The sequence below is a fragment of the Antechinus flavipes genome, chromosome 6 (genome assembly GCF_016432865.1).
Source record: "Antechinus flavipes isolate AdamAnt ecotype Samford, QLD, Australia chromosome 6, AdamAnt_v2, whole genome shotgun sequence".
Lineage (NCBI taxonomy): Eukaryota > Metazoa > Chordata > Mammalia > Dasyuromorphia > Dasyuridae > Antechinus > Antechinus flavipes.
This window is the reverse complement of record NC_067403.1, coordinates 71713983-71847931: the sequence shown is the minus strand read 5'-3', so window position 1 is coordinate 71847931 and position 133949 is coordinate 71713983. Positions and strand designations below refer to the sequence as shown.

General features: G+C 37.0%; 1 protein-coding gene across 1 annotated transcript; it reads right to left on the bottom strand.

The window, feature by feature from the left end:
* Positions 1-12879: 12879 nt before the first annotated feature.
* SMAD1 (SMAD family member 1) lies at positions 12880-106064 on the bottom strand. The gene is made up of 7 exons (XM_051967388.1): positions 105968-106064; positions 63917-64505; positions 38753-39010; positions 34023-34139; positions 28129-28350; positions 23276-23532; positions 12880-14353 (listed from the first exon to the last, which is right to left on the bottom strand). Exons 2-7 carry the CDS (start codon positions 64314-64316, stop codon positions 14210-14212), a joined length of 1398 nt encoding a protein of 465 aa, XP_051823348.1. The 5' UTR covers positions 64317-64505; positions 105968-106064; the 3' UTR covers positions 12880-14209.
* Between the last annotated feature and the right edge of the window lie 27885 nt (positions 106065-133949).

The following is a 133949-nucleotide window of genomic DNA, read 5'->3' as shown; positions in this document are numbered from 1 at the left end:
TAATACATTGTGTACCATAATTTGTTCAGCTATTCACATTTTATGGGTACCACTTTAATTTTCAGTTTTTTGTCATTACTAAAAGAGTGCTCTAATATTTTGACCTATATGATTCCTTTTTCTCCTTCTTTGATCTCTGTAGAGTGTAGAGCCTAGTAGATTTATCACTGGGGAAAAGGGTATGTATATTCTGGTAACTTTGGGGACATAGTTCCAAAATTATTTCCAGAATAGCTGGACCAATGGACTAAAGGTTGTAGTGTTAGAACCAGCACATACATCCTGGACACAGAAAGAAACACTCATCATTCTGCAGGTAATTAAATTCTTACAATATCAGTGTCAGATTATGCTTTGTTTCATTTGTATTCAATATAGGTTACCTATTACAGAGGGCTATTATATTTATTTAAGTGGAAACGTCATTCTATTATTTCCTATATAGAAAGGAAATGTAGTTCAGTGTATTTTAAATTTTCATTTTGGTGATGGTATTTTAAAATCAAAATTGGGGAAAAGAAATCTTTTAAAATATATGTTACATATGAGCTGTTGACCTGAAACATAATTCAATATTTACTAGAGGCTATATGTTTTTATGGCTGAGCTTGAAAAGAGGAAAACTGTAGTATTTGTCTCAGATGACTTGTGTCCAACTGGATATGATAAATATCCATATTTGCCCCTAAACCAAATTCAAATACACTGATTTTGTTGCTTTTCTATTTTAGGAGGGAAGGAGACAGACTGGATTGCTGAATGTTTCTTTTCTTAAAAAGTTAAATATACCCAGTTAAGTTTGTCAGCATTAATGAGAAATGTCTGTTTATTCAATTAAAAAAATAACTCATTGGCTATGTTAGCTCAATTTTCTATTGATACTGCTCATTGGCCATTGCATTCACAAGAAGGCCCAACGGCTTTTACCTTTTTTTAGCTTTATTATGCTGCTTCTATAGTGGGATGGTGGCCAATTCTCAGAGAATTTTATTAGTTTTCCTAAGAGCTACTTTCCAATATTCTCAAGGTGAGTTAGTTAAAGGAGAGACAAAGAGAACAGGGAAAGAGAAGGAAAGAAGGAAAGGAAGAATAAATAAGTGAAAGGGGAGCGAGGAGAAAGAAATTGAAGAAGGAATAATTTACTTACCCTTGTCCCTATGATAGTGAGGCTATTTTTCCTTAAAAGATATTAAAACCACCTTTGCGATTTGGATGGCTCAAGGGACTAAAGATTCAGACTACAGACATCACTACCTGGACAACTATGTGCAAAACAGCCCTGGAGAGCTCCAGGCTTATTCCAAAGCTTGGTAGGCAAAGTAGCTTCATTCAACTGAATCAATATAAGGCGTCTTTATTGCTTTTCCTGGTTCAATATCCTTCTGCAATATCCAAGTAAATCTCTGTTTGTTAACTGTCACATGAGTTAGAGGTGTCTCATTTTGTTCCAGTATTGAACATAACCCTGCACAGAATTGACCCTGTGCATAGTGAAAGAAAAAAGGCAGAAATGGAAGAAAGTATGAAGGAGAATAAATGATAGATAGGAAAACAAGAACAGGCTGTCAGAGAAATCTTGACAAGATGTTTCTAAATGAACCTCAAAGGGTCCAGTGTTGCATTTTTTGATCAGGGAAACTCCATTTACCAGTGCTTATAGTAAACAGAGCACCTTACTGTGGGGAGAGTTACAAGAGAATTCATAGAAATAGTCCTCCTCTTGAAGAAGCTTATAGTCTAAAGAACAACTTTTATGCAAAAAGCTCTTATATGTCACAAATATACCCAGGTACATATCAAGAGATTTTGCACTTTTGTAGCCCCCAACTATAATTCTGGAAACCTACATTGGGATATATCTAATAAGTTTTCAGCAACTCAGCAACAGTCTATGACCCTTTTGGGGAAAAACTTTTGTTTTTAAATTGAAGAGAATAAAATTAACACAACAAATCTCATAAGAAAAAATGACACCTGCCCATGAGCAATCCTTCCTGAGAAATCTCTTGAAGTAGCTATCTTCAAAGGTTGGACTCTAAGTAGCAACCTTGAGGGAAAGTGACCCCCTTCATCTTAGCATCTGTGATAGAAAAAGATAAGAAAGCCAAGCATAGTCTGATATGCACCTTGGAGTTTAAGGAAGTAGATTTCAAAGGGTTCACAAAAAGGATAAATAGCCCTAATGGCCTAAAATTCTGTAGGAGAAATCAGCCCAGAAGGGAAGAAAGTGCTAAAGAATGACATTTTTAAAACACAAAGAGAAATAAGATTCTATGAGGAAGAAAAATTAGAATAATATTGAAACATAATGGATTCATCAATCAACTTGGATTTTTAAATATTACATGCAATATAAATTATATAATATGTACATAGATATTTGAGAAAGAAAAAAAAAACACATTAATTCTGTACTTGATGTTTTAGCACAAGTATCCCAGAAATAATTTTTTCATAATTTGACATTACTTACTTTAAGTGATTGGCCCCAAGATCTACCTGAGGGAACTGTCTTTTTTTATAGGGAAGATTAAATTTGGTTATCACCTTTAATCTGTATCCTTAATTTTTCTTCTACTGACTTTTCCAAAGTTCCCTTAATCTGAAAAATATTTTAGGCTGCAGAAAATAATTACTTCTTGATATTCTCAGTTTTTCTAAAAAGTAAATTTTTAATATGTCCACATATATAAGATGGAATGAAAAGCAAGTAATGAAGGATGAATACAAAAGCATGGATTTTCTCTAAGGGTATTGTCAGGAACACCACAAATCAGAATAGATCTGAGAATGGCATAGAACAAAGCTTAAACTGTGGGCTGCAACCCCATATGGGTCATGTAATTGAACATGAGGGTCGTGGAATTATCTGTTATCATTAAACATTAAATTTGTAAACCTATTTTATATATCCAGGGTCACTAAAAATTTCTTGGGGAAAAAAGTTTAAGAAGCTCTGGAATAGACTTAAAAAAAAAGGGAGGAGTTGTTTTAGTTGTTTTTTGTGTGTGTGTGCCACATTTGAGAAAAAAAAAAGCTCAAAAAAAGAAAGAACCACTGTTAGAACAGTGATGATGGGCATCTGAAAGAAGGAAGAATATACCCGTTTTTTTTGCCTTTGTCTCATCTTTGGATTAGAATGGACAAAACTAAAAAGATCACTATGGAATTGATACAAAAGTTCATAGGATCAGAGATTTAGAGCTCTGTAGACATTTTAACCAAGTCCTTTATTTTACAGATGGGGAAACAAAGACCTAGAAAAGTTAAATAGTTTGTTTAAAGCCACACAGGAAGTGGATCACTTGGATTTGAATTCATATTCTCTTCTTCCAAATTCATCACATGTTAACTTAGATCAAAATTCCCTCCCAAGCAAGAAGATAATAAAAGAGTACCTAGATACCCATGCTAAATTCAAAGCATTAGGGCCAGACAAATTACATCACCAGGTACTAAAATGATAGCAGAAATGATTGCTGAGTCACTCCAATAACCTTTGAAAAAACTATGAAATCCAGGCAGAAGTCTTGTGCAAAGAAAGTTTTCTGATTTTCAAAAGAAAAGAGAAGAGAAATGGGGATTACCTTAGATTTCTGCAGAATTTTTGAATGTTACAATTTTAAAGTTGGCTAGAAATCATCTAGAAAAGAAAGGAGTAATCACAAAGAAACCTCCTGGTTACTAGGCTAATAGATTAAGAGAATGTTATCTTGATGTTAACAAAACTGTAGAAAATTTCTCTCATATTATTTTTTTGTGGAAAAATGGAGAAACACATACTCCATAGAGGTATTGTGATTAATAATATTGGGAACTGGTCCAGTGACTATATGTAAAGAGGGTCCATTAGTGTTTGATATTAGCACAGAGGAAAGTATCTAGGTGTCTCAAGGATTTTGTGCTTAGCCCTCTACCCATAATATTTTAACAGTTACCTGGGGGGAGAGGGAGGGCAGGAATGCAGATGGCTTGATTATCAGATTTGCAAATGACATAAAAGTGGAAAGATAGTTAACACTCTGGTGACAGATTTAGAGTACAAAAAAGATCCTGACAGACAAGAACTCTGTGCCAAACTTAGGAAGGTGAAGTTAGATAGGAATAGAAGTAAAATCTTATAATTGGTTTAAAAAAGTTGATTTTACATGTACAAGATGGTCTGGATCAGGGGTCCTCAAAGTAGTCAAGTCCAGTTTGCAGCAGAATAGTCTTTACATTTTAAAACAAAGTTTTATTGTATTTAAAAGTGAAAAAAAATTAGTGAATCAGTGAAAAACAGGATCCTCCTATTGTAGTTTGCTGACCCTTGGTCTAGCTCACAATTCATCTGAAGTTACAGTGAACTGCCAACTTAATACAGTTCTATTTGTCTACCATAAGAAATATTATATACAGAACTATATCTGGAGCATTGTATATATCTCACGATTTTGTAATGATGCAAATAAAATAGAGAATAATAAGAAAAGTTGAGAATAGTAAAGGGTCACACCACCTGACTGATGAACACTGCTTACCTTCTCCTGCCAGAAGGAGAATGGATTCAGGATGCTGAATGGATCTCAAAATGGTTGTGGTCAATGTGAAAGTTTGTTTTGCTTGATTACATCTGCTTATTAAAGGGTTTTCTTTCTTTCTTTTTTTTTTCTCCTCCCCTGGTAGAGAAGTGAAGAGAAAATAAAAACTTATTAGTGAGAGAAAATGGAATTTTTATATAAAAAAAATTTTATATATAACCTAAGGATCTAGATCTAGAAGATCTAGAGAAGGGAAAAAGTGTTGGAGGAAGAGAGGAAAGGTTGATAACTGTCACTAAGTGTTTGAGAGATTTTCACTTGGAAGCAGGATAGATTTGTTTATGTGACCTAGAAGAACTACATTTATGATAGAACAGTAAATCTAGAATTGGAAAGAACCTCAGAGTCAATTTAGTCAACTCCCTTAATTTATTGGTTGAAGAAACTGAGTTGCTTAAAAGTTACCAAGTGATCTACCCAGGAATACTAGCAAGGTAGCAAGTAGTAGAACTATGATTCAAATCGAAGTCTCTCACCACTCTAAATTTAGTGCTTTAAGTTGAACATACTGTCCAGAGCCTTCCAGTATCTGCCTCTAATAATAAGCATCATCATAATTTGTGCTACTGAACTTCATGGACATCTCTAAGATTAGTTACTAGGTTATAGAAGGTCCATTGATGACAATACACATTTCTGGGATATTTTAAAAATTATATGGATGTTGACTCACTAGTGGGTTATGTTGAGGTGGTCAGAGAGAAATGATATATACCAAGTATGGTCAGCGTCCCTTGAAATCAAAGAGAAGATCCACAGTTTCAAGCGTTTTAGAAGGTCAAGAAAAACTCAGAATTAAAGAATGCTCCTTAGTTTTAAGATTGGGAAGGAGATCAGAGACAATCCTTAGAGGGAAAAGAGACATTCAAAAGGGGTATGCTCCTCTTGGTGACCAGTCAAAAATGATCAATCTTTGCTTACATTGTTTTGCTTCCTGACTGCAATCTTCCGTATGCCATTGGTGGCATTTTTATATAATTTTTATACTTACATTTTTTATATAATTAATGTCAGTGAAGATAAGGAGTGAGGAAAAAGTTTTAACTCTAAAAGAGCCAGGAGACCTCATACTTCTTTTAGCAACAATGTGGAGCAGATCAAAATGGACATCCTATCTTCGTACCTTTGTATATACCTGGAATACAGTCCCTTCTTGCCACCTTCTACTAAGTAAATCAATTTTTGCTAATGGTTAGATGGACTATGAGTGTTTCATTTCACTCCAGTCTTGCATCTCAATTCTAAGACAAGACAGGTCTGGTCTGTTACAAAAGGTGATCCAAAAATAAAATATCAGATTTTCTGAAAAAAATAAAATAAAAGTTATAGTGAGAAACCAGAACAAATGTAGTAAGAGCTAAGGCTTCTCCTTGAAGTTTTCTTGGTCCTTTCCATTGTTAATATCCTTCCTAGCTTGCAAATGTCTGTATAATGATTGCACGTCTCTTTTGCATTTATCTTTTTGTGGACATATTAGTTGCTTCCAATAGCATCAAGCTTCTTATTTTCAGGGATAGTTTGGGGTTTGTTTGTGTACATAACATGTGCTATATACATGTTAATATATCACATATATGTTAACATAGTATATGCCTTTCAAGTAATAAGCATTTAATACATACTTGTTGAATGAACATTAACTATGAGAAAAGAATTATAACTGAATATATGGTATGGTGGAAAGAACACTGGGCTTAGAGGCAGAGGTGCTGCATTAAAATCCTGACTGTTGTTACCTCTATAATCTTAGAGAAATCACTCAACCTTTCTGGACCTATTCCCTAATCAATAAAATGACAACTTCTTAGTTCTTTCCATTTCTAAATCTATAGTCTCTCATCCTATGATTCAAAACATGAGGGCGTTGAAATGTAAATCAAATTGTTCTCTGTGGGAACAGATTTTGAAAATTTTCCTTGCACAGATGGTATTGGAGGAAGGTCATAGTTTCCATTAAGCATTATTATTTGAATGTCTATCTACTATGTGCCTTGCTTAGGGCCAAATGTCATCAGGAATAAATACAAAAAAGATACTCTTTCAAAAATCAGGCTTCTCATCTTCTGTTCTTCTGAAATGACTTTCAAGTTCTGAAAAATCAAAGAGAATTAATACTATTGCTCAATGGAAGATTACATGAGCTTCTCGGATAAGGTTTTGGCTGGGATACTGCCATGGGGAAGTCAGAGTCTACTTTCTAAGGCTTTTGGAAAGTGCCTCCAAAAATTTCAACATCTGAATCATTTAAGACAAATCTGAGAGATCTGGCAAATCTTGAAAGGGTGAAGTTCTGTGGAATCCACAGATAGTTTCTTGAAGTTTGGACTTTCGTGCTTCGTTGTTTATTCCTTTGAGCGGATTCTTCTTGTTCTTAATTGATATTTTTTTTAAATAGTTTTGGATTTTGTCATCCTATTGCTAAGTGATGTAGACATAAATTCTACTCTAGGGTGATTGGAATCAATGAAATGTAGAGGCTGTCATATTTCTTTGGATAGATCTTCAAAATTAATTTGACTTCTTATGTCAAGTCTCGGTTTATCATCTGGGAGTTTTCTATACAAACGATGTAATAGTTTAATTCCTATCCTTCCTAACATGCCATTTAAAAAAAAATGCCTTTACTGCCTCTGGCTCACTAGTAAAAAGTAAACACGTTGATGGGGACTCATGAGTTACAGCTTTAGGATCATGGACCCACAGAGTAACCTGAACGTGGAGTAATAGTTTTTTGAAGACAGTAGAGTACCTTGAGTAGAAGGTGAAAAATCCACTTATTGTGCCTCCAAGAAGACCATTACCCCACTCCACCCCATATTAAGGGTATTTTCTGGGTATTCACAGATCAAAGATTTAGAAATGGAATGACACTTACAGGTCTTCTAGTTCAACACTTCCATTTTATGGCTAAGGAAACTGAGGCCACATAGGGGAGAAGTGACTAGCTCAAAGACATCCAGGATCAGAACTCAAGTTTTCTGACTCCTTTTTTTCTTTTAATGATCCTAGCATTTATTTAATAGTTTTTTTTATTTTTTTTCAAATACATGCAAAGATAGATAGTTTTCACATTCATTTACTTTTGCAAAACCTTGTGTTCCAAATTTTTCTCCCTCCTTTCTCCCTACCCACTCCCAGACAGCAAAATATAAGTTAAACGTGCAATTCTCCTAAATATATTTTCATATTTATCATCTGCCCAAGAAAAATCAGATTAAAAGGAGAAATTAAAAAAAAATCATGTTCTGACTCCTCTTTTTAAAAGTGGGAAACATAAAACATGAAAGCTATAGCTAGTCCCCCAAATCTTTATACCTTCATGCCGGGAGAGGTTAGCTATTTATAGGAAATAATGGGGTGCTCACCTTAACCCTGAGCAATGAATCTATTGGGGACTCAGAACCCTTGCCCAACCTCTCTCCCTACAGATGGATGGGAAGCCTGGGACTAAGGCACAGTGATCTAGAACTGGAGGGGCCCTTGAGAGTAATAGCCACTGTTCCAGAGGCTGACCATTGGTGAGCCTCTGATGTACATTCCCACAGGGGAAAATGTGGATTCTTACCCTACTCACATCAGGATAGCTGAGAGAAGGCAGTAAATCAACACTCATACTCCTCTCTTCTGGCAAAATTTGCCCAACAATTGTAAAAGGTACATTGGTGATTCATGATTCCCTGCTGCATGTTTCTAGGGCCCCAGTCACAACATGCTATCCTTGTCATTCTGATCAGTTAGAGTGAATTTTTTTGGTTTTCCCTTTTGTTGCCTTTGAATTGGACTGTTTTCTTCTGAATAATGGATATATTTTGTGACAGGAACATCCCCTACACACACAGTAATTTTGGCCATTGCTCATGCCTCCCACCCAGAGAACTTTGTGTCCCAATCTGTCCCTCATAAACCCCACCCAGCTATGGACCACAATTGAGAAAACCAGTCTCTCTAACCCTCTCAATTTTATCAATGAAGAATCTATATTGCAATATATCCAGATGATGAGATTATGCACATAAAGTCCTTTGAAGACCTCATGACTCTAGGTATAAAAAGCTAATGTAAGCTCTCTGGGATTTGGAACATGATAATAAAAAACATGATAAAAAAAAATTGACTGAGTTTTATCTCCCTTAGACTCACCTCTTGGGTTTTTCCTGGATGACAATACAGTGAGTCAAGACCAATCCTCACCCCCAACCCTATTTTTTAAAAAAGCAGAGAGAAGAAAACTCAGGCCCAACATATAGGACTTGAGGTGAGTCCTCCACATAGCAGATGTGAATCACGTTTAAAAGAAAAAGATGAAAATCAGAGTCAAAAAAAGAATTTTAAAGCATCATTAATCTGCTCAAATCAGTTTTAAAATCATATTTAATTATTTCCTGCAATCTGTTTTATGTAAAATAATTCTTATTTTTCTAGTTGCCCAATACTAAAAAAAATAGTAATAATAAAAATAAAATTTGATTTTTTTGATGGGTGGGGAGATTTGGAGTTTGAGAAGATTTTAATATTTAAATTTTAAATATTCTGAATACTTTCCACATATAGAAAACACAAAAGATGATTTCACATTAAACTCCAAACTGTCATTTTATCATGCTTGTTTTAAAATAGATTACACATTACTTTCAAACTGTCCTACTAACTCGACTCTACAAGGATTCCAGAAGCTCCTTCCAGGCATCCCCATTATGCCTCAGGAGAATTTCATAAGTCCTCTACAAAGGAGAGAAAAAGATTCTAGTAACCAGGAGTTAGGAATTATCTCCCTTGCTACATGTGATCTAAATTTGAAACTACTTGTATGCATTTATAAGAATACTTGCAGGTGCATTAAAAATTCTGTTGTTTAGATGATTAGTTGTGTCTGATTCTTTGTGATCTTATTTGGGATTTTCTTAGCAAAGATACTACAGTGATTTATATCCATCTTCAACTCATTTTATACATGAGGAAACTGAGGCAAACCGGGTTAAATGACTTGCTCAGAATTATACAGCTGTGTCTGAGGCTGAATTTTAATTCAGGTCTTCCTGCCAGGTCTGGTGCTCTATCTACTATGAAGTGAACTGGATCTATGAGCTTCTCAATGAACTGAGTTTTGAGAGTTAAAGACAAACTTTCAGATATAAATTTTTTGAGGGGAGGGTAAGGCAATTGGGTGACTTGCCCAGGGTCACACAGCTAGTGTTAAATATCACATTCCTCCTGACTCCAATGTGGTGTTCTAGCCACTGTGTCATTTTTTTTGAAACATATTTTTAAGAAAAAAAAAAATCAACCATCTAAATATATATGTTTGAAATCTCCTGAAATATAGATGCCCATAAGTCTGTAGAAGGATCATCATCATCTCCCCTCATTTTTAAGATAGATAAATATCAGAACTCATTGTTAGCATCTCTGAGGGCTTTCTTAAAAATCAAAAAAAAAATTCAGTTCTGACATGGAAGGATATTCAGAGCTAATCTATAAAATGGAGATTATCTTTGGAAAAATTTCTGTAGCCCCAATGAAAACCTTATGCACTGGGTGAATCTTTTAAATGAAATTATATCCCTTATAAATGTTAAATTCACTTATTCTTCTATTCTTTTTTTAAAGAACCTGTATCAATTTTAGTCTCTTGAGTATAAGATGGAGGTGAGGAAGAGTTAGTGGGAACTTTAGCAGATGGCTTTTACTAGAAATTCGAGGGAGATATTAATATAGCAAGCCTGGTAACGGTAGACTCTGCTGTGTACTTAGGCAGAGGCCCAGGGTAAAGTGCTGCCAGTTTACACAGATATGAATCATGAATCTCCAGAAACAACCTAAGAGGCTTCAATGTCCTGAGCAGCAACTAGCGAATCAGACTAGCAAAGTAACCCTTGCTGACCAAAGAAAGAGCAGGGATGTGCTAATATAGGAGAGAAATGAAAGCCAGGAGCAAGTGGTAAGGGATGTGCTGGAAGTGAGTGGAAAACCAATCTTGCCATCTTCCAGCTGTATGAACTGGTATGACAGAACGGGATCCAGGCTGGACCACTTCTGCAGTGAAAACGGGCACAAGAGAAGGAGGCAAAAATAAACGCCTTTCCCAAAACAAAAAAGGTTCAGAGCCACACATTTTAAAATTAAAGTGGGCTCAAGCACAGTTGGAAAATCACATGAAAATTCATACAATTCTGGGACACAAAGCCAGTCACATAATCTCAGGACCATATGATGAATGAAGCTCTTCTCTTTAGTTGTCTTAAGACTAGAAAGACATGAAAGAGAGCTCAGGGCTCATCTATAAAGCGGAGATTATCTTTGGAGCAAAGATAAAATCTCACCCAGTAAAAAGGGGGCCAAAGCAAAGACAAAACATATGGGAACGATAAGGGTGGGCGGATGGAGGAATCACACAATATAGTGATCCAATATATAACTAAAAGTTACATCCAAACATCCTACAAGCAGGAAGAAGCTGCTGTCAGCTGGGTGGGAAGGAAGATAACACAAAACCTTGTTGTAATCCACAGAAGTGGCTCCAGTTGGAAGCCTGCAATTAACAAGAGATTACTATTTTAACATGGAGCTTAACACTATGCACATTTTTGCCTTTCCAGGAAGCCGGTCTTCAAAGAGCCGATTGTAATTTTCTTTCCATTATTGCCCCAAATTCCTTCTCGATCAGAGCATCATAGAATGAGCACCAGAAAGAACCTGAGGTCATCAAGAAATATCTCCTCCAGAGTCCTTACATAACTTGCCCAGGGCTAGGTGATATTCAGACCCACCTTTTCAGCGGGTTACTAGACTTGTAAATCTAAGAAATTCAATAACTAGTTTACTTACATTTTACCCTTTTCCTTGTTTTACTGAAGTCAACTAGTGCAAAACATCTGGCGTCTATGATCCCCTTCCTTTTCCTCTTTACAAAGGTGGTAAAATAGATTTCAATCTTAGCAAAGCACTTGAAAAAGTCTTTCAAGATATTCTTGGGGAAACCAAAAGAAAAAGATGCAGACTAGATAATTGTACAGATAGATGGGTGGATTTGGAACTGGTTGAATAATCAGGCTCAAAGTTAACAGTGATTTATGATCTTGTGTCAACCTGAACATCTCCAGTAGTTCTGCAGGTATCTGTTTGGCTCTGAGTTATTCACTTTATCAATGACTTAAAGGCATGAGTATCATGCTTATCAGATGTGTAGATGAAAGAAAGCCAGAGGCATAACTAATACACAGGATTAGCCAATTAAAAACCAAATAGATTTCAACAGACAAAAATGTCAGGACAAATCAAGACGAAAATTAATAGGAATAAAGAGGTTCCCATCCCCCCAAAAAACCAAACAAACCCAAATTCATTGGTATCAGATAGCGGCTTATTTGAGGTATTTGGTAGGTTTCAAATTCTCTGATTTCAAAAATTATACTCTTAAAAACAGATTCAGATGAATACATACTAAGAAGTCAGCAATTCTTTCCCAGTCAAGAGAGAGAGATCTCCATTGGTTCTTTTCCATACAGCTTTTGCCTCTAGATAGTCCAGTTTTAGGTCTTCCTATTTTAATTACCACTTCAGATCATGCATACTTGCATCAATCTCCACACCTGAGACCAATTGCAAAAATATATTCAGAAATGTCTCCAGGTATGGCTACATTTTTAAAGCGAATTAAGAAACTACTGCTTTTTTTTTTTTTTTTTTTTTTTTTTTTTTTTTTTTTTTTTTTTTAAATTTGGTGGTTCACGCAGGCAGAGACAAACACTTATCTCCTCTGGATTCATCTCACTCATTTCTTATCCCCAATCTTTCTAAATTCATAATGAAGTATATTAAGAACACGTCACTAATCAGCACTGAAATACATATACCTGAAGTTCTCAATTATAATTCTAAACCTGCCAGTAGATTTGTAAATTGTACTGAAAAAAAAAATCCACCCCAAATCCAAGCAAACTACAGAATACCCTACCCCTTTCATGATCTAATGCTTCTTTCTCAGTAGTAGAAATAACTTTGAATTTGGAACTGGAAAATCAAGGCTCAAATCCCAATTCTACAATTTGCCACCTATGACCCATCTTTCTGGAGCTAGATTTCTTCATCTGTAAAATGATAAGGGTTGAGGGAGGGAGAAGATTACCCCGGTTCTTTCATCTATCTCTAGATCTATGAATTTTAAGCATCAATTTTAGTCCACACATGAAGATGTGGACCATTACCTACTTGACTTGAACTAGTGTTCACAAATCTTTCAGAAAAGCAGAAAACCTGAATGATCATGAAAATGGAGTTGGAAAAACTGATGACACAAAAATTTTAATCAAAGTAAGCAATGACAGGTTTATTGAAAATTTCCAGTAGAGAAGACCCACTAGTTTTGGAATAAAAGTACTGAAAGTACTACAGCTTAAGTGAATATAAAAGATTAGCAGAAAAAAAAAATAAAACCAAACATAGTACAAAAAAAACTTGAAAATAAAAATAATTTTAAAGTTTGAAAGGAATTCAAAACAGGGGTGTTCCTTTAAATCCTCCAAACATTTAAACAGTGATTAGGTTTGGCAAAAATAATGCGTTTACAGATTAAAGCCAACTTGTTAATGTAAACTATGTAAAAATGCTCAGTCAATCCAAGTTCAATGTACAATATTTTGAAGGAGAGTCCATTTCCTGACACTGGTAATTGGTTATTTTTTTTCAAAGATAACATGGATTACTCAGTTGCATAACTGCTCGTTTAGGGATAATGCAAAAAAAGGGGGGTTTAAAATAGGATAAAGTTACTATAAAAATTAAATGAAATGCACAGTAAGAGTTCAGACATCAGTTTGTTTCTTTAAACTAAGAAACTGGGTTTACAGTATGGTCTACATTTTCAGTTGTCACATTCCCTTCCCCTCCCCCCACCCCCCATCCCCAATACTCCTAAAATCCTCTAGTCTAATCAATTCTAAACTTCCAAATACACTGTACATACACATTTAGCAGAGAGCAGATGCTAACATTATTGTGACAGCAGTGTGGTCAGCCCACAAATTTTAGAAAGACTATTACACATTATATCATCAAGATTAACCTTTACTTAAAAAACAAACAAAACAAACAAAAAAAAAAGAACCCAGGAATTCTTACTAAACAAATAGTTTTTTAAAAAATTATTTATCATGAAAAGCCCATTAAAAAAAAGGAGACTGTCATCATGGGCTCCCAACCAGATTAAAAAAAAAAAAAAAACACACACTTCAAAGAGACTAACGGCTTAATGCTAAACACCTGCCAAACGATGCCCTTGAAAGTGCCAAATACAAATGGATCTCTTAGGAACACTTGTCCCTCGGACGAATTGTCCCTCATTTGGCCGTTTCTTCTTGAGCGATACACAAAACCCCGCTGAAAGATCTGCATCCAGTCGACTTTACAAGAGAATGTTAAAATGTAAACGAAATGAGTTCTTGATACCGACAGTATGTTACAACGGTTTTAGTTTCTGAATCCAACAGTTGGTCACAGAGATCAAGTATTACCAAGGCTCCTTTTCAGCCTGTTGGCAGTTTGTAAAGGTGTCTGACTCATACATCCTTCAAGTACATGCAAGGCTCAAGAGTTCCAAAAGAGGCAGAATCCTGGGGAGGGGAAGGGGGCATTTATGACACAGATGAAATGGGATTATGAGGTGAGCCCATCTGAGTAAGAACTTTATCCAACCACTGGAGAGGACCATGCAGATGGATCTCGATCCAGCAGGGAGTGCTGGTTACATCCTGCCGGTGGTATTCTGCTCCCCAGCCCTGAAAACAAAACAGAGGATTCATCAATTATCTGCACACTGTCGGATCTGCTAAAGAAAAAGCAGGATATATAAATGGGTGTCTCGAATACTGTGACTATGATTAAAAAGCATCTTATTTTACTATTTGACTTTATTACAAAAAGCAGATAAAGTATGTGCTAGATACTTTTTTGACCAAATCTGACCAATTTTTGACCAATTTTAACCAAAACTGCACACAGATTCAGTTATAAGGACCTTTGAGGTTAAGCTAGTACAACCTACTCATTTTAGAGGAGAAACTGGGGACCAATGATCTTAAGTGATTTGCTCAGGATCATGGTATGTGAACCCAGGTTCTTGGAGTCAATGCATTGCTTTTCCCATTCCAACAAGATGCTTCAAATCTCACTTCCAACATCTGTTAGTTGTGGACTGATGAGCCTTTCTGCTTCCCTGTGCCTCAGTTTTCTCAAGTGTAAAATGAGGATAATAGTTGCAGTGTTTTAATAAAGTAGTGAGAAAAGTGTTACAGAAGAGTTCATCATGCAAAGATTGCTGCTCACTTTCTGAAAAGAGAAACAATGTACTTAAGATTTAAATGAGATATAAGTTTCTGAACACGGATGTGGGAATTTGTTTGGCTTGATTGTGCATATCTGTTATGAAGGTTTTCTTGAGGGTGTGTTTATTGGGGGGGGAGGGGATAAATGCTTATTAACTGGAAAAATAAATTTTAAATTTGCAAAATGTAAAACTTAAGGATAGGAACTTTTTAAAACATTCTTTCTTTGAATCCAGCATGAAACATAAGTTACACTTAATTATGGAACTGATTCGTATAATAAAATCTCATCTTATAAGCTATTTACATTATGTATTATTAACTTCTATACAAAAATTCTGTTTGGTATAAAGGCTAAGAGAGGAAAGGACTCTTTGAATCCCAAAGGTTTATTCCAGTATGTGTCACACTGGAGATGCTCAAAGTACAATCCTAGTAGTGGACCCCAGGCCCATCACTGGAAAAACAATCTATCTGAATGCAAGAGGCTCACTTCCAAAAAGTTAATCCCCCCAGTAATTAATTTCTTTGTGTATAGCAACTTATAAAAAACATCTAGTATGATCTGCAATCTGCATTAGTAGAGACCTTCAAGTGATGATGTCATGGATATTCTAAAATATTAGATTAACTAGGAAAAGAAAAGAACTGAAATGCTGAAATGGGGGGAAAAAACTACAAGTAGATATTTTGGAAAAGATCAAGCCATCATTTCGGAAAGATTTAGAAAGACAAAGCAGATGTAGAAAAGAGTATTTCTAGTGAAGCAAAACCAAAACAAAACAAGCCACCAAGTTCTGGTTTTGTAATAAATATCTTGATTATGCAAGTGATCCAGAAGAATATTTTTATAAAAGCAATATCAGCATTAGGGAGAGTCTTCTCTAATATTCTATCTTGGTTTCTAGAAGGGACTTGGTTCTTGTAGCCAAGTTAACAGTGAAGCACAAACTTGCTTGGGTCCTCCACAATTTGCAAAGTTCTAGCTATGCAAGCAGCTACTCATCATCACGTTGGTCAGTTTGAGGAAATTTTTTTAGCCCATTAATTCTCACCATGGGAAAATGGGTTATATGGGAACATACTTGACGTTGACACCTAAATTATAATTACTTTAATGCCTACATTATTTTTTAATGACAATAATGAATGGAGATACTTTATCTTTCCCAGTACTATCTATGAAGACTCCTAAATAATAGCAACTTTGGAGTTAAAAAGCGCTCCACATTCATACTCACTTGTTCCCTTTAATAACACCATTAGTTAAATAGTACAAGGTTAATCCTCATCTTAGCACAGCCTAGTATCCATGATCTAATTCTCTTGCTACAGGTAAGATGATGGGTCAAGACATTTTAGTCAGTTAATTCCACTTCCACCCTCAGCCTCTAATTGATGGCACCTCACTGGCAAATATTGGGGAAGCAGCTCCAAGTACAGGCAACGGAGGCTGAGGGTGTCAAGGGAAACAAACTCCAAGACTAGCTACTAGGGACTGGGGAAACTGAAAAACCAAGCATCTTCCCTTCCTTTAAGGCTGTGACAGCTCATACACTCTGAGTACTGAGGCTGGGAGAAGGAATAGATGAGGTGCCCTGAAATGTCTGAGCTTCCTATAGGCTGATGCTCAGTACTTGGGTACAAGGAATGAAAGAAAGCAAGAAAGAAAGCAAAAAAGAAAGCCCCAAGAATCCCCTGGAATGCCTGTCAACAAGACCTATTAAGTGCTTACCAAGTACCACAGCATCATGCTAAGCAAAGGAAAAACAAAGAAAGATGAAAAATACCATTCTTACTTTTAAGGAACAAGTCTATATGTAAATAATTATAAACATACAGAATTATATACACAGAATAAATGAAAGATAATCTCAGTGGGAAAGAAAATGGAAGAAAGAAAAGGAAAGTTTTCCTACAAAAAGCAGGATCTGAGCTGACGTGAAAAGAAGGCAGTCAAACTATAAGGTCAAGGGGCAAGGCATTTTGGCCATGGAGAGAGAAAGGAGAGTTGTGTTTGAGTAACTACAAGCAGGCTGCTATGGCTCTAATCTGTGTGAGAGGGAAAGCAGAGATGGAGAGGGGTGTATGGCACAGAGTGTGCCAGTCCCTTGTACCATCTCTGGGGGCCCCTAAATCCATTATTAAAGGCCCAATAAGCACCTATTTAGCAATAATCAGCTAAATGGAGAAGCTATCAGATAGTCTAATGGTCACTCCCTGCTCTGGTCCTGCAGCGGGGCGCACTGCAGCCCCCAAGTCTCCTCTCCCTAGAAATTAAAGGCCCCTTTCCCATCACTTGTCTCAAGTACAGAAATTTCTAGTTATAGCTCTGTCCGGAAGAATGATGTCAAGTCCTTAAGTGCTTTGTGCTATGAACACTGTATGCCATCATTTAGTTTTTAAAAGTAAAAAAGCTCCTCCTCTTTCAGTACTTCTTAAAGTACACAGAAAGAAGATTTTTCAGCTGATAAAACATATGAGAAGTATTTTGCTGAGTTTGAGAAAGAAAAGCAGAAAACCTAAATTAATGGAATATGGGGACCACAAAGCTAAGAAAGTAATCATTTTAAAGTAATGGTATAGAACAATCAATTGCAGCCATTCCATTTCACAGACTAAATCATGTAAAATACTATCAAAATATTTTATATTTTGTCTAACAGACCCATCATTAACACTGCAAATTAATTTTCTAAGTAAACTCTGCGTTTTTGCCATATCATTCTATCCACTAAGCAATTCTCAAAAGTACGTGACTGGCAAAGTCAACACCCATAAGGAAAGTTAAAATAAAGAGATGTTTTCTCAAAACTACAGTAGGTTATAATCCTCCAAGGTTACCAGGGCAACTCAAATCTTACATCTCTACCACAGCTTCTTGGGACCTTGCTGGAGTACAGGGGAAAAAAAGGGAGGGAAATCTGTTCATCTGGAGGGAAATAGAGGAAGGGAGAGTTGGCTATTGGGCCTGAGGAACTTGGCTTCTCACTTGCTTTTGATTAAAAACAACAACAATCACCACCACCAAAAAAACCTTCAATAATTCATCCCTATTGTTCAGTCATTTAGTCATGTTTAACTCGTCCATGTGGGTTTTCCTTGGTAAAGACACTGGAATGGCTTGCCATTTTTTATTCCAGTGAATTAAGGCAAAAAATATTAATAAAAAATTAATGATTTTTTAAAAAAATTAATAAAATCACAGAGCTAAAATCTATGGCAGAATTTGAACTCAAGCACTCTCTATCCACTGAGCCACAGTGCTCTCTCTCTCTCAATTTTTTCCTAGGTACATTCAAAATGAAGCACAGTCATATGCTTTCACAAATAAAAGTCAAGGGTCTGGCAACTACTGACTTAGGAAAGTCCCTGAGAATGAAAGGCTCCAATTTTGCCAAAAGATCTATTTGTGAGTTTCTGACTTTTAACTCCCTTGAATTAAGTAGACTCACTCATTCTTATTCTCTACAAATAGTCTGGTGCTTCCACATACCCCTCCATTGCCCTTTTTTTAAAAATCATAGACAACAAGACTGTCATTGTTCCTATAGGATCCATTTGAGAAGATGGCTTCTTAAATAAATATTCTCAATGTTTTTCCACTTCATCTTGGAGGCAATTCAGCACAGGGGATGGGGAAAAGACTAGAGTCTGAGAATCTGGGTTCAAACCTAATCCCTATCAATAACTACCTGTCTGACTTTAGGCAAATCACTTCTTTCTCTCTCTCTGTGGAACTTAACTAATTCATCTATTAAATGGAGTGGGAGGAAAAGTAGTTTGCTTCTTAAACTTTTGGTCACAACCCCATACAGGATGTCTTAAATGTGGGGGTTGCAAAATTATGATTTATTATCAATATTTGATTTGTATACCTATTTTATATACTTATACGCCCAAGGTCACGTAAAAATTTCTCAGGCAAAAAAGAATGGAAAAAGTTTTAAAAGTCCTGTTCTAAAGACACCCTAAAGCTCTAAATTTATGACTTTATGAGCTACAGTCACATACGTAGCCCTTTGTCCCAACTGTTCCAACTCACTAGCTTCGTTCACACCTGGCTGGCCATTTCAGCAGCAACAACTTTATGATGGGCTCTGGTAGAACAACACTTCTCAAGCAAGTTTGCAAAGAGTCTGCCAAAATCTCCGAGGGAAGCCCTGCTCGATTATCATTTATTGGAGGTGCCAGAGAAACTGATTATGCTATCCCATGACCATGCCTTGAAATCACAGCTTTCTAGGATTCTAAAAAGAAAGCACTGGAAAGAAGTCTCCCCATACAGAAAGTTATTAGCACCACTATTCTGTCACTAAACTGGCAAAATTTAGTTTAGGGTGAGGGTCTTCAAAGGGGTTCTTCAAGTGGATTTCAGTTAGATTCAAAAGGTAAATCACATAAATCTACATGGCTTGATTTTTTAAAGCTTCTGTTCCATGGCAGATAATCATCAAGTGAGGTGCTGGATTAAGTTCTGCTGAAGTGCTTCCTCTTATTTCCTTCTCTCTTTGTGTGTATGTGTGTGTGTGTGTGTTTTTTGTTTGTTTGTTTGTTTGTTTTGTTTTTTCTTTTTCCTACAAGTGTTGGCTCCTGGTGTAGTGGGGGAAGGCAAACAAGTTTTTGGAAATATAAAGTTTATATATATATATATATATATATATATATATATATATATATATAATATATATATATATATATATATATATACACACACATATATATATATTTTTCAAGCTAACAATAAAATTTTTAAAATGCAAATAACATTTTTAAAAATGCAAAAATGCATTTGCTTATATGTTGTTGCCATCTAGGATTTATTTGAAGAGCCAAAATCAGCACTTTTTAAGTGTCATGTACAAAAAAGCTACTACAGTAAAGTTCTTCTCTGATACATTGAAAAGAATATCAGTATGGCTAACTAGGAACTGGACAACAAACTTGGAGTCACAAGAGCTGGAATGCAGGCCATGCCTGCATGTGACAGCTAAAGCAGGTCATCTAAACTCTAGGAGCCTCAGTTACTTCATCTATAAAATTGGGATGATTATGACCCAGCAAGGAGCTCCAGTGAGAAAGGGTTTGTCAACATTAAAGAGATGGAAATAAATGTATGTAATAATTATTAGGACCAAAATAATTTGTTTCCAAAACGGAAGGGAGGAAAACTGCCCTAGTTACTTCTTCACAATTATCAAAAAAATCTCCTTGGTTGGTCATCCTATCAGATGTTTAGCACATCAAGAAAGTTGTTGTCACCAAAGTCCTTATCCCCATCAAATGATTCAACATCAGGAATTGATCTGATTTTATCAGTAGAAATGGTATTAAAGAAAAGTCATTATCCATCTGCTTTATTCCTTCACCTTAAGGATCATAAGACTCTTTTCACAGCTAATTTGCAGCTGAAACCTTTCAAATGCTTTGGCCTCCAGTAAAGTGAATTTCTTGGGAGCAGAGATTGTCTTATTTTTCTAGTTATATCCCCAGCATTTAGAACAATGCTTTGCACATAACAAGCACTTAAATGCTCCCTCCCCCATTCATTCGTAAATAGGTCCTCAACAAATTCATGCTGTAAAATCCAGTTTTGTTTGGTTAAATATATTGGATGTAAAACAAAAACAAAAGTGACATGTTTTGTTTTGCCTTTTTTTTTTTTAAATACCCCATAGTAACATTTCAGAGTAATAAAGTTATGTCCTTCTAAACTGAATATTCAGAATATTATCCTTGGAGAAATCACAGTATTTTAGTGCTGACATGGGAGCTCACACAAAACTCTTCTATGGCAAGAAGACCGGATTTTGAGATTCTGCCACTTATTTTTTGTCTAACCTGCCCCCCCTTCCCCCAATCACCAAACTTCTGCTTCTATATCTGCATAATTAAAGGGTAGCAGTTAGAACTGTACAGACACTTCTAGATCAAAATCTTACCAAAAAGCCTAGGAGAAAAAAAGCACCACTTTTTCAGGGCCAGAGATACAAAGCTCAAGATAACAGATTTGCATAAGGAGGGATTTTCCACTTGGGGATCTGCCCACATGGATGAGAATCTCTTAACAAATTACTGAATTCTTAAATAAAATTTTACATGAAATGCAGAGCCAAAATTGTACTCAATGTTCATCAAAAACAAATTAGGGTCTTGAGGGAACAATATTGCATTATCATTCTGGTCACCCCCAAAAGCAAGAGCACACTTCTACATTGAGATGCCTTGGAAAGGAAAAATCCTGCCCATATGTATGCACAAATAGAAAAATAACATAGTGAAGTCTGACATAAAATAAAGCAATCTGGGAAAGATGTGTATATGCAGAAACCTCCAAAACTGATCAGTTTCTTTATATTCTTTGGAAAGAACGCACAAACAGGAAGACAGATTTAGAGAAGAGAACCACTAATGAACAACATATTTGCTTCAACAGCCAGAGAACAGGAAAAAAAGAAGAAAAGAAAAATTAAGAAAAAAAGTATCCTCTGCCTCACTTGAGAACAGGCTTCCTTACTGGCAGGCTAATTAACAACTAGTTCTCCAAATCATCCCCAGAAATAAATACCATTCAAAACAGGTTTAACAACAAGTGGGGAAAAGCTTCTGAAGACAAGACATAAAAGGCTATGGGCCGGCCCCACCCAGTGTATAATTAGGTAGGGAGGTTTCCCAAAGTAATAGAGGGCAGGCCTTCTTCTCCAATTTTCCCAATGCATCTGCCTCCCAGGGAATTAATTCAGGGATAAGAAGTCATTTTGCTTGCAATCTGCCCCCAAATCATGAAGAAACCTCAACTAGCATTTAAATATCCATTGAAAAACTGCTCTTGGAATCAAGAAAATGTGGGTTGAAGTTCCTGTCTCTGACATACACTAACCTGTGACCAAAGCAAGTCACAACCTTTCAGCGCCCCAGGCAATTCCTTAAGAGTGCATCTTATAGACTGGCCTGCAATGAAAGGAGTTCCCACGTGGGCAGTGCCCCACACTAATAAAATCCCATTTTCAGACACCAAAAAAATAAAAAATAAATAAATAATCAATGGCTTCTTATAACTAATTTCTTGATGCCACAAGTAGAAACAAAAATAATAAAATACTACGTAATCCTTTTCTACTTCGACTTTATGGCTAAGAGCATGAAACATACAGTTATTTGAAAGATAAAAGGACCAGAAGCCCTGGTAATAGTTATTTAAAATTATGATGAGCTAAACATTGAGTCTAGATTTAAAAGAGGAAGAAGAAGATGATGAAGGAGGAGAACAAAAACAGAGAGCAGAGGAAGAAGAGGAGGATTGGGAGGAGGAGGAAGAAAAAGGGGAAAAGTAGGAGGAAGAAGAGGAAGAGAAGAAACAAAATTCAAAAACAAAGATCTTTTATTTATTCCTAAAACACAAGATGCATATGTTATCTTTAAGAAGTATTAGAAAATAATTATAGGAAAAACAAGAAAACAAGGAAGGAGGTCTAGAACAAATTCCATGACTATTTTCTGGCCCAAACACAGACTCTCTATTACACAGCATCAGCATAGCAGGCGGGGTATTCCATCCCACCAAAGTATGGAGTTTATTAAGCCTCCATGTTCTCAACACTTTTTAACATGACGGGAATGCTTCAAGTTGGATAAGATTCTCATCATTTGCATCTCTGAAAACTCTCTTTCTCTAAAGTCAAAACATGTTTGGGAGAAAGTTATAGATTTTTGACCTTAAAAATAAACCATTTAAATTATAAACAGGGACAAGTCATCAAAAGTTTGGTTTTTTTTTTTTTTTGTTTGTTTGTTTTAAGTATTCTAAAATGGGGAGTATTAGATTTCTGTGAAATAGCTAAAAGAAACTGCTCTAGGCTGAAGATCATCTCCCTATATAGAGACAGATTAATAAATAAGTAGAAAACTGGGTGTATATAGATTTGAATATCATATGTATGTTTACTTATTCTTGTACTATATGTAACATTTTTATATAAGTATGTGTATATTTGTATCCATATCCAGAGATAACTTTAGGCTCCCAGAGAGAGGGAGGATGTGTGTGTGTGCTGGGGGAGGGAAACAACATGTGATTTCACTGGGATAGGGGAACTCCTATGTAATGATGTTTTTTCTACATATCTCAACTGTCTCTAACTTTTCTAATAAAATGCTGCCCAGAATGATAGAAAGTCTGTGGCAGGGGCAGGAACAGAATCCATGTTTTCCTTACTCCTAGACTCTCTGAACTCTAAGGAAGAAGAGTTACAGAAAATTGATGACATCTTTAAAGGGAGATTCTCTTCCTTGAGGTCCAAGACCCCCTTTCCTGCCCTACAAGGCTATTTCCAAAAGGGATTTTGTTGAGAAAGCTCCTGGGAGCATGCTGCCCACCTTCACAAAGCTCATCCGGATCGTGCACATTTTTGTGAGCTCATAGACCGTCTCAAAGCCGTGGTTGACTGACTGGGCCAACAACTGGGCAAACTCCTGGTTGTTAAAAATCTTGAGGCTGCAGCCGCTGGGAATCTTGCACACGGTGGTGGGGTGAAAGCCATGGTGGTAGTTGCAGTTGCGGCTCTGAACAAAAATGCTACTGTCACTCAGGCACTCCGCGTAGACTTCCCCTCCCACATAATACAGGTGAACACCTGAAAGAGAAGCAAGAATTAGCAGAGCAAGAATAGCTAGTAGGGAGAGCAGATACGTTGTGCAGATGAGGTTCCAGAAAGGAGGAAAATCACTTCAAAGGGAAGCAAAAATCTGACTGGGTGCCAGAGAACAGATGCTGAAAGTGTCCTTCCTCTCTCTTTGTATACATCAGCGAGAGGTCAGGAAGCAAAGAGCACACAGCACTGCTATTGAATATCTCTTTTTTCCTCTTTATTATCTTTAATAGGGGAAGGAAGGAAAGAAGCATTTATATGCTTTATTTGCTATGTGTCAGGCACTAGGCTAAGTATTTTTTTGCAAATATTTTCTCACTGGATTCACAAAACAATCTTGGGAAGTGGGCGCTATGATCATCTGCATTTTATAGTTGAGAAAACGGAGGCAAAATGAGGTTGTGATTTGCCCATACAATTAGTGCATGAGGTTACATGTGAACTCAGGTCTTTTTGAGCACTAACTGCTCCCTTTTACAAGGGAGGATTCAACTTTGGAGTCTGGGGGAAGAATCAGAGCAATATTCAGAAGATTGGGACTTAAACATAGAAAGTATCAACAGAAACTTTTAAAAAATAATATAAAAGAGCAATGAAGCAGTTAAGAGACTTGAATTTTTTTTTTTGCTAAAAAAAAATAGCAGCTCACACTTTGTTTCAAACTTGATATAATAATAAAAGTAATGCTATTTATATAACATTTTAAGTTTTACAAAGTACTTTTTCTCACCTCGAATCCTCACAACATGGGCTGTTATTAATCTCATTTTCCAGAATAGGAAACTGAGTCAGACTGAGTTTAAGTGACTTGTCCATTTAAGGTCTTCTGACTTCAGTATTCTAATCTAATTGACTTTGTTATTGTTGTTCAATCGTATTTCTTTCTTTATGATCCAATTTGGCGTCTTCTTGACAATGATAATGGAGCACATGGCCATTTTCCTCTCCAGTTCATTTTACAACTGAGGAAACTGAGGCAAACAGGGTAAATGACTTCTTTGGGGTCTGAAGCCAGATTTGAATTCAGGAAGTATCTGACTTCAGGTCTGGTGCTCTAATCACTGCACCATCTAGCTGCCTTTAAAAAAGGATAATTTTTCTAAAGTACAATCGATATCAAACTCAATGATTTTAAGGGTATCATTAAAGTAACAAATACATAAAACGCCTGCAAGCACAATATCTATTGCTGGAAAAATTGATGTGAAGCTTTATTAGCTCTACCAAATGAACTACAATCCTGGCGTGGCTGCATCGCCCTGTTAGAAAATGTTACATTAATCACGTTCTTCGTTTTTATTTAATGCCAAACACAAAAAGCTTCCTACTCAACTAGTGCTCGGTTTTTACGTGACATCTCACATCTTCCATCCCTCCCCCAGCCTCAATGACCGAGGTCACATTCGGTAGCCCTTGAGTGTTGGAAATTGAGGTATTATTCGGGAAAGATAGAAGCATTGAGAAACCAGAGAGGCACAGGTGAAGGAAGTGCTGCTGAATGAAAGCCACACAGATGCTAGGTCAGGAAAAGCTTTTCTGACCTAGGGGGGAAAGAATGATTCACACTGGATGAAAACTGATCTCCCTGAGCCCACCACCTGCTTCACACACCTTCCTGTGAGGGCTCTGGTCCCAGCAGCATTAAGAAACTGATCTAACTAAGCTTTGAAAGTAAGCAACATAAAAAAAAAAAAAAAAATTAAGGAGAAAAGAAAAAGAAGGCGGGGAAACATTTAGAGAGCTCTGACCCCACACCTGTGTCATGATGAATTAAAGGAGATTAATTTAATAGACTGCCCTGTAAATAGTCCTCAATCCAGGGTGTCTGAAAATGGGTCATATCTTGCAATTAATCAGAATATAGCCTAGTTCAAGTAAAGGCCCTTACCCCATCGAAGAATCACTGAATGTAAGGTCAGGTGGACCTGTACAAATATTCACGTGCCCTTTTCCAGCAAAACTGCTATAGAATCGTAAAGGAGGAAGACCATTTCTGGGCTTAAGACTAGAAAATGGACCCCACTTTAAAAGATGATTACCATTAACCAGTCCTTTCAAGGAAACTTAAATGAGGAGCTTTCACTAAGCCTCCAAGAACATCTAATTCAACCTCATTGGTTGTACAAATGAGAATCCCAATGAGCAAATGCCAGGCCCATCACTGAGTGTCGTACAGGGCTTTCTGTAGGGAACACTATGGGTTAGAGGGCATCCCAGGACCGAGATCCAAAATTCCTTACAAGGTGGATGAAACCAAAGCCTTAAGTGGAATGTGAGAAAACATCTGCAGTTCACACCTAAGGTGCCAAGAGTGGATGTGTGCTGTAATCTACTGATTTGATGACCACCACATCTACTCCTGCACTCGGGCCTCTAGAATGTTAAAGAAGAGAACCTTCTGTTTCAGTTAAGGGCAGGGACTAAGGAGGGAACAACTTGCCATTACAAGGCTAAGTATCAGTAAGCACTGATTTAAAAAAAAAAAATTAAGGCTTAAAATAAAAGGGACAAAAAGGAGATTCATTTTGAAAGTCTTACAGCTTCTAGCAAGCATTTATTTAAAAAAACAGACATTATTTTTTAAAATTTGGTGAAATCTCCACCTTTTAATCCTTTCTTAGATCACTGCCACAGTGAAAATGGGGTAAACTTACCAGGCTATCTATCTACTCTCTTCTAATTTTTTGGAAGTTGATATATGATATGGCTATTACAGCGTGAATTTATAAATGACATTTAGAAAAAGTAAGTAGTTGTGAATGAGCCAGTTTGGACCTTCCCTTTCTCACACAGCTTCACTGGATTGTACTGGAAGGGGAGCTGGAAAATGGGAAGAGGAAGATCTTCAGTCTATCCTCTCTAATTATAAAGACTGGAAGTCCCATTGTTTGAAAGAGAAGGAAGTGAGACCCCTCTGAGATGAAGTAATTTGTCCCAGATCCCAAATATTAAGTAGCAGAGTTGGGAGTCAGCAGTTTTCCAGTGTACCATGCAATGTTGCGTGGTAATCTTAGAGAGTTGCCAGAGACTCTAAGGTTACAATGTGTTAGAAATGCACTTGAATTTGAGGAGTACCTCACTTCAAGGGCTGCTCTTTTATCAATTGGGCCAAAGCTTCTTAAATCGTGGGTCATGACTCTATATGGGGTTGCATAACTGAATGTGAGGGTCATGAAATTATGATTGACTATCAGTGATTTTGATTTTTGTAAACCTATTTTATATACCTATATACCTAGGTCATGTAAAAATTTCTTAGGCAAAAAGGGGTTGAGAGTGGAAAAAGTTAAGAAGCGCTGCACTAGGCCATATGACATTTCCATTTCTGAGTTTGAATCCTATCCATCTGACTAATTTTATTTCTGAGGTTGGGGCAAATCAAGGTCTCAATTTCCTCAAACATAAAATGAGGAGATAGCATCTAGATGGTTTCTAACACTATTAATGTTGTGTTTAACCAAGTCTCAATGGGGCAGCTCAGTGGCAAAGTACATAGGGTTCCAGTCCTGGGGTCAAAAAGACTCATTTTTCTGAGTTCAAATATGGCCTCAGACACTTAGTACCTCTGGACATGTCACTTAACCCCAGTTGCCTCAGTTTCCTCATCTGTAAAATGAGTGAAGTGAAAAAGGAAATGGCAAACTACTCCAGTATCTTTGCCAAAAAAAGAAAAGCAAATAAAGTCACAAAACATTGGACATGACTGAAATGACTCATCAACAGAGTGTTTAAGAGAAAATCCTGAGATAAAATCTAAAATTCTTTAAAAGGTGAATGAAACAAAAGTGCTATGAATCAAGGGATTTGGCCGATATCTGTGATTTCCTAAATTCATTCTTAAGGAATGGCTTACCTATGTCTTCTGGAGCTGAGAATCCCTTCGTTGAGACAGAATAACAAATCATCTGTAACTCCTAAGGTAATGTGGGGAAAGTGGGAAAAAAGGGGGACTCTGAAATCAGGTAGACTTAAGTTCAAATGTCAGACATACTGGCTGTATCACAATGGACAAGTCACAAATTCTTGGTGCCTTGGGGCAACCTCTCTATTTCACTAAATGCAAGTCATGCATATTGATCCAGAGGAGCTTGGCTAGCAAAATGTATGTGAATTATAGTCAAAAGCTAGAATGAGCTCCAGACTCATTCTCCGTGATTAGAAAAAAGAAATGGCAATAGCTCAGACAATACATAAGCTATATTCCTAGATGGGGGATGTGAGAGACTGGTAATGAAAGGCAAGAGTCATGTAAAAACGTTTCTTAAGAATGGATTATTTTGTTCCAATTTATAAAAGAGCCAAACTTCTGGAAATAGCCAACATAGGAAAGCCATTATTGAAGTTAATTAAAATTAATGTTGTTATGAGAGTTAGCAGACCATAAAAATAAATGATTTAGAAAGTGAAGGACTTCCTGGTAACACACACATTCCTAAAACAAATTACGAACCACAATAAACCATTGGAACCTGTGTCGATGTCTGCTGGAACCTCTTGCCACAAGAATGGCAGGAGTGACCAAGTTAGCTCTGGAATAGAGCAAGGGAGAAAAACATTCAAGAAAGAACATGGCACACACACCTTTGCCAATGTGCCGTCTGGTGTTTTCAATAGTAGAATTCCGGTTAACGTTGGAGAGGAGCCCAAGGCAGAACCGGTTCTTGTTGTTGGAAGGATCAGTGAAACCATCCACCAACACACTTGTGGAGGAGGCATGGAATGCTTCACCCACGCGGTTGTTGAGCTCATAGTAGACAATAGAGCACCAGTGTTTTGGCTCCTCGTAAGCGACTGCTTGCACATCTGCAAAAAAGAAAAGGTTACAGTCAACTCCAGCTGGAACGAACGGGCGTCTGCTGCTTCCAAACCTGACTTACCATCCTGTGGTGACATTTTAGACAAGCAATTGGTAAGGAAACAGTTTTAAGGCATCCAAAGTCAGTAATTCTCATTCAGGAGCCTACAGGTACAGCTACAAGAGCATATCTAGTCTAAACCCTTCTTTTTACAGATAAGGAAATAGTGAAAGAATAAAGTTACTGGCTCAAGGTCACATAGATAGTTAAGCAGTTGAGCAGGGATGCAAACCCAAGACCTAGACCTAACTCTAGAGGTTCCTTCTTCCCAACAATTTCCACTCACTAATAATTGCAAATTAAACTATTCTAATACAATTTATGGGGAAAAAAAATTGGCAAACCAAAATGGTGGCCAGGCATCCAAGTCACCCTATTCATACCACACCAGCTAGATGCTATATAATATATAGACTCCAAGATGGCCCCCCTTTAGAACTTCGCTTTACTATCTACGTGGATTCAACAAGTGGTAAAAGAAGAAACAAATCAAAACAAAACAAAAATCCAAGTAAGCAGGAAAAGAACTTTGATGGACACTCAAGCCAGGAAACACGCCAGGAAATGCCAGTGTAAAAAGGATTAAGTTCCACAGAGCCTTAGTATTTCTATGCTTCTACAAAGCCATTTAAAACAACTTTTTAATTATTGGTAAGAAGTTACTCTCCTTCTAAAGTTGCCAACGAACTCTCAAGGCCACGGCTTTGCCCCAATTCTCAAACTCAGGAAGAAATCTTGCCAGCTGGCCATTCTTCCAGAATGAATCATATCTGTCTCCCACAGATGTCACGCGGACTTCCTTACATTTGCTTTAAGTCATGCAGAGCAGGTGCGTTTTGTCTCTCCATTCCCAGAATGGGCCAACAATGGAAATTACCCAACTTCACTGACAGGATGCAGCTTGTTAAGTCAAGTCTCTTAAGACCAACAAATCTCTGTACCGAACAGGCTCCTGAACATTTGCAACTAAAAGGCTTTTTTTTTTTCTTTTAAAGAAAAGTCTCTATGTAATTAGATTGCTTTTACCACCAACTACAGAGATTCCAGGAATACAAAATCCTCCATCCAATATGCCAATACACGATGACACTTTTATAAAGCTTTATCTACATAACTGTTAAAAAGAAAGAAAAATACCTAAGAAAGGAGTTGAAGGGGTGGGATAGTAAGCTTGTAAGTTTGTTGCCTTTATATCAACAGACAAATCACAAATCATAAAATACTTTCAATGATATTGAAAATGGAAATATAAAAAAGAACAAAGAATACTTTGTAGCACACATAATATGTGCAAACAAAAAAATGTGGAAGATAAAAAAAAAACTAAGAGAACAAGTGAAAAGAGTTAGTAAAGTTAGTAAACTTTAATTCAAATCTTGGCTCTCTTACACCCTACCCACCCATGTGACCCTAGGCAAGGTTCACCACCTCTCTTGGTCTGTCTTCTCATCTGTAAATTGAACAAGGGTGACAAAATGAGCACTTAAGGTTCCTTCTAGCTTTAAATCCATAATGTAAATGGAACAATTATTAAAAGGAAATTGAACGTCAAGTAACTAAAAAAGCAATAATTGCTCCAGAGAGCAGAAATATATTTCCCTGCTTGCAACAAAGACATACAAAACTATAGGGCCAGACTTATAGAAATCATCTTATATCATATATATTATTAGTGGAAGCTTCAATATAAGCTGGAGCTGTTAGAAAAAGTGACAATTTCCAGATATAATGGATATTTAAGGCTTTTAATAGAACATACATACATGTACATGTATAATATGTACATATACATAATCATTTAAAAATATACATATATAAGAATACATAAGAATACATGTATTTTCTCCATAAAAACATATATGCATGAATATTGATAGCCTTAAAAATCAATTATATGTAATTGATAATTCTATATATCAACTATATATTACAAATATGTAATCTAAATGCATATTATATAAATATATAAAACATATTACATAAATATATTAGAATTTACATACAAATAAATATATTTACATATGTAGATTTAGAAATAAAGCTAACAAAATCAAAAAAATATTAATTTTGAAAAAATACTGCTTTCCTATATTCAATAACAGCAGCATGTCAAGCATTTCAAATACATTTATCTCATTTGGTTCTCACAACCCTTTAAAATTATTATTTCCCATCTTAGAGATATTGGCAAGTTTAAAAACTGAGCGCTGCAATAAGACACAAATACTGACAAATGTGGGAAGGAAAACTTCCTGACCTACAAGAATCAACCCCAAACTGAGAATGCTATTTAAAGGACAAATTCATTTCCTGAATTTAGGCTTCTTAGGCTTATCCAGGACACAAACAAGACATTAAACAAGAGTTAAAGAGCTGTTATGGCTTGTAAATCCCACAAGATCTTTGGCTACTCTGCTTATTTTATTCCCAAACTATGGGTCCCCTCTCTACTTGCTGCAGTTCAATTCTGTTTCAATGTACCCCACACCCCTCCCTGAGGCTGTATATTAGGAAGAAGTTAATTTTTTAACTTCTTTATTCTATGATTTGAGGTCCTTTCATGCTTGAAAAGTCTGTGTTGGAGACAATCTCCAAGCCCATGGGATGAGTGCCCAGAGGAAGATGCACAAAATCTCTTTGACTGCAAAGCCCTAAGTAGTGAATGCCTGTGTCAGAAAGGAGGCTGAATGATAATTGTGGAAAAATGTATAGAAGAATTGCATATATTGGATTGCTTGCCATTTAGGGGAGAGACTGGAGAGGAAGGAAGAGAATAAATTTTGCAACAAAAGGGTTTGCAAGGGTGAATACTGAAAACTTTCTATGCATATGTTTTGAAAATAAAAAGATATATATACACACATATATACACCCACACATATACATATAAACACACACACACACACACACACACACACACACACACAAAAATGAGGAGGCTGAGTCAGTCCTTCGAGAGCCGGAGAAGCATCTGGAAATACAACCTCCAGATTCCACAGCAACATCAGCAGAGGCCTGGAAACAATTCCCATAAGAACAGAGGTGCAAAGCCCAACTTATTACTTTTTGCAATTCTAAAAGAGGGCCAAAGTATCATAAGCTCTTTGAGTCAATGAACAATTTTACAGGTTTAAAGATAACAGCAACTGTGTGATAACCAACCTTTATCTCAACAGAAAAGTGACTTAGTGAATTCAAGTTTAAAAGGTCTACACTTTTTTAATGACAATAATTAACATTTAACATAGCTCTACACAATGTGCCAGGTATCATAGTATAAAAGCTTTACAAATATTGTCTTATTTGATCCTTACAACAACCTTGGGAGTCAGGGATGTTATCTCATTTTCATGATGAAGAAAATGAGACAAACCAAAGCTAAATGATTTGCCCAAGATCTTAGAGCTAGTCAAGGTCTCTTAATTTTAATTAAAAAAAAAAAAAGCTAGCAATATAAAAGATGTACAATGCATGCTTAGTAATCAAATGGCATTTTACTTTCAATCTTCAACAACTACATCCAAATTGAATTAGTCGTGCCTTGTGCCAAGTGCACCAGAAAAACCTCTTCAATGAGATACTATTTTGGGACGGAGCTTATCCAACATGGCTACCATGGATACTGATAATCACCTGCCAATCAGATACCCTTGGAATCTTCCAAGGTTATTTGCCCTAATCTTGCACTTTCTTAGGCCTTTGCAGCTTGGCACCTGGAACTGGCAAGAACACAGTCCTTGCATCAGATGGCTCCGAGCACTCCCACTCTCCTACCCCCAGGAACTTCCCAGAAGCAATGCCAGTCCTAAGGCCAAAGGGTGGTGGCAATGCAGAGATGTACTGGCAGTAATTTTAATTAGTCACCAGCAGCTACTGTCTGCTGCCAGAGATATTGTACAAGTCGGAGCATCTCAGATTGAGACTAGCAAGGGTCTTCCAGGTCATCTGGTCAGCCTCCTCTTATGAATGTGGAAAAAATTAAAACCCAAACAGAAAAAGGAACTGGCCAAGGCCAGATTCACAGTCAGGTGTGACTAACTAGCATTTTCTTGACTGTGTTACACTGCTCCTCGCAGGAAGAGCTTGAATGAGCCATAAGAGAAAGGCAAAGGAACTCTTCAGAAGATTCAGCATCATTCAGTTCCAATTCTGGAACTCCTGGCCAAGCTCCTGGGGTCCATGTTACTATCTCTGTCCTTTACTCAGCATTCCTTTGCTCTCAATTCAGGCAAAGCAAACCTTACTTTCTAATTCTAGGCAAATAGGTATTTAATAGTGGGTCTAAATTAAAATAAACTTGATATTAGTTAAAATTCAAATTTATTTTTGTTGTCATTCAGTCATTTCACAATGATCCCATTTGGAGTTTTCTTGATAAAGATACTGGAGTGGTTGGACATTTCTTTCTCCAGTCCATTTCTTTTCTCCAGTCATTTTTAGCTGAGCAAGCTGAAGTAAGCAGGATTAAGTGACTTGCTCAGGGTCACACAACTAGTAAGTGTCTCAGCTAGATTTAAACTCTTCTGACTCCATGGCATTCTATCCACTGCACCATTCAACTGTACCTTCAAATTTATTTTTTTTTAATAGTTTTTTGTTTCTGTTTGTTATCCTCAACAGATTCTGAGCATCTGGCTAGTCCTACCTGGCTGATCAGAGAATGCAGCCACTCCTAGTAACATATTGTGTCATATGTTAACAAGAGTGCATATGGGAAGAGCAGAATATAACTTTAAGAGGGCAAACAAATGAACCAAGACTGCAAAACTGGTCATATTTAAGGGATGCATTCCTCTTTTTAAATTTTCTTTTAAAAATGATATTTTTGTTTTTCCTTTCATCATTTTTGAGAAGCAGGAGGACCATTGTGGCTTAGAGACCTGATTTTGAAGGCTGGAAGACCATCTCTTACAAATACTGATTTGAGTGATCCAGAGCAAATCACTTTGTCTCTCAGTGCTCCTGGCCAATGGCATCAAACTAGGCTGGATTGATTTAGAAAACCACAAATTAATATTAACTAGGATGTATTCTATTTTTATTCATTTAGTTAAAAATTTCCAATTACATTTTGATCTGTGGATTTTTGAGGGAGGTCAGTCTAACACCTTTATACCAGCAACCATCTCACATCAAAGAAGGTGTTGATATGGACTGGTAGGAATTTACTCATTGGGGAGTTTCCTCTATCGATGAATTGACAGTCTAGCCATATTTATAAAAGGATCAGCATAGTGCCTGGCACATAATATACTCTTAAAAAACGTTTATTTGCTTCTATTCTTCTATCCTTATCATTTCTGTAGCGCTCTCTCGTTTTCTCTATAGAGAGCCTTCCCTTTCAACAAAGATTTACAAAAGGAAAAAAAAAGATTCAGCAAAACTAAAACTCTCAAGCATTGTCCACATCAGGCAATATGAGCACTAGTCCACACCTTACTGTATGATTTCCATTAGTCTAATGTAAACACAGTTACAAAGTAATTGATTTTTACTGATGTTCAATACTGTTTATAACAAATCATTAAAAACAAACAAAAGAATATAAATGGAAACATTAACATTTATACTTTGATACACTTGGGTACAAAGAAACTAATTAGTGACCATTCATTTTACCTCCTCTGGTTATTTCTGGAGGCATGGGAGGAGCCATCATGTTTGTATCCATTGGCTGTGAGCCATCTTGGGTCATGGGGTCTTCAGGAGGGAGATAAGCAGGAGGAGGAGTATCCGCTGCAAAATTGAGGGAAAAAGACACAGAATTTTATCCCTTCTGTGTACACACACACACACACACACACACACACACACCTTAGCCTTGATATACTTGATGAATGAACCAAGTTTCCATATTCACCAAGAGAAGTAATTCAAGGGCAAGTGAGGTTGGTTCCAGGGTTTAAGCATTTTGGGGGACAAATGTGTTTCCTCTCCAGAGATCATTTTCCCCAAAGTTCCTCCTTCACCTTCTCCTCTAAATGCTTGGCACTCTGGGGCATAGGAGAACTCGTCTCTAGCGTAACTGTATTCCTGCTCAGATTATCTATCTTATCCCTCATCCCATTCTCCATCTCCCAAATTTGCTGGAAGCACAAGACTTCCTAGTTATAGCTACCTCTATACGCCCATCCCCCCCCCCCAAGAACTTCACAGAATTCAGGGGGTCTTTGCAAAGTGAATGTAAGTTAGATACGTAACTACCATGCTGCCTTCCTACACTAAGTGAGAAAGAACACAGAGAGGGGATGCTTTGTGCCAAATCCATTTGTTTCAAAGCAGAACTGCACATGTCAGTGCACGCCAACTTCAAAACTGGCGGCATTTCCCATTTTAAAAGCATTTGCTGGATGTGCAGTGGATAAAATGCCAGCTAGTCAGAAGGACCTGAGTTGTGAGATCTTAACCAAGTAAACCCAACTGTCTCCAAAAGAAAAAAAAAAGGCTTGGATGATGACCATTGGGATCTTAGTTTTTCTTAACTTTTTAAACTTTTTTCTTAACTTTTCACTTCAGAAAATTTGTTTTATTCAACACACCCGAGCTCAAAGAGTTGCTATTTACATCTCCACTACTATTTACCAACTGAGTGGTTTGTTGCAAAGCAATGGTTGGGTTATCAGTATTTCTGCCCCATAACCATTCTGGGAGATTTCAAACTATCAGCACAGATTAACAGTAGAGGAATTCATTGGCCTGAGGAGATAGTCCCATGAAATAGCAAATCAATGGCCTGGGAATCAGAAAAACATAGATTCTAATCCTACTTTTTCTTCAATGAAGTAAATGGGTGAGATTTAGCAAGTCCACCTACATGTCTGAGAGAATGGTTTCCTCAGAAAGAGACTAACATTTGCCTGGTCTACTTTGTTTTATTGAAATAATGCAATTCCCAACTCACTTTCCCAAATAATTTAACTTCTCCAGGGCCGGCAATTTAAATTTTCTCTTTTGCCCTTGTATCCAGTGTCGAGCATATAACGCTTAATAGTTACTGAATGAATGCACAGGAAAACAAGAATGGTATAAGCCCATCACAAATACAAAAAACTCATTATATTCCAAATATATCCTGGCTCTGGCCTCCCAGCCCACAGTGGCTAAAGGGGGTGCCTGCCTCAAGAGCTTTCAAGGCAATGACTCAAAGGCCTGAGTCAGGGCTCCAAGGCTGCCTCTGGATGCCTTTTTCACCCCCTCTCCGATTCCTTTTAATTCAATTTCTCCACCACAGCTGCATCGCTGACTGCTTCACCTCTGGCCAGGAATGCAGACAAACAACCTCCTCAGAGACCAAATTCAGTGAACTTCTACAAACCAGCTGGTGGGAATGAATCGAGAGAATTCTCTCACAGGGGACAGAAGAGCATACATAGAACAGAGGTGCTATGATTTGTGGTGATTCATATGGGGAATGGTTTTGAGATCCAGGCCAAAGCTAAGAAGCTTATGAGCCTAGTACCACGTTAATGGTTTGTGTCGATCAGGGTGGTAGACTGGAAAAGGCATTGGATTTGGATGCAGAGGACCCGATTCAAATCACAGCTGTCCTGGGATATAGGAAGATATTGTATTGGCCACCCGATCTCTCTACTCCTTACCTCCTTCATCTATAAAATGGGAGGTTTAGATTAGATTTTTTAAAATTCTGTTTATTTATTTTAGGTTCTGCATGTACATTCACTTTTTTTTAAACCTATTTCCATATGAGTCATGTTAGAAGAGAAAAATCAGAACAAAAGAGAAAAACCATGAGAAAAAAAACAACAGTAAAAATAGTGACATTCAGTCTCCATAGTTCTCTCTCTGGATGTGGACAGCATTTTTCATCCTAAGTTTATTGGAATTGTCTTATATCGCTGAATTGCTGAGAGGAACCAAGTCTATTAGTGGCTAATCATCACACAATCTTGCTGTTGTGTACAATATTTTTCTGGTTCACTTTGCATCCATTTATGTAAATCTTTCCAAGTTTTTCTAAAACTGAAGTTCCTTCTCACTCTCAATGAATGTTCTCAGTGAAGAAGAATGCTACCTACCTCCTCAAAGAATAGTGATCAACTAAATATGAACAATGAGAATACATTTTTGGACATGGTCAATCAAGGTAAGACTTACTTCTATTTGCCTATGCATATTTGTTAAGAATTTGGGGTTTTCTATTTTTTGAGGGAGTATATAGCATAGCATAATATAAAGTACTTGAGTTCAAATCCATCCTCACTTAAGAGCTGTGTGACTCTGAGTAAGTCACTTAAGCCTGTCTACCGCAGTTTCCTTGTCTGTAAAATGAGCTGGAGAAGGAATTAGCAAACTACTCCAATATCTCTCCCAAGAAAAACCCCCAAATGGGATCAAGTGTTGGATAATATTGAACAGCAATAATAACAGGTAGTAGGTGAACTTGTTAATTTTCAAACATTTAATTTTAAAAAAAGAGAAAAAATTACAGTCATACCAGTTCTGATCAGGAGCACATTCTTTAGCACTCCACCCAACACTTCATCTCTGTTCCTTTCCCTTCCTGATGATCCTATCCCAGGTACCCAGTAACAATGGTTCACCCTGAGAGTGAAACATTCAGTTTCTTCAGATCCCAGGACATCAATTATTCAACGCTACCCACTCTTTTTCTTAGCAAACTTGCCCTGCCCCCACTGGGCACCGAACCCTTAAACTGCTCATTACGTTACTCACTTTCCCTCCTCTTCATGTATCTGGGAGGACATAGGCCTGAGACAAAGGCAAAAACCTCAAGGGAGTATTTTTAGGCACAGTCAACACTGGAGCTCACTTTAAGTGAAGAGGGGGATGGGAGAAATGGAGAGAAGGAAAGGAGAGGGAGAGAGAAAGAAGAAAAATAGAGAAAGGAGATAGAGGGAGAGACAGACACAGACACATGAAAACAGATAGATTCAGAGAGGGACACAAAGAGAGTGACAGAAAGAATCCTTTCAGTAACTAAAAATACATTCTTGCCCATAGTCCTTCCAAGAAAGGAAAATATTTATTGATGTCAAGTATATTTGGTGTATCTGTTTGTTCAGTTGGCCTTCCTGGGATCTACCAGTCACACATGGAGCCTTGATCCCCACCCTGCCTTAGCCGCCTCTGTAACATAAGAAGGACAAAAGGTGAGGATTTAATTCTTCCCTTTGACTTGAAAGCAGTAACCAGGACTCGAGCAGAGGAAGAGGGCAATAATAATTCGGTTGTCTCTAGGATGTTAAACAAGTGAATGGTTTCCAGGACCTCTGTTGTGATTGTTTCATCGTCCTAGTACATTTGTTTCTTCATTCACCATTCAAATAAATTTAATCAAATGAGGGTGGTAAGAACTCGAGGGAAACATCTTTCTTTTGTGGAATAGTAACCTAAGACTGAACTCACAATTGAGTATCTTCCCTGGATTGAGATGATATGAAAGGGGGTTTTGTTTTACATAACAGCAAATGTGTATAAAACATTCATGAAACACACACACACACACACACACACACACACACACACATAACCTCCCACACAAGGACCAAAGGCTGCAACAACTGTACCACTCCCAGAAGGATGCAGCTGTTTTCAAAACCTTTTAAGATTGAAGTGGGGTGGGGGTAAGGAGTTGGGGGTGGATGAGAAATTTCCTTTAAGCATCTGTGCCTGATGTAGAAATTGGACCATATAAAAAACCGCTAGTCATCTACTCACTTGGCTGTGATGCTGCTTTTTGCTCAAATCTGTGTTTCGAGATTACAGTTTTAAGGAATAGCATTGGCCATCAGCCAGAGAAATAACAAGGGCTTTACAAGGGTTCAGAATCACCACCCAGTCACTAGAACTAGCTGACTCAGCTCCTGGCCACCCGAGAAAAAGAGAAAAGCTGACCTGACTTCACCCCCTCTCCTCAGAAGGAAGAGAGGGAAAGAGGGAAATGGGAGGAAGGAAAAAGGAAGGAAGGAAAGGAGGAAGGGAGACAAGAAAGAAGGAAGAAAGGAAGGGAGGGAAGAAGAGAGGGAGGGCAGGAAGGAAGAAAGAAGAGAGGGAGGCAGGAGGGAGGGAGGAAGGAAGGAAGGAAGGGAGAGAGGAAGGAAAGAAGGAAGGGAGGGAGGGAGGGAAGGAGGAAAAATGGAAGGAAGGAAGGAAAGAAGGAAGGAAGGGAGGAAGGAAGAGAAGAAAGGAAGGAAGAGAAGAAAGGAAGGGAGAGAAGGAAGAAAGGGAGAGAGGGAGTGAAGGAGGGAGGAAAGAAGGGAAGGAAAAAAGAAGATAGGAAGGGAGGGAGGAATGGAGGGAGGGAGGGAGAAAGGGAGGAAACTAAGCAAATTTCCCACCATAGAAACCCATGAAGAGATACAGCTTACCTGGCATCTGAAAAGGACTTCCCGGATCTGAGCTGGTAGGAGAGTGCGGATAGGTGCTGCTGCTGCTTCCCGGGGAGTTTGGATAGCTGCTGCCAGGCGAATGAGGGAAAGGGTGGCTGTTGGGTTGTTGGAAAGAGTCTGGGAAGGTGGCATTGAGTGGCATGTGAGGCTCATTTTGTCCCAAGTTACGGAACTGAGCTAACAGGCTGTGCTGAGGGTTATATTCACTGTGTCTTGGAACCAACACAGGTGGAAGAACTAGATGGGGAAAAAAAAAGAAAAGAAACAAAAATGAGATCAGTGATGTTCTGAATTCGATCTTAGCAAGGCTGAAAGAAGCTATACATAAAAAAATAAGAACACAAGATATAACCAATAAATCAAAATCGGTTTAAATCGACTAACAGTAAGCACCTTCTGTGGGCAAAAGCACTCTGCTCAATGTCTGCCCTCGAGGAGTTTATGATCTAATAGCCCCTTGTAAGACATGCACGCGAGGAAATAAGGCCACAGAACAATGTATTGTAAGAACTGAGGGGAAAGGCTTGGATGGGGATGGAGATGGAGAGAGGCAGAGAGAAGGAGAAAGGGGTAAAGAACAAGAAACACCTTGTTCTCAGCTTAGAATAGGGTACAAGGAAGGTTTAATTTCAGATGTCCAAGAAAAAAGTTGTATTTAAGACCCGAGCTTTAAGGGATGAGCAGGAATAATGCTAAAACGGATGTTTTTAAGTTTTGCCAAGCCCTTCACAGAGATTATCTCATTCGTTTGTTTGCTCCCCACAAACACACCAGTATTATTCTCCTCACTTTATAGATTAAGAAATAGATTCAGAGAATCTCTGCTATACTGGAGAAGGGGCAGGGGAATTGAAGGTCTAAGACAGCCAGGGGCAGCTAGATGGTCCAGTGGGTGAAGCAACAGCCCTAGAGTCAGGAAGATCTGAGTGTAAATCCAGCCTCAGATACTTAACCCTTATTAGACCCTGGACAAGTCACTTAACTCCAACTGCCAGAAGTGGCAGCAGAAGCGGTATAGCTGAGAAGGAAAGCAGGTAGGGGAAAATGAATGCAATCTATCTAAGATCCCTGAAGAAAGAAGAAAAGATAAGAAAAGAAGGTTGGATCCATTTTGTCATAAAAGGCTCTAAAAACCAAATTAAGATGTTTGGTGACAACAGGGAGACGATGAAAAGTTTTTTAATTGTCATTTTTTTTGTTGGTTTGTTGGTTTTCACCCAAGAGATGTTCACTGCAAAGATGGATACAGCACAGGGATACAGACTGGAGTGGAGAGGGAAGAGCATCCAGGTGGGAGATAATCCTCCCTGAAGGAGGATTGAAAGAATGCATGGGGGGGGGGGGGGGGGAGAAATGCAAAGTAGGCTCTGGGTAGATGGAATAAAAATAATTTTGGTAATGGATGGATGAGAAAATGAGGGAGAGAGGAGTCAGAGATAGCTCCAACTAATAGTTTATCGCTGCTCTCACCTCCTCATTACCCCCTCCATACCACAGTCCCTCATCATTTGGCTTCCTTCCTGACCACTGTCCTTTAACTGTTTTCTCAGAGGTCACCAATTAATTCATCCCAGAGACTCTTCTCAGGTCCTATTCCACTCAGCACACATCCCTTATATCTAAAGATTCAGTTCCTCCTCAATCTCAATCTAACTTTCCAACCATTCCTTCCCTGTCTCTTACTGCAGATCCTTTTTTCTGCAGCCCACTCCTTTGTTTTTAGGATCTATCTTCAGGTCTCTCCCTTACTCTCTTTAGTCCTTTCTCTCTTGATGGCTGCACCTTTTCCCAAGGCTTCAAACCATCAACTCTAATGGAATACACTTAAAAGCCTCATTTAGCACCCAACAGTCTATTTACCTCCCAACCTTGGTTTCTACCTGCCTAGAGGACATCTCTACTGGAAGGCACTGCCAGCACCTAAAACTCAGCAGATGATGATTTCTCCCTCTGCTTTCCCTTCTGGTTTTGTAACGACATCAAGGGACTCATTTAAGAAACTAAGTTGCCAGATCTTTCACAAGGAGTTTGAAAAACTTCTTAGGAATCATTTCCATCACCTGAATGGGCCAAAGACACAAAGACAAATTTGGGTCTGCCCTTCTGTTTGACTTAGGACCAATCTGGGTCTCCCTTAGGTAACTTCAAAGGTCCCTTCCTTGACTAAAGGCAGGACTCAGGTAGAATGAGAAATGATTAAAAGATAAATATTAGGTATCAATAACATTTATTTTAAAGTAGAAAAATCATCTCACAAGTCCCTTTGTTTATATCATCTTGAATACAAATTTTCTAATACTCAAAATTATTATTTTGGAATACTGATAAATATTAGCTAATGCAACCTCCTTTTCACTCAATTTCTTCATCTTTAAAAAAATACATATTCTGTTTTCAATCCTAAATTCCCTGAGAGGAAAAAGCAGAATGAGAATTTCCATAAAGTATCTTCCAGAAGATCCCAGTCAAAAACACAGCAAATTATTCATCTTCAAACCTTAGTAATATTTCATGTGCCTTTAAAGCATTGTAGCCAGAATCAATCAACAACCATTTGTTCACAAGGAGCTCACATCCTAGCAAATTCCACAGATGAAGAAAATTTAAAAAACAAACAAAAAATCTCCTAAGACCTTGAAAGGTAGCCCTTCCTGAATCCATATAATTTTTGTGCAGACTCAATTATCACTGCTATCCAACATCCATTGCCATATATCCAGAGAATAAGAGTCAAAATAATGACAAGTTTCATTTTGGATAGAAAAAAGTACCCAAAAAACCATTCTTTTCCCACCCATATCTTATTTTTACACAATGACCCACATGACATCACAGGAAGTTGGGAAATTTATAGCTTCAAAAATAAGTTGAAAGAGACTAAATTATCCTTTACAAGGGAAAAAACACTACTAAAAGATTCCATCACCCATCCCTTTCTCTACATCCGTTTCTCCCCCCCCCCCCAAAAAAAAAAAAGTCAGCCAGGTTAGGTCTGGGGAGCCAACCTTCACTATATAAAGATCTTGACTTACTCTAGCCACATCCCTTTCCAATACGTAAAAGAGATTTCTCTAAATGTATTCTTGAGAAAGAAGTTCCATCAACAAGAGATCCAGAGCCCTAGAACTAGAAACCCAAACAGATGGCTCACTCCCAGTTTTCCAAACAGCTAACTCCTATGTTATTTGAAAGTTTGCAAAGCACTTTGCATAAGTGACGAATGAATGAAAAGAGCATTTATTAAACACTTACTGTGCAAAACCCACAGAAATACCCCCCAGCCTTCACTGTAATAAGAGAGCCACATGTAAAGAAGGGTGCTGACTAGAGTTGCGAATTTGGGTTTGGGAAATCACAGGGATGGGAATGGAACAAGAGGCTAAGAGATTAACACAGCCTTTCCTACAGCAATGGGAGTGTTGAACTGATTCCAATTCTCAGACTAACCTTAAAACTGAGCTAATTGATTCCAGGTATTCCTACCTTCACTTTACAGATTAAGAAGCAGAAGATAGAAAGATAAATTTTTTTTTGTCCTGTTGCTTTACTGTATCAGCACTTTATCCATTAAATCACATTGCCTCTCCAAATGAGATAGTTTAATTACTGGGCAAAACAAGTATGAATTCATTCTATAGGAAAAAATATATAAATAGGTCATAGGCTAGTTGATTATATGTATGTATGTATTCACTTGTGGCAAAATGAATATTGTTAGATTTAAGTTAAAAAAAGCTGAGTTCAACTTCTACCTCAGACACCAGTTCTGTGACTGAGCAAATCACTCAATTTCCTTTAAACTCAGTTTCCTCACCTTTAAAATGGGAGTACAAATAATATCTATTTTCATAGAGCTGTTGTGAGGATCAAAAGAGATAATATGTTAAAAGCTTTGCAAGAGATCAAAGAGGAAAAAATGACCTCTCTCTATAAAAATATAGCAGCTCTTTCTGTGACAGCAAAGATAGGAAGTTGAGAGATGCCCATCAACTGGGAAATGGATGAACAAGTTATTGTATGTGATTATATTGTAAGAAATAACGAGCAATATGGTTTCAGAAAAACTTGTAAAGATTTATACAAACTGATGAGAAGTGAAGTGAGCAGAACAGGAAAGTGGAAAACACTGTACAACATAACAGCAAGTAACACCGTAAGGATGGATGAATGACTTAGCTACTCTGATTAGACAATGGTTTGAGACAATTCCAAAAGATACATGATAAAAAATGCTATCCACCTCCAGAGGAAGAACTGATGAACACTGAGTAAATTTTGAAGTATACTGTTTTTTAAACAGGGAAATATCTAAGTAAAAATATATTTTTTTAAAAAATTAAATGTTTTGCAGACTTTAAAGTGCTACATAAATATTACTGCTCGTTATTATTCAGTTTAATACTATCATAAAGGGGTTTGCTTAGGAATAATTACTCATATATACAAAGATATAAACATTCACATACACATATACATGTTTATATGGATGTTTCTACATACATGTATATTTATTCTTTAGCAAATCCTACTGTTATACTGTTAATGTATATATCCACCTTAAACACTATTTTTGATCATCAAAGATTTCCCCCTCATCATTTGAGAACTTCTGGCCCCATCTCTCTCATGACAATCACAGGGTCATTAGGATATGCAGGATGGATTTTCAGACAAGGAGAAAACAACACAAAGAAACATCTGTTTTATGATATTATCTCTGGCATTCTCCTGCCGATGCCCAGCTTGGGAAGAGATTAGTGGCAACCCTCCCTTCTTCCTTCCATATTCTTGAGGGGTTTTATTTTTGTCTTGTAACTCTACCACCTGGTACACAGTAAGAGCTTCATAAATGTTTGCTAAAATTACATTTTGCTGAACAGCTGCCTTCTTAGGCGTGACAAAAGGCTGAGCTTGTGTGCCTGACCACAAATGTGAGCAAGAACAGCAGCCTGCTATTTTTTAGGTGTCAAATTAGGGCCATTTTTTATTTCTGCTTAAGGCCTGAGTGTTACAACTTTCCTGGCTCCATAATTTCTGCAGTTGTCATCTTTCCTTGCCTAAGAGTGGCCTCCAAGGGCTACTCCCAGAATACAGTTTCCAAAGGATGCTCCCTGTTCTCTGTATCTTTTCAGACTCTCCCCCCACCTCTTCCATCTCCAGCTGGTTCAAATTGGAAACATGTCCCTTGAAAGCAAACCCAATAGCCTAGCAACTGAATAATTCATTTCACTCTTTCAAACTTCTTTAACCCCCAAATCCTGCCAAGTCTGTGATCCAGAGGCCACTTAAAAATCAGTCCGGGTTTGCTGCTGTCATATTCTGTATTCTCTGCTTTCGGGCTGTTTGCCTCAACTTGTCCTAAGAACCTCAGATTGTTCCTTTGCTCGGTGCTTTGTCTCTATTTCTCTGAGAGCTTGCCTTAATTTTCAGGTTTAAAAAAAAAAGCCCTTCTCTACTCAACTGGGAAACCAAACTGAGAGTAAGGCAAGAGTCCCAGGGGTTCTAGGAAATACTTGAGTCTGCAATTCCAGTCTGTTTTTACTCTGCTGCCAAAACACAGAGGAGTAAAAAAGAACTGAATAGAATTGAAAAAATAGGGGTGAGTTCTGGGAAGAATTTCAGCCTTCATTCTATATGGGGCAGGGAGGGACTATTCCTCCCCCTGGTTTAGAAAATACAGCTTGAAGCACATGCTCCCCAGGTTGCTGCTGACTATAAGACCGGAGCTAGTAACCAGGTGAGACACAGAGGCGAATGGCTCACCAAATCAATGTGTGGCTCAGTTGGTCACGTGCCCCTTCCCAAGAGATGTCTCTTCTCCAGCTCTAACCTCGGCAAGGGAACAGGCAAGTCCAAGCCCAAGCTCCATGTGGTTCCCACTTTCTGGGTAGGCGGACAATGACTGGAACAAAAACTGGAGATCACCGCACCAGTCCCATATCATGAAGAAAGAGAGAGCTCCTTGGGAGCAGGGGCTGTCTGCACTTAACAAGGTTATTTTTCTCAGAACAGGCTGGTGGATTTAAGAGCAAAGGCTTAGGGGTTCCAAAAGTAGCACCCCAAGAGCAGATCAAGGGAGGGACGAACCTTAGAGAACAATAGGTAAGATACAAGTGGGGCTGGATTTGGAGTCCCAGGCAAGTTTCCTTATCTAGAAAATGGATATAATAGCATTTACCTCCCAGGGTAGTTGTGAGGATCAAATGAGATTAAAAATTGTAAAGCTCTTAGCATACGATTGTGGTTGTTCAGCCCTTTCAATTATGTCCAATTCTTTATCTGGGGTTTCTTGGGTTTGCCATTTCCTTCTCTAGTTCAATTTACGATGAGGAAACTGAGATAAAAAGGCATAAGTGACCTATTCAGGGTTACACAACTAAAAGTATAAGAGGCCAGTTTTGAATTCAAGTTTTCCAGACTCCAGACCCAGAACTCCAATCGCTGTACCACCTCAGCATAGTACCTAGACAAACAGTAGGAACTAAATAAATGTTTATTCCCACCCTCATCTGTAAACTGGTGATAATAACAGCTAGGTATCTCCCTGGGTTTTTGTGAGGATCAAATGAGATAATAATGATTGTAAAGCACTTAGCACAGTGCCTCTCACACAACAGGAGCTACGTAAGTGCTTATTCCCTCCTGTCAAATAAGATAATATTTATAAAATGCTTTATAGACCTTAAAGTGCTACACAGATGAGAGCTACTTTTCATCTTGGCTATGTTGCTTATTATTTATATGACTCTGGGCATCTCCCTCAATCTCATTGATCCTCAGTTTTTTATACTCTGCAAAAATGGGGAATTTTAACTAGAGAATGTGAAAGTCCTTTCAGAACTAAATCTATGATGAAACTTGTTCCAGAAAGAACAATGACTTGCCCCCAAGGTCACAGTACAACAAGTAAGAGAACAGGGATTTCTGATGAAATCTGGACTCCCAATCTAGAACTATTCCCACTGGTCCACAGTGTCCATGTGAACTGGGACAGATCATCCTGCTTCTCTCAGAGCCCTGATTTCATGATCTATAATATGAAGGTGTTGAATTAAATAAGCTCTAGATTCCTTCCCAGGTTTAAATCTATGCTTCCATGATCCAATCTGGCCTCTCCTTGTTCTCTCACATGTCTCTGGAATATCACAAGGGTGTGTTGAGAAAATATAAACTCGGCACTGAACCCAATGTTCACCCTCTGGCAATGGGTGGTGCCATGGCGGTTCCCACAACACTGGCAAGAGCAGAAACAAGAAGGCTCTTAAAATTTACTAGTTCTTATGCCCAAAGGGCTATCAAACTGTGCTTACCCTTTGATCCAGCAGTACCACTATTGGGTCTGTAACCCAAAGAGATCTTAAAAGAGGGAAAAGGAACCATATGTGCAAAATGTTTGTAGCAGCCCTTTTTGTAGTGGCAACAACTGGAAACCAAGCGGACACCCATCAGCTGGAGAACGGCTGAATAAGTTATGGTATATGAATGTTATGGGATATTATTGTTCTATAAGAAATGATGAGCAGGCAGATTTCAGAAAAGTCTGGAAAGACTTACATGAACTGAGTAGAACCAGGAGAACATGGTACATAGTAACAAGATTATATGATGATCAACTGTGATAGACTTGGCTCTTCTCAACAATGTGATGATCTTAAATAATGCCAATAGACTTAGGGTAGAAAATACTATTCCAGAAAGAGAACTACAGAGATTGACAGCAAATCAAAGAACACTATTTTCACCTTTTTCTTTCTCACGGTTTTTCCCCTTCTAGTCTGATTTTTCTTGCACAGCATGACAAATATGGAAATATGTTCAAAATGATTATACATGTGTAAACTATATCTGATTGAATGCTGTCTTGGGGAGGGGAAAGAGAAGGAAAGGAGAAGGGAGAAAAACTCTGGAACTCAAAATCTTACAAAAATGAATGTTGAAAACTCTCTTTACATGTATTTGGAAAAATAAAATAATGCTGAGAAAAAAAAAAAGAAAAAAAAAACTTAACAATTCCATAAGCCCAAACAAGTCACTTGGTTTCTCTTAGAGTCATTTTTTTCTTTAAAATAGAAATAAAGACAGCTTTTTTCACAGGACTGTTGTGAGGATCAAATAAGATAATAAAAGTAAAGTGCAACTACAAAGAGTACTACTCCCTATCCCTTCTTCTAGGTTCTAATTTCATCATTTTTAAAATGAGGAGGTTACTTTACAGCTTTATAAAATCTCAGCATTCTTTATTTTAAAACTACTAGAGTATAATGGTATAATTAACTTAGGCATTTCTAAACTGTCATCAAGTAACTTTTAAATTTGGGAGGTGGGAACAGTAATAATAGTGGCAAAAAAGATTGTTAATAGAGTAGATACTCAACAACTGGAGAAAGGGTGAACTGTGGCAAATGAATTTAATGGAATAAAGCTGTACTACTATGAGAAAATCAGAGAAAACTTGGGAAGTCTTGTCTGAACTGATGCAGAATAAATGAAAAAAAAATATGTGCAATAATTACATTGTAAACTGAAATAATAGTAAAATACAGCCAAGCATCTTGGTTTTAAAAAAGGAAAGATAGCACAAAGAGGAGGGAGACAGTAGGGCTGGAAGAAGGGAATTTTTGCAGACAATTTGCTGTATCCCTTAGTTTTGTATAATGTTTTTGTTACAAGGGAAGGCTAACTGGGGGTGGGGTGGGAAGGAGGAGATTCTATATCCAGGAAGGACTGTAACATAACAACACTATATCAATAAAACAAAGCAAAATTCCAGTGTTGATCAAATGGTAACTTTTTGAGATAAAAGGCAAATGGTAAGAAAGCTAAATTCATGTTAACAATCTGAATGTCAGAAATAAAAAGCAAACAAATATTTAAGCACTAAGGGATGGAATGGCACCTTGGTTTCCCTAAGTTAAGGCAACACAAGTAAAGTCCTTAGATATCTGGGGGGACCTCCTGAGGCAAGGGAATTACAGGAAGATGTCAAACAACATGGATTGTGATCTGCGTGCTACCGGTAGTAAGATCTCAATTCCATTAAAATTCTGAATGGAGCAAGTTGGGGAGGAAAACAGGATTGAAATTTCCCTTTCCTTTTTATTTTCTTCTGCATCTTATATCCAGTGAACAAAATAGAATACAAACATGGGCTGTAAAGAGACCTCAGAGGTCACCTAATCCACCCTCCTTTTACAGATGAGTAAACAACCTAAAGAGAGGATGACAAAGTATAAGATTACACAGGAAGTAAGTAAAAAAAAAGAAATGATTCAAACCCAGGTCCCCCAATCCCAGAGCTAGTGATTTCCAAGTACATATGGGAATTTATTTAATAGTCAGAAAATGAAAGTAAAATTTTCTAGGAAGAAAAGTGATTTAAAAACTTGAACTGAAACTTGGGAGTAAATGTTCTTCTATGGCAAGAAAGCATAATCACAGATATAAAAAGAAAATCTCATCAAAATTTTTAAAAAATTATATCCTTTTGCACAGAGAAAACAGGAAATATTCAATGATTTACAAAAACAGGCGGACTTCACACTAAGAATTTACCTGTCAACATACACAGTGACTATAATGTAAATGTTAAGAATAACACACACACAGTATCACAAATGAATGTTCAAAACTGCAAAGCAACAAGCATATTTACGAAGAGCTATGAGAAGACACCAATATCCCCTCCTCAACTCTGCAGATACTGGAAGTCCAAGAATTTGGAAAATTATACACATTACACATTTTCAGACATTCTTATTGATCAGTTTTGCTGATTTCTTTCTCCTTTTTGTTTTTAAGAATTATTTATTATACAGAATGATCATTTTTCTGTGATTAAGCATTAGAAAGTTATTTTTTAAAAAGAAATTGTTTACTATAAAGTTTGAATTGTTTGTAAACTTATTTCTTACAAGGGAAGGCTTTGATTGGAGAAGAGGTCATGATGAGAGACTGAGAACTCCAATAAGAGCTCCAATGTAACATGTAAAACTACAAAGAGCATAAGATCAGACAGAGGCATAAACAAGAAATGCAGTGTTTGTTCTACCATGTATGCATTGATGTGTACTGTTAAAAAGCTTAGCACACGTAGATCTGTGCATGTACAGTCAAGCAAAACAAACCAATATACTGACCACATGTGAAAACGAATGCTTCGTTCTACATGTTATAATGCCTGTTGGCACTCTGCTCAGAGGCTAAAAGGGCGTAACTGTTTTCGATGGTGAGCTAAGTTACTATTCCTGGAGTCCTCATTTAATGATTATAAATTCATCAATATGGACCATAGGGGATTTTTTAAAAATCAAGAGACAGAATAATCCAATTATTTAATAACATCTACATTTTCACATTTTTAGTATCTATTTCCAACATCATATGAACATCATGATATTTCTCAACATCAGGGGACTATATGTAATTAAAACTCATACTATTCTTTGGTCACCTGCTAAGAAGTCAGTCCTTTCTGGAAAACCTGAAAAATTAATGGACTCTCCAAAATAGGAATTCTTAACCCGAAAACTTGGCTCTCCTTCCCCTAATATTTTGATAATTATATTTTAATGTAGTTTAATTTCATTTTTAAATGATATTTTATTTTCCCCCAATTATATGCTAAAACAATTGGGCTCCTTCTCTTCCTTCCTTGACCCAATCTGATATAGTTTATACATGTACAATCATGTAAGACATTTCCATATTTGGCTTCTTTTAAAATTCAATTTTATGCATTTAAAAAATTATTGAAAGGGATCCATCGGACTCAGACTGCCATGTTATTCAGTCATGTCTGACAGTTTGTGACTCCATTTGAGCTTTTCTGGGCAGAGATGCTAGAGTGGTTTTACACTGCCTTCTCCAGCTCAGTGAAGAAATGAGAAAATTGAGGTAAACTGGGTAAACTGACTTGCACTCAAGGAGGATGATTCTTCCTAACTCCAGACCAGATACTCTAGCCACTGAAGAGGGAAGGTCCATAACTCACATACAAAAATTTAAGTGCCCCTGAAGTATTAGGGGAAAAAAAAAAAGTACTAGGTATTCCAAACTTGACCCTCAAAGATACCAAAGGTAAGAAATCTCCAATCGCTGTTATACCAATAAGTGAGCAACCAGAGCTCTATTCCTGAATAAAGGTCAGTCTGCAGGGGCCCAAAAGGAAGTCAGGCTCTTGATGAGAATTTTAGTAAAAACCACAGGTGAGAGCACACAAAGCCAACGCTTAACTCACAATCCAAGAATCCTGACTCACTGAGATGAGTCAGGCTGCCTTAAGAATTAGGTACTTCTCTAGGACACACGCTGCCCAATGTAATACAATGACATAGATTTTTCCAAATCTATCTTCAACTTGAATGAGTATCCAGTGAAACTCGGGGGCAGAGGGCTCAAGCAGGAAGTGATGAGGTAGAAAAGGAAAGAGGTAAAGGAAAAAACACTAAAATGGGAGTCAAGTACCCTGGGGTATAGTTCCAATACTGCCAGTAATGAGTTGGATTATGTTGGGCAAGCCTTTTAACTTTCCACCCTCTCTGGTTTCAGTTTCCTTCTCTTACAAATATTATCAAATAAGATAATATTTGTAAAGTGATTAGTGCAGGTGCCTGGCACACAGCAGATGCTTACTAAATGCTTATTCCCTTTCCCTTCTCTGTTGGGGGGGGGGGTGAATTAGAGGGAATAGAACAGGAAGACCTTCTGACTCTGACATCCAGCAATTCTAACATAACACAGTAAGAACATTGGTTCCACATCAATAGGTTCAAATCTGATACTATTTGTGTGACCTTAGAGAAGTTTTTTAATTGCCTCAAGCCTGAGTTTCCTCATCTGTGCCATGAAGAAGAAAGATTCAAACTCTAGGAAGAGCTCATGATGGGCCAATGGATCCCAAATGGAGACCACTCTGAGCTGCTGCTTGCGAGGAATATTCTCTTTCTCTTCCTACTTAATCATGTGAATTTAGATTTCAAGAAGCCAGGGGGAATGATGAGATAACACGTCCTTATTCTTCACATGGAGACTTTAACAGGATCACCAAGATTGACAGTACTGAGATTTATTCATGACAAAACATTTGATGTTTTTAAACAGCTGTTCTTTTCCCCCAATTCAAGAGCCAGTTGGCTGAAGGTTACACATTTCAACAGCATTTTACCCACAGCTGCTACTTAACTTTTTACCATTTTATTTAAATAGCACTGTCAAGAACAATTCCATCCCCAGAGAAAGCTTCTAAGATGAGCAGAGAAGATATTGTCTTTAGTTAAATACTGCAGGAGCTACTATGGAGACCCAAGAATAAAACAGAGGAAGGAAAATGGAAGGCAAAACAGAAATTTAAGCAGAAGAGTATAAAGCAATTCTGGTAGATCAATTCTGAAAGCCATGACATATTCATCCCTTAGTCATACTTTGTCTACATTGGCTAAAACATCTCCCCCTCCCTCCCCTAAAAACATACTGGCCCAGAAGGTGACTCAGGACAAATTGTGGCTCACGCCAAAATCATTTCTTGGCTTTAAAATCCTCAAGTAAAGGCTGATTGTACAACTTTATATAGATATATATGTGTATATATGTATACATACATACACACACATAGATATATGAGTGAGATGGTATTAAGATGAACTTTATTTCCCTTTGTAAGAAGGATGAATATTCCTGAACAGACCATTTATATCAGGATCATAGTTCCAGAGCTGAAAACTACAGATTTTTCATACATGACAAAACTAAAGACACTCCTCGTGGATCCCAGGAGCCTTTTATACATTCAGAATAAGCCAGAATTAGATATCTGAGAAGTCAAAGCTTAGATGGTAACTTAGTGACTGAATCCTCCATTGTTACAATGAGGATACTGAGGTCCAGAGAGATTAAGTGCTTGATTAGCCAATGATTAGCAGAGCAGATACCAGAATCCAAGACTCCCAATTCCCAGTCAGAAACTTTGTACTACACAAAACAGACTATACTTTCAGTAAAATAAGCCACATATATAAGTTATTAAAAGAGTAGCCTCAAAACAGTGAGCCTACTCTTTAAGAATAATCCTAAAAGTCTCAGAAATAGGGAAATCTTGCAAGAGGGGTAAAAGGATGAGGTGCTTGTTGAAGGGGAAGAGTCCAGACTCACTGGAAAAAATTGCCATTGGAACCCTTCCAGGGTCCTCCACTCTTACATCCTGCCCACAAAGCCTCTTAGTCCTCACACCTTGTCCCAAGGCTGTCCGAAGTACCCCACCCCCACATTTCCCAGGCTAGCCCTTCCAAATTTCCTCTGCTTCTTTCTTTTCAATCTTTGCATAAAAGAATCAGAACATAGAGTTGAACCCTAGCTCATGATCTCCATGGGTCACCCAGAATGGTCTGCTTCGTTCAACTAGGAAAATAGGGGTGAGAGCTGGAAAATGTCCTATATTATCTCTTCCAGCTTAAATCCAAGATCCAGTGAGGAACAAAAGTCTAACTCGGTTGAATAAATCACAAGAAGATATTTTAAAAGGCTGGAGAGGAAGAAAAGAAGTACTATTTTAAATTGGCTAAGATGCTACCTCCAAATTACCTTTTTTTAAATGGCAGAATACACAGAGATAGACTTTGGGACAAGGCGACCCTTCAGGTCCTCCTTGACTATCTTAGGCAATCTCTTCTCTCCAGTATTAAAAAGATAGCCGTAGACTAACCCATCCCTCCTCTTCATGCAACAGACATATTTTATAATGCTCCGGAAATGCCGTGGTTTATACAGAGTATGGGATTCTCACTTAGGTATGTGACACTGGTCACGTCACCTCATCGGGTCTCAGCTCCTCATTTGTAAGATGAAGACCATATGCCACATAAGATCCCCTTCCAGTTCTAATGTGAAATAGTTTTTACACTAAAAAGAACCAGAAATATGCTTTTCCGAGACTCATTGGTTGTCTTCAGGTCCTCCTGACATTTGAATTGGCAGTAGTGGGTTTACTTTTAAACCAGTCAGGAAATACCAGAAATATCCACCTCTTTTCCTGCCTGTTGGTGTAATTCTTAACCTGGAGGAAAAATCATCTTATAGCCCAAAAAAATCAACCAAACAAACAAAAACAAAAGCCAAAGAAACAAGAGAAAGCTGAAGAGGTTGTGTGCGCACACACACACACACACACACACACACACACACACACACACACACACTATATATATATATATCTTGACTCCCCTCTAGGACCACAGTAGTGGAACTACAATGAAAGTAACAAAAGATTATTAGTTTTCCCATGAACAAAAGCAGGTCCTACCACTCTGGAAAAAGGCAGATTAGTATCTGGTTAATCCTGAATCTCGTTACATTTTAGCAGTGATCCTGGAGAAGAGACTCTTATGTAAGTTAAATACTCAACTAAACATTAAATAGTAAGCACAACCTAACCACAGACACACAAACACTACACCAAGGTGACGACGCCTGGGCTGCATTCTATTGAGGGAACATGAACAGGATGACTCCTATTGAACAATTCCAGCAATAAAAGGGGAAAAAAAACAAACATGTGAAAAAGACCTGTCTTTTTTGATCTCACAATCATATCGCTATAAACAAAATATTTGAATAGAAGGTGTATATATTCTAAAGTGTTTTGCACTGCATTTACCATACATGGAATCAATGAAAAGGAATATACGTCATCAGGTTAGCTAAGAATACTTCCAATGAAGTTCAGTAACATTTATGTTCCTTAGCCTGAAAGCTGCTGGCTAACATTTATCGTCTCTTCTAGGATATGACTAATTGTACAGATACAGGGAAAAAAAATGTCTTCTGGGAATATTCATAATCTCAAATGGGTTTCAGAGATAGTGATGTGAATCAGACCCTCTTCCACTTCTCCAAGATGGCGAGTTATCAAATGGTCTCTTTCTTAAAACCACATGTCCAGTCATGACTTTCCATAGAGTTTAGATGAAATTTGATTTCTACTTCAGACTCAATAAATTCCAATGGTTCCCTATCTAGGATTAAATACAAAATCCTGTTTCATATTCATATTTATAACCTGCCTTCCTCCTCCCCACTTTTCCAGTCTTCTTATACCTCACTCTCCTTTGGGATCCAGGAACACTGACTTTCTTTTTGTTCCCTAAACAAGGCACTTCATCTGACTCAGAACATTTTTACTGGCTGTTTCTCATTCTTGGAATGTTCTTTCTTACATCTTCTCCCCTGGTTTCTTGGGCTTGCTTCAATTCCCAGCTAAAAGATCATTTTTATAGGGACCTATTCCTTAATCTCATTAATTCTAGTGTTCCTTCCTCTGATGATGTCTCCAATTTATCCTGTAAAAAATCTCTTGGTGTACATATTGCCTTCACCATTGGACTGTGAGTTTCTGGAGAGTAAGCACTGTTTCCCCTCTCCCCCCAATTTTTTTTTTTTTTTACATACTCAATCCTTAGCACAGCACCTGGAATACAATATGTACTTAGTGTTTACTAGAATTGTTAGACCAAAATAATATCCCCAAGGAAAGATGATTTAGCAGAAAAAGCAATGGATGGTCTTAGAAGCCCTCATCTTTGGTCTTAGCTCTACCAGTGACATGTAACCTAAAAGAACTCACTTTGCTTCTCTTAGGTTCGGGCTCCTGACTCTTAAAAGGGAAAGTGAGACTAGCTGACCTCTAAACTGACCTTCAAGCTTCAAATAATGATGTTGTATTTCTTCTAGGTTTAAGAAGCATGATTCCATGCCTCCTTTTTTAAAAAAGAGGAAGAAGAGGAGTAAAGAAGAGAACTTAATGACATACTACTAGAGAATGTAATCAAGAAATGATTTGGGGATGGATTTTTCAGCTGTCAAATGGTCTAAAGCAGTGGTTCTCAAAGTATGGTCTAAAGAATCCTGGGGATCTCTGAAACCCTTTTAGAGAGTCTACAAATTCAAAAGTAATTTTTATTTCCAATATGGTAAATGTCTATAAATATAATCCAGATAAACAAAAACACTTTGGAGAGATCCTCAATAATTTTTAATAGGATAAAGATACTGAAAACAAGTTTAAGAACCACTGGTCTAAAGCATTAAAGAAATATGTGGGGAGACATAAATTTATTTAAAGTGCACGTCTCCGGCTTTGAAAAGTATTTACAGAAAGAGCCCGATGCCTTCAAATTTAGATACAAAACATTCAGTCTACTGTGCTGCAAAGTCCCTTTAAAATTTTTCTTAGTGATGTAAGTCAAGGAAAAGTCAGGATGACAACAGAGACTTCTTACTGAGCTTGAAAATTTTCCCCAACAATCCCAAAATGTCACATCTTAAGAAGGTAGAATTGTGACTCAGAAGATTTGTATATTCACTGACCCAAAACTCTTTTACGCCATCAGTCTTACATTGATAAGATAAGTCATCAAAATATTTGATCTGATATGTCCTTCAACTTCCACTACCATTTGGCAGGATAGAAATGGCCTTGGATTATCAAAGGCTATGCCAGTATGGCGCAAGCCCTGGCAAGCCCTATTGGGATGGAAAGATTTCAAGCAAAAGCCCAGTGACTATATGTCTGTTGTGGGTGGACAAGCCTAGTGAAATTCAGGAAAGTTGACTCCACCACAAGGCTGGGACCAAATGGAAGTGTTTAACCACAGTAACCCTGGAGGACCATGTACTAAAGTAGAACAGAGTTACTGATGTAATATACATTGGTGGGACACCCAAATGGACTCACGAAATATTGGATCTTTGAAATAATGAAAGGGACACGATTACATGAAAAGAGCGCTAGAGAGATTCTGCAGAACTATGAGCTTAATCTCAACCACTTATTTCTTGGATTTTTATGAAAAAGTCACATCGCCTTTTTAGGTCTCATTTTCTTCACATGTAAAAAAGGGGAGAGGGAAGGAAACAAGTATTTGTTTCTCTAGGCTAGGCACTGCATCCTAAGTGCTTTACAAATATCAGCAGTGCTCAAAAAAAGGAGGAAAAGAGGATGATTGAATTTCTTTAAAAATGCATAGAAAAGAACAAAATGATATTTGGAAGACAACGAAGCTTTCTACATCCAGAAAAAGAACTGATGTGAGTCTGAATGCAGATTGAAGCAGACAATTTTCACTTTATTTTTTTCATTTTCCCCCTTTTGTTCCATTTCTTCTTTCCCAACACGTCCAATATAGATACATATTTTTACATAATTGCACATATAACCTATATCAAATTGTTCACCATATTGCAGACGGAGGAGATGAGAAAAGAAGAAAATTTCAAACTCAAAATTTCTTTTACAATGAATATCAAAAACTGCCTTTATGTGTAATAGGAAAAAAATACTATTTAAAAAAGAAAAAAGGCAGCTATTGTGTTGAATTGATCGTATAGCATCTTTTTTAAAACAAACTATATAACTATGATTCAGTTTCATAGGGTATCCTATATTTTCTGTTGTTGGCATATGGAAATGCTCACAGTTGCTTTTGTTTAGAGAGTTCAAAAAAGTGTTGGACTAGATGATTTTCACAGAACCACAATCCTCTGAAGCATGGCCTTGATCAAGTTGTCAGTGTTTTGTTCTAAACTAAGGACTGATCTGACTAGAATCTCACAAATGAGTAAGATTCAGCAGGAGACAGAAGGAAAAAAATGTTTTCTACAGAAAAAAAGTCATCTGGATTTAAAAATTGAACTTGTCCTTGAATCATAATAAAGATTAGAATGGAATGGTATCTGATCTATATGTGTGATCCTGAACAAGCCATTCAACCTGTAGTGGTAGAGAGAGTATACATGGATCACTGGAAGTACCAAAAGGATGGAATTCAGGCCAGTTCTATCTTTGTCTCTTATTTCCTAGGTGATCCTGGCCAAGTCACATCACCTCTGTAAAGAGGTTTCATTAAGTGGCCTTAGGGCCCCTTCAGGAGGCCTCTGAAGATGAATGGTCTCTGACTGGGCAGGAGTGAGATAATAGAAAGAGAAGCTGTATCAGGAGTAAGGGTCTCTAAGTTCAAAACTTGATTCTTTTGCCATGTGACCTTAGAAATTTAATTTCAGCTTACCATTATTAACATTAAAAAGAATAAAATAGCATTTCTGTAACAGTTTAAGGATTATAAAGTATTTTAAGTGAATTATTTTTGAAATACTGCTATTTTGATCCCCATTTTACAGATAAGGAAACAGAAGTTAGGTAAGGGATTACCCAAAGGTACCCAGGGAGTAAATGGAAGAGGCAGAACTCAGAACTAAGTATCTGAAGTTGGATCGGAACTCAGGTTTTTTTTTTTTTTATTTTAATTCGGAGTTCTATGACTGTTGTCACTAGCTGCTGTTCAGAACTTTAGCTATCTGATCTATAAAATCAGGGAGAGGCTGGACTAGATGATCTCTGATGTCCCTACAGTTATAAAACCTATGCTATCGGTTAATTAGCTGATACTGCAAGTGACATACTTATGCAAAGAACCTCAGACATCCAACGGACACATCAAGATACCTTGTAAGAAGCATGAAACAGCTCTGGCTCTGTCACTAATTCAATATTTTACTCATGGTAGGTGCTTAAGCTATGGTTGCTGAATGAATGACTCCCTTTGCCTCTATGGACTTCAGTTTCTCCATCAATTAGAAAAAAAGTGGGCTAATTGTTTTAAATGTCTCTTCCTCAAAAGTATTTTCTAATAATTTATCATTTTAACTCCTCAAAATTCAACTCCCACCGATCTTTCACGGAGTTGCAAAATTGATATTCCTAAAGTATATCCACCGCTTGTTCAAGGTCCTTCAGAGGCCCCTCTCTGGCTCTAGAAGGAAATGAAAAATTCTAGTTTTGAAAGTCCTTCATAACCTAACTCCAACCTCTGCTCCCAGACTGATACCACCTCCCTCCCTCTCATAGTAGACATTCAGGCCAAACTGGTCCTTGCACAGGACATTCTCTCTTGCTCCAGTGCATACTTTGGCACAGGTCAGCACTCCGTATCCCGGAATGCTCTTACCTCTGTCGCCTGGAATGCCTAGCTCCATTCAAGGCTCAGCTCTTGAGCTGCCCTCCCACATTAATGATCGCCAGCTGTTAGCACTCACCCTCTCCCTAAAATGATTCTGCATGCACATTTCTATTTACTTACCTGTGACATGCTGTTTCCTCTTGTTAAATATAAACTCCTTGAAGGCAAGGACTAATTCCCGTGTTCTCTCCCCTTCTCCTGATATGGTGGATGACCAGCGTACCTCAGACACTTAATAAAATTATTCCAGAATATTGCCTTTTAAAGATTTTACCAAGATATCAAGTCCACATATTGCACAAATGCTTCCAAGGTGAAATGATATCCAAAGGGCTTAAGTTCTCACATTTGGCTAACAGGTAAACAGGCTGATATGTATGGACTTTAATTCAATTAAAAATACTTTATAAGCTAGCCATTTGTAATTCAAAAGAAGCATCAAGTGTTCTACAGAAAGACACTTTAAGAGAACACCTTTCCAAGCAACTCACCCATTTTAGGACTGAGGAGACCCAGGCCCAAAGGAGAGCAACTCGCTCATAAACAGGGCCTTTTTTATTATTGTACACTGCTTTGCACCTTGTTGGCACTTAAATAGGAACAAGGATTTAGAACTGGAAAGGAACCAGAGAAATCATCTCATCCAATCTCCTCTTCATTGTAGATGAAAAAAATCTAGATTAATGCAATGAATACAGAACCAAGCCTGGAGTTAGAATCTTCCTGAGTTCAAATCTAGCCTCAGACACTTTCTAGTTGAGTGACCCTAAGCAAGTCACTTAACTCTGTTTGCCTTAATTTTCTCTCTTGTAAAATGGGCTGGAGAAGAAAGTGGCAAATCACCCTAGTATCTTTGCCAAGAAAACCCCAAATAGGGGTCATAAAGAATCAGATATGATTGAACAACACATGATGTCATAAAAAGAGTAAATGACAGAGGAGAGATTTGAATTCAGGTCCTCTTACTATAGCATTCCCATCCATCCCAACCCCTTGCCATTTTACTACATTGTCTTTTTTCGGTAAGTAACTATTGAATTCAACTAAGCTACAACCAGAGCCTATTTCTACTCTCCTGGCTCTCTCAGTCCCTTGGCTCCACATCATCCACATACTAAATATACAAGCTAACCTGTCTGCAATAGCCCCCAAGGCTAACAGAACTACAGAATTTCAAGTTTCAGGGATTTAAACACAGCTTTTCCAGTTAAGTTTGAAGTCAGAGAAGACTATTTAGTTTTCAAAGGCCTTGTGAAGAATGCCAAGAATTAAGACCAAATGGCAAGAGATCCCCATCAGCCCATTGTTTAAAGCAGTAGATAGCAATTGAATTGACTTCTCCAATAGTTGAGATAGGTTGCTTTTCCTTCCCAATCCTAAATCCCTTTTATTGAAGGAGGACATAATGGGAGTGAGGTTTTTAGCTCTAAAATTCAAACCCTGAATAAAACATCTTACTCAATATCTGATAAGACATTAGGTTTAGCCCTCCCACACATTCTATAATACTATCTGCAAGATCAGAGATTTAATGACATTAGAAGTCACCTATTCTAGTTTCCTCATTTTATAGATAAAGAAACTGAGGGTCTGAGAGGCCCTAAAGTGATTTACCTAAGATCACACACAGAGAGTAAGCAATAAAGTTGGCACTAATGAACAGTCACGTAGCCAAACTAGATGGCTTGTTAGTTTTCGTACATTTCTACCTTACAGTTTATAAAGCACTTTCCTCAAAACAAAACACCACCCCAAAGAACCTGACAGCAAAAGTTTTATCATCCCTATTTTACAAATGAGGAAATTGAGGCTCCCAACAGGCTGGCCTTGACTCTAATCCCTGCACTTTCAAACTTTTTCTGAAGCTCAAACCAGTCTTCAGAAGGTGCCCCTTACTACCCAGAAGTGGCTTCTGTCCTCCCATGGATAGGTTTGCTCACAGCAACTTCAATTCTCCCCAGTAAAGAAAGTGCTGCATCCTGTGGAAGCCCACTCACTCCCTGCAAAGCTGGGATTTCTCCTCACTTCAGCCTGCAGAATGCCAACTCGTCCCAGCCTGAGGTCACAGAATAATCCTCCATCTCTGGTAAGAGACTAAAAGGACTACAGGGTAAAAAATCTCAGGTCCATACCATAAATCTCATTTATCTGCTGCTTCCTAAATCCTGCCACTCTTCCTTTTATTTTGAGATCCATGATCTCTCTCTCTGTCTCTGTCTCTCTCTGTGTGTCTCTCTCTGTCTCTTTCTCTCTTCCTCTTCTTCCTTCCTCTCCCTCATCCTCCCTCCCAGTTTCTGTCTCTCTGTCTCTGTCTCTCTCTCTCTCACACATATACCCCCCCTGGAGAAGAGACAAGAAAATGCCTTTTTTTCTTTGAAAAAACTGGGGGTTCATACGAATGGAATTCTGAACAAAGTCAGATATATTTCACGTAATGGCAGGTACTAATGAACTGTCTTTTCTTTTTCTTTTATTTTTACACTTTTTGCTACAAAATATTGCTTGATGGGAAAAGGACAAAGGTGAGAGACTTGCAGAATGAAGAAGTCATAAACATAAAATACAAAAGAGAATGTTAAAAAGCTTTAGAAATATCTACAATTGTCTTAAATGTATAACCTAATACACTTATAGCACTAGTTTTAGGGTTTGAAGATTTGAGTTCAAGGCGTAACTCTGATACCAATTGTGCAGTCTACTTCATTGGCAGTCTCAGTTTCCCCACTTACAAAAATGGACATTTACTTATTTTATTTTTTTAAATCTTTTTTAAATTTATTTTGAAAAAAATTTCTTTACAACATTATCCCTTGCACTCACAAAAATGGGCATTTATAACAATTGTCACTAGCTTTGTCCTGGAGTTGTGTTTGAGCAGAAAAAGCAACAGAGGCATGTAAATTGAAAGTCTTCAAGGCAAGATTACAAAGACTTGCAGAAGCAGCCACAAAAATGTTCTAAGTCAATTGTCAACACAGAGATCTCAGGAGGCTAACAGGGACTTAAGCTGCAGAAAAAAACCTTCCACTTGGGCTTTTTGCCTTTCCCTTTCCTATCATATACTTAAGCAAAAGGGATCACAATGCGAGAGAAGGCTATTAAGCAACTTAATAATTAAATTTAATTAAATAATTAAAATTAAATTCTTGAGAAACAGAAATCATCTCATATAAGATTGCTTAAAAGCAAGAAAATTCTAGAAAGACAGCCTGTTTATACTGGCAGGTATGAATGATGAAAAAGATCACTAATTAGACTTTTAGGTAAGGGAAAAAAGCTAGGATGTTTTAGTAATGGGTATTTTTCTCAGCTGTTTTGGAATAAAAGATATTTCAAGGTGAAGGGATCGGACCATATTCTGTTTAGTCCAACAACCTTCATTGATGAAAAAGTTGATCCAGGCTTAAGGGAAGTAGCTAAAGTCACCGACTTAAGCAGGAAATATCAGAGAAGGCAAATCCTTTGTCCTCAAATCCAGCACTGCTTTAAATGTACCATGTAAGAGACTCCTCCACCTTCCTCAGGTGCTCACAACTCCTGATACAGACTGCTTTTTAAGGAATTCAATAAGCAGCGCCAGACTATGGAAGTTCTGTTCTTCCTCTACAGAAACGCTGGCAAGAATAACAGAGTTGTTCTGTGCAGTAACTTACCCGAGTTCCATATTAATTAATTAATCTACAAATTAACGAAATTTAGCAGCAGTTTGGAATCCTACGCTCTTTTCCTAGAAACCTGGCTAGAAAAAGGTTTAGGTTACATGTCTCTCAATGAAGTCCAAGACTGCCCTCTACCCTGGTCAGCTACCTGGTTGTCAAAGCTACCTGCTCTTCCTGGACACCTTGGACTCTAGCAACAGTGGCCTAAAGCCACATCTCTGCTACAAGTCCTGGGGAGGAAGACAAAGAAGTTGGGGGAGAGCAAGACAAAGGGACAGAATCCCAAGGCCTGAATGATGCGTTTGAAAGCCATACGGTCTGGGAATCTTTTGTTACAAAATCAACTGTTCAATACACTGCCATTGCTTCTGGCAAATGCCTTAAGTTGAAAAAATTTGAGAACACCAGACCAAGAAGAACCCCATCTATAATCTACACCAAAAACGATGACCCGGCCTTCACCTGAATATTTACAGCAAAGAATAACGGAGTTGTTCTGTGCAGTAACTTACCCGAGTTCCATATTAATTAATTAATCCACAAATTAATGAAATTTAGCAGCAGTTTAGAATTCTACGCTTCATTCCCAGATTATTTATTCCCACATTAATTCCCAGAGCTTTCCACTCTTTACACAGTTATAATGGAAAAAACATTTTCTTGACATCAAGCCTAAATCTGATCTGTTGCAACCAATACCCATTTCTTCTACTTCTGTTCTCTGCCCCAAATAAACAGAAAAGTGGGAAGGTAGGGGAAGGGTGGTCTTTTTTCATGACTGCTTTTCAAATGCTTTCAGACAGTCATACTATTTTCAGTTCTCTTTTACAAACTAAATACCAACAGTTCTTTCAATTGATTCTTATACTAAAAGGACAACAAGACCCTTTTCCATCCTAATTAGCACCCTCTGGATCCTATCCAGTTTTTGAAGAGCCTTCTTAAAATGAAGCACTCAGGAACTGAGCACAATATTTATAGATAGATGTGTCCTGAACAGTCCATCGCATGGAGATTTTCTCCATGTTGCTTGTAGCCATCTCAATGTGATCTAAGACAGCATTTATCTTTTTGTTGCAGTAGTTACTGCTGTCATATCATCCACTAGGTCAATCTGAACTTGCAGTACACTAAGAGTCCCAAATCTTTCTCTAAGCAAGCTTTCCCCTGATAAAAACACTGTTTAAAGTTTGGAAGATAGAGATGGAGCTGAAATGAGTGTTAAGCAGAAGAAGTTTTGATTCAAAGTTACACCATGAAAAAAGGGGTTCCTTCCTCTTTTCAACATTCCTGCCTACTTCTGCTAAGGGGGAAATTACTCTCAGCCAGCCACCACAAGGCCCTATCACTATGGCACAACTTTTTTTTTTTTTTTTTTTGGGAGGGGGGCAATATCTCTCCTCCAATCCCTTTAAGAAAGGGAACTATGTTACTATTAGACATTTTCCTAGAATAACTGTACAATAATTGAATGATTCTGTATGCAGTCAGCTTCCTCCATCCCCACAAATGAATTTGCTCTTGCCACTAGAATTCTCAGATAGGATTTGGAATATAGGGATGATTTCCTTGGTCTTTTCTGGCTGTCCCCACTAATGCAAGGAGAACATTAAGTGGGCTATAAAGAAGTGGAGTCTCCTTCTTACTTACCCTTTGGGCCCTTTCTTTACATAAACTGACTGAAAATGTGGTTAACAAAAACTCTGTTTTGTTAAATTACATGACAATAAAAGCTTCCCAAAAAACATTGTAGTGTGATCATAGCATGGTGCTTTGCAAATTATATGGACTCCATAAAGCCACGATGTCTTTTCTTTTTTTTACTTCTTTTATAAAAGATTTATCTCTCTAAGTATTATTAATAGTCTGGAGGTAGGCACAGATTCTTGCTTTGGGAAATGCAGATTTCACACCACATGCTGCTGCCTGTATATAAATCTCACTAAAAACTATACAAAGTTAAATTTAGAAACCAGAAAAACACTTTAAGTTAGAGGTTCTGGCATCATGGTGACAACTGGCATTTCCTCATCATCCTTCTCCTTCCAGGGTGAAAGTTATGTAACAGGTGACCCAGTTTTCAGTTTCTAATTGTGTGAAATATTGAAGGGGCAAGAATTTCAAATAGCAAAAAAAGTTATTTGCTATTGTCCTGTGGTTTTAAAAAGAAAATAACAAAAAGGAAAATGGTCATTTCAATATACCTTTAGTATCATTACTCTTCTAAGGCAGAGTTTCTTAAACTCTTTCCATTCACAACCCTTTTTTGCCAAGAAATTTTTACACAACTCCGATATTTAAGTATATAAAATAAGTATACAAATCAAACATTTACTGGAAATAAATTATAATTCACGACTCCCACGTTCAGTTACATGACCCTATATAGAGTCGTGATTCAGTTTAAGAAGCTTTGTTCTAAGGAATACACTTGGGGGAATGTATACATATACAGATAGAGCAAAAAAGGTTTCACCTACCGGGGCTTTCTACCCGTTTGTAGTGGTATGGATTGATGCAGACCTCCTTCTGCTTGGAGCCAAAGGGAAACTCACAGCATTCCAGCGGTTTCAGTTCATGGTGGCTCTGAAGGTCTGGCCAGCGCCACACGCGACAATAAATGACATGCGGCAGCCCTTTGCGGTGGGAGACCTGCAGCCTGCCATCCAGTGATCGGGGAATGGTGACACAGTTGCTGGGCTGCCCTGGACAGCTCAGAGCTTTTTCTAATTCCTCCATTGCACCCTTCTTTTTCTTCAGTTTTTTGACCAGAGCATCCACAGCCTTCTCTGCCCATTTTTCTTCTTCATCCCCCTGTTTCCAACCCAGAAGCCTCTTCACAGCTGGGCTGGTAAAGGAGAATAAACTTGTCACGTTCATAATGGAGTGCTTTGGGCTCCCAGATATGTCGGGAAATCAAGTCCTGGAATGTCCAGAAAGCAAGTCCTGGGAAGGACAGAGGAAGATTTTGGACTCTCTTTATACCACGTTTCTGAAGTTCTGAAAGGTGGAAATGAACATTCCCAGTGCCACAAAAAATCAAGATAGACTTCTACCTAAATCCAGGACCTACAAGAGAAAAGAAGAAAAAGGAAATGAATTTTTAAAATGTGTTTTGATAATATTACTTTTTTTTCTGTTAGCATTTTTTTTAATTATAGCTTATTATTTACAAGTTATATGTATGGGTATTTTTTCAGCATTGACAATTGCCAAACCTTTTGTTCCAACTTTTCCCCTCCTTCCCCTCACCCCCTCCCCCTGATGGCAGGTTGACCAATACATGTTAAATATGTTAAAGTATAAGTTAAATACAATATATGTATACATGTCCAAACAGTTATTTTGCTCTACAAAAAAGAATCAGATTTTGAAATAGTGTACAATTAGCCTATGAAAGAAATCAAAAATGCAGGCGGACAAAAATAGAGGGATTGGGAATTCTATGTAGTGGTTGATAATATTTCTATAGATATCCAAATACACAAGTCAGGTTGATTAAGGATCATAGAGAAAAACCCCAATCTATTTTTTATGAAATCTTCCATTTCAACTATTTAAAATTATGAGAAGGCATTCAAAACTACTGCTGCCACTACTGTTTAATCCAAAGAAGACAAAATCAGATAAAGAATATATATATATACACCAAACTATTCAAAGCAGCCATTTTTGTGGTAACAAACAAAAAACTGGAAACAAAGCAAATGAACAATGTTTAAGGAATGGCTAAGCATCTTAAGAAAACCTGTGAGTGATTAAGTCATTTAGACTAAGGCTTCTTAAATTTTTTCCTCTCCTGACTCCTTTTTAGTCAGAGAAATTTTTACACAATCCTGGGTCTACAGGTATACAAATAGGGCATTTACTAATAATAAATCATAAAGAAATTTATTTTAAAATGATTCTTTTACTATCACTTATTAAAGATGAAATCAAATTTGCATATTAATTAAATGGATGTGCTTGTTTATTTTTGCTTAAAGAAGTAAATCTTAGCAAAATATTTGATACGTGTTGCCAAATTTTTTGCAACCCCTACATTCAGTTATATAAGTCCATATGGGACTGTGACTCACAGTTTAAGAAGTTTTGATTTAGACAATTACAAATAGCCAAACTGACTTCAAAAGGCCTAGAAAAGAAGATGCTATCTTCATCCAGAGAAAGAACTGATCAAAGTGGTCAGAATGATTTTACACATATGTAAATATATATATATTGTATGTGTGGGAAGAGAGATGGAGAAAGACAGAGGCAGAGAGAGAGAAAGAGAGAGAGAGAGAGAGAGAGAGAGAGAGAGAGAGAGAGAGAGAGAGAGAGAAGGGAGAGAGGGAAGAGGAAGAGAGAGAAAATGCACATTTATATTTGTATCTATTGTTTAACCATCTTTGGGGAGAGAGAAGATTAAAAGTTACATAATAACATTAATATATATTTAAAAGGAATAGCAATATATTTGCAGTTTCTTGTGTGATCATTTCCCCCCTAATCTACTGTGTTATGGAAATACCTGTTTTATTTAAATTCAGAATAAGATTTGTTAAAAAAAAAAAAAAAAGGAATGCACAGTGGATAGAGCACCAGCCCTGAAGTCAGGAGGAACTGAGTTCAAATGTGATCTCAGACACTTAACACTTCCTAGCTGTGTGACCCTGGGCAAGTCACTTAACCCAATTGTCTCAGCAAAAAAAAAAAAAAAGAAGAAGAAGAATGTAAACAAATGAATGATATAGTTACTTTTGGACAATAAATGAAGAATTAAAAAAAATATAAGAAGGCATAAGTTGATACTGGAAAGTAAATAGAACATGTCTATACTAATATTTGAAAAAAAATAGCAAAAGGCAATTAAATTCAATTTAAATACATTGACCAATGTAGTTTCCAGAGGACCAATAATTAAACTCATTCTTCCCATTTAGGAGGTGGAAGATAGAGAGGCACAGAAAGTCACATACACTATTAGTCCTGAATAACTGTTTTACTTGTTACAAGAGAAAATTCAATGGGGGTAGGGAGAAATGTCCGAGAAATAAGATTTTTTAAAATTACTGTTATTCTGAACTAATGCAAAATGAAACGAGCATACATACACACACACGCACCTGAGAATGTATACGTACACAAAAAAACAAAATAATTTTAACTACAATAATAGCTACTCTATTTAGGTTGCTTTTTATTTTTAAACATATATGAAGTTTAAGCTTTTATCTTTCAAAGCTAGTAATGACCATGGTGTAAAAAATTTTAAAAATCAACAAAACTGAAGTAAGAAACAAGTGTGTCCCCCACCAACTTTTTGTCAATGGTGAGAATAGCAAAGAACTCAATATGTACAAAGTTTTTTAAATGGGCCAAGGCCAAGCTCCAAAAGGGCTGTCACTTCTCAAAATTGAGGGGCTGAGATTCTTTGTAACTATTATCTTTTCCCCTTGTTCCCCATTCTAGTTACAACCCTCCCACTACATCATGTCTACTAGTAATAACTTCTCTGAATTATGAGCAGGATCCATCAGTCTATCAAAGGGATCCAAGACACCAAAAAGGTGGTGAAGTCCTACTGTGGGTAGAGGAGAGGGAACATATTACACATGCTGGTTATGGCAGCCTAATCAATTGGCTTTCCTTAATTTTTTTTCTGTAATAAGAGAAGGTTCAAGTGATGAATGGAGAGTACTGAGAGATGACTGTTGTATACACCAGTGTGTTATATACACCAGTATGACTTCCAAAAAGAAAAAAATACAATTAACTTCACAACAGAAAGGAAGAGGATATTGACATCAAAGTACTTACTAAGTGTTTGTGAATTGAAGACAAATTTTAGGCCCCTATTTCAACTGTGAAAAATAACAGGGGCTTTTTGCTAATGCTAAGTCCAATTAAACAGTTACCTGTTACATGGCAAATATAATAAATCTTAACAACTACGCCACTCATCACTGCACCACACGTTTGGAATACCGACTTTATTGCCACACAACAGCTGATATGATCCCAGAATATTCTTGTAAGTGTGAAAATAAACCATCTAAATGTAACCAATAGGAATGAACCTGAAACTATTCTCTTCTTAACCCCCCTCCCATTAAGACCAGAGGTTCTTAACCTTTTTTTGCTTCATGGACCTCTTTGACAATCTGATGAAATCTTAAGAATAATTGGTTTTAAATGATTAAAAATAAAACACATGAGATTACAACGGCAACCAATTATTTTGAAATATAATTATCAAAATATTAATAATAAAAACAAATTCATAGACCCCAAATTAAGTACTCTTTTACTACATCAAGAAAAATCCAATGAATGACATGAGTTGGAATTAAATTCCAACAGTGAATTAAAAAGCATTATTCCTTGAAAAAGGAAGCTAGTTAAACCAAAAATCTAATAATAATAATGCTAACAATGACAATAATAAAGAAGAGAAGGAATGGTAAGGAAGATGAAGCTTTTTACTTATTATAAGTTTTATTTACAATGAATATCAATTAAACTAACTAAACTCACTTAAGTAACTTTTATAATTTATTCATTTCAAATAAATTAATATAACTTTTAGCTTTTAAGCCACAACTATGTAAGAGTGTAGCAATACAGCAAAAGGATTTGATTGGATTTGATGCCAGTGGACTTGGGTTCAAAACATCTGCCATTTATTATTATCTGTGTGATCTTGAGTTACTTTTAATTCTCCAGGCCTGTTTTCTCATCTGTAAAATTGGGGGGGGGGGGAAAGGGGGAAAGGGTTGATTTTAATGTACTCTTCCTCTTCCAGCTCTAGATATATGATGGTAAGACCCCAAGACTCTTTAAAGTCTCTTGGAGGATTCTTTGTCAATGCATTATCTTTTATCTACATATTAAATTTATTAATCTATTACTTCCATTCTATTATCCATTCTGTTTCTGCCCCTATTCTGCTCTGAATTATTTCATAAAGATTTGCCTTTTTGTATCTCTCATCCTTGTTGAGTCCTCGTAGCACAATGGTATTCCATTCCATTAATGTACCTCAATTTGTTTAAACTATTCCCTTGCTGCTGAATACTTAGGTTGCTTCCTGGGTTTTATGAAATTATGAAAATGTTTTGAGTAGATAACTAGTTCTTTCTTGGTTTTTAACACCCCAAGATACTCTCTCCAAAATGGAAGTATTTTATTGGCTAAAAGAAAGCTTTTTAAATGAGGCAGGACCTAAGCAGACCGTTTTATATTCCCCTCCTCCTTCATTTCCCACTGCTTTAATTAACTCCATGATCAAATAGAAAATCTTCCACTGGGCTTTTAAAGCTTTCACAACTTGGTTCCCTCCTGCCTTTCCAGTTTCCTTACAGTTTGCTTCTAAGTAGTCCACAATCCAGCAACATTATATTCCTTGTAGTTCTCAGACCAAGACACTCCACATCCCCACTTTGGTGTTTTCCCTGTCTGTCTTCTATTCCTAGAATGCCCTTCCACCCTCATTTCCCACCCTGGCTTCCTTCAAATCTCAGTTAAAATCTCATCTTCTGCATGACCACTTTCACCATCCCACTCTCTCCCCACCTCCCATTCTAATGCCTACCCTCTGAGATTATCTCATATTTATACCATGTATAGACCTTGTTTGGACATAATTCTTTGCATGTTCCCTTTAGAATGTGGACTCTTTGGGGGTAGAAACAGTTTTTGACTTTGTGTTGTTTTCAGTCTGTCAAGTAGAATTTATTAAGTGACTAATAGTATTCTGCAGTAGGCAAAGCACAGGGGAATACAAAGAAAGGCCATCCCTCCCCCCAAAACAACAACAACAACAACAACAACAACAACAAACCAAAAACCATAGATCCTTCCCCAAAGGAGCTGACAGTCTAATGGTGAGATAATACATATACCATATACATATACCATGTTGTAAAAAAAAAAAAAAAAATGTAGAGGAGGAGGAAAAACTGGGGGCAATCTCAGAGGTTATCACTAAGATTGAAGAATACAAGGGCTTCTTGCAGAAGGTAGGATTTTAGCTGAGAAACTGTGGGGTCTTCTGGAATGGTTGAGAACTATGAAATCTAAAAAATTTATCTAGACATAAGAGGCAGCTATATAAAACAAAGTACATGTGAATATGACTCATTATACGATCACAGCTTTAATAACTGGTAAATTTACCCTTTGACCTAGCAATACCATTATTAGGTCTGTTTCCCAAGATGATTAGGATAAAAGGAAAAGAACCTCTATGTTCTAAAATAGTTATAGCAGTTTTCTTTGTGGTGGCAAAAAACTGGAAATTGCAGGGATATACATCAATTATGGAATGGCTGAGCAAGTTCTGGTGTATGCTTGTGACATAAAAGACTGTACTGGAAGAAATGATGAGCTCAATGATCTTAGAAAAACATGGACAGGCTTGCATGAAACAATGAAGAGCAAAATGAGCAGAACCGAAAAACTGCCATCAGACTAGCAGCAATATTGTTTTTAGAACAACTTGATCAATCAAGTCATTCTGACTATTACAAAAGCCCAAATTGCCTATAAAAGTTATATGAGAGAAGATGCCATCTGTATCCACAGAAAGACCTGACTAGGTAGATATATATGTATGTATGTGTGTATATGTACATATACATACATACATATATATATCTACATGTGTGTACACACACATATTTGTGTCTAATGGTAAGCTATCTCTAGGGTGAAGAGGGAATAACAAGGGGAAAAAAATGAAGAAGTTATACAATAACTTTGCTGCATATTTTAAATAGCAAGTAAGTGAAATGAGCAGAACCAAGAGATCATTATATACCTCAACAATAATACTGTTTGAGGATGTATTCTGATGGAAGTGGATCTCTTCGATAAAGAGCTAATTCAGTTTCAATTGATCAAGGATGGACAGAAGCAGCTATACCCAAAAAAAGAACACTGAGAAATGAATATAAACTGCTTGCATTTTTGTTTTTCTTCCCGGGTTATTTCTACCTTCTGAATCCAATTCTCCCTGTGCAATAAGAAAACTGTTCGGTTCTGCACACATATATTGTATCTAGGATATACTGTAACCTAATTAACATGTAAAGGACTGCTTGCCATCTAGGGGAGGGGTGGAGGGAGGGAGGGGAAAAATCGGAATAGAAGTGAGTACAGGGGATAATGCTGTAAAAAATTACCCTGGCATGGGTTCTGTCAATAAAAAGTTATTAAAAAAAAAAAAAAAAAAAAGAATAGCAAGTTGTTCATAACAGAGCTGCAATTTCAAGAATAATCTTTTTTTCTATTCCACTTTGTTATGGAAATGTTTGTTTTATTTCTTAAGTTCAGAATAATTTTTTTTTAATTAACAAATTTGTATTTCCTTAAATTTATCCTAAAAGAACTGACCTTTGCAATTTAGTCTCAACTAAAATAGAAAAAGTAAATGATTGCTCTTCCCCATCATTTTGGCATTCACCTTCACCTCACATCCCAAAGGGAACAAAAAAGGTATATTCCCTGATTAAGAACTTAACCACGAAATCACAAATTAAACTCCTAGAGGGCAGGGTAGAAGTAGAGAAAAGAAAATGATCCCATTAAAAAGGAGGGGAAGGGGATGACAAGGTTAGAGAATTTTTCACCAACAACAACAAATATCTTGATTCCTCTCTTTTTTAATTCAGTCCAAAGCACTTTTGAGGGAATTTCTGAATTTCAAATCTTTTAACATAAAGTAGGGCTGAAATTTACCTGTGTACTACCTCTAAAAAAGCTTATAAAATAAATGAATAGCAGACAAGATTAGAGAGGATTTAATTAACCAGCTAGAAAACAAACTTTTCTAAAGCACATTCAGCACATTCATTGTATGTAAAATGGTTGCTGCTATTTATAATAAATTGAATCAGTTCCTATAGCTGACACTTATCAGTTCATTAAGATATCTTCCACCAGGTAGTTCTTTGCTAACATCTGGGACAAGACTATCTGTATATGCCACAATCATCTTCCTAAATCAAAGATGTTGAGGTCACTCACCAGCTCAAAAGGCTTCCACAGTCCCTCATACTTTATAGGATAAAATACACCTCGGCCTGGTATCTAAGGTCTTCCAAAATATGGTTCCAACAAGCTTTACATAGCCTTATACTTCACAAAACTCATATATTAGTCAATTGATTAGCATTTATTAAATGCTTACTGTACACCAGACCCAGTATTATGTGCTAGAGATACAAAGAAAGGCAAAAACTAGTTCCTATTCTCAAGAATTTCAGTTTAGTCAGGGAGACAACATAGATACAAATAAAAGATATCCAAAGTAAATGCGTGACCTCAAAGGGAAGACACTCATACTAAAGAAGGCTGAAAAAGGCTGGATTTAAGCTGAGACTTTAAGAAAGCCTAGGAAGCTGAGAGGCAGAGGTAGAGAGAGACAGCCAGTGAAAATGCTTAAGAGGAGAGATACAGAAATAGGAGGCTGTGAACACTGAAAGGAGACTTGAAAGCCAGAGGATTTGGTACTTGATCCTAGAAGTAATAAGTGATAAGTAATCACTGAAGTTTGCTGTATGAGTGTTGAGCGTGTCTGTGTGAGAGAAAGAGTGCGTGTTATTGTTCATACCCGAGTTTTATTTTATTTTTTAATTTTTTTGGAGAAGTAATTTGGGTTAAGCAACTTGTCCAGAATTACACATATAGTATTACATGTCTGAGATTAAATTTGAATTCAGGTACTCCTGACTCCCCCTATTCAATGAGCCATCTAATTGTCTCTGGACCTGCATCAATTCACAGCAAAGTGGAGAGGAGATCCATTGAAGTGAGTTGTCAGCTGCTTCCAGATGTACCATCCAGAGGCTCCTTGCATTTTTCCCCAGCTTAGACTGGACAAATGCTCCCATCTTCTCCCCTCTGAATCCCTCTTTCAGGTTTTAGCTCCTCATGAAGCCATCCCTGGAACTGTCCCTCTCCCTCACCATTCAAATTGCTTCCTATCCCTCATTTTCCTTATGGTATGTATTATATTATCTGTGTTATATTAACTTTTCAGTTCCCAACTTCACACTGCAAACTTTTTTTTAATCTTTGTAACTTTGTTTCCTCATTTATAATCTAGCACACAATAGGTGCTTAATGTTGGTTGAGGTTTCTTCCAACTTCGAAACTTTTAAGTCTCAATTGAAAGCAAAATGAATCATTATCTGAAAATATTGTCTAACTCAGAACAGCTTCACCACAGAATCTGACAGTACAGTTCAAAGTAGAAAAAGTTTTAATACCCTAGCAAAGGGGAAGTGTGTATTTAATTTGGCCATTTTCCTGGGGTTCTCTAAATGGGGAAGGAAGGACTAGGGTAAAATACACTAGTCTACTATTTAATTTGTCAATTTTACAAAGGGAGAGGATTTTATCTGAGGCTCTTTGCAAACAAAGAATTAGGCAAATATGAATATTCATCCACAAAATGAAGACTCATCAGATACTAGACACCTAATTCTCACAAAAGATTTGAAAGAAAATAATTCTAACTTCAACTAAGAAGTTCTACAACAATCCAATTCTTACCATCCTGAGAGAAAATAGTAGCAAAGTATATAGTAATAATTCAAGTGGCCCCTGGATCAGTTTCATAGAAGGGAAACTTTGTGATTTAGAAAGATTCCATTAAATATTGATGGAATTGTCCAACGAAATAAGACACCAAAACAGTAAAAAGGGATAGTAGGGATCAAATCGAGCTCAAAATGTCTTTTAAAATCAAAGTGACATAAGAGAAATGGTCCAGTCTTAATGCAACAACTAAAATGTTATATATAGTACAACAGAAATTGTTATTTTTTTTAGGGTCACTGTTCTGCCCTTAGTAGCTATTGCTAAAAATCCACAGCCAAAAGATCAAGAATGTTAAGAAGAAGTGATTTTCTTAACAATTCTCAATGAAGAAAATCACATCTTCACTAAAATATTCTTTTAAAAATTCCCATTCTAATTTTTTGCTTCTAACAATAAACAGATAGCAGAAGCAGCTACTATACCTACTATACATAATAATCTCAATTTGCAACCTCAAGCTCTTCCTTCCTACAAGAAGCTTTTCAGCTTTCCCTTTCAAAATTAATATTAATTTGCTTTGACTCACCTGGGTCCATGATTTCCAGGGCCCTCTCCCTCTGCCTATATATCCTAGAGTAAGTAACTTTTAAAGTTACTTTAAAGGCAAGAACTATTTCATTCATGCTTTGGTATGTTCAGCACCTAGTATGAGGCCCAGCCTTCAGGTACTTAATGACAAATGCTTGTGAAACTACAGGGAAATTTACAATGGCTTTCACCATAGAAAGACAAACAGGGAGTTTGCTCTAGTTAATCAGGAATTCCACATTTCCAAGTCAAAAACAGAATTTCTATTTTGGGAAGCTGCACCAATAGCTTGAAACCATTAGCAAAAGCACGATCTCCATGATAAAACTGGAGCTCATACCTAGACTTTACCACAACCTCGGAATGCTATGATGACGTGAGATTTCAAAGCATTTTAAGCTTCTCAAGGATCTTTGGGATTAAAGGAAAAACAAACAAACTTTAGCAAACAACAATACTCTGGAGAAGTACATGCTCCTTCCAGAGAATGGGGACTGTAATAAAAATCACCTGCTCTGACACTCTGGCAACTTGAAAGTTTTCTATGGCCAAAGGTTCATATATTCACATATATAAATTTAAGTATCTGAGCAGATCTCAAGTATTCTTTTCTTCTAAAGCACTTACTCCTCATGTATTATCCGCTTTCATTTCCTTTCTCAAGCCAACATTCTTGACCATGGGTACTACAGAGAGATTTTAGGGGATGGGCTGTATGACTTAAGTGAAGGAAAAAATGATCTTTTTTATTTTAAACAGCTTTTGATTTTCTTTGTCAGGTATTTTGTGCATTTAAGAAATTCTTCTGAGAAGCGTTTTACTGGTCATCCAAAGAAGTCCACAACACAAAACAGGTTTAGAACCCTTGATGTAAAGGGATGGCAAATAATGGGCTACAGAGAGTCCCAAAACTAGAAGCAGGAGATTTTAAGCTAGACGTGATTTAAGGAAAACCAAATGTCACCTTCATCTCATAGTTAAAGAAACTGAGTCCCAGAAGAGGAAAGTAACTCAATAGTATTTAGCCACCTCTTTAAAATTCACGTAGTGCTTTTACATATATTATATTATTTGATCCTTCCATCAAACCTGTGAGGTGGAGACTATTGTTCTCACTCTCATTTCACATATGGGAAAAGTGAGGCTGAAAGAGGTTAGGGGATTTACATAGGTTTATACACACACATTCTAAGCCCAATTCAAAGTAACCTTGATATAGTATACTTTTTACATTAGCTTTATAAACTACGCAAATATAAAATGGAAATGACAATAATAGCGCCTTCCTCTTCTTCCCCCCCCCCCATACATACATATATACTTACACCCATCCCTTGGGAACTGTAGGAGTTGGTATGAACAGGTGGGTTGAAGTGGAATATATGAAACAATCTGCTAGAATTAAAGGAGCTTAGTCGATTTCTGGCTTAAACTTTCCCAATAGAAACAGTATCATTTCCTTTCACAGAAACTATTAAGGTCACAATATAAGGGTAGTAACACTATCAAAATCAATGTTTTCAGATATAACTAGGAAAGAGATTGGAGTAAAACTCTTAGAGAAGAAATACAAGGGAAAAGTTTGTATCCAACAAATGCATGGCAAAAAAAAAAAAAAAAAACAAAGCCAGGAGAAAAATATACATAAGGACTACAATAAAGTAAATGACAGTATCGAATGATTAAATATAATGACTAAACTTGGTTCCTTATGATGAAATACCTGTGTCTCAGGAGAGATGTGAAACGGAGTATAGAATGCTTCAGCAAATGTTGCTCTGTTGATTAGTTCTGCTTAACCCTTTGTTTTTCTTTATTATAAGAGAAAGCCACAATTGGGTGTGAACAGGAGGAGCCCTATATCCTGATGAAAGGTCTTCAGAGAAGACCAGGAATAAAAGGAACTGTATGATAAGGAAGAGAAGATAGGCTGGTCATGTGGAAAGAATCAATGACAGGTGGGGACAGACAAGATGCTCTTTCCCTTGGAGATCAGGATAAAATCTAGCAAAGTCTATAATAAACTGGGCATAGAATAGTCAGGAGAGGACAAATAACAAATGCTTATGTAAATACTGGGTTTGAGGAGCGGTTTATTAAATATTAAATTTGCTTCGTGCTTATACTCTAGAGCAATTATTTTCTCCCTCACTATTATTTTCTAAATTAATTTTCTTCAGGATAAAAATCCACCTCTCTCCTACAATTCCCCCCATTCTTGCAAGAAATCTGTATAGTTAAGTAGACAAATTACATGCTATGTCCAGTAAATATATGCCAAGACATAGGCCACAAGTGTATTCCACTTTAAAAATGAATAGTGAAGGAACTTTACAAATATATGACATCACAGATTCATGTGAATATTTCAGTATAGAAAAAAATATTGGGATGGGATGGGAAGGAAAGGCTTAGCAAATGGCTATGATACAAACCACAATCATTTTTCAAGGAAAAAAAAAGTCAATGAATTTTTAAATGGACATTTTTTTCTCGGTGATGATTTATATTACAGTACTTCCTAGCTATATATCCTTCTACCACCATCTTTGTCTTTTAACTATTTTAAACATTGACTCTATGGCTTTTTTCTGGTTGTCTTGTATCTGTATATGAAGGGAGATCCCTTAGGGAATGCAAGATAGCAGAAGATCAGAGGAAAAGGAAGTAGATGGTTGTAGGGAGGATTGGGAAGGACTAGAGGAGGAAGGGATTAGATATAGCAAGATGGTCAGTTTCAAGTCTTTTCTTAGTTGCTTCTTGGCAAGATACAGGTTTGATGAGCAGCTGGGGTGTCATCCACACAACATAATTAGTTTCTGATGGACTGACTGATTTCCAAGACCTAACAAACTTGTATTATCTTACTAGCAGTCACTTTAGATAGAATCAGTTCCTGTTTATCCCCAAATGCTTATCTCTAACCAATTCTTGCTTATCTTCAAAATTTGGTTAATTAAAGACCCACAGGTCAAAAAAGATCTACAAGACACCAATTGCAGTGTAAAAGCCCTTTTCTCATCAAAAATGATATATTTATTTTTAAACTTATTTGATTCTCTTAAGATCCCCAAGCTACACATGTTGCCACTTGACAGTGAAGCAAGGCAGTAGTGAGTAACAAATGCTGGGTTTTGGAGTCTAGTAGGAAGAACTTCGGTTCAGGTCCTGACACTGCTACCAACTACTTGTATGAGCTTGAACAATTGGTTTACCCTCTCTCCAGGATCAGTTCTGTCATCCATAATAAGGGATTGGGTTAGTGGCAGAAAGGTGTGAGCTCCAAACCTACCTTAAACACTTACAATCCATGTGACCTTGACCAGTCACTTTATTTCCATTTTTATTATCATGGAGATGATAACAGCACCTACTTCACAGGTTTGTTGAGAGAATCAAAATAAGACAATTTATGTACTTTGTAAAATATTAAAAATACAAGCCATTAGATTTAAGAGTTCTTCCGGCTTGAAATCTATGACACTATGATCCTATTAGCCAATACTCCATCTCCACCCAAAAAAAAAAAGGGGGGGGAGAGGACAATTGTATCTTCTGAATGAAGGAAAACTGATCATAAAATATTCTACAAATCTCAGAGAGGGAAGAAAAAATCAAAGACCTATGGCTAGCCAGAAGACCATGACTAAGTAAGCACTCAAGGTAAAAGAATGTTATATACATAAGAACACTCCAGAGAAGAGATGGGATGGGAAATGCTATTTGAAATCAAAGGACAGGAGTCCTTTACTTCCTTAATTTGACCCTCATTTTCCAAAGCTGTAAAATAAGGGAACTCTATCTCTAAATCTGTGATAATATTTGTGAAGCACTTTGCAAACCTTAAGATGCTATATAAATACTAGCTATAATTATTGTTATTATCACCACCAGTTTATAAAGATTTTCCTTATCCTATGTCTTAGGCTCTTGCTCATATATTTCTATATTTGTATGTGTCTATGGAAGTTTAAATAGAATTAATTAGTAATTTAAAAAACTCATACAAACGTCCATTTGTCTCTTGACTGGGTTCTATTCTGCTTGATTATTACAGGGAGATATAAAAGAGCTAAATTCTTTTATACCTCTCAATCATTTCTTCAAAATAATAATTACTTTCTCCTTTTAAAACTGTTTTCTTTAACAATTGCCTTCTCTCCCTCATTCGGTTGAGGACAAAAGAAAATCAAAATCCCATTACAAACATGAACAGCTGAGCAAAATAAATCTCCACATTGGCCATTTCCAAGAAAGAGAGGCAGGAATGTGTGTAGGTAGATAGATAGGAATGAGGGAAGGAGGGAGGGAAAAAAGAAGAAAAGAAGAGAGGAAGGGAGGGGAGTGAGGAAAGAAGGGAGAAGGGAGAGGGGGGAAGGAGAGTCTCTGAGTCTTTGGTTCCTTCATCTCTCTATCAGGAATTAGGTAGCATATTATCATTAGTCTTCTAGAATCCTAGTTGATTACCCGATCAGAGTTACAATAGTGTTGTCTTTATATAATTTGTTCCTCTGATTCTGCTCACTTTATTCTGCATTGGTGCATACAAATTTTCCCAGATTTCCCTGAAAACATGCCCTTTACAATTTCTCACAGCACAGTAGTATTCTGCCACAGTTATACATAATTTGGCCACAAAACAGCAATCATTCTCAACAGTACTTTAACACAAGATCCCTTGGTATCAAGAAATTTCACTCAAATACCTCCCCAACATTAAATAAAAAGTACCTAATTTTCCTACTCAATTTGCACACAAAGATCCCCATTAGTTAGACCAAGGAAGGAAAGTATTCACATTTCTTTTGCTCTTCAGTTCAAAGTTCTTCCCAGTTTATTTCCAAGTAGGAATCTAGGAACTTCGGCACTGGACAGGATACCTTAAGGACTGGCCAGTCCAAACGATAATCTGAGAAAGGTAAAATTTTGAACACCTTCCCAACAAATGGTCACTCAGTCTTCTTTTAATGACCATTCTTTCCTGTTTCCCCCAGAGTTCCTTTCCTGTCAGGGAAACTTGCTACATACCAAGAGATAGACAATCTCACAATGGCCATTAACATCTAGAAGAAAAACCAAATCAATAACTTTACTGAGACCCCCTAAGACACTACTGCTTTTTGATGATCCTCATGTTTTTTTAGGCACTACAGCTCTGATCCATACACCTTGGGCACTGATGCTAGTAGCTTCCCCTCTCAGTAATCCTAGCTGGGGACCCTGTTTCAAGCCCCTAATGAAAGGACAGCAGTTACTCTGTGACTATTCCTCAGTCAAACACAACATCTAGAATACTAAGAAGAAAAGGCTATTTCTTATAAGTCCATATACACACTCATATAGACAAAAATGAAGAATGGATTGTGTGGTTGAGAGGTCAATCTCTGGCCAGAGACACTCAGTAAGGTCTCTCAGAACACTGAGTCAGATGGGGTGTGATGATGCAGCAACTGGAAAAGAAATAACTTTCACAGAAGACCCAAGTGAGAAGGGCCAATAGAAGTCATCTGGTCCAACACATACTGAAACAAGGAGCCTTCTCTACAAAAATGGCTTCTGGCATACAAATTTATTTTGAAAACTTCCAGTGCGGTTCAAACTGCTCCTTCCAGAATCAGCCCCTCCCACTGGGCAGGAGAGCTCTAATTGTTACAAATCTGCCAAAAGAAATCTGCCCAGGCAAAGTCTACCCACTGCTCTTAGTTCTACCTTCTCCTGAAGTAAATATAACTCTAATTCTGCTTTTAATCATATGAATTCTTCGTTTGGATGACATTTTAAAACCATTTCATTTAAAGTACCCTGAGTACCCTAAATGAAACTAGAGTGGATTAATAATAAATACTTATGGATATACAATTACATGAACATTTGTCTGTGTTTAAACATATTATTGTTGTACTAGGACCTCCTTGAGAGTTTAAACTCCTTGAAGACAAGAACTCTTAGTAGATGCTATACATATGTAGACTAGATTCTGCACCTCCATCTTAACTAGCCCACCCCACCTATCTCTTTGCCCCCTCCAAATCCCAAACAAATGTCTCTCTAGCTGCACGCTCTGTAATTCACACTTAGAAACAGAATGGAAAAACTTCCTTCTATCTATACCACAGCTTTCTGAAATCTCTAGCTGCCAATGGCTCCAGAACACACACAAGAGTCAATCTCGGTTCACCCTCAGCTCCAAAACTGATTGGTGGTCAGTCCTTTAAGTGTCTGTTTCCTCAAAGAGAGGAAAGACTGTCGGAAACCAAAGGAAGTTAAAAAAAAATTCTCTAAATCATTCAGGGCTTTAAGGGAGTTGGTAGGTAGGGGTGGGAAGATTACAACTAATCATTAGTCACAAAAATGATTTTTCAAATACCTATCCTCTTAAAATTAAAAAAAAAAAAAAACACCTTATAATCTGCAAACAATATCAAGAGGAAATTTTTCACTAGTGACCAGTTATGAAGATTCCATTTTTATTAAGAAGGCAAACCATTAACTAGTAAAACAAAACAAGCATGTTCTAAGTTCCAAGTACATGGGTAAAAATGGGGAGGAGGAGGAAAAGGGTGGCTATCTGTAGGAGAAATCTGACTTTCCTTTTATCATAAAAGTCCTGATGTGCTTCATTTTCCTGAGATCCTTCCCCTTTCCTGACGTTTTGAACTCTTCACCAAACAGGTGCTGTTTACAACAGCAGCACACATCTGTAAGGGTGTGCTGATACACAAAGGCAGGATAGCCCAAACCTTCTTCCTATATTTAGTTCTGTCAGCTCAGCCCTTAATTGCATCATTTAATCGGGGACCCTCTAGAAGGGAAACACATCCATATTCATCACAGGCAGCAAAGGAAACAGCTTTACAAGCTATATCCTTTTACAAACCAACATATGGTCTCACTCCTCTCTCAATTGTTGGACTCCTCCTCTGGGAAGGGCATGGAATTTTATTTCTTTTTTATCATTTGAAAAAATCACTTCCCTTCTCATTCAGTAAAGCTGGGTGGGGCTGCTTCCTTCACAGGTGAGGGGAATAAAACTTGTTAATTTGTCACTCAGGAATTTTTCAAACGTTAACTAATTTTTTTTATACAAATGCAGTTTTAAAAGTCTGACAAAGACAGAGACAAACCCACTTATATTATGTGGGGAAATGAGAAAATAGATATATTAGATAAATTATGGTCTTTAAAGGAGAAGTATCTTAACACAATAGTTAAACTTCTAAAAACATTCATTTTAAGCTATCTGAAATTAAAAGACCTTATTACCGCCCTCCCCCAATCTTACAACAAATTATTTTTCACAGCTAAATGAAGAAACTATGTTAAAAACAAAAGTAATATTTAGAAAAACTGAACTAACTTTGCAGCAGTTTTTTAAGTTGTATGTTGTATGACCTAGTCTACTTATTAAAATTGAAAAGGATGTGTTTAATGTGTATTAGGGAAAGGGAATGGGTATTGAGAAAGAGATATGGTCACTATCTTCAAATGTATAAAGGGTTGACATGTTCTGAATGGCCCTAAGAGGCAGAAACTAGAAGGATTGGGAAGATATGAAGCAAATTTAATTTTCCAAACAGTGAGAGCTATCTATCCCAAGGGTCTGCCCTCCCCCATTCACCTCACTGGATAACAGCTTGCCTTGGATTTTGTGGAAGTTAATTCTTGTCAATTGTCAATTCTTGTCAATTCTTGTCAATTCTTGTCCACTAGGTTTCTGAAGTCCTTTCAAATTCTGAAATTCTGTGATAAGACATAAATCTAGCCCAATCTCCCATCCTATTCAGGAATGATCTAGAAGGAAACAAGTTTGCTCCACCATTTTGGAACAGCTCTGTTTGGAAGTTTTCCCTCATATTGGGTATAAATGTGCCTTCTTTTTATTCCAGATCTCCTCTGTAATCGTCAAAAATTTAAATCCTGCTACAGACTATAGCAATTAAAAATTTTAAAGATGTTTATAGACTCAATCTATGTTATCATTTCTGGACTAAAACATCCATCTTTCCAAAATACTGTCTCAAAAGAAGGAATTTAAAACCACTTCCGATGACACTATCCTCTAATTATGTTCCAAATTGGGAATCTCTCTCTTAAGATGTGACACTTCAAACCAATATGATATTCTAGATATCTTCAGATAAGGAAAGTGGGTAATGGTACTGTGATCTCTCATCTTCTAAACAATAATTTTGTTAGAACAAGCAAAGCTTTTGGGAGAACAGCAATGTTGAGATGAGTTTTTCATACAAGCCACTTGTTAAGTCAGTTCTCTCCAATCTTGAAGGTTGTGTAATTTATATTAGATTATATAGACACAAAATACATATGCATATGTATGTATGCATGTAGAAACCTCTCTGGAAAAAGACTACACTGATTCATTTTAAAAATCATATGTATTGTTGAAGCTCTTTTAAAAATTGCTATCACTTCCTAATGATCCCTTTCTTCCCCAAATCAAACCCTTTCTTGCACCAAAAAAGAAAAAAGAAAGAGTATGTTAGTCATACCACCAGGAAATCACCAGAGAGGGGAAAAAAAAAAAACAACAAAATAAAAACAGATCCCTTTTCCAAGTGAGAAGAACAGAATATATTTATCTCCCTTGGGAATGATCAATAGGATAAGAAATAAAGATCCTACGAACCAAGACATTTTTGATGTCTTTTGGGGGGCTATAAAGAGATTTAGGAAGAGGGTAGTATTTAGGAAGAGATTGCTTAATAGCCAGGAAGAGTAATGTAGTGGACTAGATGTGGGGACAGAAGCAATCTATGGAAGACAATGGGACCCATTCTCAGAATGTCTTTATAATGCAGAAAATAAAATATGTAAGATTGCAAAGGAAACCAATTATACCGAAATGTAGTTATTTAATTTTTTTTTTTTAAGTTCCCGGACCATTGGTTAAGAACCCTTGTCCTTGAGTTAAACATGCTTCTCTTTACTTCTTTTCTATTTTGTAATACTAATCATTAAATTTTAAAGATGAAATAGCTTCGGAAACCAAAATTTCTAACATGGACCAGAATTTCAACTTGCTCCACATGAAACTCAACAACTACCTGCTTCTCATGTTAAACTCGGCATTGGACTCGAAACTCTATCTCAGGCTGACTTATGCCCAAGAATTGGGAGACAGGAAAAGGGTCATTTTCTTTCATAGTATTTGTCCTAAGAAGAACAAGAAGAAACAAATACAGATGTTTAAAATCTTCAAGGAACCACTGGTTTTAAGTAACTTCAAAATAAGTGACAACTTACTAAGAGGTCAGTTGCTTCTTCTATTCTGTCCCATCTCAAAACACTAATCTTTTCCACCCTTTCCTACATTATTTTCTTTGCTTCCAGAGCAGAATTCAACTCAACAGCTATTTACCAAGTATATAGCTAACACTGTGCAGTGGTAAGGAGTCGAGAAACAGGAGATGAGACCTTCAAAAGCTCACAATATGAGGCAATGCCGTCCAAATAATTAGCACAAAATAGAAGATGAGAAGATCGTGAGCAGGTGCCATTGGGACAACCAAATTAAGATGTCCAAATATGATGAGACAGATAATTCTGGAGCTAAGAATAATGTCCAGAGTTGGAGACTCAGGGTTGTACATTGTCCTCATGGGTGGCTGTTTAAGCCAGATTATCAAGGGGAAAAGTACAGCTATATAAGAGGGGCTAAGGAATAGAACACTCAGGGGTGGAAAAGTGTAATATGAGGAAGAGATGTTAGAGAGAAGATAAGAAGCAAACCAAGAGGATGCTATATCAAGGAAAACAAACAAAAGAATGCCAGTCCCCTGCTGTCCTTAATACTCTAGTTGCTTCGTTTTAATGATAACACTAGACAAGGATCAATCTCTGTTTCTTCTACGTTTTCTTATGGGTTCTGATTTTATACTAACCTTCATTTTTTTTCAGACATTAATGGAATAAAGTATAATGATGTAGACCAGAGGTATGAAACATGCTCCTGTGCAGCCTGAACCAGATTAAAATGAAATTGGGAGGTATTTAACAAAATAAATAATAATATAGTAGAACAAAGATAATAGGTGGTTTTCTAAAACAATAACCTGTAGGGATCCCTATATAAAGTCTAGTGGAATCTATTTCTATTTGAGTTGGGCATTACCAGTGTATGTAGATGGTAGTCTTAAAATCAGGAAATCATAAATAATGCCTTTCTCTTACATTAGCTGAGGGACTACTACTCTAGACTGTACCACTATAATAGTTTCACCTACTGATGAAATCTAGACCAAGAAAGAATTGAAGAGATCAATAGTCTAAATAATTCCAAATTAATGTTCTTTAAGAATTATTAATTTTGAAATGTGATAAAGTTTTGTTTTGATACTTTTTTTTTTTTTTTTTGCCAAATTAAAGACCATTTTACATTCCTAGAATACTGTTCAATTGTCCAGGTAAATGAGATGATCCCAAAACATGCTGAGTAATAGGTAAATGTCAGCCCAGGATTTGCTGTGGATAACTGAAGCTTAATTTTAAATTCTTACGGGATAATAAATTTTCCCCATTGTAGATTTTTTTCTCTCCAAAACACAGAATATTATGAAACCAGAAAAAATGACAAAAGAAAAAGTTTCAAGAAACCTAGAAAAATCTGGAGGAGCTAATGCTCCTACAGAATGAAATGAGCAGAATCAAGAGAATAATTCATAGCACAAAACAACATTGAAAACACAAAGAATTCCAAAAGATTTAAGAATTCCCATGAATACAATATAATTCTAGAAGACAAACAATAAGCAGATTACTCCATCACTAAAAAATATGATAGATATCAGATTATTTTTGCTGTTTAGGGAAGGGGGTGGGAGGAAGGAAGGGGAAGGAAGGGGAAAAATTTTGAAACACAAGGTTTTGCAAAGGTGAATATTGCAAATTATTCATGCATACATTTTGAAAATAAATAAGCTTTAATAAAAAAAAAACTTAACTTAAAAAAAAAGATGATAGATTGTTTTTGAATAGAGGTGTTTTTGGATAGAACTAATGTGGGAATCTGTTTTACCTTAATCTGCCTATTTGTTACAAGGATTTTGTTTTCCAGCATGGGGGAAAAGAGGTAAGGAGAGCGACATATTAACACGAAGCATTTTTTTTTAATGCATAGGCAGAACAGAAGGAAATACAGAGAAGCAAAACATCTTTTAAAAAATGTTGATTTTTATCATTTACTTAAAGGAAAACAAGCTGTATGTAATGGAGATAAGTAGTTTCATTAAATTTCTTTCCATATAATCTTATATATTTTATCTTATATATGACATAAGAAATATTATGCCATATATTATAACACATTATATATTGCAGAAAATATCCTATATTATCTTAAATACTTATACTCATTTTACTTGGTGTTTTATTTAAAAAAAGAAAACCTGAATAAAACTCCAAAACCAAAATATTGTCAGGTTGAGAGGGCTACCAGTTAAGATGCCAGTTAACGCCTGTAGAGAAGCCCATAATATGCCGACACATAAATGCCGACAAATAGCTGAACGTTGTCCCTGAAAGAGGGCCGGGGAACCAGGCAGTCCCACAGGCACGAGATTGCATTGTCCTGTCTGTAATATTGGAAACACCAAATACAATGTCAGGCCTCAATAAATAAACAAAAATAAGTTTAGGAGGCCAGAGGAATGGTCCAACTTCCTGAAGTTATAAGACAGGAAAACAACTCTTCAAATCTTTGACCATACCATTTTCGGCAACAAAAATCAAGCAACATGGAATGTACAAGGTAGGCCCTGAAAACCAGCCTTTTTCTTTATCAAGTAAGCAGAAGAACCTAGTTCTAATAGTACTAAAAGTACTAATTCAGTTATTTTATACATTAAAAAAAAAAAAAGCCCTCCCTTGCCAAGCCTATGCTGTTTTATCTTTATTCAATATCACTGCATCTGAGTGAATTTATTTCATCAGGTTCCCTCAAAAGCAAAAAGAGCCAAGATTTTTTATCAAGAAGATGCCAAAGGCAAACTTATACCTATTTTAGATTTAGAGCTTTGGGAAAAGGATAAAAGGTCTTTTTCTTATCTACTCCATTATGTAACAAGCACATACCTTTAAAAAGGAAACTACTGCAAGATCAGAGGACAAAGGTTTTTTTTTTTTTTTTTCCCTTTTTGCAGGGCAGGTTTTGCTTGTTTGCTTTTAAAAAGAAATTAAAGTGTTCCCATTTATTCAAAAAATTCTGTCTTGAATCTTCCTGTTAATAACAAAACATAAATTTTTTTTAAAAGATTTCCAGAGCCTAGTCTGTAGTAGGTGATCAATAAATAAAATCCACAAATGCTTGCTGAATGAATCAAAGTAGCTAAGATCAAATATTTCAAACTTGCAAGGACCACAGGACCACAAATTTAGAGAGATAAAAGAACCTCAGAAGCCATCTGACCTAACCCCTTCATTTCACAGATGAGTAAATAGAAGCATAAAAGTTAAGTCATTTGTCCAAGGTCACAGAAAGTAAGCAGCAATGCTGGTAAATCTGAACTCCAAATCCACTAGTCAGTAATGGGTAGTTCTCTCATTTAAGAAATTCTTCCAAACAGTAGGAAATCGTACTAGATTTTAAAATAATGAATTGCTAAAAAAAAAAAATTTTTTTTTCTGTCACCTACTGCAATCAGAACAGACGCTTGGTAGTGAGTTAACCAGGAGAATGAAAGGCTCTCAGGTGAGTAGGGCAAAAATCGACCTATGTACTATGTAGATAATAATGGGTAACATTGTACTACTTCCTGTATTTTATCGTCTTCACTCCCCCTCGTTGTTTTCCACTACTCTACTGCTCCCTTCCTTTCTCCTTCCCCTGTAAGCACTGCTTGTCTTGTGGATTCCATTTTTTAGGAAGGTACTGAAATACCCTAGAAATCCAAAGACCATACTTTGAGTAGGGCTTATTCCAATTCCAAATACTATGATCTCTCTAGGACCCACTCACTCAATTATCAGTATTTATTAGGCACCTCCAATAACAAAAACTTACCTCTGAATAGAGGTACTTACTTTTCTTCACAACCATCCAATAAGAGTAGTCAACGTGAATATTATGATCAGCCCCACTTTACAGATACCGTAACTGTTTTATAGATACAGTAGCAATAAGGCTACAGGAGATTCTACAAATATTTGTCAAATAAATAAGCTGGAATATGAGAGGATAAGAAGTGCCACACCATACATAGTAAACAGACCTTACCTCAAACCACCTTTTGCTTTCTCCCTATTTTAAAAATACCAGAATCAATATTAGGAATAAGATTATCTCCTTTTTACTTATAATGAAAACTAAAGTACTGAATCAACCTAAGTATGTTAAGCCAAAACTGCAGAGCTAACAAGTGATAAAGTTGGTACTCCAACTTCAGCTCCTTCCTCTGATTTATATTCCATTGTACTGAGGAGAAGGGGTGCACCTTAGAAATAAGATTAGGGATCAGCATGGAATTATAATGGAAAAAGTACTGGGTTAGGAATCAGGAGGTCCACTTCCTCTCATATGTGATCTTAACTAAATTACTTGAAATTTCTTTGGATCTCACTTTCTCCCATCTATAAACTTGAAAGGTTTGAACTAAATTATCTCTGAGGTCCCATTTTAGTCTAGAAATCTATGTTTTTAAAATTCACCCAGCCTCTTTCCCAGTACACAAAACCAGAGACTAATCTTTGGGAGGTCCAACCATACAGGGTGGACAGGTTACCTTGGACTTTTTTTTAGCTCATTCAACTTTTCAAACTGCAAAAATTTTCCCTTTGCTCTCATCCATATGAAAAGATCAAAGCTGAAAAGGACCCTTTAGAGATGATACAGTCCAATTTCATCATTTTATAGATGAGAAAATTTAGTGACTCACTCAAGATCACACAGCTAATGAGAGGCAGTCAGGCAGATTCTGTGCTGGAAGTGACCTTCAAGATCAAATTCAACACCAGCATTAGTGATCTAGCTTGAGGGGGGGAGGAGGAAGACAAACTTCTTTATTTTGGTGACTCAGACAAATTCCTATGGCTTACCTTATATCATAGAAGGATTACAACTGCATTGATGGAAGGTGTTTCCCCACCAAGAACACCCTTATAGAAATGACATTCTTTACAAGTATATGGGACACCTTCTTTATTTTCTCCTTCCCATACATTACAACATGTAATTTGTGAAATGGGAAAGGGGAATACCAAAAAAATTTACAGAATAAGAATAAAATGTGTATCAGGTCAGCTAACCCATTATGCAAACAGTAAATTTCTTAAACTTAAGTCACCTACTAACTGGTCAAAGGAAATGAACATTCTCAAAAGAATTCAAAAATTTCACAACTACATGCAGAAATGCTCCAAATCACTAATAATTAAAGAAATGTGTATCAAAACAATGCTTAGATTTTACCTTACACTCAGTAAATTATCAAAGATGACCAAAAAAATGGCAATAGTCAGTGTCAGAGAGGTTGTGAAATGAGAGATATACTAATATACTGTTGGGAGACCTGTGAATCAGTATAACTCTTTCAGATAGTTTGCAGATTAAATGACTAAAATGTCCATATTCTTTGAACCAAAAATGCCATTACTGGACTTACATTCCAAGGAAGCTATCAATTTAAAAAAATCCCATATACATCAAAATATTTACACCAGTACTTTATGTGACAGCAAAGATAGCACTGCTGATCAGGAAAATGGCTAAACAAATTGTGGTAAATGGATGTAATGGAATATTCCTGTGCTGAAACAAATGATGTGTGTGAATACAAAGAAGCATCTATGCCAAGAAAATAACATACATAATATCTACAATGTAAACAGAAAGAGCAACACATTAAAAAAAAAATCAAAAATTAATTTAAAATGAAAAAAGCTCATGTAGGGCTTCTCTGAATGAAAACTCAAAAGACTCCCAAAGCATCTCTCTTTAGAGGTGGGAGGTCTACAGGCAGTAAACATCACACATGTTTTTAGACTTTTTCAATGTACTAATCAGCTTACTGATTTTTTTCCTCCTTTTTTGGGAGGAGTCGAAGAAGACATTTTAAAAATACTTTTTGTTACATGGTTGGCCATTTGGGAGGGGAAGGAGGAAGGATTCTGGGGATACCTATGATTATTAAAAAAAAAAAAACAGAAGATATTAATTAAAAAATTGGCTCACACAAAAAGCTTTTTTTAATGGCCAGTTTTTATTCTTAGCATTTATATTTTTTAAACCATTTTTTCTTAATATTCCACCTTCTTATTTTTTACAAAATTAGGCATTTTAAAAAAAAATTGTTTTGTTTTGTTTTTCTCCCCCAAACTAACATGTTAGTTTCTCCAGGACAAGGGCTGTCATATGACTAAAAGACTCAAAGACTAAGGAGAAGTTGTCACTGATTTAAGTGACTAGCCTGATAATCCTGATCCACAGAGAAACAGAGAGTATAGGGCTGGTTTTAGAGTCAACAGCATAGACCTCACTTGCTGAAGTCCTGTCTGACCCACACTAGCCTCGAAACCCTGGGCAGATCACAAGCCAGACAATTCTTTAAGATTATCAAATAGAGACTGCCTAATTTGCATAATCATATTAGTCCAGGGAGTTTCCATACCAGGAATTCTCAAGGTCTATACTCTGACTCCTCTGGAAGTCTAATGAAGCCAAGGGAAGAGAAAAAAATTTGGGTTTTTCTATGTGTCCCTCACTGGAAGCGCAACAGTCCCTCGCTAATCAATCCATTAATCAGCACTGGAAGTTTGATCTACTCCATTTCCAATCCAGGCTAGTCTGCTGTGCCTCCTTATTTATGGAAGAAGGGTAAGTAAATGAAGTTTACATGTTTATTAATGCAATAATGTCTATTAATTTAATAGGTTTATAATGAAAAACATAATGCAAGATCACTGCTTGCAATGGGCATTCTCTATTTTGCAGGCCATTCACTAAGCCAAGTGCTCATAAAGGTAAAAGAGAAGAGCAGAACAGACCAGCAGTGATTCTTCAATGATTGAACACACAAAAAAAGTTATTTATCAACTCAATTAATTTTTTATTCGAGTCACTTTTGTTGACATTTAAATTAAAGGACAAATAAAATCAAATCCATCCAACCTTGAGGATTATAGACTGGAAACTGGAAGGAAATTTAAAGAGATCCTCTAGGACATCTTACTGATTTACATTAAAAATCATACCCAGAGAAACTTTTGCTGTCCTGACTCTTCTGGATTTTTTTTTTTTCAGGAAAGACCCAGGTCATGTTTCACTTCACTTCCTCCTCCTCTTCCACAGCCTAGCCTAACCAAATGTAATCTTCATGTCTTTCCACCCCACCCAGCTCTCTCTTCACAATTCTGGAACCAAGTTCAAATCATTTCTGCCATTGTTCCTAGATAAGGTGTACATATGTATTTTCCTCTGACTTAATTTATCATCCCTAAAGCTTTCTGGACCAAAATTCCCCTTCTCTGGTTCTCCTATGTGTGTTGTTGTCCTCCCTGTTAGAATGTAAGCTACCTGAACACAGAAATTGCCTTTGTTTTTGCATTTGTATCCCCAAAACTTGGCTCAATGCTTAACAAAATTTTAAAATTCATTTTACAGATGATGGTAACCAAAGGGTTAAGTGATCTGCTTGTGTTCACACAACTAGTAAGAGCAAAGCTAGGACCAGGACTATAACTCAGATCTTCTGATTACAAATCTATCACTTTCTCCACTCTTTTAATGGCACCATGCTGCCTCTTTCCTGCCATCTTATACAATCCAAATGAAAGCCCTAAACATACCACTTGGAACAAAAACAAGAAAGAGGTTGTAATTAATTATGTCAGACTACAAAGCCAGCATGGGCAAAACAGGAAGCTATAGTAGTTAAGATGGCGAGCTATCGGCAACTTCTCTTTCCATCCAGTTATTTTCAACCAGACCCAATGTACATCTGGTAAAGCAACTATATTCACTACATCATTATCCCCAACTCAATTAATTAGGTCACTACTAAATGCAAAACTGATGCTCCCATACTATATCCTGTGTCTCCTTTTAGGAGAAAGAATGTTTATGGACAGATTTTGAAAAAAAAATTATTATTAGATCAGAGTAAACATTTCTTCTAATTACCAATCCCAAAATTCTTTGCATAAAAGCTGAATTTAGCTCTATCTCTCCCCCTCAAAGAAAGTCGGTAGAAACAATCGAATGTTATGGAAACCTAGTGAAGTATGGTCACATTCTATTCTTGCCCTCTCCCTGCTATCACAAAGAAAAATCAAAGAGTCCTGGACTAGATTATACTAGGTTACAATCAGAGATCTAGAAGGTAAAAAGGAATGAAGAGATCAGCTAGACCAGTCCCCTTTACCCTCATTTTTCAGAGGAAGAAAGAGATTGAGAGAAGTTAAAGTCACACAGCTGGTCAAGAACGGAGATAGATTCTAAACTACAATATTTACAGGTAGTCAAGATTGGAGGTAGATTCTGAACTTTGGTATTTTCACTCTAAATATATTTTTTCAGCTACGCCACAACACAAAGAATGTTCACCTCTGACCCTGCCCTTTGCTTCCTTTAATATAATAAACATGTATTAAACTCTTGTGGTACGCAAAGTACTGTGCTAAAACATAGAGATTCAAAGACCCAAAAAAAAAAAAAAAAAGGCAGTCCAAAGAATACAAGAGTTTACATTCCACTGTAAATGTCCTTGCTATACTTCCTTCCATATGGCTAATAATAAACAGGTAAATTTGTGTTCAGGAGATGAACGATAACTATCTTTGCCTTCCAGATTCTTAAGCTAGGAGATATGGAGACGCATTATCTGAAGTTATTGTTATCTAAAACTTTACAGCAATCTGAATCAGAATGGGAAAATCTCAGTTTATTTTAAACCCCGACAAATTCAGCATATTCTAATAAACAACCAAAACATTTTTTTTCCCTCATAATAAAAATTTCCCTCAGATCTATAATTTCTTGGGTATAAGAGAGTCTCCTATATAGACTGGCAGCTGCTCTACAATTTTATTAGATATTTACCTAGGTCACTAACTAATTAGACCACCCATCTAATAAATATCAGAATTAAGATCTGAATCCCTACCTCTATCTACTATACCCCATAATGTTTCCAAAGGCATTAACTAATGTTAGAAATGACAAATGGCCACTAGATCAAGGAGGTTCTATCAATGGGGACATTTCAACTTCCACTAGAAGATACTGACAAATAAAATACACAATCCTCACAAATCTAGCCCTACAGCAGTAACTGTCTCCCCAATTTTGAGTATGTTTTTGTTTTAAACAAAACGAAAGCAATTCCCTCCCAGCCCCCAAAATCAGGGAAGCAAGGCTCAGGGAAATCTTTCACACTTCTATGATAGTTAGAATAAGGTAATTCCAATATTTTTAAACAACTACAAACAAAAACATTTTCTTAGCACATGCATAGAGAAATCAATACCTCAGGAAGGCTTTCCAACCAAGTAAGTTGAGAATCTTAGAAAAAATTGTTGACTATTTTTAAAGGAAAAGTTGTCTCTAAAAACTTCAATCTTGAAAGAGAAAAATTAATTATGGATCATGAAATTAATTGAATGAATCCCTTCCCCCTAAAACTAGATTAGGTGAAGAAAAGACTTTGACCTTCTCTACCTGTAGCAAAGCTCATTCATCTTTATGGTCTGATACTAAAAAGAGCAAACAAACACCAGTATGTTATCCTGATATCACCTCAGCAGTTAAGCCAAGTCGGGTTTTCAATAACTTGGGCTACAAGTCCCTGGGCTCCTTCCTAAAAGTCACATTTTTGTTGCATAACTGATGCCTTATTAAACATCTATTATGTATCATGTAAATACAAAAATAAATGCAAAGTATATAACAAGGTAATTCTTGGGAGAGAAGGGATTGGAGGAGGCATTAGCAACAGAGGGAGAGAAAGACCTTACTTAAAAGGTGGCTCTTGTGTTGAACTGGGTTTTAAATATGTTAAATAATAGCAGAAGTGAGAAAAAAAATTCATAATAATCATGGGGGTAAGGGAGATAGTGGAGAAGGCAGAAGGAATGCTGTATATGAGGTGCAGCAGAAAGGTTAGTTTGGCTGGAATACGAGCTGCCAAAAGGAACAATATGCTACAAGATTGCTGCCATAAAGCAAACTTAAGAGAATATCGAGATTACAGAAAATCATGGAAAGTTAAAAAACAAAAACAAAAACAAAAAAAACCCTCAAACTGATGCATGTCAACAAATCAGGAAAACAAGACAGAAGATGATGAAGATGATGACAGCAACAAGAGAAATGGAAACAACAAAATGAGCTAAATTGAATGATGCAAAATTGCAATGAATAAGTTTGGCACTTCATAATGAATAATCAGGCCACATTTAGCCTGATAACATGCAATTAGCACTAAAAGACACCTCCTTTTGAATAGAAGTGGGAGACTCTGGGTACAGACTATTGCATCGAGCATCAATTGCTTTGTGCTAAGTCCGGCTGGTTTTGCTAACATTGTTTTCCTCTCATCTTCATTATAAGGAGGGTTTATATGGAAGACAAGAGAGAAGAGGAATATGATAGGAAATGTAGGTGATGTAAAAACAAAAGAGAACAATAAAATTCTTAAAAAAAAAAAAAGACTGATAAGATGGGCTGAGACAAGACTAAAAAACACTTTCTTGTAAGCAACATTTTGTAGTTGGATTTACATCTTTATGCTGTAACTTGAAAGTATCCTTTTCTTTAAGCTCCCAAGATCCCGCAAAGAAGAGCATTTCCCTTAGAGCAAGATTTCTTAACCTGGGGTTTGTGAACTTGTTTTTTAAAAAATACTTTGTTTTTAAAACTTGTTTTCTTAGGTGACAAACAAAAGTGTTGTGAACTTGTTTTTTAAAAATATTTTGATAATTATATTTCAATGTAATTGGTGTACTTTATTTTATGTATTTAAAAACAGGATTCTAAGCTTAATAGTCTCATTCCTTCTATAGATTTCACCAAAAGGGTCCATGACACAAAAAAGGTTAAGATCCCTGTCTCAGAGATGGTGGACAATAATTTAACAAAACAAGCCAGAATTTTTTTAAAATCTTAATAAACTAGCCATTCTTCTTTCATCATAGTAACCTACACAATACCTCTAAATAAAAACACCCACAACCTTTTAAAAAGAAGTCCATTCAGAGAAAGAAACCATATAAACCAAAATATTCAATGGGTAGCCCTTTTTCCAGTAGCAAACATCTAAAAAACAAAGAGGAGGCCCATTGTTGGGTAAAGGCTAAACAAACTGTAGCACAAGAATTGAATAGGCCATTATTACCTTTAAGAAGAGATAAAGACAAAGAATTCAGAGAAATTTGCAAAGCTTATATAAATTAACTGATGCAGAGAAAACAGCCAGAAGAATATAATACGTAGTTGTCCGTAATAATATAATTGAAAGTAACATAAACAAGTCTCCAAACTCTGACTGATTGTAAAGAATTCACCTTGGTTATAGAGTAAAGATAAGTTGCTCCCCTCTAGGAGAAGAGGTTGGGGACCCCAAGGACAAATGTTGCAAATTATCAGGCTAAATAAATGTAGTCTATGCTACCAGATTCAGATGCTTGGTTTCACTTTTGGATAGCTGTTTATCTTTACCACAAGGCAGTGCTCAATGGGGTGGGGATAGAGGAAACATGATATGGCTAAGTGACTAATGTAAAAACAAATGACATCTTTGAAAAGACTTAAGAACTCTAATCAATGCAATGACTAACCATGATTAGCTAATGATAACCAAGGGATAGATGATGAAGCATGCTACCTACCTCCTGAGAAAGAGGTAAAGGAAATCAGTATGCACTTTTGGACAAGCCTATCGTGGTAATCTCTTTTGTTTTGTTTCTTTTTCTTTCTTTCTTCCTTTTTTTTTTTTTTTTTAAATTCAGGAGAGGAGGGGTATAGGTGAAAGGAAAAATGAAAGGAATAGAAAGAGCTCTCCCCTCAAAATGAAAGAAGAGAAGAAAAGCTAAAAGGAATTATAAAATAAGTAGGATATTATATTCTAGGAAGATAAATTCAGCTTTCCCCTGATAAATTCAACTGTTTCCTGTTTTTACTAACATGACATAAAAAGTAGAATTAAATTTGTGATTCTCATCTTTACCAAGTCCAAACCAATGACAAAAGTTTTCATTTTTCTTTCCTTTCACTGAAGAATACAAAAAGCCACAGGGCAGTGCGTCAGGATCCAGCAATTTCTCTGGAGCTGTCAGAGAATTCTGAAGAGATCAGGAAGAGCTAACAATTTAGCAGTTTTAGCTATGCTGAAATCGTTTTTCATTTTGGCTAGATTGGCATTCTAAGTAAGGTTCCTCCTTTACGTTTTAGGAAATGATGGCAGTTATGGCCTTGTATTTACCTAACCAATCAAGCCTCGGATTAGTAGTCAATGGGCAAATTCGGCATTAGGAAATATCTGCTTTTGTTACTCCAGCAACCCCTTGCCAACACTGCCCATCCCAGGATGCTCAATGTCATTAACTATATGGATTAATATAAAGCTAAATTTAAAGCAGGGAAGTTCATTCAGGACCATTTTCTGCTTGCCTTGAGATAACAGCCAGGGCTTTAGGCAACATTTTTGGCCCAGTTCTGCTATGGCAGCCTTGTCAAATCTAGACCAAATTTTGAGCTGCCATCACAACATTGTTGGAAGGAATATCCATAAGATCACAGAGCCAAAAACATCATGAAATTGCAAGTTTTAGAGCTGAAAGGAACAGAGGTCAACTAGTCCAACCCTTCACCTGACAGATGAGGAAATTGAGGCATGAGAGGCTCGTCATGACCACATTAGGTAGTAATAGGCAAGAATTGAGATTTGAACGAAAAATTTAGGACTCTTTCTAATTTTTTATAGTTTAAGCATATTATCCTTTGTCTAAAAGTTGCTAAATTTGGCCATATCTATTTGCAACATATAAAGGCTTTCATATTCTTTTAGTTTAAGTCTTCTTATGCTGTATTTTTCTCTCTTTTAATATTACTAAATTTCTATAAATTTTTATTCATGAGGAATAGTTATTTGCTCTTAGAAATTTTTCCTGCTAAGCTAAAACTGAATTACCAGAATACAATTTCAAACATGACAGATAAATAAAGATACAGAAAGTGACTAGAATAAGATTTTTTTTAAATCTCAGACAACAATAATTTAATAAGGGAGTTTCAATTTCTCTCCTTGATATGATATGCACAGGTTACAACACAGTTCAACTGCTACTGAATGTGTGTGTGTGTGTAAGAGAGAGTGTCTATTTTATATAAGTTTATATATATGTATGCAATATCAAATGAATTCAATTCTACAGAAAGTTTGTGCAAAATATAATTATATAAATTCATTAGCTCTTTAACCTCCTATATAAAAGTTATCCCATCTTCATAGAGATATCCTGCAGTTAACTAGTCTGCCTAAAATTATGATTTATGGAGGAGCAGTAGGTAGCTTAGTGAATAGTCGGAAAGACTCATGTTCCTGAGTTCACATCTGGACTCATACTTACTAATCGTGTGACCCTTGGCAAGTCACTTAACCCTGTTTGCCTCAGTTTCTTCATTTGTAAAATGAGATGGAATGGTGAACCCTACCAGAATCTTTGCCAAAAAAACCCCAAACAAATCCAAACATAGAGAGTAAGATACAATTGAAAAATGACTGACTGATAACCACAAAAATGATTTTGGGGAACCAATCACAAGAGCAGGAAATATTTTTGAAATCCTGTTCTAAATAGAACCCAGGCCAAATGACATTATATCTAGGGTCCCGTGACATGCGTTACGTACAGTTCAGATAGAACGTGTTAGGATTATTATTGCAGGCACCATGGCAAAACAATGATTCTATGATGCTGTTCTTATGGGCAGGATGGTACAGAGGGAAAAAAACCTTACATTTGGCATCAAGAGAGATATATAAGTTCAAATCCTCCTTCTGATCCATCAACCTGGAATCCTGCAGGTGTTAAGGAGGGAGGAGGCTACTTCCACTGGCTTTCTTACAGAGTTATTATTATGAATATCAGATGGGATAAAATGTTCACTCTTAAAGAGCTACATAAAAGCCTCCTGTTATTATTTCATAACCTAGACCCCAAAGGACAAGTGTAACAGTACAACTGGACCAGAGAATGGCTCATAATATATCAAGTGCTACAAAATTATATTAGTCTACTCTTGGAATTGTTACCAAAATCAATTTGTCTTCATCATTATACCAAGCTATCATGTAGAACTTTAAATTTTTAAAATAGCTTTTCATTTTTCCAAATACATGCAAAGATAATTTTCAATATTCACCCTTGCAAAAACTTGTATTCCAAAATTTTCTCCCTCCCTCTGTCCCCCCTAGACAGCAAACAATCAGATGTAGGTTAAACACATCAAGTAGATCTTTAGAGTTTAAAAAGCATACTAGTTACCTAATTAGCTTTTAAAAATGGACTCCCAAAAGTGAATGTAGGAATCAAATGAGATAATATTTATAAAGCAGTAAACACAGTATCTGGCACACAATAGGTACTTAATACATGCTTATTCTCTTCCCCGTCTATTACTGTCTCATTTTGTAGATGAAGAGACCAAAGCCAAAGATGTGAAGGCATTTGACAAAAGAATTGCAAGTGAATAGTGACAGAGCCCAGACTGAGAAATTAAGGTGGAAGGGTCTCTGCAAATGGAATGGGCTTTGTTTTGAGGAAGCCAATTCTCCTAACACCTCTGGTCTTTAAGTAAAGAAGGGTGGCCATCTATCAGGAACCCCTGCAGAATATTCTGTGACTGATTAACTGTTATATGGATAGGATGTTCTTACTGTATGTAGCTCAGCATTTATATAGCCTCGTTAGAAGGGAAGAAACACTGTACGATAAAAGTGCAGAAAATGCCAACTTCCAAGAGATTTCAGAGTCCTTTAAAGCAGCCTCTGGCTGCTGACATCTTGCTCTATCCCAGACTCCCCCATAACAGGTAGTAATGGGCAAAGATATCTACAATCTCAATAGTCAGTCCTAGATATTAGGATGCCTAAACTCTCCTTCTGCTAAACCAAATGTCACACCACATTAAGAATCAAATAAGATAAAATTTGGTATTTTCAGAACAAAAGAAATTATAACTAGAAAAATCCCTTGGGATAAGCTTTTTTCCCCTTTTCTTTTAAATGAAAATACTCAGAGAAGTTGTTACCAAATCAGTGACAGAAAAAAAAGGAAAAATAAGATGACTTTATGTTTTTCTCAAGTTGAGTGACTTCTTTAGCCCAAATGTAACCTTCCCACTCTATGACTTTAAGTGAGATTTGGCAGAGCTGCACATAAGTAAGTGCTTGTCCTCCCAGCCCATCTCCAGAATATTACACCCTTTTAATTCCACCAATTTACCTAGGCTACTTACCAACTAGTTCCAGTCACACCCTTCAATGCCCTCCTCATTACTTTAGATTCTCCAGCCTTCTCGACCTTCCAATCTCTTAACTGAGCATCACAAGACTTGGCAATTGATAGGATATGGCAAATGAGGAACACTGAAGAATTGAGGATGACTCGTAGCTTTTAGTTCTATTATAAGCAACCCTGACTTGGAAGTAAATTCAGCCAATTACTCATTCATAATTTGGTTCCCAGGGAACTGCTATCCTTGATTTCCCCTAACTTCCCTCCCCAAATGCCAGTCTCTATTCTCTCTGACCTTTCTATAGCACTTCATACCACAAACTGTCATCTGAGGATTGAAACTCCTCTCCCTCAGTTTCCATAACCTACTAATTCTCTGAGCCCTCCCCCTCATCTATCTGCTACAAAGGGTTCTCCCTCCTCTCTCGACAGAACAAACTGGAGGAAGGAAAAGTTCAAGACAGTCTTCAGGGATAACATGTACAGTGCTTTGCAATTTTTAAGGCACTATATAATTGCTAGCTATTCTTCTTCAGGGACTCAAAGGATTATAAATTTAGGGGTGAAAGGGACCTTAAAAGAACTAGTGGGCAGGAAACAGCAGGGCTGATGTTCTAATTTCAAACCCAGATTCAAGGACTCACCCATCCCTTCATCTTCTTCAATCACCTCCATTATTCCCGTATATGACTATTAAATCTCTTCTTCAAGCTCCAGTTCATCTCCAATTGCTTTACTCAACAAGCCCAATTGGAAATCCCCTCTCAGTGGGGTACAAGATCTTAAATCAACTTTTACTTCACTCCTTGAGATCCATAAGCAAGAAGTCCACTAGAACCACAGAATTTAAACCTGGAAGGAACTTGAGGTCACTTAATTCAATTTCCTCATTTTACAGAGGAGGAAACAGATGCCCAGGAAGTTCATGTGATTTGTTGTGGCTAACATGGCCAATAAATGCCAGAGCTGAGATTCTAATCCAAGTTCTGACACCAAATCCAGATTTTTTTCCCCTTCCCTCCTTTTTTTCCCATGGCTTTTCTCATCTACATCTACCTCCATCACCCTAGTCCAAACCTAGTTTTCATCATCTTGCCAGAAACACTTTAGTGGCCTCCTAACCAAGTTCTCTCATTTCACTAACTTCCCTGATTCCATTAACATCCCTCCCATTACCCCCAGATAATCAATGGGGCACATGAAGCCAATTTGCAAAAAAAAATGAAAAACAAACAAATTAGTTCCAAGAGGTAAGGCCACATAAGCAGTGGCAGAGCTGGAATGAGAACCTAGACCTCTCCTGATTAATTCTTGACCCCCACACCCAACTCATAATATCTAAGACTCTCATTAAGTCAATGAAACAGTTATTACCTTGTCACATCTTTCAAAGAGTTGACAGGAGAGCATCCACACCATTATCATGCTGTTAGCAAAATTCTGGATGGAACCCATCTGCAGCTTATGGCAGAAAAGTCAAAAACCAAATACCTTCCCAGAAATTCCTATATCCAGGGACAGCTATCAGATATGTATTGCAGAGAAGGATCCAAAGTGCTACTAGAGAAGTCAAGTGTGTATCTTCAAAATGGAGTTATAGGTAAGGCTTATGGAGCACAAACCTTCCAATTTTCATATTTCAGTTTGCCATCTAAGGAGTTAAATGGATATAGCAGAAAAACACCTATTTGGAATAAAGATCCCAATTTCAAATCCCAGCCTTGACATTTGCATCTGTGTGATTTCAGGAAAGTTATTTAAACCCCTCTAGTTAAAAATTTAAACCTTCAGCCTCATCATCTGCAGTCATCATCATAACCAACAGATTACCCTAGATAACATCTACAATTTGTTCTAGCTCTAATCCTGTGACCATAAGGCACCATATCCTCTGAAAATAAATAATAAATTTTCTTAATTGCCATTAGATAACTAGTATATGAAAGCAATGTCTGACTTTTATTTAAGTTAAAAGTCTGCTTTATTCTTAGTGTTTCAGAGTGAGAACATTATAATGTTCTAAGATTCTTATATTTTGCTAAAGAACACCAGGAAGACTCCATAAAGAAAACTGACAATAGTCTATTGCTTATAGATCAGAAAAATAAAATGAATGCTGGCAATTGGGTTCAAAGAAAGCAGGGGAGAAATAAGCAGAAGGCAACTGTCTGATGAATAAAATGCTAAGTAAAAATTGTCTCTGATCTGTAAATAAGTCTACATTTAAAGACCTTAAAGAACTGAGAGAGTGAAATAATTTTCCCCATTTACAGAGGAATATATTGAGATTCAAAGATAAATGATTAGGTCAGAGGGAGAAGTTAAGTGTTTTACTTTTATGCTGAACCTTAAAAGGGCTAACACACAAACATACACTCAATTGTGGAGGTAAAGTAAGAACTAAAATTCAATATATGAGTCATTACGGCAGGATGGGAAAATGTGCTGATTTAGAAAATGAGAGACCCAGCTCTAGCCCTCATTGGTTGCATAAACTCAAAACTCAGTTCATTCTCTAAGTCTCTTTTCACTCATTTGGAAGATACATGGAGGTGTCGCATTGTACCTCATGATTTCTACTGGTCCTGTGAAGCTCTACCAACTGATGGTTCAAGAAAAACTAGTTAAGAAGCACTTTTTTATCCATTAATTACATCATACATCTTTGCTTTGACACAAACCCAAAAGAAATTGTATAGATGGGAAGTGGCTCAAATTCTGCAGAGCTGGGTCTTTTTTCTAGAACTATTGTATTTATCCTCTGGAATCAAACTTGTTTATTTTATAAAGGTTGTTCTGGCCTTTCCTGCTTGAGATAGAACTATCCCTATATAAATGAAGCTTCTGGAAAACAGGCAGATTTCTTCAAGTTTACCAGCAGAAAGAGTGGCTCCATCTGCCCATTTGGACTATCCCATCCCTACTGATAGCAAGAGACTGTCTCTCAATATGTCAGAAATCAGTAGCATTATATTCAGTACAGATTCTCTGGTGCAAAATGAGGCATTTGAGCTAGATGACCTCAAGACCCCTTCTAGCCTTCAATCTACAACATCATGATTCCTTTACTTGACCTTGTCCCTGCTTCTTTTTTGGAAGGCGCGTGGTTATTTTGTATTACAAAGCTATTTGGATATGAGTAATAAAAAACACATCAGATACCCAACCTGGCAAATGGAGAGGACTGGCAACCGGGGTCAAATTGAACATTTGTATTCAGGCCACTTATAGAAAGTGGAGAGGAAGAAAGTAATGAGATTTCAATCTGGCACACATAAGAGAATATCACCCATTTGCTGCTGCAGAAAGGCCAAGCTGACAATCTTTGTACTGAAGAGCTCAAACCACACATAAAAGTAACATTACAGAGGCTGATTCGTTAACCCTAAATCTTCTATTCACTTTACTGATGTTCATCTTCACAGATTTTCAATTAGATTTGACCACTTTTCCTCTCCATCCTGTCCCTTCTCTCTGAGACCATCTCTATCCCTCTCCAACATTATTCCCCCGCCAAGAGCCACAGTCTTCACTTTTGGCTAAGAATAGATCAGATGTGTTCTGCCTCTTTGAAAGACGAAAATCCTGAAAGAAAGTGTTTATAAAGGCTTGTTCTGTACCTCAGACCTGGCTGCCTAAAGGGCATGGCCCTGTTATGATTTCATTTCAACATGTACAATCTCGGATCTCCCATCTTCCAGTAATGCTCCACTGATTGAATTAGATGCAGGGTTTTTTCTTTTTTTTCACCCGCCCTCTTGGAAAAAAATCAATTTCGATTTGCAAAAAACAAACAGATCTATGGTTGTCAGATCTGACTCTCATTCAGACAAAAGCATATGAGAGAAAAGAACAATATTATGCCAAATGACTTCCTGACCCTGTGGTCCCCCTGTACTTCCCCACTCCCTGGATTGTTGTAAGAAAATCTGAAAAGAATCACAGGATAATGAGAGATCTAGGCTGTCCAGAGATCCAAGTTCTGAAACTGATAAGAAAGACTTCAACTCGAATAGACTTGAATCATTGTAAAATACCTTCATTAGTAAAATGAGAGAAATAATCATACTACAGAAAAAAAGAGGATACTGATTTCTGAGGTATCCAGACTGAGTTCTGCAATTTTGCATTAGATCTGCCATTCTATTTATGCTTTTTAAAAATCAGCATTAAAAGCAACTGAGAAGCAAGTCAAGTAGTATTCTCCCTCCCACCACCATTTTTTAAAAATTGTTAAACTGATAAAAGGATAGGAGTTTTCAGAAAACTATTTAGAAAACTAAGTTAGAACAATCACTTTCACCCAAAATCAACAAATTGGGACCAGAAAAACAGCAATTAAAAAAAAATCAACTTCAAAGTCACAAATCTCACTTTGCTTGAGAGCTCTTCCATTAGGACTCCCAACAAAACAAAGCATCTAAGAAACAATAAACTTAATCAGCATTTGCTATCACTTCTTAAACATCTTCTAGTGGAGATACAAGCCAGAAAAGAAATGAGTGAGAGAATACAAGAAGTCAAGGGTTTAGATAATCCATAAACTGGATAATTAGCTGGAATAATTAAAAGCTGGCTAAAACCCAAAGATTGTTTTCTTTTTCCCTTGAATTACCCAAGCGGTCCAGTCAAACGTGTCTTTTTTCTGCTTAAGACTTTGCCAACCAATTTCAGCCCAGTGCAAAAGAAATAAAGTTGTATTCTCTCAGTTTATACCAGATATATTTTAACCCCAACAAAATAGGAACCTAGCAACAACAGAAGGATGAAGGGCTAGAGGCATGTAGAAAGATGCTCACTCTACTCTTTAATTTTCTCTGATTTATTAGGTTTAAGATCTTAGGAATTCTGGGATTTGGTACCCAGATCAGTTTAGAAGCAGATGATTCAAACACTCCTAAAACCAGGAGTTTCTTGGCTATTAATGAAAAAGCTGTTCAAAAAGTGGCTGACATCGCATTTCAATCCTTAAATTGTCTATAAAACCAGTTGATAAATTTAAAAAATGTACTGTCAAATCTTTTTTACTCTTTTATAAACATCAACATTCCTAAGAGTTTGGGACTTTTTTCATTAAAAAAAAGTCCTATTCCATTCATCTCTGAAGGATAATACCAAATTCCAACTTAGCTGCCCCTGTAATATGGTTTAATTATGATGACTGAACTAATAGGCTGACATCATAGACTTTTACAGGCTGACCCCATGTCATCCTGATGTATCATTTTGCACCAGTTCAGTGCTGTAAATCAATTTAAGATCTCAAGCAGGTTGAAAAGGCTGGTAATGATGCTTTCTCTGCAGTCTCTGGGGAATCTACATTATACACAACTTACATTATTTATAAAGCTCAATGATGCCTCCATTAGCCTTGTAAGACTACACAAATGAGCCCTTTTATATACACACAATACACAACTTGGACTGTATTATCCAGGCTGCTGCAGCTTAAATATGGCTGTCTAATTACACCCAAGTTTATTCTTTCTTTCCAATCATTCAGCTATTAAATTTCATCTTTAACCCAGAAATACTCATAAGCCAAGACAGAAACTAAAATTCAGCACATCACCTATTTTAATATTTAGGGAAATAGAATTTCCAGACTTCCTCTTTAAAAAAAAAAAAAAAAAAAAAAAGATGCATTAGCTGAACTTGGCTGTTTTTTTTTCCTAAGCTTCCTACAATTACCTCTTTTAAAAATATAACAAGTAGACATCTATTTGTTTTTAAATGGCTGAAGCTGCCACTTCTTTTAAATGCAATAATCATCAGATCTTCAAGGATAAAAAAGAAGAGGATACTGAGAGAGGAAAAATGTATTTGGTTACATACCTATGGTTAGAGGGGTCAAAACTAAATCAAGGGCAAATCCCCACCCTCAGGGGTAACCCAATCCTTCCTTGATCCTCTCTAGAGGTTTCTGCATCACCTAGCTCCAGAAAATCATCTCTGATGCCCCTAGTTATAGTTTCAGAAGAATTGCAATATTACAAGCTGAGCACCACCTGCAGAGAAATATCAAATAACTACAAATGGCAAAGGGTGGGAGTGAAGTGAGAAAATACTTCAAGTCTGTACGATATATTTAAGTCCAATACCCAGACAAATATGGCAGTGATGGAAAGAACACTGGTGCCAACTGAAAACCTTGATGCAGTGAACCCTGATCCAGCCCAGATTCCTTTTAAAATCACTGGTTCCACTAGAGCTCACCAGCCTTCAATAAAAGGTAAAGTGGTAATTATAAATAAACAAGATGAAGATCACAGCACAGTCTTCTCATTGTCTTACTGAAGTGTAGGCATGCCATCCCTGAAAACCAATTAGAAAGAGACATGTTCTGATAGAAGGCTGGTCTTTGATCCAGCTACTTAAGTTTGTTTCAGAGACATCCAGGAAGGCAGGCCCAAATCTTGCCACTTTGGATGTTTTGTTCTGGCTTTGAAACTTCAGGTCTAAGACAATAAAAAAGGAAAAAAATCCCAACGGAAACATGCCAATTTTCATGGCAGATCGGAAAGAGATTGGCTTTACTTAAGAGACCTTTGAGCTGGGCCTCAATTTTCTGGGACCGAGCCTCCGAGGAAATCAAGGTTTCAATCGTATCATTTTCAAAATTTAGTGGGAAAAAATCCTGCTGTCGCAATAATCTTAAAGTCGGTCGGCATTTGTTCCTCTTTCCCATAATACATCTAAGGGAAAAAAGCCTGTTCCTATAAATGCTCCCATATATTAGGCATGCAGAAAAACAAGCCCACGTTTCTTTCAGCATTCCCTTTCCCTCCCGCGACGCCCCCCCTCCCCGCCCCTTACATAAACTACTAAGCGAAACACTAACAAAGGCTCGGGGGAGAGTAAATGACACAGTTGTTCACGAGCAAACTTTGCATTACACACGGAGGGGGACAATCGGATCCGGTTGGGAAGGATCCACGCGCGGGGGAAGGAAGAAAAGGGGGGAGGGGAGAAAAGGGCAACCTAAAACATCCGTCACCCAGCCTCGGAATAAATTAGAGACTTTTGGAACGAACTTTCTTTGACCTGGACCCCAAGGATTAAAAGTAGAGACAAGAAAATAAAACGGGCGGTGAAGGAGGGAGGGGGGTAGAAAAATGCTGAGTTTTCTTTCTTCTCGGAGATCCACACTTGAGAAAAGCTGAGAGCGAGAGTGCATATGAAAGTGTGTATATGTGTGTGCGCGCGCGTGTGTACACACACACATACACGAGAGACAAACCCAGCCAAGGCAGTTCCTGAAACTCCCATAAGTTTGGGCGTCCCCCTCCCCTCTCCCGGCGCAGGACACAAAGGGGCGCCGGGGCGCGGGCCGCCCCGACAGCAACTGAACCAAAGGAAAGGAGAGGGAAACCGGGAGGGAAGGCAGGGAGAGAGCCCTCGGCCGGCCAAGGGAGAGGCGGGGAAGGGACTCCCCCCCCCTCCCCCGACTCAACAAAGACGCCAACGCAAAGTTGGAAGCTCAAAGCGCACCCCTCCAGCCGGCCAGAGGGGAGGTGGGGGGGGGGGGACCGTGGGTTTCTAAGAGCCGCTGGGCGACGCCATCATGGGGGGGGCCCCTTTCCATCCTCTTCTCCCCGCGAAGGAAAAAAAACCTTTCTCCCCAAGCCCACGCACCCAAGTTACCATCCCGGCGCTGCGGCGGGAGACTGAAACCAGGAAGGGGGAAGAGGGAGGGGGCGGCCGGAGGTTAGCGGGGAGGGGGCGGCCGGGGGTCAGAGTGCTGGAAAGACTGCAGCAAAACAGGATTCACCCCCCACCCCCAGCCCTTCCCGGACCGCAGTTCCCTCTCTCCCCCCCATCTGCGAGCAAGAGGGACTGGGAGGCGGCTCTGGGGCAGGGCAGCCCGCCTAGGGAAGGAAGGGAGTGGAGTGGATCGCAGAAAAGGCAAAGTTGGGGGTTCGGGGGTCGGTGGATTCTTGGTTTTTTACCCCGTGGGCGGCGCGCCCCGCAAAGGCGATTGCCGAAGAGTCCCGACCGGCCGCGCCGCCGTGGTCTGGCTGCCGATCCCGCTGGGACTCCCGCAGCTCCGGCCGCCTTGCCGCCCCTCCTGTTCGCTCGCGGGGCCGACAGCCCGGCCGCTGGTCCCTCCCCTGGCGAGCTCCTGCTCCGGCAGCGGCGGCGGCGGCAGCGGCAGCAGCAGCAGCAGCAGCCGCCGCACAGTGGGCAGCCCTGCGCCGCCCGCTAGCTCTCTGCTTTTCCTCTCCCTCTCTCTCTCTTTCTCCCTCTCTCTCTCTTTCTCTCCCTCCCTCCCTCCCTCTCCCGGAGCCTGGATTGATCTGGTCTCGCTGGCGTCAGGGAGTCGGAGCCGCCCAGCCTCCACTACTCCACTGCCAATACACAACACACACACATATACACACACTCACACACTTACAAACGCTCCACCACCGCCACCCCAGACTAGGGATCCTCTCCAAATTACCGCGCTGAGCACGCTCAGAAGCAACAGCTGCTGCTGCGGCGGAGGCGGAGGCCGCTGCCTTAGGGCCCCCCCTCCAACAAACACTGCTGAGGAAACCAACTCGGGACAACGCTCTCCCCTCCCCCACGTTTTTTCCTTCACCCACTCCCACCCCCAAAAAAGAGGGGGTGTGGAGTTATAACCTTGTGTTCGGTTGTTCTGAAAGTCTTTTGCATTCAGTCCTAGCCGGAGTGACTCGGTATGTATTACTTTACAAATAAAGTTTAGTGCCGTGAGTTTTATTTTCTAAAATGGTCTTTCCACTCTCCCGCCCGTAATGGGTCTCCTTTCTACTTGGGGGTCTTCTTTTTTTTGTTTTGTTTGAAACTTTCCAACTAAAAAGCACTTCCCCACATCTTTAATTGCCCCTTCCCTTCCTCCGCATTATTTTCAGGGCCCATAAACTCCCAATACAAAATAAAATAGCCAGAATGAGTGGATCACAGCCTTTCCAAACTAGGGCTGCGCAGCTCGGTTTGCCCTCGAAGTCATTAAGTTTGCTTTGTGCCAAATCCAGAACCCATTTATTTCAACACGTAATCTGTCTGGCCCCAAGTAACGATACATGCAGCGAAGGAGATCCCTTCAGAAAGCTAAAAGGCTACAAATTTGAGAGCACCCCCTCCCCCCCAAGCTACTGGCAAGCCCTTCAGAGTTGACCAAATAGCTTGTGGCTGTACCTAGACTTCCCGAACATTAAAAACCAATTTTACTCCTCAGAAGCGCTTCCTTTGATCACGAGTTTGGAAGCCGGCATGAAATCTGGGGTATCTAAAGTCACGGTTCCGAGGAGACCCAATCAGTTCCAAGTTTAATTACCCACTAAATTTTGTTTTGTTTTGTTTTTTGAAGTAATAACGTTACAATAATAGCCTTCAAAGATCTTCTTTCTCACAGTCTACGAACCTTCACAGTGAGAGCTGGAGTTGTGGAGACAAAACAAAAACATTCCTGTCCGCAAGGAGCTTACCTTTTACCCCCGGGATACAAAGTGTCAATAGATAAAATTTGACCTAGATAACTGGGAGAAAAGGAGCTCTAACCCTAGTTTTAACTTCAGCTTTAACAAAAATGGTGTATTCACAACAAAATAGGTGTCGAAAAAAATATATAGCAATTAAGGACAACATTCAGTTCCTACTTATTAATTCCTTTTTTTTCATTAGTTTCCCATTTCCCATTTTCCCTTTATTCACCTAATTTGCAGTCTTTTTAAGACTTCCCTATTCCTCCGCCATCCTTGAAAACCCCTTAACTTCTTTCAAAACAATTAGTATGGAACTTTCTCCCAAAGTAGTTGCTAAAGCTATTTACCTTTAGAAATTACCTTGTGTTAGCTTTTTATTTATATGTATTCTTGGAAAGTAAACTGGAAACCTGGCATTAGCACTTTATATTTTTGTATTCACACAGTAGGCACTTTATAAAAAGTTTGTTGCTGTTTATAAAATTTAGTTAGAAGGGATCCTCCCTCATTTGATGCTGTCAAAAGTGCATTCTGAATTTGGATTGAAGGGAAATTTGTGTTCCAATCTTGTCAATGCTCAACATAGCTTGTAGCTTACATTTACTGGAAAAACCATGGGGTGGTAATAATACAATTCTATACATACAGATGACTTATTGACATAGATACATATATATATTATACTGGCCTAAAGGATCCACACATTGACCTTACTTCAAGTGTTCTGTTACAAAGTTCAACAATCACTCCTATTTCCACTCTTGATCCATAATAATCAGGACCCATTTTAGCTGGAGGGCCCCTATACCTGTAAGAAGTCCCCTCTCTTGGTTCAAAGCAATCACTCCAGAGTTATCTATTCTGGAAATTCAAATTTATGTGTGTTTTTTTCAAGTAATAACTTTACAATAATTGCTTTCAAGGATCTTCTTTCTCACTGTCAAAATTTCACATTTATTTCTGAATTTTACTAAAGTATGGTCATAGATGACCTCAAAGATATTTTTCTGCTCTCTGTGATATAATTATTCTATGATCTCCTAATATGGTTCTTATTAATATGGTTCTTTTAATAGCTCTAATTGTTGAGAAGCTGTTCTTTATATTACACCAAAAATCTACCTTAAAATTTTCTACATATTGACTTAGGTTTTTCCTATACAAGCCAAGCAGAAGTCTTCCATATGATATTCCTATATGAAGACCATCCTCATACCCTACTCAGTCTTTTCCAAATTTTTTTTTAATTCTTCACTTCCCAGACATGAGCAATCAATGTCTTCTAGACTCTAAAGCGCCTGAGTAAGTTACTACCTTACTATGGGCCCCAGTATCCTAGTTGATAAAATAGGATCCTGTAGGTGGTGGTGGAAGAAAATCGAAAGTCCCTTTCAGGTATAAATGTGTGATCCTATGACCACAGCCTTCCTTCTTTTTATAAAGGAGCCAGATGTAGAGAGGGGAAATCACCTGTCCAAGGTCTCATTGCTCATAGCTTTACAAAAACAAAGATAAAGAATGATTTTTTTAAAAAAAAACAGAAAAATTAGGGGATTATGTGCATTACAAAAAGATTCACCAATGTTCCCTTAAATAGCAGCTCCCTAGCTACATTGAAGTGTTTGTTTATATCAGCTTCCCAGGTGCATTTAAGTGTTAGTTTGAACTTAAATGGCCTCCTAGGATAGTTGTGATTAAAAGGAATCCTGCAGTGATAACTACTTGTGTATGTGTGTATTGGGGCTGGGGGGGGGGGGTAAGAGGGGGTGCTGTTGAAAACATATTTACTGGGAAAGCCCAGGGATAGCTATAGTCTAATTCTATACATAGATGACTAATTGGCTATGAAGCTGATATGCATATATAATGACCTTTACTGGCCTAAAGATCCACACATTGACTTACTTCAGGGTTTCTGCTCAAAAAATTCACCAAACACCCTATCTTCCCTATTAATTCATAATAATCAGGACCCATTTTAGCTGAAGGACTCCTACACCTGTGAGAAGTCTCTTCTCATCTAGTTCTTCTTCACCTAGTTCAAAAGAATCACTCCAGAGTTATCTATTCTGGAAATTCAAATTTATGGTTTGGGTTTTTTACTAAAGTAACAACTTTAAAAATAATTGCCTTCAAGATCTTTTTTCTCATTGTCAGAATTTCACATTTAATTCTGAATTCTAGAAATTTAAATAATTTAAATGATTTTTTTCTCAGACTTCCTCATCAAATAGAGTTCAGTAAAAATTCACACTAAATTTTCACCATTCATTCTATATTTTTTGAAATGCATGCCTTTTGTAATTTCCACTTAACAATACTCTTGGTAGAAACCAAATTTGCCTTTTTCTGGATTGGATTTTGAGCAAGGTTTTTTCCTATGCTGTCTCTGTTGCTCCTTTTGTGTGTTCCTCCTCCTTCCTCCCTTCCTTTCCTCCATTTTTCCTTTTTTCTTTCTTTTCCTTTTCTTCCTCCTTCCCCTTTTTCTTTCTCTTTTTTTCCTCCCTTTCCTCCTCCTTCCATTTCCTTCCATTTTCCTAGTTCCCCTTCCTTTTCCCCAGTTTTCCTCATCTTCTTCCTCCTTTTTTTCTCTTGTCATTTTCTTCTGCCAAACTATTCATTGACAGCTTTTATTAAGCATCTACATGCTAAGCTTTGTTTTAGAAGCTATTAAATTAACTTGCCTTCAAGGAGATATCTGACTGGTAGCATATAAGATATAAACAAATAAACATGACAATTTGAAGAGAGATCACTAAAAACTAGGGAGTCAGAAAAAGCTTATCACAGGAGTTAGGAAACAACACTTCAATAATGTTAACATTTATATAGTAATTGAAGTTTTGCAGACTTTTACTTCATTTTATCCTCACACCAACTCTGGGATATAGTTACCATTATTATGTGCCCATTGCATAAATGAAAAAAAAACTGAAGCAAAAAAGGATCACATAACCAGAAGATAAAAGCAGATTTGAAATGAAGTTTTCTCTACTTAAGAGTTCCATATCCATCACTCTCTCCAACATTCCACCTAGTTACCCTGAAAGAATGAGAACTAAGCCTTTCAGGAAACTCAGGATTTTAAAAAGGAGTCTATAACAGGCATAAAGAACAGATCTCCCTTGCAAAAAAGCACATGGGGGAGGAGGGGCAGAGGAAATAAAATAGTGAGTTTCCTCCTCTACTTTCCTTCCTCTTCTTTTTTCTTCATCACTCAGGAACTTCAGTATTCTCATTCTGAAAACTCATTTAAGTGTGAATCATAGGTTTTGCACCAATCGATTTAGGTATGATGTCTACTCCTATTGCATTCATTTTCAGGTTATATGGAACAGATTTTTCTTTATCAAGTTGGACCATATCAAAGAGCCTTAGAGCTTGTCATAACCTTAAGAGATCAACCAATCTTTTCATTTTCCAGAAGAAGAAACAAAGTCTTTGAGAGATTACGTGAAGTCAAGTCATCTCATCATCAACTCCAGGGCCCACATCAACTCTGGCCTATCAAAGACTTGGTTTGGTTTCCAAGTTCTTACAAACAAATAGTATTTTCAGTTCAAATAATCAACCTACTAACATGTTTTCTGGGAAATCCACTAAGTATTCACCCTTCAGCAGCAAAATTATCAACCTCTCATTTGCATGATTTCATTTGACTCTCATAAAAGGGAAGCAGTTGCTTGGATCTTTTCTCCATAGGGAGGTCCTGCCCAAGACCTCAGTGTCTCTTTTTGTCTTTTTTCTTTCCATCTTTACTGATGTCTAAACTCTTTTAAAAAGCCTCCTAGTTGTCTTAGTCTTTCCCGGAATCCAATCCATCTGTCATAGGTTTACAACCAGATTAATATTCTAAAAGGAATACTATGATCATGTCACTTGCTCCCAAAAATAAATCTTCAAAGACTTTCTACATATGAAATAATGTTCAAATGTTTATAGCAGAAGTGTCAAACTCAGATGCCATCTCCAGAGTATTGTCTGAACCAGATTTGAATGTAATTGGGAAATGTTTAACAAAATAAATAAAAATACTACAAAGCATAAATAATGTTAATTTGTGGCTTTTTAAGTCAATATGTTGCCCACAGGCATCCATTTTTATTTGTGTTTGATACCACTGGCCTGTAGTATGAATTTCATCATGTATTCCCTTTTAAGAACCCTAAGCTTTAGTCTATTGGGAACACTCACCATTTCCTGAGCCTTTTCTTTCCCACCAATTCTCTGCCATCTTTCTTTTCTGCTTGTTCTGAATTGTTCTGCAATGTTCTCCTACTGCCCAACCACTTTTAAAATTTTCAAGGTCCAAATCATACAATAATACCATGATGCCTTCTTTCCTGTTAACATCAATAGGATAGAGAAAAAAAAATCCAGATTGAAAAGTATAGAAATAATTAAGAAAAGTAGAAGTCTTTCTTAGGATATAATAGAATTATATGATTTGGAAAGTGTGATAGAATAAAGAAGTTAGGTGTTTAGAAGATGGATGATAGTATCAGATTTAGAGAGAGAAGTTAGAGATCATTAAACAGATGAGGAAACTGAGGTCTCAGTTAAGTACTACTTAAAGATCACATGTATTAATGCCAAACATTGCGGATAGATCATTGAGTTTAACTCACCACAACTCAGAACTCCCTGGCTCAAGAGATCTACCAGTCTTAGGCTCTCTGCTAGTAGGGCTTATAGATGTAAGTCACTGCCTGTAGCGTCCTTTGCTATTCATTCAGCAACTGATATAGGGAGCAAGAGAATATCACAAAATCATACTGATTAGATTCAATGCCAATTTGTTATATATTTACCAATACTCCACTGCTTCTGGGTCTTTTTCCCATAAGCTTTTGTGGAACTCAGTACAAAAAAAGATTTCAGAGATCTTCTACCCTCCATTTTCCAAATGACTGATCTGAGGTCTGGAGAAATAAAATGATTTGTCTAAAGTCATATAACCAAAGTCACAGAAACAGAGCCAAAACGAGAGAAACTAGTTGTTTCTTTCTTTTTTCTCTTTCTTTCCTTCCTTCCTTCTTTTTTCCCTCCCTCCCTTCCTTTCTCTCTTTTTTTCTTTTTGAGGTTTAAGAACATTTTGCTTCATAACTCATATGCTCAAGGGATATTAGAATTGGAAGAACCTTAGAAGTCATCTAGTTTGATTCCTTCATTTTACAGATAGGGAGACTAAGGTTCAGGGAACTATGACTTATTCTGACCACAGATGAGTTTCTCTAATTTAAAGGCATATTGTGTTTTGAACAGCATTTTTCTAAGAACCAAACATTTGATGTGATCCTTTCAAAGAAATAATAGTATGAAATCATTTCATTAATGATGTAGCCCTCACAGCCAGACTCATTGTATACAAAGTTCTTATTTCTGTCTATACAATGACCCTATTTTAATGGGTTTCTCACTTTCCTGGTGCCATATATTCAATAGCATAAACAAGAACAGATAAACTCATAAAAACATACCCCAAAACTAATAATGGAACTCAATGGGAAAGGAGCTTGGCTTTCTTGGAATTCATGTTACTCTTAGCTTTTTATATGGATCCATAGGTTTATGAACCTACAGTTAATAACCACTTCATGATTATTAAGGACCTGCTTGACTATTATGTGACTTAACAAGGCTTTTTACTTTTCCCATTTCATATTGCCAATTATCTGGCTGTTTCACTAAATATAGCTATCTTGAATTGGTCTTTATTTTATGTCTGTGTTCTGTCTCTTCATCTTGATTATAAACCCTTGAAATAAAGGAACATGTTTTCTATCACTTTGTATTTGCAACAACTAACAATATATGGACAGAGAGGTTAATTGCTATATATATATACATATATATATATTTGATAATTTGACAATCTCTTCAACATATCAGAGGAAAACTTTGTGGAGGTCTCACTACAGTGCTTCATTGTTTATTTTATGTTTTGTTAATCTAAACAAGCAAAAAAGAAGCTCTATAGTTGTTGCTGTTTTTTTGTCTTTGTTTTTGAAGAGGACCATGACATGCAAGTGAAATGGATTTTTTTTTTTAAGATTGTAAGAGAGCTCCTAGCTGTCTTTTTTTTTTTTTTTTTTTTTTTAAATAATAACTTTATATTGACAGAATCCATGCCAGGGTAATTTTTTTTACAACATTATCCCTTGCACTTGTTTTTGTTCCGATTTTTCCCCTCCCTCCCTCCACCCCCTCCCCTAGATGGCAAGCAGTCCTATATATGTTAGATATGTTGCAGTATATCCTAGATACAGTATATGTTTGCAGAACCGAACAGTTCTCTTGTTGCACAGGGAGAATTGGATTCAGAAGGTAAAAATAACCCGGGAAGAAAAACAAAAATGCAAATAGTCAAGTGAAATGGATTTAAATGAGGGAGGGTTCTGCAAGATCACCTGCCTCAATTTCTCCTCCAGAGTCATTTGGATCCAGTGGCCAGAAAGAGATCAGGATATTGGAGATAGCCTGATGCAGTGAGAGATGGGCTTTTTAAGCAAAGATCTTCAGAGGGTACAGCTATCCTGGAAAGACATAGGTAAAGATAGAAAAATGGTTTGCCAGTGAATTAAGGCACTTAACAGGAGTTGAATAACTTAACCAGGGTCTCACAGCTAATATCTGAGACCAGATTTGAATTCAGGTCTTCCTGACCCCATTCCTTTTTCTTTTCTTTTTTTCTTCCTTCCTTTTTTCCTTCTTCCTTTTTCCTTTTTCTCTTTCTTTCTTTTTTGGAGGCAATTAGAATTAAATGACTTTCCCGGGATCACACAGTTAGTGTCTAAGACCAGATTTGAATTCAGTTCTTCCTGAATCTAGGACCAGTTCTCTATCTACTGTACCATCAGGTGATCAATCGATCTATCTATCTATACACACACCCACATATATATTTGCTATTACAGATAACAAATAAAACCAATATAAATATATTTGTACAAAAGTGTTTGTTTGTTTTTTTCCCAGTGACATCCAGAAGGTATGATTTTATATTAGCTAGCCATTCTGGGCTTGTTATATCATAAACACTAATGTCTGGCTAATCTTACTAAATCACTACTTAATAACTCACGTTCTAGAAGACATTTTCATGACTAATCACTTTCCTCACAATCAGATGAGAAAGCTGGACAAGTATAATTGTGGCCATTTTATACATGACAAAAAAGAGCCTGGGACATATGAAGCCATGTAGCTGTCATAACTATTAAATATAAGGGCCAGAATTCAGATCTAGGTCTTCTGATTACCAGTCATGTGCGGTTCCCATAAACTGTGTCACATAAACTGATTTCCACTTACTGCCAAATAAAACTTTTCCTTTAGTCAAGCCAGTCCCATAAACATACTAGATCCATTCCCGCTTTTATGTCAGAATAATTTTTCTTGTTCCTCTTCCTTGAAATGCTCTAGACTCTCATGTCTGCCTATCAAAATCCTATGTATCCTTAAGGCCAAACTCAAATCTCAACTCACATACAAAACCAATTATAAAGAAGTTTAGAGCTACAAGAGTCTACGAAAGGTAACAAATCCATTTTATAAATACTGTCACTTAACAACATGCGAGGCACTGTGCTGAGCTCTGGGAATGCAAAAACAACAGAAAGACAGTCCCTGTTCATAAGAGGTTTATGACCTAATGGGAGAAGAGAGGATATTACAGGGAGCTGAAAAGAAGGAAAATTGATGGAGGAGTGAGGTAGCCAGGCCATGTACTTAGGGGGTTCAATGTTATGTGGAAACTGAACTAAGTTTTGAATCTATTCTTTCTCCAACCCCTATAAGTGGCAGAGGGGCAAAAGTGGCACCCCCCAGGTGATGTGTGTGTGTGTATATGTGTGTATAACCCTTGTATATTTGTTCTTACTCTATCTTTGACATAAACATTCCTTTGTTAAATAATTAAATGGAACTATGGACTAATCATTCATTGGTCCCTAAAAATGGAGAAGAAAAATGGAACACAGACAGTAGAGACCAGAGCTGATGAGAACAGAGAAAAAGATACTCCAAACTACTTAGGGTAGCCTGGAAATTTGAAGGATTAGATACAGCCGGCTTGAATGTAGGATGGTATGTGTAAAACTTGAGTGTCATAGTAGAGCATCCAAGTAGAAAAAGATCCCAGAGGTCATCTAATTCAACATATATTTAGTGATTGAGTCTTGGGTTTTAATGATCAAACTCCAAGATAACCTCATTCAGTTTTGCATAACTTTTTCCTCTTATTGAACCTAAATATAACTCTTTGCAACTTTTACCCCATGCTCCCAATTCTTAATTTTATGTTAGCTTTTATTTCCTATTGGTGAGGTTCTGGAAAAGAAAGCCTGAAGAACTGATAAGATTACTCATTGAAGCTAGCAGGAAAGAGCACTGATGGGGATCAGTTCAATCTTACAAGTCTTCCCCTGTGGAGGTTTTGGGTAAGTCCACCTTACTGTATTCCATCAGAAAGTTACATCAAACCCTTGAAGTTAAATTTCCCCTATAAATCTGTTTATGGCCCACATCATCTTTGCTGAATCTATTTAGTGTTAACCTGCCATTGCATTCTGCCTCATGGTATCTTTCCTCCCAGTCCCTTCTCCATGCCTTATAGTGTCTTTCTCCTTACAGCCAACAAATTATTTTAGAGTGCTAAAACTATGAATTTGGCCTGCCAATCAATGCTATACTTCCACCTCATAAAGTATTTCCTTTTTCCTGATTAATTGTGAATTCCTCTGGGGAACTTGTCTTTTTCCTTGTAAATTATTATATGCTCTCCCATATCTATTTCATATTTACTACTCCTGGTGTCTATTTTATCGCTTTATTTTTTTCTGTAATCTCTTCTCATAAATAAATCTATCTTTTGTCAAAGAGAAAAGCCATCGTGAAGTTTTTGGTGACCAAATCCTAACATTTGAGTCCAGTTGCTCTCCCAAATCTCATCATTCGGTGCTGAACTATAGACACATTGTGTTATTGTCCATGCTTTAGAATTACTTTATGAACAAAATTATAAGTTTGTTCAAGGCACATATGACTCTTACTTCAGTATTTCACACATAACCCTTCCCCAATGTTGAACAAAATGCTAAATAATATAAAGGGCTCAATAAATAGTTGTTGAGTGGTTCTTTCCCCTGCTTGAGAGAGAACAAGGCAAGAAAAGATGATTAAATGGTCCCATTTGACTAGAAGGCAGACTAAAAAGCATGAGATAAAAATGGAAGTATAGATGGTTAGAAAGCGCTGCCTTGACTTTTTAAAAGAAATTTATGCTTTATTTGATAGGTAAGGAGCCACTAAGAGTTTGTTTGTTTGTTTTGGTTTTTTTAACATACATGTAAATAAATCAAAGCTATTGATTAGGAAGGTTATTTTGGCAACATTTTGAATGATGGATTAGAGAAATGAAAGACTAAAAGCAGGAAAACCACTTAGAAGGCTATTTTGGTAGGCCATGGGAGAGGTGATAAGGGTCTGAACCATGGTGGATGTATCAGGAATGGAAAAGAGAGAATAAGTGTAAGAGATATTTCAGAGACAAAAATGCTTTACCTGGGGAATTGTTTGAATAGAAGGGATGGAGAACAAACAAATCTCTAAGACTATTGATTTTAGAGGTATTGCTGAATTTCCAAGGAGGAAATTTCCTCATCAGAGTTCTCAGTTATGAGATGTGTGAGGATTGCTCCCTTTCTTCCAGTATATTTTACAGAAACTATTGGAAAGCTAGGGAAGTCAAGTATTTGCTAGTGTATTGAAGGAGGGGGGTGGGGGGGAGGTTGGGAAGAGGAGGGAAGATTTGGAAGCATGATTTGGTTCTCTTCTCTCATCCCACCCCATCTCATTCCCAATCTCTCCAAGAATGTAAATACTGTTTTCAAGACAATTGAAAGAACAGAATATCAATAGTAGAGCAGAAAAAGTGAACAATGGGCCATGGAGATTAGGTATAGACTTGGAGATAGGGTTATTCAGAGAGTTGGAAACTATAGATAATAGTGTCCTTAGCTGGGAACACCCGTAGCTAAGAAAACTGGGAGAGATGGAATAATGAGAAAAATACCAACAGTGGCTTTAAATTGGCTCCAAGATTTAGAGTTAGAAGGGATCCTGGAGGTTATCTAATTAAATCCTCCCCTAATTTCCTCCACAAGAATCTTATCATAGTCTAATTTTAGGATTTAGAAATGGGATGGACTTTAGCAGTCACCTCCCCAGCTTCTTAAACTGTCTTATTGGTCTTGTAACTGAATGTGAGGTCATAAAATTATGGTTTATTCTCAGTAAATGTTTTTACACCTATTTTATATACCCAGGGTCATGTAAAAATTTCTCGGATAAAAGGGGTTGCAAATGGAAAAAAATTAAGAAACCCTGACCTAGTCCAACACCCTAATTGAAGCACAGATTGTTGCTGTTGTTCACTTGTATCCAATTATTTGTGACCTCTATTTAGGATTTATTTGGCAAAGAAACTGGAGTAGTCTGCCGCTGCTTCCTTCTCCAGCTCATCTTCCTTCTCCAGCTCATTTTATAGATTAGGAAACTGAGGTGAACAGGGTTGCATGATTTGCAAGGGTCACAAGATTTGAACTCATGAAGATGAGCCTTCCTGATTCCAAACTCAGTACTCTATCCATTATGCCATCTAACTGGCCAGGTACAGATTGATGAAGTCGCAAGTCACAAGTCACAAGTACTGAATGACAACTAAGATTGGAACCCAGATCTTCTTCCAATGATCCCATTCTTTCTCCCTTTGATCAGTTTTTGATTGGATCCATAGAAAAGAGTCATTTCAATCTCACCATTTGAATGATTGTTTGCCAAAAATGTTACATTTTAATTATGCAATTGTAGATTAATTAGAGACTAGCATGTTGTACTTACTCAGAGCTCATGTGCTTTTTTTAAATAGAAAGGAAAGAACAGAGGAGGCAAACTAATGCTTAAGCAGAGCTCTGTCGTGGTGGTTGAAGTTGAGAGGTGAATAGAAATATACAAAATAAGTATCAGTTATCCCAAGTAATCATATCATGATGTGGGGTTGAAGATGGAGTCCAAGCTTATGTTCCTGTCCCTGGTACAGATTCGGCTCAATTAAATTCAATGTTTTAGATATCTTAGTGCATTCACTAAGGGTTCAAATTCTAGCTCCTGTCACTTACCACCAGCATGATCATTTTATTTCTCTCAGCCTCAGTTTCCCAATCTCTCAAAGGAAAGGAGGTGGGGGTGGACTTTAAGGCATCTAAGGTGCCTTCCAACCTTAAATCTAAGTTCCTTAGATTAATTCATGGTACTATGGAAAGGACATTTGGCTCAACTTTGGAGCAAATCTCATGTTTCTGGACTCCAAAGTTTATCACTATTGAATAATCCAAGCCAACAATTTGTGATTTGTGAAGAGTGGAAACTCCCTCCATCACTCTTAGCTCTTCTGTAACTTAATAGATGAATCTCACAGATAATATCAAAGCAATATTTGAATCCAGGTCTCTACTGACTCTAATGCAGAACTTATGATACTGAACCCATAATTTTGCCTCTCAACAACCAATTGGATTCACAAATTAAACATTTAAGCAAAGGGTAGAGTGTGGAGGTAAAGAATATAGTTTGACTGTTCATATACTTTGATCTAGCAGTGCCACTTCTAGGTCTGTATTCCAAAGAGATCATAAAAGAGGATAAAGGCCCCACATGTGCCAAAAATGTTTGTGGCAGCCCTCTTTGTACTGGCAAGGAACTGGAAACTGAGTGGAAGCTCATCAGTTGGGGAATGACTGAATAAGTTATGGTATTTAAATATAATGGAATATTATTGTTCTATAAGAAATGATCAGCAGGATGATTTCATAAAAGAACTGATGCTGAGTGAAATGAATAGAACCAGGAGGTCACTTTACATAGCAACAACAAAATTATGTGATGATGTGATGGACAGTTTTTCAACAATTAGGTGATTCAGGCCAATCCCAATAGACTTGTGATGAACTGAGCTATTTGTATTTAGAGAGAAGCTATGGGGACTGAATGTAGATCACAACATGTATCTTCACCTTTTTATTGTTGTTGTTTGCTTGCTTGTTTTTTTTTTTTCCTTTTCATGTTTTTTCCCATTCAATCTGATTTTTCTTGTCAGCATGACAAATATGGAGATAGGGTTAGAAGAACTGCACATGTTTAATTTATATGAATTGTTTGGTGTCCTGGGGAGGGAAGAGAGGAGAAGAGACAGACAAATTTGGAACAAGGTTTTGCAAGGGTGATGTTGAAAGCTATCTTTGCATGTATTTGGAAAAGTAAAATACCATTAAAATAAAAAATACAATTTTTATCAGTGTTAAAAAGAAAAAAAGAAGAATATAGTTTGAGACCTGGGGTGTGAACAATTCTATCTTTTGTGAAGTTCTTAGGATCATAAAATCACAGCATCAGAGCAGAGAAAGATTCCAGAATCCAGCTTTTCTACTTCCTTTATTTATTTGACATGTGAGAAAACTGAGGCCCAAGGAGAAAAAAATGGCTTACCCATTGGGTAATCAGTGATAGACATAGGATTTCAATGATAGTCTTGTGACTCTAAACTGTATTCTGTCTATGGCACTCTGGAGGCTTGTTTTGGTTTGTTCTCCTAGAGACTCTCTAGATTTTCATACTTTCAGGTTTGGGAATGGGAAGCAGACTCAGGAAAGAGATCTGACCCGGTTTGAGGGTTTGGGGACTGTGGTTGTAGTTGCATGCTACAACTCAAGAAGGCTAAGAAAAGTAGAGAGGAAAGAAGTATGGTCATCTCTCTATCGTCACCCAATTGGTACTCTGGGAAAAAAGCTCTATTCACCCTTTGCTAGTTATAATTTTACATCTAAGATAATGGTTTTCTATTTTAATTATATATCCGCGCACAATACTTTTTAAAACCCTGGGTGGGGAGAAGGTCACATAGATAAGACAGGCTAGAAAGGTGATTATGAAGTAGATGATACCCTGAATATCAACTATTTTTCATTTTTAAAAGGGGTATATAAACTGGCAGAGGTAAACACATCAAGGTAAATCTGATTTGCTAACAATTTCTGATACTATTGACATATATTTGAAATACTATGCCAAATTTCCTCTCACTCTCTAAAATTTCCTACATGCTTCCTACCCCAGGGTATTATACGTACCCCACACTTTAATAATGATAGCTTATGTTTCCTACAGATCATTGCCATTAAAGTCATCCCATGTAATCTCAAAAAAAAAGAGAGATCTAAGAGGTCAAGTCCAACCAGTACCTAAACAAGAATTTCCCTTACAACACAACCACTAAAAGGCAGCTAGGAGATCTATTGATCGGAGAGAGTGTTGGATTTGGAATCAGGAAGACCTGAGTTCAAAGACCTGAGCCTTAGACATTTATTGCTTGCATGGCAATGGTAAGTCACTTTGCCTCTAACTCAATTTCGTCACTTGTAAAAACAGAGATAATAATAGCACCTACTTCTCAGGATTGTGATGAGGATCAAATAAGATAATGTCTGTAAATATTCTGAAACCCTTAAAGGGCTATAGAAAAACTAATCATTGTTGTTACAGTCATCCAGTCTTAACTTGAAGATTTCTAATAAGAAGTGATCCACTTCTTTTCAGAGAAACCCCTCCCATTTCTGGATATCCTTATTATTAAAAAGTTTTTCCTCTTGTTGAATTTAAATCTATCTCACTGTAACTTCACCCATTTGCTCCAATTTATCAATGTTTTTATCAAACACCTAGGAACCAGGTTAGGCACCTAGAATACAAAACTGGAAACAAAACAGTCCCTATCTTGACATTGGGGAGAATATTGTGTGTGTGTGTGTGTGTGTGTGTGTGTGTGTGTGTGTACAAGTAAGTAATATAGTGTAATTTCTAGAGGAAGAAAATGTCAACAATTTGGAAATTAGGAAAAGCCTTGTATAGGTAGTCTATCAGTCAACTTGCATTTATTAAGCTCCTTTGTTTCAAGCACTGAGCTAAATTCTGAGGCTACAAAGAAAGGCAAAAGGCAATCTCTGCCTTCAAGGAAGTCACGATCTAATGGGGAAGAATAGTGAATTAAATAAGTTGCATCTCTGTTTTTTGAAGACCAGAAGAAATCTAAGCTCTTTCCCATAGAAGGACTTTTCAAATACTTCAAGATTTGTCTTCCCTTCTTTAATTGAATCATTCTTCAACCATTTCTCAAATAATATCTTTACCAGATCTCTTGTTTTCCCTTCTGGAGTTATTTGGAATTTACCTTCTTGAATTATTTCCTAAATCATGATGCCTAGAACTAGTGGTATCCTAGTTGTAACCTAACCCAGGCAGAAGATGAAGGAACTCTTATTTTTCATTATTCTAGATACTAACTTTTTAAATGAAGCCATTTTACCTGTCTTTCTCCTTTATTGACTCATACTAAGTTTGAGGTTTATTAATTCAGATTTTTTTCACAGGAATAATTGTTCAGCTATCACCTAGAATGGTAAAGTTGATTTTCTGAAACCCAACTAACGGACCCTATCATTCTATTAATTTTCATCTTATTCAATTTTAGGGGGATCTTTTTGGATTGGGACTCTGTATGCAATATATCGTCCATCTTTCAGAGCTTGATGTCAACTGTCAATTTGCTAAGCATGTTATCTATACATTTTATCCAAATCTTTAATAAAAATGTTAAATAGTACAATAAGAAGGCAAATTCTTAGGATCTTGAAATAAATCTTAAACTAATGAAATGTCCTCCTGTGGAAAAGAACTTAGATTTATTTTATTGCTTCCCAAAAGACAAAAGTACTAACAATCTCCATCTAAGTTGTCACAAAAACTCTTTGGATCTGGAAATTCAATTAGTTTTGAATATACCAAACTATATTATTGCCTACCCCAACTTCTTATTGTTTCCTACCTCCCCGCCCCCCAGCTTCTTAAACAGTTGTTTGTGATCCTAGATGAGGTCTTGTAACTGAATGTGGGATCATGAAATGATGATTATCAGTAAATGTTTGATTTGTATACCTATTTTATATACATATATACCTGGGGTCAGATAAAAATTTCCTCAGATGAAACGGGGTGGACAAAATTTCGGAAGCCCTAGTCTACCCCACATCTCTCCATGTCATCAAGGAAACAATAGGATAGATTTTGTCCAATTGCTATGCTGAAATCTAAGTAATCAGTAATTAATAAATATTTTGTGCCTATTATATACCAAGTAGAGTCTAAGTGCTGGATATACAAAAAGAAGCAAAAGACAGTTTCTGCCCGTAAGACTGCTTGTTTTTAGGGCCATAATCCAATGATATGATGTGGCAACAATTTTACTCTGATCTACTAGTTTAGCAAACTTGTCTTCTGTTCGCATCACTCCATCACTTCAAAGTTATTTTTTCTTTAATCCTTTTACTTGCCCCTACTTTAGCTTTAAAAGAGTGCTTGTCTGAGTCTCACTGCATTCTGTAAGGTAGATAATGCATTTCTATTTACTTTTTATAGATGGGGAAGCAGATTCGGGGAAGTTTAGTGATTTCACTCAGAGTCTTACAGTTGACAAGTTGCAGCCTTAATCGCACATCTTCTGGTTTCAAGTTTGGTGCTCTTTCTACTCTAATCTAGAATGTCCCAAAAATCTTGGTGCAGTTGTAAGTTTTTTAAAACTTACATGATTACAGTTAGAAGAATTTTTAAAACTAAAGATTATTCTGATTTTAAGCTATAAACACTTAGAACTGCACCAAGATTTTTGGGATCTCCTATATAGTAGCATTGATCCATGATACACCCAACAAATCATTATTTTTTAAAAGAAAAAATTCTATTGAAAAGATAAATTTTAAAATGACAATTTCTTCTTAACTCAAAAGTGCTCATCTAATAGGTCTGTTTGGTTATATTTATTGATCTTGTCTCATTCATTATTTCTTTCCGATTTCTAGAAATTTCAAATGGTTTTGGAAAAACAATAGAAATGAGTCTTTTCCATGATATCATAATTTCAAACTTCCAAAGTAATAAATTAAATGAAGTAAATAATATAAAATATCCTTTTAGTTTTGATACACTCAAACTATCAATGTCTGGAGAGTAGCCTTTCAGAACTCTTAGGTTCTAAAATAGCTCTAGACCCAGAAAGAGCCTCTTCCTCCAAAAACAAAACAAAACAAAAAATCCCAAACTTTTTTTGAGGGGGAAGACTAAACCTTGAGCACTTAATCACAAATTTCTGAAGATTATATTCAATATGCTGTGATTGGTCAGCTAATTGGATAAACAAAAAAAAATCATGCTAACAGAAAAAAGCTCAGAAAATGCAGGCATTTTTGTGATAAGGATAAGAAGCTTGAGAAAACTGACTGACAATTGAAGAGAGTAGAAAAGAGAAATATAAATATAAGAGGTGGGTGTAAATCAGCAGATGGAATGATAATAAGAAGAGACCACGATGGAACCAGACCCCAGTAGATGTTTTGAAAACAGAGAAGAGGATAAAGAAACCAAATATAATGGAATAGAATAATTGCAAAACCCTACATGAGAGGAAAAGGTACAATAGAGCTATTTAATCTGTGCCTCACTAAAATACACTTGAAGTCATGATCATTTTGTGGGGAGGAAGATTTAGAGAATAAGGGGGGAGGACCTTATATAGGGCCAGACACCCCCCTGAGTTCCTGATTTCCTATAGGGACTAGGATGTTATTCAGAATATGAAAAAAAAAATTATGGAAAGGATTTCAGGGGAAAATTGATAAATCCTATAAGGCTTTTTAGAGGTTTCAATGGTTTCAATCTTGACAGAAGATTACATGTGTGATTTTAAATGTTGCTTCAAGTGGGTGCTGACCTAGCTCAAACTGGTCATCAGTTGTTCCTCCTATTGCTGTATGAGTTCTCATAGTTTCCCTCCAAAATCTATTTATACCCCTACCAGTTGTATTATTTTAAAAATGTTTTATTGGTACATTTTTGAAAATAATTCTCTCTTTCCAACAATTCCTTTCTTCTTCTACCACTACAATTCTCCCTTGTTACATGCAAAGTTGATCTTATTTTGATTCCTTTCTTTTTTTTTTAAACAAGGATTTCATTTTATTTCCCCCTAATTAATAGTATTTTATTTTTTCCAATTACATATAAGGATAGTTTTCAACATTCATTTTTATAAGATTATGAGTTCCAATTTTTTTCTCCTTCCTTCTTCCCTTCTCTCTCTCCTCCCCACCCAAGATAGCAAGGAATCTGATATAGGTTATACATGTACAATCATGTTAAACACATTTCCACATTAACCATATTGTGAAAGAAGAATCAGAGAGAAAGGGAAAAGCCCTGAGAAAGAAAAAAAAATGTGGAAAATAGTACCTGGATCAAACTCCATAGTTCTTTCTTTTGGTGTGGATAGTATTTTCCATCTTGAGTCTTTTGGGATTGTCTTCAATCATTAATCATTGTGTTGCTGAGAAGACAATCTGTCTTAATTGGTCATCATACAATGTTGCTGTTAGTTTGCAATGATCTCTTGGTTCTGCTCACTTCATTCAGCATCAGTTCATGTCAGTCTTTCCAGGTTTTTCTAAAATCAGCCTGCTCATCATTTCTTATAGCACAATAGTGTTCCATTATGCTCATATTTTAGCCATTCCCCAATTGATGGGCATCCCCCCAATTTTTTGTCATTGCAAAAAGAGCTGCTATAAATATTTTTGTATTGTAGGTCTTTTCCCCTTTTTATGACCTCTTTATGATAAAGATGCTGGATCAAAGGGTCTGTACACTTTTATATCCTTTTGGGCATAGTTCTAAATTGCTCTCCCCAATGATTCTTCTGATTTCTAATGCACAATTCTCTATCTACCATCTCTGAACCTTTGCGTTAGTCATCATTCATTACCTGAAATGTATACTCACCTCAGTTCCTTCTGCTGCTGAGAATTCTTTGTTTGCTTTTGTTCAAGCATGAAACATTTTCTCATCTTTCTAACTGTTGGTGCTTCTTTCTTTCCCCCGCCCCCAAATTACTTTGTACTAATTTTATGTATGTATGTGTATACATACATGTACATATACAATATATATAAAACCCACACATATATTTTATGTGTATATATGCATATATACATATATGTGATATGCTTATTTATTGATATTCCTAGGACAGATCTCATCATATCTCTTCACTAAAAACAGTCCATGGCTCCCCATTGCAAATTTTACAAATGAGGAAACTGAAAGCAGGGTGAAGTGACTTGATCGGGATCACATAACTACTAAGTGTCTGAGGTCAGATTTGAATTCAGGAAGATGAGATGTCCTGACCCTCCCACAATCCCTAACTTCCTTCAAAGCATTGCTCAGATGCTAACTTTTCCATGAGACTTTTCCTAATTAAACTCAGTTATTGGTATTATCTGCTTCTTACTATTACTTTCTCTCCCGAGGCAGAATGAAGACTTCTGAAACAGAATGCGAATGACATATATATAGGAAGAAACAATGATTTATGACACACAGATTTCCAGGGGGAAAGAAGGGCCACTCATCCTACTTTGTGGGACAGAGTCCAGAGAACATGGATCCATGAGTCTGAAGTAATCAAATTAACCTGAGTTTGAATTCTTGTTTTGGCACTTACTATTTGTGGGACTTTACACAAGTCACTTAGTCACTGTAGGCCTAAGCTGCTTCTTCTGAAAAATGACAGGGTTGAATAAGATGGCCTGAAAGGTATCCCTGAGTGCTAAATTTATGATCCTATTAGCCCATGAAATTTGAACTTTCTTAGCACTTTTGTGCTATTCTCCAGAAAGAGAAGAGGGACCAGGTTTCCCAATACCAATAGGCTCCTTGTACCTGGTCTTATATTTGCTATGGCACTATATAAACTAGGGCAAGTCATTTAACCTGACTCAGTTTCCTCATTTGTAAAATGGATATAATGATAGCACCTACTTCCACTTACCTATAAATAAGATAATTTTTGTAAAGCATTTGCAACTTTAAAGAAATGTTAACTATGATGATGTTCATTTTACCTTTCCCTACTGAATATAAGTTCCATGGGTACAAGCACTATTGTATTTTAGTCATTGTATCTCCAGCCCCTAGAATAGGGTTTTGTACATAATACACAGAACTTGAGTTCAAATCTAACCTCAGACTAAGATTGTATTATTCTGAACAAATCATTTAACTTATTTGCTTTAATTCATTAGGGAAGGGAATAACAAACCATCTATCTGGAATCTGAAAAGATTTTTTTTGGAAATTAAGTGTATTCTAGTGAATAAAAACTTTTTCTTCTTTGCAGGAATGAAATTGCTGTCTTAAAATAGATAAACTCATTGAACTTTAACAAACTTTACTTGTTAAAGGTTAAAGAATATAAACAAGCATCCCTGTTAACTGCTTTTCCTCTCTTCACAGATGTAAATAGCATCCAAGCAGTGTCTAAGTTGCAGGTGGGTCTGAGGAACTGTTTATTTTGCAAGTAATAAGGGATAAGAGGATTCTTTCTGAAGTTTTGGTTGTGGGCCTAGAAATTCACCTTATATACTGAATGATCCTGCTTCTTTGAGGGATGCTAAAGCTCAGTCTGTGATGTCCCTAATCCCCACTTCCTTCATAAAAATGTTTTTGGAAAAGGCCTGATTCCTTAGTTCCAGCTTCATTTAATGAGAATCATTATGGAGAACATCCTAGTCACTACCCTGGCAGAGTCACTATGGAGAAAACTGTTCTGAAGACATCAGCAGACCTTAGGGAGTCCTGCACCAAGCCAGCCACAGCTATCAACACAGTTATGTCCTTATCAAGCTCATTTCCAGAGAAGCCATATTGGTATGTTAAGGGTATATGTTATGGCTTATTCTCTCAAGGCTTGGTCTTCCCTTTGGATTACAGGGCTTTGGAGGTAGCTTTTTAAAATACTATTAGGCAGCTCATTAAGTGTGCCCTCCTCTTGTTAGAGGCCAGCAGTTAGATCCGTAGTTGTATTTAACTATTCACCAATGAATTAACTTTTTGTTTGTTTATTTATAGTCTTTTTCCAAACATACAGAGTAGTTTTTAATATTCACATTTGTAAAACCTGTTTTCCAAATACATGTAAAGATAATTTTAAGCATTCATTTTTGTAAGCTTTGGTTCCAAATTTTTCTCCCTCCCTCCTTTACCTACACCCTCCCCAAAAGAACAAGCAAATAATGAAAAAAGAAATTAGGGAATCACAGGTTCAGTCTCCCTGCTCTAAGAGATTGGTTCCTGGAGATTATGTAGTAGAAAGATTCACTGAATAGAAAATAGAAAAACCTGAATTCAAAATCCATTTCTGTCACCTCTTGCCTCTACCATTCAAGGCAAGTTACTCTCCCTCTAGAAACCTCATATTTCTCTAAGAATTGGACTAGGTATCCAATAAGGTCCTTTCTAGTTCTTAATCTAAGATTTGTGTTCGCTAAAAGATGATAGGTTCTTTTGGCTTCTGCTTATAAATCAAACATTATCATTGATTTACTATGGATTCAATAATCTTCAACTACACGGTCTAGGTATTTTATCTTCTTTTTTTTTCAAACAAGTCCTTCACATATTTGGCTATTATTTTAAATTGAGTATGCTTAGAGATGTAAGTGGTCCAGACCCCTGGCTTCCCCAAATCAGTGGATGCAGGAGAGATCATGGTTAACATCTCCATCTCCTACTTTACTTCCACCCTATCAGTGCCCCTTCCAAAACAAATTAAAAATGATTCTGTCTTGTTGGCAGAGATGTTACATGTAATGAATGATCCCCTTGCCTACTCTGACTTACATACTATAATAGTGTAGTCTCCCAGATGCTTCCTAGACTTTGGAGATTGCTTCGGTCTCTGCATTCAATTCCTCCCCTCAGCCTCTTGGATTTGGTTACTCTGTGACTTCATCTAACAAGCATATTCTCTGTTCTTCTTTTCTTTTCCCAGGAGCTCTTTTTCTCAAGGTCTGTTGACTGCCTGGTTGAATTCTAGAATGCTACTGTGGGCATAATAATTTCATATTTATACTATTCCTTGTTGACCAGCCACTCCCAGTACCAAAATGTGATTTAGCCTTTAGATTGTCATGTTCCATGCCTTCTGGTAGGACAATAGCAGACTTCAATAGCACAAAGATTACACCTTTTGTGGTTCTTCACCACTCTTAGATTAAATAAAAAATTCTTTTGTCTTAAAGCTTCCCTACTAATAGCTCACCACCACCCCTTTCCCCCAACACACACACACACACACACACACACCTCACCCTGTCCATATATATCTTTTGCTTTAATCCACTCTACATAGCAACACAGAATATAATCCTCAAAAGAATCTTCGAGATAATCTTTTCCAAAGCTTCCATTTAACAAATGAGAAAACAGGGGCCCTGGCAGGTTCAATGATTTACAAATTTCTCAGTTTTCTCATTTATAACATGAATAAAATAGGATCTAAAATGACTACTCATAAGTAAGGATTGCATAAGCTGAGCAATGAAATATCCTCTTACAAACTTTAGGAGTGAACTATTATTATTATTAGTTTATCTATTTTATTACTATTACTACCATTTTATCTGCTTTCCAACTTTAGATCCAATGATTCATGAATATAGTGATCTAAATTTTCATTAGATTACAAATGCTTTGAGAGCAGAAGCTGCATTTACCTTATGCCCACGGGCCTAGAGTACTAGTAGGTCTCTAGGAATACTTTATAAACTTGATTGACAGGAATGAGCATGATTGTGAACAATTATGAGAAGGAGTTGGAGAATCACTGATATCAGAAAATATTTTCAAAGCTAAGTTTCTCCATCTTGGTTTTTTCTTCTTCTCTAATCTTAGTAATCACCAACAAAAACACACACACACAAAAAACAAAAAAATGACCACATAGGATCCAAGTCATTTGCAGTGTGAATGTAGCACTTGGGTTTTCTTAACCCATTCATGTCTTCTTGACATGAATGACCCATACCCATATACCTTTGGGAATCTCTTACTTTCTCAGATTTATGTCTCCCCACCCAGGAAGAAACTGATTAGTTCCTTTTATGAGGAGTCAAGCTTACAAAACATAAAATATGAAAAACGTCTTTAAAGTATTTGCACCAAAGCATCCACAAAGAGTCAAGAGAGCTCCTTTATCCCTTAGGGGGAAAACTGTAGTCAGCTAGGTTGTCCAGTGGTTAGAGTACTAGGCCTGGAGCTAGGAAAATATGAGTTCCAATCTGTCCTTAAACATATATTAACTCTGTGACCCTGGGAAAGTGACTTCATTTCTGTTTGCCCTCATTTCCTCAGCTGTAAAGTGGAAATAATAATAGCATCTATCTTCCAGAGTTGTTATGGAGATTCAATGAGATAATATTTGTAAAAAGTGCGAAGTTATTGTGAGGATTCAGTGAGATAATATTTGTAAAAAATGTCTGGCACATAATAGATGCTTATTCCTGTCCCTATGAGTGAGCTCCATCCCCATGACCCATATAATTTACACGACTTACAATTTCACCTGGGGTAGGGTTCCAGTAAGGGAAGAGATCAGGATTATGCTTTCCCTTCTTCCCCATCATAGTTCCATTTATGGCAAGGATCCACTGCTTTGTCTTTCCACAGTCATTGCCCTCTGCTCCTGAATGGAAGAATTATCCTTATGCCTTGGATCATTGCCCTCAATTCTATTTCACTGTTTTCTTTCTTCTCTGCTGATCCCATACCCTGTTTGTAGTCAGAGGAAAGGGAGCTGACTGAAATAGATTGAAGATGAGGGAAAGGGGATAATTTATGGAACAAGGCCCCACAGAAGATAGGAGGAATAGGATGAAGAGCCCAGATGGAGGGGAGGTTAGCTTTGGCAAAGAAGAGAAACAGGAAACAGGAAAAGATGAAAGGGAGTATAAAGACATAGTGATGGTTTGAGGTAGAGAGGAGGGAAATTAAGGAAGTGGATATTTAATGATTTAAATCTTTGTAGTAAAGTAGGAGGGAAGGTCATAGCTGACAATGAAGGGAATGAGGATGGAGTTGGAACATTGATGGTGGCAGAAATGTTTCAAGAAATCTGATAGGGAGTCAACTCTAAGATCTTTTCCAGGTCCATAATTTTATGACTACATGAAATGACTTAATTTTTTTATTAGGCCCTTCAAGGATTTGGTAATGTTTCTGGGGGGTGGAAAGGATGTGAAGTACATGACTGAAATTGTTGCCAGTAATGAAGTGTCACAAAGAAACAATATAATCCATAGAGAGCTGTGTTACTCATGACTTGGATTTTACTAAGGACCAGAAAAAAAATCACTCTAAAAATATTAAAATATAGGGGAATATATAACATTGACAACTAAAGGAAATTTTTGGATTTGTAAATTCAGAGTTTGGGGTTTTAAATATTAATAGTGTACTGTATTGACCCAACAGGGGCTCAAATGCTTTCTGGTACTATCTTTATGAAGGAATCTCAATTCATCGAAATCCAATGAAAAATCTTCATTGAGTTGAATTGAACACTCTTCCCCCAAAACCATACCTTTCTAGATTCTGCTCTCCACTTTAGGAAGTAATTAGACAGGTGTGAGGGTAAAAATTTAACAACCAGTTTTTTAGGGGAGGAAAACATATGCTAGACACATTTTTAAGTTTAATTGCTTTACTAACATTTTCTACATCACTTTTTTTTTTTCCGGTCTAGATAGCCAACAAAACAATAAATCCACTCTTGATTTGTAGCATTTGCCAGTCTCTGAAGGTTAAATGCTCATGCTGAAATTTTAACTGGATTATATTGTTTCTTTGTGACACTTCATTACTGGCAACAATTTCAGGTATGTACTTCATATCTTTTTAAACAACATTTCTCTGGCTGGTAAAAACCAGCTACCCTACTACTGGATTAGGGGTACATACTTCTTGATAAAATGGAAAATGAACTACATACTCTCATTGAAATAAAAACAATCAGAAGTTACGCCTATTGAACAACAAAATTTAACATTTGGCTTTCCGGAGCAGGGGGATGGGGAACCTGGTTGTTTTGGAGGGATTGGGCTCACTGAAAGGGAAGGAAATAAGCATATAAATTAGCAAATGCTACAAAATGCTATGAAGAAAAAATATCACTTCATAGTTCATTTTAAGGATTGAGGGTCATAGGGACTAGATATATGACATTTTATATAAAAAAACTCTCCAGTGTGTAAGCTTTCCCCAACGCAGGTCAGCATATTTTCTGCAATTTGAGTCTTCAAGACCTGTCCAGATCACTGAAAAGTTAACTGACTTGTTCAGTAATATGGCCAGGTTATGCCAGTGACTGAACTTGAACACAGGTCTTCCTGGCTCTTGTGGTCTGACTTTATCAGAACTGCAAGAGAATTGAATAGGGAAGAGTTTTATAGAAAAAATATAAGCATCTTCCCCATGCATTTTGGGTAAGACATAGATCCTTTCTTATTTGCAATTATTATTAATTGTTCTTGCTTACAAGGTAGTGCTCATGTATTGCTGATTTTGCTGATTTTCTAAACTATATCATGAATGGGAAAGATGGTACCCCTTTGGGAGTGCCAACAAACAGGGGTGAATAATAGAAAAGAGAAACTTGGGGGGACAGGGTTGTGCTTGAGAGGTTACAATCCAAGTTATGATACAAGAGAGTAAAATGGAGTCAAGTAAAGTTAGCTAAGTAGTGCATAGAGCACTGGACTTGGAATAAAGAAGACATCTTCATGAGTTCCAATCAGATATAAGAAAGGAAAAAAGACCCACATATACAAAACATATTAATAGCAATTTTTTTTGTTTTGGCAAAAAATTGGAAGCTGAGGCGATGCCCATCAATTGGAGAATGGCTAAACAAGTTATGGTATATGAATGTATTTTATTGTGCTATAAAAATGATGATCAGGCAGATTTCAGAAAAAACTTAGAACGAAAGACTTACATGAACTGATGATGAGTGAAGTAAACAGAACCAGAAGAACATTGCACACAGTAATGGCAACATTGTGTGATGATCAGCATGATAGATTTAGCTCTTCTCAATACAGTGATGTAAGGCAATTCCAGAAGGCTTGTGATTGAAAATGCTATTCACAGGGGCAGCTAGGTAATGTAGTGGATAGAGCACCAGCCCTGAAGTCAGGAGGATCTAAGTTCAAATCTGGTCTCAGACACTTAATACTTTCTAACTGTGTGACCCTAGGCAAGACTTAACCCCAATTACTTCAACAAAAAAAAAAAAAGAAGAAAAAGAAAAGAAAATGCTATCCATATTCAAAGGAAGAACTATGGAGACTGAATGCAGATTAAAGCATACTATTTTCATTTTTAAAATTTGCTTGCTTTTTCTTTCTTGTGGCTTAACCTTTTGTTCTGATTCTTTTTTTATAACATGACTGATATGGAAATATGTTTAACATGATTATACATGTATAGTCTATATCAGATTGCTTACTGTCTTGGGGAAGGGGAAGGAAGGGATGGAAAGGAAAAAATTTAGAATTCAAAATCTTATGAAAATGAATGTTGGAAATTATCTTTACATGTAATTGGGAAAAATACTATTAAGTGAAAAAAAAAGAGAATCAAAACAATTTGTATAATAACATTGTGAAAACAAAACTTTGAAAGCTCTAGAAATTATTCATGATTCCAAAGGACTATGATGAAATATGTTATCCATTATAAAAAGTGATGAATTCAGAGTCCAGAAATCATGTATACATATGTGTATGTGTGTGTATATTCATTGAGGGAATTGATTTTGTTTGACCATGCATTTTTTTTTATAAAAATCTTGACTTTAATGCCCCCCTCAGTGGAGTAGACGACGGGGAGAGAAGGGAAAAAAGATAGATTTCTCCTAATTTTTTTTTCTGAGGTAATTGGGATTAAGTGACTTGCCTAGGGTCACACAACCAGAAGTGTTAAGTGTCTGAGGCCGGATTTTGAACTCAGGTTCTCCTGACTTCAGAGCTGGTACTCTATCCACTACACCAACTAGCTGCCTGATTTCTCTTAATTTTTTTAAAAGGAGGATGGCACTACAGATATTAAATGTTGCATGTATTTTTAGATGAGGGAAACCAGATTTCCCATTCCCCCATACCGGAAAGCCAGCTGTAAACATTCTGTTATTCAACAGGTGTAGCCTCTGATTATTTTTATTTTATTTTTAGTTTTATTTTGTTATAAGAGGAAAATTTTTCCCCAAGTGGGAATAAACATAAATATTTGTAATGTAAAATAAAACATATCAGAAAATATTTTTAGCTAAAAATTAATCTGACCTCAGATACTATCTGTGTGATCCTAGGCAAGTCACTTCATCCTGTTTGCCTCAATTCCTCATCTGTAAAATGAGATGAAGAAGGAAATGGCAAACCATACCAGTATCTTTGCCAAAAAAATAATCCAAATGTGGTCACTA

Coding starts and splice junctions, on each gene's coding strand:
- SMAD1 (XM_051967388.1), bottom strand. CDS start 64,316: ATGAACGTGACAAGTTTATTCTCCTTTACCAGCCCAGCTGTGAAGAGG. Junction 34,140..38,752: donor AAGTCCTTTTCAGATGCCAG/GTAAGCTGTATC, acceptor TCAATTTTGCAG/CGGATACTCCTCCTCCTGCT. Junction 14,354..23,275: donor TCCGGATGAGCTTTGTGAAG/GTGGGCAGCATG, acceptor TTTTGTTTTCAG/GGCTGGGGAGCAGAATACCA.